This window comes from Capra hircus, chromosome 15 (assembly GCF_001704415.2).
Source record: "Capra hircus breed San Clemente chromosome 15, ASM170441v1, whole genome shotgun sequence".
Taxonomy (NCBI): domain Eukaryota; kingdom Metazoa; phylum Chordata; class Mammalia; order Artiodactyla; family Bovidae; genus Capra; species Capra hircus.
In genome coordinates this window covers 4,104,501-4,225,379 of record NC_030822.1, presented here as the reverse complement: position 1 = coordinate 4,225,379, position 120,879 = coordinate 4,104,501, and the positions used below count along the sequence as shown (strand labels likewise).

General features: G+C 37.9%; 8 protein-coding genes and 2 pseudogenes across 8 annotated transcripts; 2 read left to right on the top strand and 8 right to left on the bottom strand.

The window, feature by feature from the left end:
* On the bottom strand, window positions 7,353-8,294 carry LOC102175499 (olfactory receptor 10AG1-like). Its single transcript, XM_018058885.1, has one exon. The coding sequence runs from the start codon at window positions 8,268-8,270 to the stop codon at window positions 7,353-7,355; it is 918 nt and encodes a 305-aa protein (XP_017914374.1). The 5' UTR covers window positions 8,271-8,294.
* Window positions 22,890-23,901, top strand: LOC102175782 (olfactory receptor 5T1-like). Its single transcript, XM_013969903.2, is given in 2 exon segments — window positions 22,890-23,219; window positions 23,221-23,901. Coding segments are annotated over 2 exon segments (1,005 nt in total). The 5' UTR covers window positions 22,890-22,895.
* Window positions 31,520-32,494, top strand: LOC106501745 (olfactory receptor 5T1-like). Its single transcript, XM_013969908.1, has one exon. It carries the CDS (start codon window positions 31,520-31,522, stop codon window positions 32,492-32,494), a length of 975 nt encoding a protein of 324 aa, XP_013825362.1.
* On the bottom strand, window positions 40,865-41,830 carry LOC102173589 (olfactory receptor 10AG1-like). Its single transcript, XM_005690236.2, has one exon. The coding sequence runs from the start codon at window positions 41,828-41,830 to the stop codon at window positions 40,865-40,867; it is 966 nt and encodes a 321-aa protein (XP_005690293.2).
* LOC102176060 (olfactory receptor 5F1-like) lies at window positions 55,625-56,608 on the bottom strand. Its single transcript, XM_005690239.2, has one exon. The coding sequence runs from the start codon at window positions 56,606-56,608 to the stop codon at window positions 55,625-55,627; it is 984 nt and encodes a 327-aa protein (XP_005690296.2).
* Window positions 58,817-59,479, bottom strand: LOC102173868 (annotated as a pseudogene).
* LOC102176348 (olfactory receptor 5F1-like) lies at window positions 62,143-66,737 on the bottom strand. Its single transcript, XM_005690240.2, has 2 exons — window positions 66,698-66,737; window positions 62,143-63,086 (listed from the first exon to the last, which is right to left on the bottom strand). The coding sequence occupies exons 1-2, from the start codon at window positions 66,735-66,737 to the stop codon at window positions 62,143-62,145; spliced, it is 984 nt and encodes a 327-aa protein (XP_005690297.2).
* LOC102176629 lies at window positions 71,401-74,847 on the bottom strand (annotated as a pseudogene).
* On the bottom strand, window positions 81,253-99,216 carry LOC102176906 (olfactory receptor 10AG1-like). Its single transcript, XM_005690241.2, has 2 exons — window positions 99,181-99,216; window positions 81,253-82,194 (listed from the first exon to the last, which is right to left on the bottom strand). The coding sequence occupies exons 1-2, from the start codon at window positions 99,214-99,216 to the stop codon at window positions 81,253-81,255; spliced, it is 978 nt and encodes a 325-aa protein (XP_005690298.2).
* On the bottom strand, window positions 100,809-101,765 carry LOC102177180 (olfactory receptor 5F1-like). The gene has a single exon (XM_005690242.2). The coding sequence runs from the start codon at window positions 101,763-101,765 to the stop codon at window positions 100,809-100,811; it is 957 nt and encodes a 318-aa protein (XP_005690299.2).

Here is a 120,879-nt window from a genome sequence, read left to right as displayed (position 1 = left end):
GAAGATCTTTTTTGTACAGTTCTTCCGTGTATTCCTGCCACCTCTTCTTAATATCTTCTGCTTCTGTTAGGTCCAGACCATTTCTGTCCTTTATCAAGCCCATCTTTGCATGAGATGTTCCCTTGGTATCTCTAATTTTCTTGAAGAGATCACTAGTCTTTCCCATTCTGTTCTTTTCCTGTATTTCTTTGCACTGATTGCTGAAGAAGGCTTTCTCATCTCTTCTTGCTATTCTTTGGAACTCTGCATTCAGATGCTTATATCTTTCCTTTTCTCCTTTGCTTTTCACCTCTCTTCTTTTCACAGCTATTTGTAAGGCCTCCCCACACAGGCATTTTGCTTTTTTGCATTTCTTTTCCATGGGGATGGTCTTGAGCCCTGTCTCCTGTACAATGTCACGAACCTCATTCCATAGTTCATCAGGCACTCTATCTATCAGATCTAGGCCCTTAAATCTATTTCTCACTTCCACTGTATAATCATAAGGGATTTGATTTAGGTCAAACCTGAATGGTCTAGCGGTTTTCCTTATTTTCTTCAATTTGAGTCTGAATTTGGCAATAAGGAGTTCATGATTTGAGCCACTGTCAGCTCCCAGTCTTGTTTCTGTTGAGTGTATAGAGCTTCTCCATCTTTGGCTGCAAAGAATATAATCAATGTGATTTTGGTGTTGACCATCTGGTGATGTCCATGTGTAGAGTCTTCTCTTGTGTTGTTGGAAGAGGGTGTTTGCTATCACCAGTGCATTTTCTTGGCAAAACTCTATTAGTGTTTGCCTTGCTTCATTCAACATTCCAAGGCCAAATTTGCCTGTTACTCCAGGTGTTTCTTTACTTCCTACTTTTACATTTCAGTCCCCTATAATGAAAAGGACATCTTTTTTGGGTGTTGCTTCTAAAAGATCTTGTAGGTCTTCATAAAACCGTTCAATTTCAGCTTCTTCAGCATTACTGGTTGGGGCATAGACCTGGATAACTGTGATATTGAATGATTTGCCTTGGAGATGAACAAGGATCATTCTGTTGTTTTGGAGATTGCATCCAAGTACTGCATTTTGGACTCTTTAGTTGACCATGATGGCTACTCCATTTCTTCTGAGGGATTCCTGCCCACAGTAGTAGATATAATGGTCATCTGAGTTAATTTCACCCATTCCACTCCATTTTAGTTCGCTGATTCCTAGAATGTCGATGTTCACCCTTGCCATCTCTTGTTTGACCACTTCCAATTTGCCTTGATTCATGGACCTGACATTCCACGTTCCTATGCAATATTGCTCTTTATAGCATCAAATCTTGCTTCTATTTTGCTTTGGCTCCATCCCTTCATTTTTTCTGGAGTTATTTCTCCACTGATCTCCAGTAGCATGTTGGGCACCTAGTGACCTGGGGAGTTCCTCTTTTGGTATCCTATCATTTTACCTTTTCATACTGTTCATGGGGTTCTCAAGGCAAGAATACTGAAGTGGCTTGCCATTCCCTTCTCCAGTGGACCACATTCTATCAGACCTCTCCACCATGACGCGCCCATCTTGGGTTGCCCCGTGGGCATGGCTTGGTTTCAATGAGTTAGACAAGGCTGTGGTCCTAGTGTGATTAGATTGACTAGTTTTCTGTGAGTATGGTTTCAGTGTGTCTGCCCTCTGATACCCTCTTGCAACACCTACCATCTTTCTTGGGTTTCTCTTACATTGGGCATGGGGTATCTCTTCATGGCTGCTCTAGCAAAGCACAGCTGCTGCCCCTTACCTTGGATGAGGGGTATCTCCTTACCGCCACCGTTCCTGACCTTCAACGTGGGATAGCTCCTCTAGGCCCTCCTGTGCATGCGCAGCCCACACTCCTTGGGTTGCTCCTCCCAGCTGCCGGCCCTGGCCCCAGGCTCGGGGTGGCTCCTCAAGGTCACCGCCCCTGGCCTAGGGCGCGAGGTGACTTCTCCCGGCCGCCCCTGACCTCGGACTCGGCGTAGCTCCTCCCAGCCGCTCAGTAAGCACACTTACTCTTTTTAAATTAATTTTTATTGGAATGCAGTTGATTTACAATGTTATTTAGCTTCCACCATACAGCAAAGTGAATCAGTGATACATATAGACACTTTGACTCTTTTTAAGATTGTATTTCCATATGGATTATTGCAGAGTTCTGAGTAGATTCCTGTGCTATACAGTAGGTTCTTACTAGCTATCTATTTAAACAGGTTAGTATGTGTATTTCAATCCCAGTCTCTCAGTTTACCCCTCCCCTTCCACCTTTCCCTCTTGGTAACCTTAAGTTTGTGTGCAACATGTGTGATTCGGTTTCTGCTTTGTAAAGAGATTTATTTGTACCAGTTTCATAGATCCCATATATACATGATATGTATGAGCCTAGCTTCCCTCATAGCTCAGTTGGTAAAGAATCTGCCTGCAATGCAGGAGACCTGGCTTCGATTTCTGGGTCAGGAAGCCCCTGGAGAAGGAACTGGCAACCCACTCCAGTATTCTTGCCTAGAGAATCCCAATGGACAGAGGAGGCTGGCAGGCTACAGTCCATAGGGTCGCAAGAGTTGGACATGACTTAGCGACTAAACCACCACTATACATGATGTGATATGATACTTTTTTTTCTCTGTCACTTCACTCAGTTTAACAATCTCTAGGTCCATCCATGTCACTGCAAATGGCATTATTTCTTTCTTATGACTAAGTATTATTCATATATATATACATATAAGTAGCACATTTATTCTTTAATTTATAAACACCCACATATGTTTGTTTTCAACTGCTATTTATTATTTGATGGACATTTTAAAATACGAAAAATGTTAATATTTGTCATCTTATTTTCTATTTTATGATCCGTTCATTCTTTTGTGTTAATACAAATTATTTTAATCTGTATTATTTTCTTCTACTTGAAGAGCTTCCTTTTACATTCTCATATGCAAATATGCTTGTGATATTTTTTTTTCCCTTCAGTTTGTATGTTGATGTTTTTATTGTTAAAGTTCACTTTCTGTTTTGTGGGATACTTTCATTAGAAAAAATCATTCTAGTTTGACACTTGTTTTATCCAGTTCTTTAAAGATGTAATCTGTCCTTCTATCCAGTTTCCAAATTGAAATCTGCATCAATCAAATCTGTCCCATTGCTATGATATGTATTTAACTCTGGTTATGTTGCCTCACCAAAAGATGAAAAGTTGTTGTTGAATCACGACACTGGGATTCTTGGCCCCTGGAGGAGAAAAATTCAATCTGGGGCCAGAGACAAGGCTTGATCACTCAGAGCTTTTGTGTAAAAAGTTTTATTAAAGTATAAAGGAGATAGAGAAAGCTTCTGACATAAGCATCAGAAGGGGGCAGAAAGAGCGCCGCCCTGCTAGTCTTCAGCTATATGTCTTAAAACTCAGAATGGCACCAGGCCCCTCACCCATAAGATGCATTTTGTAATAATCTTGGCACCAAATGGTTCATCTTGGGCCATAAAATAATTAACTTGAATCTTGAAGAAGGGAAGATCACCATACAAATAGTTTCATTTACATAGATTAGAGGAACAATATCTGAGTATTCAGTTCAGTTCAGTTCAGTCACTCAGTCGTGTCCGACTCTTTGTGACCCCATGAATTGCAGCGTGCCAGGCCTCCCTGTCCATCACCATCTCCCGGAGTTCACTCAGATTCATGTCCCTTGAGTCCGTGATGCCATCAAGCCATCTCATCCTGGGTCGTCCCCTTCTCCTCTTGCCCCCAATCCCTCCCAGCATCAGAGTCTTTTCCAATGAGCCAACTCTTCGCATGAGGTGGCCAAAGTACTGGAGCTTCAGCTTTAGCATCATTCCTTCCAAAGAAATCCCAGGGATGATCTCCTTCAGAAGGGACTGGTTGGATCTCCTTGCAGTTCAAGGGACTCTCACATACTGGTTTGTCAAGTAGGTTGAGCCAAAAGGCAGAACGGACTTGAAGACAGAGTTTGGGGTAAATGTATAGTACATTAGCATAGCTTAAGATAAACATTTCCATAAGAAAAAGGCATTGGTTAACTCTAGGTTTGAGAATAGTTAACTTCAGGTGAAACCAGGTGTCCTTACGGCAACACAGAATTTTAAGAGGAACCTCCTTTTAAATTTGTATAGAGAAGGAAAAAATATTGCTAGTTTGTTTCCTCCTGCCACTTAAGAGAGATAAAATGTCTGACACTTGCAGGCTATTTCCTCTGTTTGGGGACCCCTGGCCTTCCTGCCTGTTACCCTTTACCCTCTCAGCTACTTCTATCTTTATCTTTTTTTTTTTTTTTAGATGTGTGTGCGTGAAGGAGATATTTGTTGGGCTCTCTATCACATATCACTGATGTCTTTATCAATCACTGTGTGAATTCGGCACTATTTTGAAAAGGCATGCTGTCCAGTAAAGGAAACCCTCTCACTTTACTGTTCTTCTGGAGTGCCTTTGCAATAATTGCTTGTCTTTATATACACAATTTAGAATCAGCCAAGTCACACACACATTCCCCGTATACCACCTCACTCACCCATACACCAAAGGAATTTTACCCTACTTTATGGAATTTCGTATCATTGAAATTGAATTATATCAGGGAAAATTGACATCTTTTAAATATTGAGTTTTCCAGTACATAAAAATGTTATAGCAATCCATTTAGTTCCTTATCTGAAATTTCTCTCAAATTATTTTCTAGTTTACTAAATAAACTTCCTGCAGGTTTTTCATTTTCATTACTTTAAAATTTTCATATCTTTGTTCCTATTTAAATATTATTTTCAATGTCTACTTATTTTTTGCTTTTCAATGTGAAAATAAGGGCTTCCCAGGTGGTACTAGTGGTAAAGAACCTGTCTGCCAATGCAGGAGACATAAGAGATGCGGGTTTGATCCCTAGATCAGGAGGATTCCTTGGAGGAGGGCATGACAACCAACCCCAGTATTTTTGCCTGTAGAATTCCATGGGCCAAGGAGTCAGGCAGGCTACAGTCCATAGGGTCACAGAGAGTCAAACACGACTGAAGCAACTTAGCATGCATGCACATATGGAAATAATTTGATTTGTGTTTGTTGATTCTGTATCCAGTACACATGTTAAATTCATTTATTATGTCTAATAATCTCATTGTAGATTATTAAATATTTTCCACATATTCATATATAACATCTTCCAACGATTAGGTTAATAAAACCCTGGAGGCTCAGATGGTAAAGAATCTGCCTGCAATGTGGGAGAACCAGGCTTAATCCCTGGGTTTGGAAGATCCCCTGGAGAAGGAAATGGCTACCCACTCCAGTATTCTTGCCTGGAGAATTCCATGGACAGAGGAGCCTGGCAGGCTACAGTCCACTGGGCCGCAAAGAGTCAGACATGGCTGAGTGACTAATACTTTACAAGTTCACATATACATTTTATTCTCTTTCCCTCTCTCTCTCTCTCTTTTTTTTTTTTTCACTGTATAGGCTAGTATCTCTAGTAAAATGTTGGGGGAAAAAAAATGTAAGAGAGAAAAATCCCTTTCCTTGGTTCAAATTACAGAAAGACATGTTTCAATACTTTTTAATTTAATTGTATTTGTTAGCCCTATTGTTGAGATTAAAAAAAAATTACTTTAGTGTCATCCTTTACTGAAAGCATCCAACTTTTTATTTCCCAAATTTAAGCACCATTCTAATATTACAAGTTCAATGTGGATGATTTTACTGTATGATGTATTTTATGCTTTTTTGCTAAATTACTTTATTATTTATCTAGTAACAGTTTGTTCCCCTAGAGCATGAAATTTAAGTGAAAACTGAAATTTTCTTCTCTGTAATGCATCATTGTAACTGCATGATATAGTTAACTGAAGCTTTTTTAGACATGAAAACCTAATCAGTCACCAGATGAATTCTCTTTAGTGATGACAGTCAATGCTATATGGAAGAGAACAACCATGCAGCTGATCCCTGCCTCAGTACTGGACAATGTATGGGATACAATCAAATGATAGTATTCTAAATTGTAAATTCTGGACATAATTTGCTGTGCAGTAACAGAGTATTGAAACAGAGGACTTTAAAATGGCTACAAAACCAACTTTCAAACTTTACTTCCTTCATTCCTTTCAATGGGTAAGATGTAACACCCACAGTAGTCATCTGTGACTGCCATCTGCACATTATCTCCTCTGAAATGATGCTGTCATTTTTGTCATTTTTGCTTTTTAGACGTCTTTTTGGATGACATGATACCTACTCAAAGAAGAGAACTAGCTGATGGATGAATTATGGTCTTATGAAAAATAATTTAAACACATAGTATAATAAGAGAAAGACAGATTTAGAAAGAAAATATAAAAGAAAAAACCTTCCTCAGATTGCAACATTTCCCAATTATTTTCACTGAAAATGTTCCAGTGTACTGTCTGTTGTTCAACTCTTTCCATTTGAAGAAACAAAAGATTTTTTTTTAATTTTAATTTTATTTTTTAAAATATAAATTTATTTATTTTAATTGGAGGTTAATTACTTTATAGATTTTTTTTGGTTTAATATAATGATTCTGTGTTATCAAGTATCATCCTTTACAACCAGGAAAACTTGGGAATATAATATAATAAATGTTTATGTACTTTAATTTCAGTTTATACTTCACCAAAAGAATTAAAAAAAGAAAAGAGTTCTTAGAGAGTGGATAACATTATATGGACACAAAATGGTTGAATCCTGTACATCTTGTATCTCTGAACAGCAAACATGCATTAATATTTTTTTTGCATTAGTAAAAATTAAGGTAACAAATTATCGAGATGCTAGTAGCATGCTTTGGCTACATAAACAAAACATATCTACAAAGAAACATTCAGAGAGAAGCAGAAAGTAAAAATTTAGTGCCACACTACAAAATTCAAGGGTCATTATGCAGAGTTTTGTTTTTAATGTTACAGAAGGATCAAATTGAAGTCATTGAAAGGTAAAATGTCTAAAGTTAAAAACACGTAGCTATTTAACAACTGTTCTCCAAACTTTTGCCATCTGTACTATCTAAAAACATCATGAAAAGAAAAAAAGTGCATGATAGTTATATGAACAGGAAAGTACAATAATATCTATGGTTTTAGGGGAAAAGGTAGGTAAGTGATACTACATTTTCTCATAATATTGCAAATCACCAGTAAATTTGTGGACTGAATATAAGATTGCCTAAATACATAGTTTCTTATCAGCAACACACCGTAATATAATTCTGATACTAGAAAATCCAGCATAAAACAATAAGGCCAGGAATGAATAAACATAATAAATCTATTAATCATGTGGAAAAAGCAAACTATTGCTGATTTTACAATGACAAAATTAAATAGGAAAACAGAAAATGAATTTGAATCAAGCCTCTAATGCTCTACATGAGAGTATCAGTTTTCTCAAGGCCGTCAAGACATCCTTATTTCTCAGAGCGTATATCAGGGGGTTAAGCATCGGGGTGACAACAGTATAGAAAAGTGAGAGAAATTTGTCTGTTCTGGAAGAATTTTTGGATTTAGGTCGTAAATATGTAACGATTGCAGATCCAAAGAATAAAGTCACAACCATGACATGAGATGAGCAGGTGGAGAAAGCCTTTGCTCTTCCCGTTGCCGATGGCAGCTTCAGGATGGTGGAGGTGATTCTACTGTAGGAGCCAAGTATCAGCAGAAAAGGGACCATGACAAACAGCACAGCAACTGTAAAGACCAGCATCTCATTCAGAAATGTGTCCCCACAGGCCAGCTTCAGCACTGGGGGAATGTCACAGAAGTAGTGATTGATTTGTTTGGATCGACAAAAGGGCAGAGAGAAAATCTGGCTTGTCTGCCCTATCTCAATTGGAACTCCAGTGACCCAGCAGGCAGCCACCAGCTGGACACAGATCTTGCGGTTCATGACCAGAGGATAGTGCAGGGGGCTACAGATGGCCACGTAGCGGTCATAGGCCATCACTGTAAGCAGCAGGCACTCGATGTTTCCAAATATTAGGACAAAACTCATCTGTGTTGCACAAGCAAACAAAGAAATATGTCTTTTCTGGGTCCAAAGGTTTATGAGCATTCTAGGAAGAGTGGCAGACACATAACAGATTTCCAAGAAGGAAAGATTACCGAGGAAAAAGTACATGGGAGTCTGGAGAGTCTGGTCTGTCCCAGTTATGAGAATAATGGTGCCATTTCCCATCAGAGTTATCACATAGGTAAACAGGAAAATCACAAAAAGAAACATTTGGAGATTGGGAATGTCAGAAAATCCCAAAAGAACAAATTCCATCATTGAAGTGAGATTCACATTCACTAGATATTTTTGAGGCTCCATCTGTGAAAATAGCACAGCTAGACATTTATCTTTTTTGTTTTGTAATTTATATAAATTAAAGGGATTTAGGGGAATCATTAATAGCACATAAGGTTTCTATTCTCTATCAATGTCTAGTGTTTTACATCCTGGACTCAACATAACTGAAGGTTAATGGAGAATATGTATGCTAAATTCTAAATATAAAAGCATAAGTTACAATTCAAGGTTTCACTTTAAATAAAAGTGATATGTTTAAGAATTTGCACTTTCATTTTGAATCTGTGTGCAGAGCAAAATCTATCTATTTTACTTTTATTAAAACGGCAAAATTCTGAAGCAGAAATATTTGCATCCCACTTTCTCAGTGGTAGGGCATCACCAAATTCTGTAATGCATTTTTCAGGAATTTCCCAACTCTTCCATTAGAACTTTTTCAAGAATAAAGCATGCTTTTCCTTCCGTATTCTGCAATGATAGCTATTACTTATTGTGTGCACCTTATTTGAGACCATTCTGACTGCCTTTATCTAATAAGCAACATAGCCATCAGGCACTAGAAAGCAGGAACATTTATTTATCTTTTACAAGGATACAGCTTATGTTTGACAGTGTTCTTATCAGTTATTTAATAATGACAATCTTGAAGGAATTACATTGATGACACGATTTCTGAAACTTTGCCTGGGAAGTCTATTCTAAAATCTCTTACAATGTGCCAGAGGTCACTTTTATCTAAAAATTATCATGCTAATAATATATATATGAGATGTAGCATACAAAAATTAAAACTGAAAACTATAAATTATTTAAAATATGGCTACTACACAGTTGTCAAAACTATCAAAAGCAGAGAATATATATTTTAGCTAGTAGTATAGTATGGTTTAGTGAGTAATCGACGGACAGGGAGGCCTGGCATGCTGCGATACATGGGGTCGCAAAGAGTCAGACACGACTGAGTGACTGAACTGAACTGAACAGACACTCAAAGTTCTCCTATATTGAGATATACTTGGAAAATATAAGAATTTTAAAAGAAAGGTGATTAGTAAACTGTAGCTTTAAATGATATCTAGGAAATTGGAAAACACAAATTACCTTGTCCTACTTTTGTGTTAGTAAGCTACTTGCTGTAACATATTATTAAAGTGTGCTAATGTCATGTTATATTGATATTATAGATGAAGAAACTAGGGCTCAAAGGTTTACATGATTAAACTAAGATTAAAAAAAAACAAAACATGTTGTCTTTGACTTCCAGGATTCATGAGCATTGTGAGAAGGGTAACAGATCCATAGCTATTTCCAAAAGGAAAAAATTGCCAGGGAAAGAATACACAGAAATGTAGGGGTCAAGACCTACTTTTGTTATTAGAATTATGGTTCTATTGCCCATCAAAATAATGATATACCTAACTAAAAACAACCCAAATAGAAGCTACTGGAGATGGTGAACATCAGTAAAGACCCAGAGAAGAAATTCCTTCAGTTTAGTTAGATTTCATTCTGGAATATTTCTTTTGTTTTTTTGTTTTTCATTGCTGTTCTTTTTTTGTTCTCTTCTCTTTTTTGTGTTTTCTCTATAGAAGAAGAAGATTTAGCATTTGCTTCAACTACTTCATCTCCAACATTTCTTGTTCTTCAGTGCTAAATAAATTATAATTTCTAATGGTACAAGTTCAGCATTTTTATAGTTAAATTTTCAGCATATGCCATGAACAAGATTCATGGTAAGATCAAATTTTTGCATGTTATTCTCAACAGTGAGCAATTTAGAAAAAACTATGACTCTGTGTGCTGTCTCTAAATTATCTACACTATACCTCTTTCTTGTAGATGTTTAAGTGTTTATTATTAAGGCAAGTAGATATATAATGCTCTAATACTGTTATTTTGGAACTCAAGTCTCCATTACTTGGAAAAATTCAAATTATTAAGAAGATGTATGATGGTATTCCATATCAGTTTGCTATTGGTCATATCACCATCTCTACCCTATCTACTTCAGTTAGGTCTGTATATTTAATATTAATTAGCAGGTTAAATCATGTAAGTAATTTAAACACGGTATTGAGCTCAAAATTATTTCATTATATTAATTTAAAAGCATTTATTTTTTTCTTAAAATAGATGTTCCTTGAATTCCCCAGAACTTGCACCTGTATGAACTAGATTGTTTTATATTCGTTTCAGTTCAGTCACTCAGTTGTGTCCGACTCTTTGGGACTCCATGGACTGCAGCACCCCAGGGTTCCCTGTTCATCATCAATTTCTGGAGCTTGCTCAAATTCATGTCCATTGAGTCAGTGATGCCATCCAACCACCTCATCCTCTGTGCTCCCCTTCTCCTCCTGCCTTCAGTCTTTCCCAGCATCAGGGTCTTTTTAAAAAAATATAAATATATTTATTTTAATTGGAGGCTAATTACTTTACAATATTGTATTGGTTTTGCCATACGTCAAGTCAGTTCTTCACATCTGGTGGCCAAAGTATATGAGCTTCAGCTTCAGCATCAGTCTTTGTTTTACATTAAATCTCTTTTTAAAATATCATCAGGATTCTAATTAATTTAAAAATGCTCATTAAAATATATAGGCTCAAAACCAAGTTTATCTCTCCACATTACATAAAATATATCAGTTATTCAAGTCTTTATCATTTCAAATAATTTAAGATTATTATTAAATATTTTTAAACTGTAAACTATATTTGACCTAGTCAGAAATACATGGAAGTTCCTTTAACATATCACTCATGCTATTATAAATTAAGTATTAAATTTTAAAATAAAAGCTATAAACTAAAGCTTACAAGAATATAAAATAGTTCATATTTGTCATTCTTATATAAGATGATACTGATTTTATCTCTCTGTAGAGGATATAAATAATTATATTAGTTTATATGAAATCACAATTTAATCAGACATTCAACTTACCTTTAAAATATTCCATTCTTTCCAAAATAAAGGGCCCTTTAATAAAGTTTCTCTACCCCATGAGATCTCTTCAACCAGTCATGTCACATTTCCAATTAAAAGCCTCCTTTGGCACACTATGATCTCTTTTATTTTTCCCAGGTAGTTCTCACTCCACCCAGAATACTTTCTCCTCAGCCTCCCCATGGACCAGAGTGCACAGCAGGTTTTTTATTTCTTAAAGATGAATAAGGTGCTGAGCAGTATAACTGGAGACCATCTAAAACTGACACACACCCAGTTCAAGGCTGTCATGAACACTCTATTGTGAGCCTCTTCCTATTAACACTGAGCTTGCAGCACAGTTTCCCGAACATGTTTTTCATATATCCTCCTATATTATATTCTTAATTGATATTTAGGGTCCTGCACATGTAATTGGCCAGATGATAAATACTATTTTAATCTTACATGTTACTGATTCTTCCCCAGGCACCAGGGGGACCAAAGAGATAGATGCTGTATTATTATTCCTCAGTTCAGTTCAGTCCAGTCACTCAGTCGTGTCCAACTCTTTAGGACCCCATGAATCGCAGCATGCCAGGCCTCCCTGTCCATCACCAACTCCTGGAGTTCACTCAGACTCACATCCATCGAGTCAGTGATGCCATCTAGCCATCTCGTCCTGTGTCGTCCCCTTTTCCTTCTGCCCATAATGCCTCCCAGCATCAAAGTCATTTCCAATGAGTCAACTCTTCGCATGAGGTGGCCAAAGTACTGGACTTTCAGCTTTAGCATCATTGATTCCAAAGTAATCCCAGGATTGGTCTCCTTTAGAATGGACTGTTTGGATCTCCTTGCAGTCCAAGGGACTCTCAAGAGTCTTCTCCAACACCACTGTTCAAAAGCATCAATTCTTCGGTGCTCAGCCTTCTTCACAGTCCAACTCTCACATCCATACATGACCACTGGAAAAACCATAGCCTTGACTAGACAGACCTTAGTTGGCAAAGTAATGTCTCTGCTTTTGAATATGCTATCTAGGTTGGTCATAACTTTTCTTCCAAGGAGTAAGCTTCTTTTAATTTCATGGCTGCAGTCACCATTTGCAGTGATTTTGGAGCCCCCAAAAATAAACTCTGACACTGTTCCTGTTTCCCCATCTATTTCCCATGAACTGATGGGACTAGATGCCATGATCTTGGTTTTCTGAATGTTGAGCTTTAAGCCAACTTTTTCACTCTCCTCTTTCACTTTCATCAAGAGGCTTTTTAGTTCCTCTTCACTTTCTGTCATAAGGGTGGTGTCATCTGCATATCCGAGCTTATTGATATTTCTCCCGGCAATCTTGATTTCAGCTTGTGTTTGTTCCAGTCCAGCGTTTCTCATGATGTACTCTGCACATAAGTTAAATAAGCAAGGTGACAATATACTGCCTTGATGTACTCCTTTTCCTATTTGGAACCAGTCTGTTGTTCCCTGTCCAGTTCTAACTGTTGCTTCCTGACCTGCAGACAGATTTCTCAAGAGGCAGGTTAGGTGGTCTAGTATTCCTATCTCTCTCAGAATTTTCCACAGTTTATTGTGATCCACACAGTCAAAGGCTTCGGCATAGTCAATCAAGCAGAAATAGATGTTTTTCTGGAACTCTCTTGCTTTTTCCATGATCCAGCAGATATTGGCAATTTGATCTCTGGTTCCTCTGCCTTTTCTAAAACCAGCTTGAACATCAGGGAGTTCACAGTTCACATATTGCTGAAGCCTGGCTTGGAGAATTTTGGGCATTACTTTACTAGCATGTGAGATGAGTGCAATTGTGTGGTAGTGTGAGCATTCTTTGGCATTGCCCTTCTTTGGAATTGGAATGAAAACTGACTTTTTCCAGTTCTGTGGCCACTGCTGAGTTTTCCAAATTTGCTGGCATATTGAGTGCAGCACTTTCACAAAATCATCTTTCAGGATTTGAAATAGCTCCACTGGAATGCCATCACCTCCACTAGCTTTGTTCATAGGGATGTTTTCTAAGGCTCACTTGACTTCACATTCCAGGATGTCTGGCTCTTGGTGAGTGATCACACCACCGTGATTATCCAGGTCATGAAGATCTTTTTTGTACAGTTCTTCTCTGTATTCTTGCCACCTCTTTTTAATATCTTCTGCTTCTATTAAGTCCATACCATTTCTGTCCTTTATTGAGCCCATCTTGGCATGAAATGTTCTCTTGGTATCTCTAATTTTCTTGAAGAGATCTCTAGTCTCTCCCATTCTGTTGTTTTCTCTATTTCTTTGCATTGATCGCTGAAGAAGGCTTTCTTATCTCTTCTTGATATTCTTTGGAACTCTGCATTCAGATGCTTATATATTTCCTTTGCTCCTTTGCTTTTCACCTCTCTTCTTTTCACAGCTATTTGTAAGGCCTCCTCAGACAGCCATTTTGCTTTTTTGCATTTCTTTTCCATGGGGATGATCTTGATCCCTGTCTCCTGTACAATGTCATGAACCTCATTCCATAGTTCATCAGGCACTCTATCTATCATATCTAGGCCCTTAAATCTATTTCTCACTTCCACTGTATAATCATAAGGGATTTGATTTAGGTCATACCTGAATGGTCTAGCGGTTTTCCCTACTTTCTTCAATCTAAGTCTGAATTTGGCAATAAGGAGTTCATGATCTGAGCCACAATCAGCTCCTGGTCTTGTTTTTGTTGACTGTATAGAGCTTCTCCATCTCTGGCTGCAAAGAATATAATCAATCTGATTTTGGTGTTAACCATTTGGTGATGTCCATGTGTAGAGTCTTCTCTTGTGTTGTTGGAAGATGGTGTTTGCTATGACCAGTGCATTTTCTTGGCAAAACTCTATTAGTGTTTGCCTTGCTTCATTCAACATTCCAAGGCCAAATTTGCCTGTTACTCCAGCTGTTTCTTGACTCCCTACCTTTGCACTCCAGTCCCCTATAATGAAAAGGACATCATTTTTGGGTGTTAGTTCTAAAAAGGTCTTGTAGACCTCTTCATAGAACCGTTTTATTTCAGCTTCTTCAGCCTTACTGGCTGGGGCATAGACTTGGATTACTGTGATATTGAATCATTTGCCTTTCAAATGAACAGAGACCATTATGTCGTTTTTGAGATTGCATCCAAATACTGCATTTAGGACTCCTTTGTTGATCATGATGGCTACTCCATTTCTTCTGAGAGATTCCTGCCTCTAGTAGTAGATATAATCGTCATCTGAGTTAAATTCACCCATTCCAGTCCATTTTAGTTTGCTGATTCCTAGAATGTCAACGTTCACTCTTGCCATCTCTTGTTTGACCACTTCCAATTTGCCTTGATTCATGGACCTGACATTCCAGGTTCCTATGCAATATTACTCTTTACAGCATCGGACCTTGCTTCTATCACCAGTCACATCCACAGCTGGGTATTGTTTTTGCTTTGGCTCCATCCCTTCATTCTTTCTGTAGTTATTTCTTCACTGATCTCCAGTAGCATATTGTACTGACCTGGGGAGTTCCTCTTTCAGTATCCTATCATTTTGCCTTTTCATACTGCTCATAGGGTTCTCAATGCAAGAATACTGACGTGGTTAGCCATTCCCTTCGTAGAAAAACATTTAGAACCACTGATAGTAGAGGTTTTATTTTCTCAGTTTCAAATTCCTAGTGTGAATGCAGTTGTAAGAGAAAATAATTACAAAACTTTGTAGAGGATAAAATAACTTGAATTCTCCAACTGAGATAGTGTGGAAAAGATGCAACCTGTTCCTTCTGGGCCTCAGTTCTGGGAAAAAACAGTTATTCCCAACACCTATATTGTTTTAAAAATGTTGATTTGTTCCCAGTCATGTTACTTTTTAGTAAACAGTGGCTTCTAAGGGTTTATGCTTACAAAAATAAAATATTTCCCTGAGAGCGAGCTCTGATGGTAGTGTTATAACAGAGTGAATATGAAGGTAATAACACAGGCAGTATCAGGGATCAGGTGGAAGACATCACGGAAGGTGACTGAGGAGTGGGTGATGTGAGAAGCCAGCCATGTCTGAGCTACTGCAGGTGCATAACCAGAAGCAACTGTGCTGGAAGGAGTTCTAAAGTCTCATAATTAGCACAGTGCAGTATTATGCATGGATAGAGGAAGTTTCTAATGCCATAGAAAATAAAATTCAGAAAAAGACACAAATTTATTGTCCAATACCAAAATACCATAACATATTTGCAAAATATAGACTTTTAAATTAACTTTATTTGAAGAGCATGGTAGCTTTAAAATAGGAAAGCTTTACATGATGCATAGGTTTAAAATAGTGTAGAAAGTAAGTGAAACAATGAAAGCATTCTAAATTAAAATTTGTATAATCTTGAGGTAAGAAAACTTTGACTTTGGCTCCAAATTAGAATTCAGGACACAAAGCATGAAAAAAGTTAACTACATAAAAATAGGTAATTCTACCTGATGGAAATGAGCATGCACCAGAAGTAAAGTTAAGCTAGTATGGGTAAAGTTTTGGAAAAAATATGTCATATCTCAGATAGATTTTTATTTTCCATTACAAAATGATATGTTTCAGTTATCAAGGAAAAATCTAAAATGAAATTAGAAAATGATACTAATAGTTTAAGGAACACTTCACAGAAAACTGAGGGAAACAATTGTTTAAAAATGGGAAGATACTCAACTTCTTAATGAACAGAGAGTAAAATTTAACTGTACAGAGATTTAGTTGTTAAAAATAGTCTGATATTTTTCTATGTAGTTTTCTGGGAAAACACATTAATACACTAAGTATATTGAGAAAAACTCTGATAGAAATTAAAATTTATCCTATAATAAAAATAGTATACCAAATTGGCAAAATAAGAGTATTAAAAAAAGAACAAAACTGCTATTGGACTACTGAGAAAACTTTGAGAAAGAAATATGGATTTTCATTAATACAGTATAATAGAGTAGGAAAATCTTCTAAGGGTTTACACAGTTACATATTTTGAAAGTGAAATAACGAAAGAGTTATAGTACATGTTTCTATATTGTTAAAGCAAAGAAAGTTTTTCTCGATTGACTCAGAATTAGAATGCAGAACACAAAAACCAAAAAATCTACACAAAAACAAATAATTCTACTTGGTACAACCTTACACTAACAGTAAAATTTAAAATGTTTTGATAAAGATGACAACACATAATACCTCACCTAAAGTGCTATTTGCTTTTATTAATAAACTCCACTTAAATATCAGGAAGTCAAAATTTTAAAAAAAGTAGAAAAATGAACCAACTAGTTGAAGTAATAGTTCACAGAAAACGGAGGAAAATCATCATTTAGAAATAGAGACGAAATCTCAATTGCATTCAAGAAAAATGAATGAAAAATGTATGTTGTGTAGATTTAGTACATAAAACAGTCTAAGACATTTCCCCAATCAATCTCTTGGGAAAATATACTTTTTACACTCATGAGAATGCCAAAGCCCAAACCTGTGGAGAACTGGGCACCTTCGATTACTCTCTGAATCAATAAACATGCATAAGCATGATTTATGTCCTTCCGCATTTTTCAGCATTGTTTGTAAAAGATCATTCACTCAATTGCGAATGATCAGGTGCTCTGTCTCTCTTTGATTTAATGGGCCTTCATTTTGATGTTGTCATTGACTTTTTACTTTGTTCCATAGCTATCTGTTTCCTTCAAAGTAGGAATTTTGTAATTTTTTATCCAAATTTGTCTAGTGTTTTCAGTAGGAAGAATGTCTTGCTGTGACCCTATACATCACAACCAGAAATGAAAGTTACATCTTCATTGTTTAAATGTTCCTAATTATATTCAACTTGATTTACTACATAAAATATTGTTTTTGTGTACTTTATAATCCCTCCTTCAATAATCTTATTCATTTATTAATATATCTCCTCTATAAACTGCCAGTGAACTTTATGTTGGGGGTAGCACTTTAAAATTTAAATATCTACAATAATCTTCATTTAATGATAATGAAGTCTATTATAGGTATTTTCATATTATTTCATTATGTAAACATTTACAAAATTTTGAGAGTAGTAGCAAGTTATGTTCTCAAGTAGAGGAAATTGGATTTCGGAGGAATTAAATCATCAACCCAATGGCATAGCTGTTAAACATCAGAGCTTGTTCCATGTCCTACATCATTAGACGTCATTCCAGTTCTGTACATATTCTTCTTCCACTGAGAGATCATTTTACACCAGAGGCCAGAGTGCATTGACATAATCATTTAACTTTTCTGTTCATTGCTCCAGAATCAAGCTTTTTTTTTTTTTTTTTTTTTGTCACTAAGAAGAGGGAAAAAAAAAAAAAAATCTTGTTACTTTTCTATCCCAGAAGAGAATTAGTGTTTTTTGTCCCTGAGATATCCCTAAAGATTTCAAGAGCCAGAGAATCTGGTATACGAGTTCAAATGCTCAATACTCATAGCATCTTTCAACTGAGCACGCAGTTCATTTTCACAGGTAATATGAAAGGATTTTCATTGACAACAAAATATTTTAGAAGTGATAACCTTAAATCTTGTACTAGATTCTATGCCTTAATATTTAACTCTTAGATAAATTTTTTTCCTAGTTGATTCAGAACTGAATTAAGGATTGAGTGAGGAAATTCATGAGAACATAGTAGGGGAAATAAGAAAGACTCCCTGAATTTTTAGCCCAAAGTAGCTATAAATTAGAAAATTGTTTTAATTTCCTAGGTGGAAGACAGCAGTCAGAATTAGGATATAAATAAATGGCTATATTTTTTCAGAATGATGATACTTTGTCAATAATCTGGGATCCATCTTCCTAGACTCTTTCTCTCAAAGTGAAATCAGCTAGATGCAAAAAAAACAATTAGTTCTAATTTCCTTAATTAGTGGACAGAATTGCCTGTTTGAAGAGCACCCTGGATGAAGTAAATGACCCCATACTTTTTGTCTTTGTGTGCTAAGTCACGTCTGACTCTTTGCCACTCCGTGGACTGGCCCACTAGGCTCCTCTGTCCATGGAATTTTCCAGGCAAGAGTACTGGATTAGATTGCCATTTCCCTCTCCAGGGTATCTTTGTGATCCAGGGATCAAACCCACATCTCCTGCATTGGCAGATGGATTCTTTACTACTGGCACCACCTAGGAAACCCGTTTTGTCTATCATTCCTAATTTTTCTACAATGGATAGGTAACTGCTCTAATGAAGCATGATTAAGAATAACTTATGGCTTCATTCATAATCCACCTTTTGTGCCTATGGCTGATTCATGTTGAAGTTTGATAGAAAACAACAAAATTCACAAAGCAATTATCCTTCAATTAAAAAAAATAAATTTTAAAAAGAAAAGAAAAAAATGGAGTGCAAAAAAAAATAGATCAGAGATATAAGGTTTATCAGAAAGTTGTAAAGGACAAAATTATTGGGATATTTAAGTAAACATACTATTATTTTATTCATATGCCCCACATCAGAATGCAATGAAAGAAAATTTTTAAGGTGATTGATAGGATTAAATACTGGAATTCAGTTAGCTTAATTTCATGAGAATGATATTTTTCATTTACATAAAATGTCATGTTACACATAAGCTTAACAAAAAGAAGAGCTAATTAGATTTTGGAGTCCATTTATTATTCCAATGCTTTGACAAAAATTTGATTTCCTAGCTCCCTATTTATTTATAACTGCCCATCAAGTTAAAAATTTGAAGCAAATTATAGTCATATTTAATATGTATGCATCCTACACATATCAATGATACTTTAATAAAACATTTTAATGCATTTCATAAATAAGAACTCTGTTATCATACCATATTCATGTAGCCGAACAAAATATGCACCAACATTTTTTTTTTTAATTTTTTTTTTAAAATTTTTTAAATTTTAAAATCTTTAATTCTTACATGCGTTCCCAAACATGAACCGCCCTCCCACCTCCCTCCCCACAACATCTCTCTGGGTCATCCCCATGTACCAGCCCCAAGCATGCTGCACCCTACGTCAGACATGGACTGGCGATTCAATTCTTACATGACAGTATACAAGTTAGAATTCCCATTCGCCCAAATCATCCCACCCTCTCCCTCTCCCTCTGAGTCCAAAAGTCCATTATACACATCTGTGTCTTTTTTTCCTGTCTTGCCTACAGGGTCGTCATTGCCATCTTCCTAAATTCCATATATATGTGTTAGTATACTGTATTGATGTTTTTCTTTCTGGCTTACTTCACTCTGTATAATTGGCTCCAGTTTCATCCATCTAATCAGAACTGATTCAAATGAATTCTTTTTAATGGCTGAGTAATACTCCATTGTGTATATGTACCACAGCTTTCTTATCCATTCATCTGCTGATGGACATCTAGGTTGTTTCCATGTCCTGGCTATTATAAACAGTGCTGCGATGAACATTGGGGTACATGTGTCTCTTTCAATTCTGGTTTCCTCAGTGTGTATGCCCAGCAATGGGATTGCTGGGTCATAAGGTAGTTCTATTTGCAATTTTTTAAGGAATCTCCACACTGTTCTCCATAGTGGCTGTACTAGTTTGCATTCCCACCAACAGTGTAGGAGGGTTCCCTTTTCTCCACACCCTCTCCAGCATTTATTGCTTGCAGATTTTTGGATCGCAGCCATTCTGACTGGTGTGAAGTGGTACCTCATTGTGGTTTTGATTTGCATTTCTCTAATAATGAGTGATGTTGAGCATCTTTTCATGTGTTTGTTAGCCATCTGTATGTCTTCTTTGGAGAAATGTCTATTCAGTTCTTTGGCCCATTTTTTGATTGGGTCGTTTATTTTTCTGGAATTGAGCTGCATAAGTTGCTTGTATATTTTTGAGATTAGTTGTTTGTCAGTTGCTTCATTTGCTATTATTTTCTCCCATTCAGAAGGCTGTCTTTTCACCTTGCTTATATTTTCCTTTGTTGTGCAGAAGCTTTTAATTTTAATTAGATCCCATTTGTTTATTTTTGCTTTTATTTCCAGAATTCTGGGAGGTGGATCATAGAGGATCCTGCTGTGATTTCAATCTCTTTAACAAGTGGTGCTGGGAAAACTGGTCAACCACTTGTAAAAGAATGAAACTAGATCACTTTCTAACACCGTACACAAAAATAAACTCAAAATGGATTAAAGATCTAAATTTAAGATTAGAAACTATAAAACTCCTAGAGGAGAACATAGGCAAAACACTCTCAGACATAAGTAATGCACCAACATTTTGATCAATTTTATTCTTTCATTTGAAGGCTCAAGTTACTTTGACTAAATCACATTAGGCGCTAAACATGAGATTAATAGTAAGGTTCTAGAGGTAAATACAGTATTTTTTATCTTCCACAATTGTGCTGTCTCAAACACATCAGTTAAATAAAAATTAGAATCAAAATAAAGCTAAAGTTTCCCTTGTGAGGGTTAGTGAACATGTATTTTAAGAATTTCTTTATTAGACAATCGATGTATTTTTCAAAATTTGCCTGCATATTTTGATTATCTTTACTGTATTTCTGATCTAATTCCTATTTTGAAACTTATTCTTGTCAATCAATATTTTTGTGTGTAATATATGGATTCTTGAAGGAGAAAGATTGATAATAAAGAATTTTAAAAATGACTATATTGTCGATACTCAAATAATACATTAAGTACACTTAATACCTTTAATGTTAATATACTTGATGGTTTTATGAGATATTTTATTAATATAACCATTCAAACTAAACTGGAATTTTTATAATACATTTGTGTGTATATATGTGCTTTCAAGAGTAATATGTGAGTTCTTTGAATTAACAAAGAGATAAACATTTGATTTAATTATATATTATATTTGTACCATATATATTTCTCTAAGGATTAAGTAAGATTTTCCTTTTTGATTTGACAACTCCGTAGGTGAAAAATTATTTATTATATGAATTAAGAAAAATTTTCACGTGAATGGTGGAACTATCTGGGAAAATGAAGACACAAGACTTTGTTTTTCTTCTAAAAGTGGTTTTAAGCTGATTTGCTCATTCTCTATTTGATGTATGCATGTCTCATTATAACAAAGATAGAGTACATTTCATGTTAGTAATATAAGCTATTGGTAGGTCACTGAATTCAGCTCATTCCCACCCACAGCAGATTTTCCATTCTTTTAAATACATGTTGATCTGTATAGCACACTGAAGAAAAACAAGAGTCATGATACTGAAATCTTGGTCCTAAATACAGTAAATGAAATATCTAGTTGCTTCAATACTGCAGACTTTAGGTACAGATACTGATGACCTGTTAGCATTTTGCTTGTTTCTTATGCACTTTGCTTTCTTCACACTCCACTGAATAAGCAACAGTCTGACAGTTTCATGGGGAAACATGAGCCATAATAACACACTACATTGTGGTTTATACAGTCATGTGCTTCTTTTAGCAATGCCCTTTCTGAAGAGTTATTATCTGTCATCAGGAGATATTTACAATCAGTGCCATTTATATCCAAGGGTTCTACTTTTCCTGGATTCAATACTTTTCCTGGTTCTACTGTAGATCCAAAGTATTGTGAAAATAATGGTGTGCAGATCATTATTACTTCAAAAAGTAAAACAAACTTGCAGCACATAACAACTATTTTAAAAGCATTTAAATGGTATTTACAGCCTTTTAGACAACATGCACATTATATTAGGTTTTATAAGTAATCTATAGATGGGTTCAAGTATGTGAGGAGAGGTGTGTTGCTCACACTGTAAATATCTCCCCATTTTATATAAAGAACTTGCGCATCTTTCATTTTGGTATGGGGGAGGGCAATTCTGGAACTACATGCCCCCCACCTAGGGGTGACTGTATCTTACAGTAATTGTAGAAAATTCAGGTACCAGAATGCCCAAGTAGGTAAGGTACTGGCCTTAAGATCCAATGGATTTATATCCTTGTGGGTTCGAATCTCACTTCAGATCTACAAGTGGATCTGCTTGGACTTCCCTGGTGACTCAGATTATAAAGAGTCTGCCTGCAATGCAGGAAATCCAGGTTCGACCACTGGGTCAGGAAGATTCCCTGAAGGGTATGTCTACTACACACTCCAGTCTTCTTGCTTAGACAGAGGAGTCTAGTGGGCTGCAGTCCATGGGGTTGCAAAGAGTTGGACATGACTAAGTGATATCACAATAATAATAATAATAATAATAATAATAATAATCCTATTTCCTAGTAATCTGGGGACATGATAAAGTTAAGTAATTTTCACATCAGTTTTAACATTTAAATTTAACACTATCTTATGATGTTAATGTATTTGTTCACATTTTACAAATTGTAAACTTCATGTATGCTGTAGAAAATCTGTGATTAGCACTTAGATGTGTATTTTCTACTATAATAATTTTGGGATTAAAAACTCCTATGTTCATTTGTATTTGTGGATTTTAAGATGACAGAATATGAAAGTGAGCAGTCATAAATTTAACAGAAAATAAATTGGAAATTAAAACACGTAAACTGGCACTATTTGTAACATGAAAATGTAATCAACAGCAGTTAATTTATTTTTACAGAGTAATGCATCCACTTGGACTCAACTTTTAATCACTGGACTGTTCCCTCACTGAAAAGGATTTCTGAGAAACAGACGTGAGGATATAATTGGTGGACTCCATTTTTGCCATATATTGCTTTTGGAACTTAAAAATGAAAACTGAGATGTCAGGGTTACCATCAGGTTTAGACTTATACAGGATTCAGATAAAAAATAGGACTGAGGTCACCATGTTTATACTGATGGGCTTTACAGATGATTCAGAGATGCAAATCTTTCTCTTTTTACTATTTCTAGCAATCTATCTTTTTACAATGATAGGAAATTTGGGGTTGGTTTTCTTGGTCGTTATGGATTCCCGGCTCCACAACCCCATGTACTATTTTCTGACAGCATTATCATTCTTGGATGCTTGCTATTCTTCTGTTATCACCCCCCAAATGCTGATCAATTTCCTATCAGAGAATAAAACCATTTTCCCTTCTTGGATGTGCCACACAGATGTTTCTCTTTCTTACTTGTGGGACTACAGAGTGCTTCATCTTGGCCGCAATGGCCTATGACCGCTATGTAGCCATCTGCAATCCTCTCCTGTATTTAGTTACAATGTCACCCAGAGTCTATGGGCCACTTATAATTTCCTGCTATGTTGTTGGTATCTTGCATGCTACTTTACACACAGTGGCTACTTTTACCCTATCCTTCTGTGCCTCCAATGAAATCAGACATGTCTTCTGTGACATCCCTCCCCTCCTTGCTATTTCTTGCTCTGATACTCGCATGAACCAGCTTCTAGTTTTCTATTTTGCAGGCTCTATTGAGATATCCACCATATTGATTGTCCTGATCTCCTATGGCTTCATCCTGCTGGCCATTCTGAGGATGTGTTCTGCTGAAGGGAGAAGGAAGGTCTTTTCTACCTGTGGCTCTCACCTAACTGGAGTGTCCATTTTTCATGGTATGGTTCTCTTCATGTACGTGAGACCCAGTTCCACTTATGCCTTGGATCATGACATGATTGTGTCTGTATTTTACACCATCATAATTCCCATGCTGAATCCCATCATCTATAGTTTGAGGAACAAAGATGTCAAAGAGGCGATGAAGAAAGTGTTTGGGAAAAATTGGTTTATCAATAAAGTATACTTTTCACACTAAATATTAAATTGAAATAAATCAAGAATGATGTTTATTGTTTTCAAAAAAACAATTTTTTGTTCTCAATTTTTTGTTTTCGAAAAGTTATAATTAAAATATTTTCTATTAGTTTATTTGTGTCTACCTGTTATTCTTAGATGCTTAAAATAAAGATTACAGTCAACCTACCACATATGCAGTTTTTGCACATGCAGGAAACTGTGACATCTATGTACACTTTCTCCACATAACATGGGTATGCAATATGTATTTTGTTATCATATTCATATGAAGACTGTATACATATACCTACACATATATGTATCTACAGATAAACACATACACATGTATACACACACATATGCATATATACACACTGGTTGTTTTTCTGGAATTCTTTTGCCTTTTTTATGATCCAGTGGATGTTGGCAATTTGATCTCTGGTTCCTCTGCCTTTTCTAAAATCAGCTTGAACGTCTGGAAGTTCATGGTTCATGTATTGCTGAAGCCTGGCTTGGAGAATTTTGAGCATTACTTTACTAGCGTGTGAGATGAGTGCAATTGTGTGGTAGTTTGAGCATTCTTTGTCATTGCCTTTCTTTGGGATTGGAATGAAAACTGACTTTTTCCAGTCCTGTGGCCACTGCTGAGTTTTCCAAATTTGCTGGCATATTGAGTGCAGCACCTTCACAGCATCATAATTCAGGATTTGTAATAGCTCAACTGGAATTCCATCATGTCCACTAACTTCGTTCATAATGATGCTTCCACTTGACTTCATATTCCAGGACGTCTGGCTCTAAGTAAGTGATCACACCATCGTGATTATCTTGGTCATGAAGTCTTTTTTGTACAGTTCTTCTGTGTATTCTTGCCACCTCTTCTTAATATCTTCTGCTTCTGTTAGGTCCATACCATTTCTGTCCTTTATCGAGCCCATCTTTGCATTTAATATTCCCTTGGTATCTCTAATTTTCTTGAAGAGATCTCTAGTCTTTTCCATTCTATTGTTTTCCTCTATTTCTTTGCATTTATTGCTGAGGAAGGCTTTCTTATCTCTCCTTGCTATTCTTTGGAACTCTGCATTCAGATGGTATATCTTTCCTTTTCTCCTTTGCTCTTTGCTTCCCTTCTTTTCACAATAAAACATCTATTTCTGCTTGATTGACTATGCCAAAGCTTTTGACTGTATGGATCACAATAAACTGTGGAAAATTCTGAAATAGATGGGAATACCAGACCACTTGACCTGCCTCTTGAGAAACCTGTATGCAGATCAGGAAGCAACAGTTAGAACTGGACATGGAACAACAGACTGGTTCCAAATAGTAAAAGGAGTACGTCAAGGCTGTATATTGTTACCCTGCTTTTTTAACTTATATGCAGAGTACATCATGAAAAATGATGGGTTGGAGGAAGCACAGCTGGAATCAAGATTGCTGGGAGAAATATCAATAACCTCAGATATGCAGATGACACCACCCTTATGGCAGAAAGTGAAGAAGAACTAAAAAGCCTCTTGATGAAAGTGAAAGAGGAGAGTGAAAAAGTCGGCTTAATCAACATTCAGAAAACGAAGATCATGGCATCTGGTCCCATCACTTCATGGCAAATAGAGGGGGAAACAGTGGAAACAGTGGCTGACTTTATTTTTGGGGGCTCCAAAATCACTGTTGATGGTGATTGTAGCCATGAAATTAAAAGACGCTTACTTCTTGGAAGGAAAGTTATGATCAACCTACACAGCATATTGAAAAACAGAGACATTACTTTGTCAACAAAGATCCATTTGGTCAAGGCTATAGTTTTTCCAATGGTCATGTATGGATGTGAGAGTTGGACTCTAAAGAAAACTGAGTGCAGAAGAATTGATGCTTTTGAACTGTGGTGTTGGAGAAGACTCTTGAGGGTCCCTTGGACTGAAAGGAGATCCAACCAGTCCATCCTAAAGGAGGCCAGTCCTGCGTGTTCATTGGAAGGACTGATGTTGAAGCTGAAACTCCAATACTTTGACCACCTGATGCAAAGCACTGACTCATTGGAAAAGACCCTGATTCTGGGAAAGGTTGAAGGCAGGAGGAGAAGGGGACAACAGTGGGTGAGATGGTTGGATGGTGTCACCGGCTCGATGGACATGAGTTTGGGTAGGCTCCGGGAGTTGGTGATGGACAGGGAGGCCTGGCATGCTGAATTCATGGGGTCGCAAAGAGTCAGACATGACTGAGCAACTGAACTGAACTGACCTGAATTGCAAATGGTGTTGAACATTTTTTTTTTAATGTACTAAGTTGCCATCTGTGTATCTTTTGTGATAAAGTATCTGCACTTTATGTCCATGTTTTACTGCTAATCTTTCATTTTCATATTGTTAAGGTTTAGTATTCTTTTAAGCTGTTATCCATATTTAGAAAAAGGGCTATCCTTCTTCTCTGTATTTTCCTTAATGGCTTTGTCAAAAATCAGTAGACTATACTGTGTAAATTTACTTCTGAAAGTCTGTTTTGTTGCAGACTTAGATGTCTGTCCTATAACCAGTGCCACAATATCTTGGTTATTTTAGGTTTGTGTTAAATCTTGAAATTATGTGAGGCCTCCAACACTTTCAAAAGTGTTTTGAATACCTTAGCTCCTTTACATTTTCATAAAAGATTATATTTTATTACCTTGTCTTTTCTGTAAAAATGCTTGTGTAAATGCTGACTATAAAGATATTTTGTGATTGCATTTAATCAATGGAGCCTTTGTTTACAGTTGGGCTGTTTACAAAATTCCTTCCTTCCTTTCCTTTTTTCTTCCCTCCTTTTTTTTTCTTCCTGTTTCTTTTCATTCTTTTCTCTTCTTTTTTCTCTCTTTGGTTTAGTGCTCAGACTCTATCACCAGCACATCCTAATTACTGATTTAGAATCTCTGGATGTAGACTGGAAGCATGTATGTATTGTTTTACAATTGTTTGAAAACAGTTTAAATGCATTGCTAGGTACTAATTTATGGAGTGGTATATGGCACACTCCAAAATACAAGTCTCCATGCAACTGAAAAGCTTGAAATTTATCTGCCAAATCTCTAATTTAAAAGGTGCTACCACACAGAATATTAAAGTTACCTGTATACTATACCATGTCTCCTGTCAAACTATCTGTTCATGTCCTTATGTCATGCCTCTTCCATTAAACTACTCACTAAAATTTAATATATTTAAACTATTTATTTAAACAATTTGTCTTCCATAATACTTAGAAATCTAGCAATTTTAAGTAACTATAATAATCATCACTAAATGATTATGAATTATCTCACAGTTTATGCTTTCACATAATTTCATTATGTGTATGTATAAAGAATTTTGAGAGAAGTAATACTACATATTTCTGAGAGATAACAGGTCATATTTCCTGGTACATAGGTATTTAGTGTCAGAATGAGGATTATGTCCTGTATCAGATTTAATTTCCAATTCTATGAATATCCTTTTTCCACTAAAGATCATTTTATTTAGAGGCCTACTGCACTTATTCAATTTTATTTATAATAAGAGTTCATTGCTCCAGAACCAGCTACTCATTTACTATGGGGAAAAAAATGAAATCAGGTTGTTACTTTCTGTCCCAGAAGAGAATTAGTGTGTTTATTCCTTGGAGCTTCCCTGTAGATTTCAAGAAAAGCTCGGCAATCTGGTATAAGACTCCTGATGCCTAATATTCGTATATACCTTAATTGAGCAATTAATTTCCACAGGTAAGAGGAAAGGTTTTTCATCACTTATAAAACATTTTAGAAGCTTTAAGAACTCCAGGGAACATGGTAGAGAACTAGAACCCACTCTTACTATACTTAGGTATACAGAATAATAGATTAGAAAATTAATTTCCTCAATGGAAGATAACAGAAAGAGGATGGTAGAAATAAAAGGTTGATTTAAACAAGAAAAAATATTAAAGGGAGAGATAGTTAACTATCAATCAGCAACTGGGTAAGTGCCATTTGGTGATTAAGATGTTTTTCTCATGGAGGGATATAAATAAGTTTGAAATCTATTTTACTAGTCAGTTAATTGCTCTAGAAGGTACTTCTGGGTTTTGTTTTGTTTTGCTTTAATATCCTGATACTTAACCTAAGAGCTGTATCAGTTCAGTTCAGTTCAGTCGCTCAGTTGTGTCAGACTCTTTGCGATCCCATGAATTGCAGCAAGCCAGGCCTCCCTGTCCATCACCAACTCCCAAGTTCACTCAGACTCACGTCCATCAAGTCTGTGATGCCATCCAGCCACCTCATCCTCTGTCATCCCCTTCTCCTCCTGCCCCCAATCCCTCCCAGCATCAGAGTCTTTTCCAATGAGTCAACTCTTCGCATGATGTGGCCAAAGTACTGGAGTCTCAGCTGTAGCATCATTCCTTCCAAAGAAATTCCAAAACTGATCTCGTTTAGGATGGACTGATTGGATCTCCTTGCAGTCCAAGGGACTGTCAAGAGTCTTCTTCAACACCACAGTTCAAAAGCATCAATTCTTCAGTGCTCAGCCTTCTTCAAAGTCCGCCTCTCACATCCATACATGACCACTGTATAAATGAATTCAAATACATGAAGATATTATTTGGCATTATTTCTAAGGTATGCCATTTCCAGAACTATGGTATAGCACAAAGAGTCTGCAATATGGTCAAGGGGAAATAGCTTAACATGCGGGGAACAAAAAATCCTGAATTTGAATCCTGACTCTGCTAGTAATTTATTATGTAAACTTGGTTAACTTTTGTCTCTAGCTAGTCCTTAGGTTTCTCATGTATAAAATGCTAGATTACTTAACTGCAGGTTGCTATGTAGATCACTTAAGATGAAGTACACAAATTTTCTAACACCTTAATAACACATGGTAACTGCTACCACGTCTTTCCTTCTTTTCAAGACTGGTGTTTGTAGTATTTTTTTTCACAGATATTAAGTTCTGCATGTTTTCTTACTGTATGAGAGTTGAGGACCTGATTTGGTTTTAGTTTTCCAGAATGTGGCTATTTTGTTAGAAACTTGGAATCCATATTTTTGGTTTTCTATGCTCTATCTCTGAAAGTAATATTTGCTGGATATAATCAGTTCTAATTTCCTTAAATATAAGTTGATAGAAGTGCTTGTGCTGGAGCACCTTGGATGCAGGAGATAAAGTCCTTACATTTTATGGCATATGATATTGCAGTCATATTCATCATACAGTTACTGAAAACATTGTTACATTAAAAAATACCTATAATGATCAGCCAATACACAGGTTTCTCCATTTAAATAAGGGCAGCATTCTGTAAAGTCAAGTAATTTCTCGAAAGTAAAATTGTAAAATAGTGAGAAAACTAACAGATTATTAATTTTATATTAATGCCTATATGAAGATAGACTGGTATCTGTATACGTTTCATGCATTCATGACATACCTAAATAATCTTTCATTTTTAAAATATTTTTAGGCTACATAGTTCTATAAATTTTTTCAAATTGTTGCAAATCTCCAAATTATTTTCAAAATATTTATTGAAAAACACCATGTTTAAGTATATCTACACAGTTCAACTCATGTTGGGCAAGGGTTGGTAGAGGAACTATTGGTACATTTTTCAAATTTTGCTTGCATAGTTTTTTTTTTTCTTTACACTGTGTGTTTTCTTATTTGCCTAATTCCTGTTTTGTATCTGGCACGCTCTGGTAAACACTTTTGTACACTATACCTCTTTTCTTGAAAGAGAGAAAAGAGAGAGAGAAGAGCAAGAGACATAAATAGATGAGGGTGAAAGAAAATGAGAAAATTTTAAAACATAAATATATTTTTTGTGATAATCTATACATTATTTAATATTATTATTGTGGTTTTATAAGTTATTTTATTAATGTATCTTTCAAACTAAACTAGTTTATCCTAATACTTTTGTGTATTATGCTGTTGTCGGGGCCTCCCAGGAAGCACCAGTGGTAAAGAACCCACCTAACGATACTGCAGACATAAGAGCCGTGGGTTCCTGCAGTGATCAGGATAGAACAGCCTGGGTCAGGAAGAGTCCCTGAAGGAGGGCATGGTGACACACTCCAGTATTTTTGCCTGGGAAATCTATAGACAGAGGAGCCTGGCAGGCTATGGTCCATAGGGTTGCAAAGTTGGAGAAGACTGAAATGACTCAGCACATACATTGTGCTATTATTATTATTATTACTTGTTATGTGTGTTAGAAGGAAGTTTCTGGGAAAGCAAAGACATGCAACTTTTGTTTTTTCGTTTTTTTTTTTTCTTCTAACAATCATTTGCTTCTCCTCTTGATATAAGGAAGTCTAAACAAAAAAATATATAATGTTTCATGTTAAGAATATAAATCATTTGTAAATCATTGAATTCAACCCATTCCTCTGCACTACAGATTTTGCGCACCCTTAATGCATATTGGTCTATGGAACGCTGAGGAAGAACAAAAGTTAACAGGCTGAAATCTTGCTCCTATAATATAGATGCAATACTTATGTTTCAAAGATGGAAGCTGTAGGACCAGATACTGGTGACTCATTAACATTTTGGTTATGTATTGTACATTTTCCTTGTTTTCATATTCCTTTGAATGAGCAACACTGCCAGCATAGGGAAATATAGCAGTGATAAAACACTACATTGTGATTTAATCAGGATATTATACTTTTAGCAATCCATTATAGAAAGAACTTTATTATGTATCATCAGGTGACATTTGGTTTACAGTATTTATAGAAACTCCATATGCAACTATAATATATGGAATGAACGTCCCATAGTTTATTTTTGCTAAGAATATGTCTCAGACACACATGCAAGGACTTTGCAGAGATACAATGTTTGTATAGAAAATTTTAGTTGGTAGTCAAGAAAACATTATAATAGATTGTGGGGGAGAAAATGAACAAACTGAATGTTGTTTTTCAAAGAATGAACCCTGAAAGGCAAAACCACAAAACAGCAACCACTTGCTGTTCTTGTTCATACTGCGTTTACCCGCAGAATAATGTTCTGTTCACCACTGTTCCAGCAGCGCTAATTAAATAGGGAAAGTAGTCAGAAAAGAGGACATAAAATGATTTGGCTTGGAAAAGCTGCCTTGTGCGCTAGTTGTAAAGAAAGTCTAACTTATCCCATCTAGTCATCTGGGCATTCTTTAAAGCTTAATAATTTCCACATTGGTTTTTATCATTTAAATTCAACACAATCTTATGACGTGTGTTCGCTCCCATTTATAAGTTGCAAAATGAAAGAAAGGTATAATCACTGATGAAAATCTAGGATTAGCACTCAGATGTGTACTTTCCATTATTTGTTAATTTAAAACGTCCTATATTTATTTGCATTTGTGATTTTTAAAATGATGTAATGTTAAAACAGTAAGCAGTAAGTTTAACAGAAAATAAACTAAATGGGCAAAAATTTTAATGGAACAAATTTAACTGACAATAATTAATTTATTTATTTTTACAGGGTGATACATCCGCTTGAACTCAATGTTTAATCCCTGCTTATTTCCTCACTGCAAATAATTTTAGGATTCAATATACCCTTCTAAGAAACAAATAGGAGGGTATAATTGTGTGGACTTTATATTCACTATATACTGCCTTTAGAACAACAAAAAAAATAAAAGCTGAAATGTCAGGGCCACTATCAGATTTAGATTTATACAGGGTTCAGGTAAAAAATGTGACTGAAATTACCATGTTTATATTGATGGGGTTTACAGCTGATTTTGACGTTCAAATTTTTCTATTTTTACTATTTCTAGCAACCTATCTTTTTACACTGATAGGGAATTTGGGATTGGTTTCCTTGGTCATTGTGGATTCCAGGCTCCACAATCCTATGTACTATTTTCTGAGTGTGTTATCATTCTTGGATGCCTGCTGTTCTTCAGTTGTCACTCCAAAAATGATAGTCAATTTCCTGGTGGAAAATAAAACTATTTCATATCTTGAGTGTGTAACACAGACACTTCTTTTAGTTACTTTTGGGACCACAGAGTGCTTTCTTCTGGCTGCAATGGCCTATGATCGCTATGTGGCCATCTACAACCCCCTCCTGTATTCAGTCAGCATGGCTCCCAGAGTCTACGTGCCACTCATCATTGCTTCCTATGTGGGTGGCATCTTGCATGCTGCTGTACACACAGTGGCCACTTTCAGCCTCTCCTTCTGTGCCTCCAGTGAAATCAGACACGTCTTCTGTGACATCCCTCCCCTCCTCGCTATTTCTTGCTCTGACACTCACACGAACCAGCTTCTGCTCTTCTGCCTTGTGGGCTCTATTGAGATGGTCACTGTCCTGATTGTCCTGATCTCCTATGGCCTCATCCTGCTGGCCATTCTGAGGATGCGTTCTGCTGAAGGCAGAAGGAAAGTCTTTTCTACATGTGGCTCTCACCTAACTGGAGTGTCCATTTACCATGGGACCATCCTCTTCATGTACTTGAGACCAAGTTCCAGCTATGCTTTAGACCATGACATGATTGTGTCAATATTTTATAGCATTGTGATTCCCATGCTAAATCCTGTCATCTACAGTTTAAGGAACAAAGATGTCAAAGAGGCAATCAGAAGAGTGTTTGGGAAAAAATCAGTTTGTTCATAAAGTACACTTTCACACTAAACACTGAGTTGAAGAAATTAAGACTTATGTTATTGTCTCCATATAAAAAGGTTGTATTAGTACACAAGATTTTTATTTTTAATTGTATGCCTTTTATTTCTTCTTGGATATTTCATAAATAAAGATTATGGTCAACAAGCAACTGTGTAGTTTTTGCAGATGTGGATAGTGATCATCCATCGGTTTCTTAATGAGTTTATAAACATATGCACACCCCAATATACACATATACACTGACATATATACATATATATGCTGATAACTGGTGAGATACTTTTGCCAAAGCTGCCATAACAAACCTCATAACACTGTGTGGCTGAACAGCACAAATGTATTGTCTCACCGTCCTGGATGCTTTGTGTTTGAAATCAAGGTGTATCCAGGGTTTTTTCCTTCTGAGGCCTCTCTCATCAACATACACAATCATTTTGAATTAAGGCCCCACCCTACACTTGCCCCCTCAAAGACCCTATTTCTAAATTCAGTGACAGACTGAGGTAAGGAGTTTAGGACTTCAACAGGCAAATATTGGATTTACTTATACCCACACATATACACATAGAAGCATGTATAAACCATTATTTTCTCACAAAATACAGAGTCTTGGTGTTAGCATTTATCAATAATGTTCATGAACTAAAGAATTAAAGAAAAGCACAACTCAAGAATAACATACAAGTACCTGCTAAACAGTTCCCTTACCCCACTAAGCTGCAGAACATCTATATGGGTTTCTCTCCATTCCTGGTCCCAACTCAGCTTTGGCTCAGTTTTCCCTTGACACCCCTTCTACCTTCTACTAATAAAGGATTCAGATTCCCAACTTGAGTGCTATATGCATGACTTCAAATTTTCTTTTTTTAAAAAAAATTTTTATTTTTTTAAATATAAATTTATTTATTTTAATTGGAGGTTAATTACTTACTGAGGCTTAAATTTTCTGTGTCTGCCCTTATCTCCTATACCTACAGAGATGAGTTTGCTAAAAACACAACTAATATCAGCTGGCCTTGTATAGTACCTACTGTTTAAAGAGAGGGAATTGACTGGGGAAAAATTAAAAAAAAAGGGACCTAAAAATTAAAACAGTAAATCTGTATGACCAAGAGGAGTGGTGTTACCGCTCTGATCTTCCCATTGGAGATGACCACGCAGACGAGGCAGATAACCCAGCATTGCCTGAGGGAGGGTTACGGCCTCTTCTGAGGCTGCCATTGACTGCTTCACTGCACATGCTCTTCAGGACCCACCCCAACTGCCTCTCTTTGCTTCTAGACCTGTATACATGCATCCCAGGAGTCCCCAGAAGGTGAGACGCCAGTGGAGTGACCCATGAACTGTGCCATGTGTAGGTATGCCATGCTGTGTCAGTGCTGAGTCTCTGATTCTCAAAGAGCATCATATGGGGACCATGTATGGTTATTAAGAGTGAGGAGTCATGGTGGAAGGAACGTGATGTTAGATTAGGCCAAACATTGGTATGGACCAAATGAGCAGAGATTCTTATTTTAGGCCACAGTTTTGGAAGTTAAAAAGGACTGCAACAGGTTTCATTGGTGAGTGCCGGGGTCCAGCCCCGGTGGATCCAGGGTAATTCGAAGGGGAGACAGAGTTGGTGTTCTAGGAAAAGCTATTTAATTAGAAATATAAGGAGAGATTAGAAAAGAATAGTGTAGTAAGAAAATTAGTAGAGAAAAAGAGGCTGAATAACTTGGTTTACGTGGAATACCAATGAAACTCCAAGACAAGGAATTTGCACCATCTACGTAGGCCACCGGCACCCACTTGAAAAGCAGAGGGTGCCCCGCCCTGGGCTCCCTCTCGCATGGGTCTTAGAAGCCAGGGCAAGTAAGTAGACATGGCGAGCACCCACGCTCCAGATGGGAATTCAGCCAGAAGGGGAAAGAAAGAATGACACAGGGGAATCCGTCTTTCCAGAAACTGATCCGTTTTCTTTATTTTCAGATTTGCTTATATACTTTTTGTTATACATAGGGATGAATACAGAGTCACGCGGGGTCAGCAGACCTGACCCTTGTCAAAATCAGGCGCTTCATATAAAATTATACAAAGGTCTTAGGGGTTTTACATCATCTTCTGGCCATGAGGCCTGCTGACATTTTATGGCCCTTTCTGATAATGGTCAGTCAACCAGAAAACTTATTTTTTCCAGGGGTGATTTTTTCTTAAACTAGGCACCACTCTCCAAAGGCACCAGATAAAGTTGCATTCCTATAGGGTGAGGGTGCAGCGGGTTATAATCAAGAATGGAATTTACTTAGCCTAAGGTTTAACATGATTATTCTTAAAGGTTAATACTTATTTCTCCTATATGATAGTTATATATTTGTATAACGGCAAGGAATATGGAGACTTAGCAGCAAATACTGGCCCAACAAATGAAAACCCTTCACCGGTATAATTTCTGACCAACCCACTATACTACACTAATAATTTTCTAACTTCTCAAAAGAGTCTCTATTTAGAGAGTTTAAAGTATCTCATGCCTCTCATGGTTGGGAGCTGTAAAAAATCACAGCCTGGCCAGACGAACCTGCTCAGGCAGGCTAGAGAACCTTCAGAGGAGTTTGTAAGTTGAAACACTCTTGTCACGCCCAGGAATTTTTATTGACTGGAGCTGCAAGTTAACTCCTTCTCTGAGAGAGGTGGTGGGGCAACAGCCCCCCGTAAAGTCAGACGTGTAGGTGAGGGCATAAACCTGTAAAGTAGGCAGACTCTGGTTTCGGGGGTAGACACTCGGGAACAGGGGCTCTCCTGAGGCTCTATCCCACCTTTGCTTTATGCCGAGCCTCCTTCCTCATGACCTTTTGCCATGGGCAGAGTTCCTCATGCTGGCTCCCAACAGGTGAGTTGGCTAAAACATGGAGAAAAAGGTGGCCAACAGTGAGATATATGGTAATGGACAATCTACTTTGTTTGATGTAGGGAAAGCGACTCACAGTCTTAGGGAGGCATTGGAGAATTAAAGTGGATTTGTCACTGAAGACCTGTTAGTTCACACTTGGACTGTGCAAAAGGCATCCTTTTCACCAACAAATGAGAAATATATTTGTGAAGGGAGCTCTAGCTCTTGAAGATCTCCATATGTGGTCTTCTCTAAGACCAAATCTTACAAAGGGAACTACAGCCACTAAATTGAAAAAATGCAGTGATATTTAATGGATCCCAGGGTGGCAGGTGCCAACTGGCAGCAATCAATCACCAAAGATCCAGTGATCCTAGTTACTGTAACAGATAGAAGCATCGGAATAGTATGATCCACATGGACCTGTGGCATTGGCTAGGTAATCATGGTTTCCCTAGAAGTAAAATAGATGCTTATTAAATTCATACTTGATCTCTGTAAGAAGAAAAGATTTAATTCAAGGGAAACAAAATCTAACTAGAATTATTAAAATAGATAGCCATGGGTCTTCATTAATTCCCAGAATTGAGCCACTTTACAGCCCCAAGAACCATTCAATGAAAGGGAGTCTGAGTCCTCTAAAGAAGGGCTTGCTACAATAGCCAGAATTTTTTATTTTTAATATTTATCCCACCCTCCCCAAAGGGACTCAAAGATTTTTTCAAGGTAAATGCACTGGGGAAAAGGAAATACTCATAATTTTCTGTAATTACTGGACACTTTATTTTGGGGGGGGTCCAAAATCACTGCAGATGGTGACTGCAGTCATGAAATTAAAAAATGCTTGCTCCTTGGAAGAACATATATGACCAACCTAGACAGCATGTTAAAAAGCAAAGACATTACTTTGCCAAAAAAGGTCCATCTAGTCAAGGCTATGGTTTTTCCAGTAGTCCTGTATGGATGTGAGAATTGGACTATAAAGAAAGCTGAGTACCAGAGAATTGATGCTTTTGAACTGTGGTGTTGGAAAAGACTCTTGAGAGTCCCTTGGACTACAAGGAGATCAAACAAGTCCATCCTAAAGGAGATCAGTCCTGAATATTCATTGGAAGGACTAATGCTGAAGCTGAAATTCGAATACTTTGACCACCTGATGAGAAGAACTGACTCATTTGAAAAGACCCTGATTCTGGGAAAGATTGAAGGCGGGAGGAGAAGGGGTTGACAGAGGATGAGATGGTGGATGGCATGACTGACTCAATGGAAATGAGTTTGAGTAAATTCCGGGAATTGGTCATGGACAGGGAAGTTTGGCATGCTGCAGTCCATGGGGCAGCAAGGAGTCGGACACGATTGAGTGACTGCACTGAACTGAACTGAAGCTCTCCATCTTTCTGTCATAATTTAGTTTGTAGTGCTCTCCATCATCTTTCTCTTCCAAAGTACAGAACAGTGGTCCTAACACTGATGGAATGATGCTGACTGGACCAAGGGAACAAGAAGCAGCAACTGCTCTGGCTTGTTGGTAAAGTACTTTCCTATCACTGGGTAAGAAATAAACATGACTAAATTTGAAGGGTCTTCTGACTCAATGAAATTTCTAGGGGCCAGTGAAGTGGAGCATGCTGAGATGGCTCTTCTCAGATGAATAGTCATTGTTGCATCTGTTGTCTCCTAGAGTAAAGAAAGAAGGATCAGATTTACTGGGCCTTTTTAGATTTGGGAGGCAACATATTCCTTTTTTAAGTATGTTCCTATGGCCCATTTCCCAAGTGACCCAAAAAGATGCTAGTTTTGAATGAAGCCTGGAACAATAGAAGGCTCTGCAACAGGTCCAAGCTATTATCTAAGCCTCTCTATCACTTGGTCCATATGTTTCAGTAGATCCAATGGTGTTTGAAGTGTCCATGGCAGATAGTAATGCTGCTTGAAGCCTTTGACGGGTCTCCAAAAGTGAATTATAGCTCAAGCCTTTAGGATTTTTGAGTAAGACTCTTTCATTCTCTTCAAAGTACTCTTCTTTTTAATACTGAGCTCTTGACTTGCTACTGGGCATTAGTAGAAACTGAACACTTGATCATTACCTACCAAATTACTATAAGACCTATGATACCTTTAATGAACTAGTGTTATATAATTATAATATTAAAATGCTTGTTTTAAAGACACATATGTATTGAAAATAAAATAGAAACATATGTGATGTTATTCTTGTCTTTACCATATTTTTTAATTATTTTTTTTTTTACTTTACAGTGTTGTATTGGTTCTGCCATACATCAACGTGAATCCACCACGGGCGTCCCCATGTTTCTCATCCTGAACTCCCCTCCCATCTCCCTCCCCATATCTTCCCTCCGGGTCATCCCAGTGTTTATTTCTGATATGAAATAGTTCATGTTACTACAGGCTAAATATTTGTTTGACATTGTTGATAGATCAAGACTGATAGTAACAATTCCTCTTTGTTTTCTTTTTTTTTCCTTTTATTATTTTTTTAATTTTTAAATATAAATTTATTTTAATTGGAGATTAATTACTTTACAATATTGTATTGATTTTGCCTACTGAAAGTTTCTACTTTTAATTCCAATCTTTCAAAAATTTCTTTTTACATTTTGCTAACGTGTGAAAATGAAAGTCTCTCAGTTATGTCCAACTCTTTGGGACCCTACGGACCATACAGTCAATGGAATTCTCCAGGCCAGAATAATGGAGTGGGTAGCCATTCCCTTCTCCAGGGGATCTTCCCAACCTAGGGATCAAACTCAGGTCTCCCAATTTCAGGCGGATTCTTTACCAGCTGAGCCACAAGGGAAGCCCAAGAGTACTGAAGTGGAGCCTGTCCCTTTTCCAGTGGATCTTCCCGACCCAGAAATCGAACTGGGGTCTTCTGTATTGCAGGTGGATTTTTTACCAGCTGAGCTGCCTGGGAAGCCCTAATGCATGAAGTGTAATAAACAGTGAATATTGAAAACTTATAATTAGACATACTTTGCATGTGTGTACACCAGTGAAACCACCATCTCAGCCAAGATAAAGACCATGTCTATCATACGCAGAACTATTCTCATGCTCCCTCCCTTCACCATTCCCCACCACTCACAAAATATCATTTAAATTTAATTCCACTGTGCCCATAGAACATATGAACATAATCTGACTTGTTCGTTTGTTTGGGTTTTGTTTGTTAGTTTAGTTTTACACTTTTTAGTTTTTTTTGGTAATTTTTTTCCTTAAAAAAGTAGATTCAGGCACCATTGTGTAGAGAACTGTAGACTTAAAAAAATTAGGTCATGAAATTTTTATCCTCATTCCCAATATCTAACAGTGTGTGTGCCTTATTCCTTTGTAGTAAAACTGAAGGTCATTCAAATTTTGATCTACAGTACTCAGCAGAGAGACTTTTATTTTAGACCAAAGATTAACTTTGTGAAGTAAATTTTCACACATGAAAGGATTTAGAAAAATTTACCATATATAAGTATTCCAAAACAACAATTAAAATGCACATTTTAGTATAGAAAGAGATTGAGAAATTTTTAACATCAATGAATAATATACGCTTTAAAGAACATGTAAAGAATGTTGTGTAATTAATTCAAAAACCCTTAAAGTAGCACATTGCAAGTCTGTTGAAATTGATTCCATCTTTATATCATTTATATGTGAGCTGTAGGTTCTTTCTATCTGCTCTTTAATGTTCCAGGAGTCTAGACTGAGCTTTTTAACACAGCGATGAAAAGATTTCCATTGTTAGAGAGGACAAATTATAATGTCAAAGTGCTATTCATATTTACTAAAGTTTCCTTGCCAAAGGTAATCATATAGCTAAACAAATGGTCAGTCTAGGAAGGAATGGCAAAAAAACATGGATACTAGAATAAATGATTTACTGGGGGCCTTTACCATATAGATGTAACGTGTTTTATTAATGACTCCATATTTGTCTATTATATTTATGCACAATATTTATTAAAACCTTTCTCAATATGAACATTCATTTTCCTTTTTTTAATTTGCTTAGAAAAATAGTGCTGCAATAAACATTGCACTACACATTATTGTTTTTATAAGTACTTCTCATACTTATACCCTTACATATTTAGGCTTGTTTTTTCCCTATGAGATCACTTAGTAATGATTCTGTAGCACCTGAGGGTGTTTTATTTATTTAACCGAGAATATAAAAGGAGAAGGCAATGGCACCCCACTCCAGTACTCTTGTCTGGAAAATCCATAGACGGAGGAGCCTGGTAGGCTGCAGTCCATGGGGTCGCTAGGAGTCAGACACGACTAAGCGACTTTACTTTCACTGTTTACTTTCATGCACTGGAGAAGGAAATGGCAACCCACTCCAGTGTTCTTGGCTGGAGAATCCCAGGGACGGGGAAGCTTGGTGGGCTGCCGTCTATGGGGTTGCACAGAGTTGGACACGACTGAAGCGACTTAGCAGCAGCAGCAGCATAAAAGCAGAGTATCAGTTCAGTTCAGTCGCTCAGTCGCGTCCGACTCTTTCTGACCCCATGAATCGCAGCACGCCAGGCCTCCCTGTCCCTCACCAACTCCCGGAGTTTACCCAAACTCATGTCCATCGAGTCGGTGATGCCATCCAGCCATCTCATCCTCTGTCGTCCCCTTCTCCTCCTGCCCCCAATCCCTCCCAGCATCAGGGTCTTTTCAAATGAGTCAGCTCTTCACATGAGGTGGCCAACGTATTGGAGTTTCAGCTTCAACATCAGCCCTTCCAATGAACACTCAGGACTGATCTCCTTTAGGATGGACTGGTTGGATCTCCTTGCAGTCCAAGGGACATCAAGAGTCTTTCCAACACCACAGTTCAAAAACATCAATTCTTTGGTGCTCAGCTTTCTTCACAGTCCAACTCTCGTATCCATACATGACTACTGGAAAAACCATAGCCTTGACTAGATGGACTTTGTTGGCAAAGTAGTGTCTCTGCTTTTGAATATGCTATCTAGGTTGGTCATAAGTTTCCTTCCAAGGAGTAAGCGTCTTTTAATTTCATGGTTGAAATCACCATCTGCAGTGATTTTAGAGCCCAGAAAAATAAAGTCTGACACTGTTTCGACTGTTTCCCCATCTATTTCCCATGAAGTGATGGAGTATAGAAAGGCATAAAAAAAGGGAAAATGTCATCCTTTCAGTTATAGCACATCCTGAATATCACACCTTTCGCTTTACCGTCTGAGCTACCAGGGAATCCCCTTAGACATCTGTACTTCCTAGTTTACAGTAAGGAGAAAACTGATCTTTAAAAGTGAAACATTGCTAAGTAAATGAACACAATGGCCATAACCTTGAAGACATAACTCTCTACTAAAAGGAAATTACAGCATGAGCTGTATTTAAAAATTTAGGACAATATTGAACAACAAATTTCAATCAAGTCTGTGAACAAATTACATACATAAATGCAGCATAATTTCTGTATTACTTCAAATGTCTCATAATCCTGACAATTAGGGAAGAAATTTTCTCATTGCCTTTCTAACGTCTTTGTTCCGCAGACTATATATGATAGGATTGAACATTGGAGTCAAAATGGTGTAGAAAAGAGATATCAGTTTGTCTATACCTTCATGCTGATTCGATTTAGGCTTTAAGTAGGTGACAGTGGCTGATCCATAGAATAAAAGTACAACAGTGATGTGGGAAGAGCAAGTGGAGAAAGCTTTGGTCCGTCCTGTGTTTGCTGGCAACTTCAGGATGGCGGAGATAATTCTGATATAGAATCCAAGTATCAGCAAAAAGGGAACAGTGACAAACATTATACCAAATATATAGACCACCATCTCATTCACAAAGATGTCTCCGCAAGCCAGTTTTAATAATGGTGGAATGTCACAGAAGAAATGATTGATTGTGTTGGAGCCACAGAAAGGCAGAGAGAAAATCTGGCATGTTTGGCCTATCTGGACTGGAACACCACCAATCCAGGAGGCAACCACCAGCCCGACGCAGACCTCGGGGCACATGACCAGGGGATAGTGCAGAGGGTCACAGATGGCCACACAGCGGTCGTAGGCCATCACGGCCAGGAGGAAGCACTCAGCGGCTCCCAGCATAAGGAAGAAGCACATTTGTGTAGCACAAGTTAAAAAAGAAATGGTTCCTTTCTGGGTGCAAAGGTCCATGAGCATCCTGGGAAGAGTGATGGATACATAACAGATTTCTAGGAAGGAAAAATTGCTGAGGAAAAAATACATGGGCGTCTGAAGAGTGGCATCTACTCTGGTTATTAGAATTATGGTGCCATTCCCCAACAGGATAATCGCGTAGATGACTAAGAATATCCCAAAAAGAAACCACTGAAATTGGGGAATATCAGTGAAACCCAAGAGGACAAAGTCCATCATGAGAGTGAGATTTGTTTCTGTAATTTTCAAATTATCTTCTCTCTCTAAATTTACATTTCTTGACTGCATTTTCTTTTTGTACAACTGGACTAGGACATGGGCTTTAGTTCTAATAAGTTCTGTTTCTTTCTGACACACTTGTGTTCTGTGATTTGGGGAGATTTGATTTGAATTCAGGAGCTATAAACTCATCTGCAGGAAAAAAAATCTTAAATGATTTATAATGTTACATCTACATTCTAATAAAATCTATATGTCTCATTATTTTAATTTAAATTATGGCATGAGAATGGAGAAAGCAGATAAACTACTTCTTACAGTCAAAACATCAATTAATTGTCTAACTTCCATGATTTTTATTCCCCAGTCAATCTTGTTTATAATATAATATCTGGTCTAAAACATCTAACACAATGTTCTATTGATTATTTATATATACTTTTTACCCTTAACATTATATCTAATAACTCATTTTATAAAGATATGGCATAAAGCTCTGCCCTAATTTACTGCTTCATAAATGCTTCTGAATTAACTTAAAAGTAGAAATTATTATTAGAAGTGATTTTCTAAGGAGTGAGAAAGTTAAAACTGTAAGAATGCAAGAGACAAAGCTTTTATATTGAAGAGGATAAGGTTCCACCAATCAGAATTCCAAAGTACTGAATTAAAATACATCTCATTGCTTAAACACACAACTTTTTAACATTTACCTGTTTTTAATCCTATAATTTTGGTGGAGAAAGAAATAGCAACCCACTCCAGTATTCTTGCCTGGAGAATCCCAGGGATGGAGGAGCCTGGTGGGCTGCCGTGTACGGGGTCGCACAGAGTCGAACAAGACGGAGGCAACTTAGCAGCAGCAGCAGCAGCAGCAGTAATTTTGGACATTTGAATACTTTTCCGCCAAAATTAAATGTTCCTAAGGAAAAGAAAGATTAATACATATAAAAGTTTCACAAATGTAGTCAGATACTGTGTTCACTTCCTTCCCTGTTTGTGGTCTGATTTGATTGGGTAACATAAACAATAATAAAAATCAACCAAAAAGGTTAAGGTAAATATTCTTTTTCAGGAAATTATAATTAGGGTGTGAAAAATGCTTCATATATTCCCCTATAGAGGGAAGTGCTCAGAGGTTCAGTCGCATCCAACTTTTTGTGACCCTGTAGCCTGCCAGGCTCCTCTGTTCATGGGATTCTCCAGGCAAGAATACTGGGGTGGGTTGCCATGCCCTCATCCAAAGGATCTTCCTGACCCACTGATCGAACCTGTGACTCTTATGTCTGCTGTACTGGCAGGCAGATTCTTTACCACTAGTGCCACTCAGGGAGCTCTATAGAAGGAAATTCACTAATAAAATGTGATTCTTTCTCATTGAAATTATTTTAGTTGTAATGGCAACATTTACTTTATTGTCAGTTTATCAAAATATGTTTGATTAATTTGAATGCAATATAGCATTCTTTGATTACAGTTTTAATAGATTATTTCTAGAAATGAGTAATAATGTTAGTATTATGTTAGCAATAGACACATTAAAAGCATATATTTCAAATGCTTCAAACACAGTAACTTTTTAATGCAGAAAGTAGGAACTCTAACTTAAACAAGGATATCTTAAAGAATAAATAGGTGTTCAACCCATATATACTCATGATTTTAGTTGTTGGACATGTGTGTTAGTCGTTCAGTCATGCCGGACTCTTTGTGACACCATGGAGAGCAGCCTACCTACTCTGTTTGTGAAATTTTCCGGGGAAGGATACTGAAATGGGTAGTCATTCCCTTTTCCAGGGGATCTTCCCAATCAAGGGATCAAATCTGGTTCTCCTGCATTGCAGACAGATTCTTTACTATCTGAGCCACAAGAGAAAGCCCATAGTTGTTTGATATTATTTATTAAATCTTGATCCTGAAATTTAGAAACTATCTGAATTAAAATAGAATATTAATACATAATAGTTTATATTTACCTTTTTCAAATTTTTTTGGTTACTTTATTCTTGCTGATGAATTTTTAAAATATATCTTAAAATGTTACATTGTTTAAGATCTGTAAGATTTTTAAACAGGAACTTAATTTGCTTTCATAAAGCAAGGCTCTTTATAGAGGAACTCCTCAGTTCTTCCTCAAGGGAATATTTCTTTTCCCTCTATACATCTAAATTGCTAGTTAAATGCTCCTGTTGGCAATTAAGTTGGTGTGTTTTTGCAAACAATTCTTCCATAGTAGACCAGACTTTCCTTCAGGCCTTCCACATAATATAATTTCATGCCTTCTCCATTTCCTAAATACAGTCAGCGGGCAAAGATATCCTAGAAGAAGAAGCACTTTGAATGGTCCAACAGTCCAGCAGGAAAATGTTCAAATTCTTTATCAACTGATTTCTTACCTGTGTTATTTTATTCTCTATAATTCCTCTGAATAGTCTTTAAAAAAAAAAAAAACAACCATGCATCGTTGTCATCTGAACATGCTCTGCTTATTCTCTCACCTTTAAGCAAAACTAAGATTATTTTATTTAAAGCATGATTATCTCTCAGACACCCTGGGAATCCCTGAATAGACACATACAGCTCATTAATGAAATCTATACACAAAAATTAAGAACAACTGTTATTTGAAGTTTTTTTTTTAATGTGGATCATTTTTAAAGTCTTTATTAAATTTGTTTCAATATTGCTTCTGTTTCATGTTCTTTGGTTTTTTGACCAAAAATGGACCCTGCATCCCCTGCTCTTGAAGGTGAAGTCTTAACCACTGGACCACCAGGGAAGTCCCAAGAACAACCATTATTTATAGAATTCTCTAAATTAAAAACTCCTCTTTTTCAATGAAAGATTTAGTAATTTACATTTCTCAGTTTCAACCCACATGCATATATTTTGTGGAAAGAAGCACTTCAAGCATGAATCTAATATTTACAGACTAAGTTTTGCTATTGTTCCTGTAAAAGAGTCATTTTCCAGGCCTGGATTTCTGCTCATCTCCACTGTATTAGGAGACTATTTCTTCAAATTTTGAGCCTCAGTGTTTTTCCTTAGTCAGGAGGTCATACTCCCTTGCAATTATTTTACCACAGTTCTATTGGGGATGTTAGGTAATTTCAAATAGTACCTAACACTGACCTCTATGGGCTGGATCCCACTTTCACTGCCAAAAATGTATAAATTAACTCTAAGTAAAGGAATAAATTCTATGTTTTCTGACTCTGAATCATGTGCGCCTACCATCCCCACAGGTTTTAGGGCAAACACTTATCACGCAGCATGTGCCAGCAGGAACCTTATGACTGTGTTATACACAGAATTTTGACCAGGTACCCTGTGACTCAAACCATGCTATTCCTAGAGAAAGGATCCCTAAATGCCCAGTGTGCACACAGTGAGAATTTGAGGATCATGACTAGGCTCTGACACAAGCTCCCCGTAGCCAGAAAACAGAAGATGCATCTTCTATCCCGCCCCCCTCGCCCCGTGTACACACACAACACTCATCGCCAGGGGGAATTCTTACAAAAATCTCTTCTTGAAGCTGGAAAATATTCTTATTAGCAACAAAAGCTGGATGGTTCGGGAGAATGGCATTGAAACATGTATATTATCACATGTGAAACGAATCGCCAGTCCAGGTTCCATATGAGACAGAATGCTCGGGGCTGGTGCACTGGGATGGCCCAGAGCGATGGGATGGGGAGGGAGGAGGGAGGGGGGTTCAGAATGGGGAACACATGTACACCCATGGCTGTTCTTGTCAATGTATGGCAAAACCAATACAATATTTTAAGTAATTAGCCTCCAAAAAATAAATAAAAAATAAATGTAATCTGCAAAAAAAAAAAAAAAAAAGCTGTATTTGTCTATGGAAGGTTATGAATGAAGCAGGGAAACAAGATAAACTACATATAGTACAAGCAAATGTCTGATTCATTTTTTCCCATCTTACTGCTGCTTAACAAATGCTTTTCTATTTCAAAAGTGTTCTTCGAGAGCTGTCTTTGCTTCTGATTTTGACAGATTTGCTTTATACTCAGAACACACTGCAGGGGGCGCTAGTGCTAAAGACGCCCACCTGCAGGTGCAGCAGCCACGAGACACGGGGTTCAATCCCCGGGTCGGGAAGATGCCCTGGAGGAGGGCATGGAAACCCACTCCAGTCTTCTTGCCTGAGAAATCTCGGACGTAGGAACCTGGAGAGCTATAGTCCATAGGGCTGCCAATAATCCGACGTGACTGAAGCAATTTAGCGCGCCCGCGCGCGCGCACACACACACACACACACACCCCATACTGAACATATTTGCACGATAACGTATATACACACGTTTTTCTTAATCCTTGCTTCCCTGGTGGCTCAGATGATAAAGCGTTTGCCTGCAATGTGGGAGACCTGGCTTCGCTCCCTGGGTGGGGAAGATCCCTTGGAGGAGGAAATGGCAACCCACTCCAGTACCCTTGCCTGGAAAATTCCACGGACTGAGGAGCCTGGTGGGCTACAGTCCATGAGATTGCAAAGATCTCACTTTCTTTCTTCTTTATATCTTATCTCATTCTTCTCTCCATTTTGGCACATTCAAAAATATTAACAATTTATTACATGGAAATTATCTCACTCTTTCATTTCTTTTACTTTTAATCACTTTTAATCTGTTTATTCAAAATGCAGTTGAAGGTGGCTGATATTGAACATATAGCTTCTTAAAATCTTAATGTTTACCTTTCACTTGAACTGCTTAGTCCGTATTTGTTTAACATTTTCTTTTTTTTTTTTTTTTACTATAAATTCCTATTTGTTTCCATTTATTCTTTTGTTTTGCTGCTCTTCTGCCAATTTTGGAATTAATTGTTTTATATTTTACATTTGATATCTTACTCTGACTTTTTATTATTATTTCAGTGATTGCTTCAGGGCTTCCAGTTTAAAATGTGCAAGATATCAATGTTTGCCTACAGTTAAAATTGTTCCACTTTGATCTTTGTTTACAGTTTTCCACATTCCACTTCATGTCTCACATCAAGCACGTCACACCTGACATTTCGCAAACGTCATAATCTTGTAACAGTGTTCTGCCAGGTCCTCAGATGCAGTCTTTGTGTTATTGATGTCATATATTATACTTGTATGTATATTATAATCCCAACTTATCTGTCAATATTTTAGCTTTAAGTAGTCATTTGTCTAACAGATCAGGATTTCTATTGCACCTCCCTGAAATCCTCTGTCTAGCTCCTCTGTGAAGTACCCAGATAATAATAGTTCACACCTATTTCCTGGGATTTTCAGATGCTGAAGAAGTCAGGTGTTAGTTGTTCGGTCATGTCCTACTCTTTGGGACTGTAGCCCATGAGGCTCCTCTGTCCATGGGATTTTCCAGGCAAGAACAGTGGGGTGAGTTTCCATTCCCTTCTCCAGGGGATCTTCCCGACCCAAGGATCAAACCCTGGTCTCCTGCTGTACAGGCAGATTCTTTACCAGCTGAGCCACCAGCGAAGTCCTCAAACGCTATTAACCACTGCCAAGTGGAAGAAATTAGCTGCTTGATTTCCAGACCTACTGGTACCTAATGATTGATAATGTTAGCTGCTCTGCTACCTCAGAATCAACCAAATACCTAATTGTACATGAGCTGACCATGTACACTGGGACCTCTCCCTCATCTGGTCTTTAAAAATGTTTTGTTAAAACACTTGTCAGAGTTCCAAATGTTTTGAGGCACCTGTTCTTGCATGGCCCTGAGGTCAAGCTTTCTCTGCTCCAAACTGGGATGTTTCAGCCGTGTTTCACTTCACTGTGCATCAGGGACACAATCTTGCATTCTGTAACAGTCTCACTATGGTGTGATAGATTTTATTCTTATTCATTCTAAAGGGGCTCACTGTAGTACATATATTCATGATTTCCCAGAAATTTGAAAATTATTCTGTCACTATAGTTAGTGTTTTACACTTGGCCTTCAGTTATTCATATTTTAGACAATTTTAGACAATCCACCTGTTCCTGAGGCTGTGACTTTTTTATATCATTTTTAAAGTACTCCTTATGGTTTAGTGAGCACCCTGGTGGCTCAGAGATTAGAGCGTCTGCCTGCAATGCGGGAGACCTGGGTTTGATCTCTGGATCGGGAAGATCCCCTGGAGAAGGAAATGGCAACCCACTCCAGTATTCTTGCCTGGAGAATCCCATGGATGGAGGAGCCTGGTGGGCTACAGTCCATGGGGTCGCAAAGAGTCGGACACGACTGAGCGACTTCACTTTCTTTCACTTTATGGGTTTTATTCTTTCCAGAATTTGAATTCAAGTTCACTGACATTTCTTTGACCATGTCCAAATTACTGTAAATCTAATCCTATTAATTTTTCATTTCACTTACTTTTAATTATATTTCATTTCTTTTCTTCTTACCTTTCACTCTAGAAATTTCAGTGCATTTTATACAGGTTATATGTATTTGTTGAAACTCTTTGTGTGTGAAAGTAAAAGTCACGCAGTTGTGTCTGACTCTTTGTTACCCCATGGACTGTAGAATGCCAGGCTCCTCTGTCCATGGAACTCTCCAGACCAGAATACTGGAGAGGGTAGCCATTCCCTTCACCAGGGAATCTTCCCAAGATAGGGATCAAACCCAGGTCTTCCTCTGCAGGATGATTCTTTACCATCTGAACCACCAGGGAAGCCCTGAAACTCTGTATTTAACTCAAACTTTGTTTAGCTATATTTTATTTCAAGGCCTTGGCTATTATTAAGAGATTATGGGAGGCATTGCTAAATTCATCACTTGAGACATCTTGCAGTCATTTTCAATTGATTCTTTTTTTTTCCTTTGGACAGTAGGTTAGTCTTCCTGAGCTTCCCATATTATAAGTAATTTAATGAGCGATTGAACTGAACTGAACTGATGGTGCATGGGATGAAAACCAAGCGTCCTAGCCACAAGACCACCAGGGGCTAGAATTAAAGCATCTCTGACTCTTGCCCTAGCTGAAAACAAGAATGTTTCAAGAAGAGAAAAACTGTAAAAACAGGTACAAATTTTACTATTAGAGATATCGCTCAATGCATGGGAGATTACACAGGAAAACAGTTTGTTTATCCAACTCAGAAGCAGGGCAGAGATGCTCCCCCAGAAAGAAAGAGTATGGACATTGTCTCTAGTGAGGAGGAGTGCAGTACATCAGAAACTAGGCAGAGATACACACCCTGAGAGGAACGGGGGTGTCCTGGGTGAGGAGGAGTGCACTGTGGAGGTGTGTAAATCACACACATAGGACCGTCCTTCCGGGGCTTTGTTTACCTTTGGCCGATTGTCTTGTTTCTTCCTTCAACCCGACTGGTCCCTGGATCCTCCTCAAGAGGAGTGCACAATTTTTTTTCTAAGATGGATCCCACCACAGAGGTGTATGGATGCATGTCCGCTTATTACAGGGTGGGGCCCCCTCCCTTTTCAACCCCCAAGAACTTCCTGCACATGTGCAGACAGGGAAGTCTTCCTTGACCTCAGGAGTGAGCACCTACCTGTCTCTTGGCTTTAGCAGGGCTCAGCTTTTATCACTGGCTTTGTCCTTGGAGTATTGGAGTGAGAAGAAAGGCTCAATTCTGCTCCACTTGACAACACCAGGTGTCTGGCCCAGAGGCCCACTGCTGCCCACCTCACAAATATACCCAGACGTTGACTGTTCTGGTTGGGAGGCAACTCCTATGACTCTGAGCTATGATTTATCTCTAGTATCTCCATTTCTTCTGCAACTATATGGTAGTCATTTTCCCAGAAGCCTCCTGCAACTTTCTCTGGGATATGCATATCCCATCATTCTCCCAGAGACTCTTAGGAAAATTTAATACAGGTCTATCAATTTGGTCAGTCCCCAGCCCCAGCCACCAACACACCTCCCTTACGTTTTGTGCCTCAGGACAGACCTTAGGATCTTTTGTCGAGTTCTGATCTCTGCCCCATCAGTTCAGTGAGACATCTGTGCTATTCTTTCAGTTCTATTTATCCGTACTTTGATCAGGAACTTGTCTCCAGGAATAAAACCAGCATGGCTAGGAGATTAACACTGTGAGTTTCCTTCCATGATGGTCACACTGAAGGTGGGGTCTGTGGTCCTCCTGATAGCCATGCTTTTGGTCAATACCTTCCAATTGCGTGTAGTTGGTCATGTCTGCTGCTACTAGGGCAGGCAGGGAAATACGATAGGATGCCTATGATTATGTAAGTAAGAATCCTCGAATAACCAAAACAATCTTGAGAAAGAAGAATGGAACTGGAGGAATAAACCTGCCTGACTTCAGGCTCTACTACAAAGCCACAGTCATCAAGACAGTACGGTACTGGCACAAAGACAGAAATACAGATCAGTGGAACAAAATGGAAAGCCCAGAGATAAACCCACGCACCTATGGACACCTTAGCTTTGACAAAGGAGGCAAGAAGATACAATGGAGAAAAGACAATCTCTTTAACAAGTGGTGCTGAGAAAACTGGTCAACCACTTGTAAAAGAATGAAGCTAAAACACTTTCTAACACCATACACAAAAATAAACTCAAAATGAATTAAAGATCTAAATGTAAGACCAGAAACTATAAAACTCTTAGAGGAGAACATAGGCAAAACACTCTTCGACATAAATCACAGCAGGATCCTCTATGACCCACCTTCCAGAATATTGGAAATAAAAGCAAAAATAAACAAATGGGATCTAATTACAATTAAAAGCTTCTGTACAACAAAAGAAATGATAAGCAAGGTGAAAAGATAGTTTTCAGAAAATAATAGCAAATGAAGCAACTGACAAACAACTAATTTCAAAAATATACAAGCAACCCCTGCAGCTCAATTCCAGAAAAATCAATGACCCAATCAAAAAATAGGCCAAAGAACTAAATAGACATTTCTCCAAAGAAGACATACAGATGGCTAACAAACACATGAAAAGGTGCTCAACATCACTCATCATCAGAGAAATGCAAATCAAGACCACAATGAGGTACCATTTCACTCCAGTTAGAATGGCTGTGATCCAAAAGTCTACAAGCAATAAATGCTGGAGAGGGTGTGGAGAAAAGGGAACCCTCTTACGCTGTTGGTGGGAATGCAAACTAGTACAGCCACTATGGAGAAGAGTGTGCAGATTCCTTAAAAAACTGGAAATAGAACTGCCTTATGACCCAGCAATCCCACTTCTGGGCATACACACCGAGGAAACCAGAACTGAAAGAGACACATGTACCCCAATCTTCATCGCAGCACTGTTTATAATAGCCAGGACATGGAAGCAACCTAGATGTCCATCAGCAGATGAATGGATAAGAAAGCTGTGGTACATATACACAATGGAGTATTACTCAGCCATTAAAAAGAATACATTTGAATCAGTTCTAATGAGGTGGATGAAACTGGAGCTGATTATACAGAGTGAAGTAAGCCAGAAAGAAAAACACTAATACAGTATACTAACGCATATATATGGAATTTAGAAACATGGTAATGATAACCCTGTATGAGAGACAGCAAAAGAGACACAGAGGTATAGAACAGTCTTTTGGACTCTGTGGGAGAGGGAGAGGGTGGTATGATTTGGGAGAATGGCATTGAAACATGTATAATATCATATATGAAATGAATTGTCCAGGTTCGATGCAGGGTACAGGATGCTTGAGGCTGGTGCACTTGGATGACCCAGAGGGATGGTATGGGGAGGTAGGAGGGAGGGGGGTTCAGGATTGGGAACACATGCACACGCATGGCGGATTCATGTTGATGTATTGCAAAACCAATACAATATTGTAAAGTAATTAACTTCCAATTAAAATAAATACATTTAAATTAAAGAAAAAAAGAATCCATTACAGAAGCCTGTAACATCCGTCTCGGTAGGAGGCTCCATTGCCCACGCTGCCTTAAAGAAGCAATCTGTCATATTAGTCGTTGCTTATGATGAGGACCACGCAGATAGGAACAGAGAGCCTGCAGCCAGTATCTAGCCAGAAGTGATGCCTTCAGTCTAACAACTGCAAACAATTGAATTACGCCAACACAACTGGGTCTTTCTCCAGTTAATCCTCAGCTGGCCCTACAACCCTGGATAATACCCTGATTGCAACCTTGTGAGACCCTACACAGAATATGCAACTCAGTGATAAGACTCCTGGTCCACAGAACTTGGAAATAATTACTGTGTGTCTTTGTATATGTATCTGTGTGTGTGTGTGTTTAAACTAAAATTTTGATAATGTATTACGCAACAATAAAAAATTAATGTACATTTCAAGCTATCACAATCTTTTAACTCTGAAGTCTAATTCCCGAGTATAGTAATAGCTAACATTTTTCTCTTTTATCTTTACTGTTGTGTAATAAGACCCTCAAAATTAAACCTGTTTGATGAGTGATTCTGTTTCCCATCCCCCCTCACCATGTTCTCCTGCCATTGCTGAGAAATGAAATTTGCATTCTTCATTAATACGCATTCTTTTTTTTTTTACAAGTTTCATTTTTTATTTTTTTTAAATTTTAAAATCTTACGCATTCTTTGTTGCTGATTCATGTGCATGGTATTCACATTGCTTCTCTTAGGGAAACACACTGACTGAAACTATCCACCCTGACTAGACATCTTAGTACATATTTGCATGAATTATTCTACCACAGGAAGTCCGGGTAAGGAACTAACAAGATACCATCAACAATCTGGGAAAGGTCAGATTTTCCACAATCTGGGAAAAGTCAAATGGAGACTCCCTGTGTCCTACCACATCCCAGAAGCCTTCTTGCCGACATCCACCTTGGCTGAGCTATGCGTGCACCACCAGGAAGGACCCTGAGTCAGAATGATCAGCCAAAGACATCCTGGAAATCAATTCCATCAACGTAAATCCCTAGCTTGTGAGTCACGAGGCAGAGCAGTCCTTCTGGGCTCCCTCACCGCCCTGGCCTCTGCCCGGGCACTCCTTCCCAATAAAGTCTCTTGCTTTGTCTCCTTGGACAATTCATTTCTGAGCGTTAGACGAGGGTCCCCTTTTGAGCTCTGGAAGGTGCTCCCCTTCCTGCAACGTTCCTGCTCCTTCCTCCTGACTTGACCACAGAAACCCAAGGCCATAAAGTCAGCAAAGCAAGAATTATCAAAGGAGGAGAATTTTGGCCAGGGCCAGGGGGCCAAAATAAATGGCTGAAGAAAGTGTCATGGAAACAGCTGGCCTCGAGGGAACAATCAACCATATGTGACAATTATTGTTCCGTCTCAGTCATGTCTGACTCTTTGGGACCCCATGGACTGCAGCACATAGGGCGTCCCTGTCCTTCACTGTTTCCCTGAGTTCACTCAAACTCATGACAATTGATTGATGCCATCCAACCATCTCATCCTCTGTCACCCCTCCTCTTCCTACCCTCAGTCTTTCCCAGCATCAAGGTCATTTACAATGAGTCAGCTCTTCACATCAGGCTGAGTATTTGAGCTTCAGCTTCAGCATCAGTCCTTCCAGTGAATATTCAGGGTCAGCTGCTTTCTGAATAAAGTCCTTTTCCTTGCCTCAACAGCTTGTCTCTCAGATTCAGTCACTGGCCTGTCGTGTGGAGAGCAGAGCTAACCTGGACTCGGTAACAAGAGGACATCTCCTAGAATTCCACTCCTCCTTGTTTTGGCTGCAAAGCCGCAAAATGACACCAGAAGCCATGGGAGTCATCAGTGGAAAATACCAAAGCCACCTGTCCCTGAATGATTTTTTATGGCTCAGAGGTTAGAGTGTCTGCCTGCAATGGGGGAGACCCGGGTTCAATCCCTGGGTCTGATCCCTGGGTTGGGAAGATCCCCTGGAGAAGGAAATGGCAACCCACTCCAGTACTCTTGCCTGGAGAATTCCATGGACAGAGGACTCTGGCGGACTACAGTCTATGGGGTCGCAAAGAGTCGGACACGACTGAGCGACTTCACTTCAACTTCAACTTCTCCCTAAATTAGGATGTGTGTGTTTGTCACTCAGTAGCATCCAACTCTTTGCAAATACTGTGCTTTAGAACACTCAGATCTTAAAAATGCAGGAGTTTCCTATCTTTATCAGAGTTTAACCAAGTTAGCACAGATGCACTACTTTTTTTTCTCCCCTCTCCCTCTGCCTAAATTATCTAAGAACATTCTTCACACTCATCTCCCACATTCCACATAGCCATTGAACTAGCATGTGAAAGCACTCACCTGGCCACAAGTGATTGAGTCCACAGTGCCTGTTATACAAAGATGGTTCAACCAAACTATTTACTGTAGCTGTTTAAATAAGAACCAAGAGAAAGTGTTTATCTCTTTTCTTCTGTAGTTGTATTTATTTATTTTTTTTTAGACTGGGAATTGTTTTCCATATCTTCCTCAGTATTGACTGGAGAAAATTTAAAGTCAAACATCAGGGAGAGAGAGGATAATCAAACAAATATATAAAAAGTATGTATCCATTCTTCATCTTTCTGTTCTCCTTTACCCATGAGTTAATGACTGACACGCACAATGCAACCATGACTAATAAATTATGTTTTTACGTCTTATTTATTTTATAACAAAGGGAAACATGATAATACAAAATCAGGAGATTTAACGCTTTGAGCCCAATTCACAAATTCAGAGTTTTAGACATAGCAATGTGTCTACAGAAGGGCTAGTATCACAGAGTTTAAAGAGAACGCTAACATAAGTACACATCAATTTCCCATCCAAGGCAGTAAATTATATCTCAGTTTAGCAAAAAATGACCACATTTCTGTTTTCTGGTGCCGCACTTTCATTTGACATACATCCCATATAGTTTCAATAAAGCTTTTTGTTTTAAAATTATTTCTATAAGGCTACAGATTGGCAACAAAGCTATCTAGTTGCAATAAGTTATATATTTGCAACCTACTCTGGTATTCTTGCCTGGAGAATCTCTTGGGTAGAGGAGCCTGGCGGGCTACAGTGCGTGGGGTGGCAAAGAATCGGATGCAACCAAACAACTACTGCTGCCACTACCACTACGCATTTGCAGTGAAGTTATGTGCACATTAACCTCTACAGCCTACATATTTTCACATAATTCAGCTCCTTTACATTGGAGTTTTTATTCCTCTACACTTAGCCATTTGCATTTTACCTTCTTGACGGTATACTGTTTATTTTCCTTTGAAACGTGATTAGCTGAGTATGCGTGTGTCTTTGTGTTTAGGTACTAATATCATCTGGGACAGAGTAAGTGAGAGAATGGTAGGGAACTTTTGAGAAGAAAACACAGAATAGAAGAAAAACTAGCATAAATTTGTGCATTCAAAGTCAGAGAGCAGTTTTTTAAATAGCACTCTTTTACACCAATTCATATTTTTTCTTTAACAGATAATGTGTGTTTTTCCAGGGATAAAGGAAATGATAGTTGGCATGTTTACTGTTGCTATTAAAAGGATAATCCTGAATTTAGACTTAAGCAACTCTGCAGGAAATAATTCCATAAATAAAACTGGAATCTATTTTAAAGTTTAAAAAGTTTGATATATGTTGGATATAACACTCTCTCACGAACTATAAATTGTGAAAAAACATGCATCAGGAAAAAATAAATTGACAGTTGCAAATACTCTGCATGGCTGGTTTCATGGGATATTGTCGATTTTGACTCTAAATACTGAATTGCTTATTTTCATAGCCCAAATTTCTTTACAAGTTATCCCTATTTCTAAGAACCCAAAATAAATATAGAATGATTAGATGGCACTTCCCTAGTTTTACATATAACTTTGGTAACTTTGCTTATATCTAATTGGATACATGTATGTGAATATGAATGGATTTGATTAATTTGAAAATATTCTAATGAAAAACTAACTTGAGTCTAGCTTTTCAAATTTCAATGTACTCTATTTAATGCAGAAAATTCACCAAACAATCCCAGAAGTGAAGGGACCATTTTCCTAGTAATTACATTCCATAAAGCCATCTTTACTTCCTTATTCCTGAGGCTGTAGATCAGAGGGTTCAACATGGGGATGACCACTGTGTAGAATATGGAAGCCACTTTGTCCTGAGTCAGGGAGTAGCTGGAGGAAGGTCTGAGATAAGTGTAGATGGAGGTGGAATAGAACAGCATGATGGCTGTCAGGTGAGACGCACACGTGGAGAAGGCTTTGCGCCTCCCCTCCCCTGCATGCATGCGGAAGATGGAGAAGAGAATGTAGCAGTAGGAGGTGAGGATCACCAGCAGAGCCCCAACCATATTCACACCAGCAAATGTGGACAAGATGCTTTCATGCAGGTGTGTGTCAGAACATGAGAGCTTAAAAAGTGGGGGACTGTCACAGAAGAAGTGATGAATGACATTGGAACTGCAGAATGGCAAGCTGCTTACACAACTGGTGTTCACCACAGAGTTCAACAGTCCTGCTGTAAAAGCCCCTGCTGCCATTTTCAGGCAGACGGTCCTGGACATGATCAAGGAGTAAAGGAGAGGGTTGCATATGGCCACATAGCGGTCATGGGCCATTAACCCAAAAAGGATGCATTCAGTTGTGGCCAAGGCTATAAAGAAATACATCTGCAGAAAGCAGCCAGCAAAGGAGATGGATTTCTTCTCTGATAATAGATCTACCAGCATCTTTGGGGTGATGGTGGATGAATAACAAACATCCACAAAGGACAGGTTAGCCAGGAAGAAGTACATGGGTGTGTGAAGTCGGGAATCTGCTCTGATTAAGAGGATCATCCCAACATTCCCCACAACTGTCACTGTGTAAATCACAGAAAAAAAGAAAAAGAGGAAAACCTGCTGCTCCCGTGAGTCTGCTAAGCCCAACAGGATGAACTCAGTCAGCAGAGTATAATTTTTTCTGGCCATTTGTCACAGGTACAGTATGCTTAAATTTACATTAGGTGTCGCAGGTATAACATGCTTAAGTTTGCATTAGGCCCAAAGTTTGCAGAAAATAGTACAAATATGAATGATTTTTAGTGGTTGGCATATAGAAAACATAGCGCCTAGGATAATAGAGCATAATAAATACTGAAACTGACATAATAGTTAAGTTAGTAGAACAAAATGAATAACTCTTGGAATTTATTAAGCAGTTGTATCACATTTGGGTTGAGGGATTAAAAATGACTGGTCAAGGTCCACGTATTTCATTTCAGATTAATTTTTTTTTTTCAAATCCAGTTGCTGCTGCTAAGTTGCTTCAGTCGTGTCCGACTCTGTGTGACCCCATAGATGGCAGCCTACGAGGCTCCCCCGTCCCTGGGATTCTCCAGGCAAGAACACTGGAGTGGGTTGCCATTTCTTTCTTCAATGCATGAAACTGAAAAGTGAAACTGAAGTTGCTCAGTCATGTCCGACCCTCAGCGACCCCATGGACTGCAGCCTTCCAGGCTCCTCCGTCCATGGGATTTTCCAGGCAAGAGGACTGGAGTGGGGTACCAGTATCTATGTTGTATTCTTTCTCGTTTAGCCCACATACAAAATATAAAATAGAGACGTGTTCTTGCTGAAGTCTCTCCCATATCTTCTGAACAGACACTTAATTTTAACTCAAATACATTTTTTTTTCTTCTCCTCAAGATCACTCTATATGTTCTTCAACTCAATAATTCATGCATCACCACCTAGAAATTGCTTTTGTGTTCTCCAAGCAGCAAAAGCAGCCCATTTCAAATAACCAAAATTTGGGCGTGTATTATATTGTTTAGAAGAGGAGGGCAAGGCAACCTGCTCCAGTATGCATGCCTGGAGAATTCCATGGACAGAGAAGCCTGGTGGGCTACAGTCCATGGGGTCGCAAAGAGTCAGACACGACTGAGTGACTAAGCACAGCACAGCATATTGTTAAGAATGATTCTGTAGTAAACCAGTAACCATCCTCATCACAAACCACACTGTCCAATGAATGCCATATAGTAACAGACACTATACCTGTCCACGGCAGTGAATGACAGTACCAAGTTCTTATTGCATTCTTCTCAGTACTGTCTTTTTAGTCAAGTATTTTCTTTTTTGTCAAAATCCCTAATAAATCAGTTGAGGCACAAAAATAAAATGAAGACAGTTTTCATGTTTTAAATGAAATAAAAATCAGTAAAAATATGAATCAGCTCTTTGTAAAAATGTGAGGCATCTTCTGAGTATATACACATTGCTGCCCCTTTATTTTGTTCTTAAACAGGGTTGGGTGCACTTGGGGACTGATTTATGGATTTTGATTGTGAAATCAATCCTCTAAAGGCAGAAGCTGAAGTCTCAAAAGTAATTAAAATGTGATCACACCCAGAGAGATGGAATCAAACACTAGTGTGATCTTCATCATAACACGGCTCCTGATCTCTGTCTTTTTAAAGTCTTTGCTTTATTTAAAAATGGTTCCATGTCCTGGCTATTATAAACAGTGTTGCGATGAACATTGGAGTACACATGTCTCTTTCAATTCTGGTTTCCTTGGTGTGTATGCCCAGCAGTGGGATTGCTGGGTCATAAGGCAGTTCTATTTCCAGTTTTTAAAGAAATCTCCACACCGTTCTCCATAGTGGCTGTACTAGTTTGCATTCCCACCAACAGTGGAAGAGGGTTCCCTTTTCTCCACGCCCTCTCCAGCATTTATTGCTTATAGACTTGCACTGGGATGACCCGGAGAGATGGTATGGGGAGGGAGGTGGGAGCGGGGTTCAGGATGGGGAACACGTGTACACCCATGATGGATGCATGTTGATGTATGGCAAAACCAATATAGTATTGTAAAGTAAAATGAAGTAAAATAAAAAAAAGATGCAGGGTGTCAATAAAAAATAAATAAAAATGGTTATTTAATTGTCTCTTTCTTTGTAGTGTTAGCAGCTTAGTCCAAACGGGTATATAACCTACTACCATACTACTGTCCTTCCCTGTGTGGGTTTCTGTGTATCTCTCCCCTTAGCAGAGTAATTTTAACTTTTATTCCACATTTGTTCTTGAGTGGAATTAATCAGAATGAGAAAATAACTACTAACCTCATGCCTACATGAATATTTATTGACCGAGATAAACAACATGGACCACAGATGGTTGAGGTGGATGACAACTTTATGAGTAGGAGGTGAGGGTCACCAGCAGAGTTCTGACCATATTCACACCAGTAAACGTGGAAAAGATGCTTTCATGCAGGCATATGTCAGAAAGGAGAGCTTAAAAAGTGTGTGTGGGGGGTGCTGTCACAGAAGTGATGAATGACATTGGAACTGCAGAATGGTAAGCTGCTTACACAACTGGTGTTTACCGTGGAGTTCAACAGTTCTGCTGTAAAAGCCCCCACTGCCATTTCTATGCAGACCATCCTGGACACGATCAAGGAGTAAAGGAGAGGGCTGCTTATGGCCACATAGCAGTCATAGGCCGTTAACGCCAAAAGGATGCATTTGGTGTGGCAAAGTGTATAAAGAAGTACATCTGCAAAAAGCAGCCAACAAAAGAGATTGTCTTCTTCCTGGATAATAAATCTACCAACATCTTTGGAGTGATGGTGGAGGAATAAAAAACAAGCACAAAGGACAGGTTAGCCAGGAAGAAACACATGGGTGTCTGAGGTTTGAAATCAGTCCTGATTAAGAGGATCATCCCAACATTTCCCACAATGGTAAGCATGTAAATCACCAAGAAAAGGCAAAAGGGGATTACCTGTAGCTCCAATGTATCTGTTAATCCCAACAGGATGAACTCTGTGAGTGAAGTGCAATTTTTTCTGCCCATTGATTACAGATACAGTATGCTTAAACTTAAACTGGGTGTGCATATTTCCCATTGCACAATTTACCAGAAATAGAAATATTGATAAAGTAAAACATATATGGAAAAGAAACCTAGGACTACAGAGCACGGTAAACAGAGTCAGAGGAGAACTAGTAGACAAATGAATAAGCATTGGATTTTATTAAGTAATTGGCTCTATTAATTCTGGACTGAGGGATCCACAAGTAACTCATCTAAACACAGATACATCACCTAAGGTTCTTTATGAATGCAGCATCTATGTTCTATTCTTTCCCTTCCATATCCAAATGAAAAGTACAGAATTATTCTTGCTGAAGTTTTTTTTTTCCATTCTCTGAGCAGGCATTTGAATTTAACTGAAATCATTTTTTTTTTTTCTCCTCAAGCCTGCTCTTTATATTCTTCAACTCCAAAATGTATGCATGGTCACTTGGAAATCACTTGTGTCTTCTCCAGGCAGCAAGAAATAGCCCAGTTCGATAACTGATATTTTGACATCTATCATATTCTTAATGGTGATATTGTAGTGTATTAAGGCACACAAATAAGTGTTCTTCTTTCAAAGCACACTATCAGATTAATGCCGTGTGGTAGCACACACTATAACCATTTATGGCGGTGAATGACAGAGACTGCACCAAGTACTGAACAGCATTTTTCTCAGTACTAACTTGTCTAATCTATTATTTCTGTTTTTACTAGAATCCCTAATAACTCAGGTGAGGCACACACACACACACACACACACACACACACACACACAAAACATAAAAATGCAATTTTCATGTTTTAAGTGAAATGTAAAGCAGTGAAATTTTGAATGACCACTTTGTAAAAATTTGAGACACATTCTGAGTATATGCATTTTGCTATCCTTTTATTTTGTTCTCCTTAAAGAAGGTTGGGTAACCATGGGGACTGGATTATAGGTTTTAATTGTATCATGAATCCTCTAAAGGCAGAAATTGCAGTCTCAGAAGTATTTAAATATGATCATGTGCAAGTAGATGTGATTAAACACTATATGGAACTTGCTGATTTCTCTGCTATTTCAAAGTTATTTATTTGCCAAATTAAAAAAAATCTATTTAATTTGCTCTTTCTTTGAAGTTTTAGCTTACTCCAATGGTTACATAATCCTCTACCAAATCCTGATTCTTCCCTTTGTGTGTGTGTGTGTGTACCCCTATACTTGTCTGGCTGAATTTAACCTTCAGTCTAGCTCTATTCTTGAAAGTATGTTAGTCACTCAGTTGTGTCTGACTCTTTGGGATCCCCTGGTCTGTAGCCCCCTGAACTCCTTTGTCCACAGAGTTCTCCAGGCAAGAATACTGGAACGGGTTGCCATTTCCTTCTCCAGGGACCTTCCCAACCCAGGGATTGAACCCAGGTGTCCTGCATTGCAGGAGAATTCTTTACCAACTGAGCCAACATGGAAGCTCTGTTTTTAAGTGAAATAAATTAGAAGGAGATACTAACTTCTAACTACATGCCTACATGAATATTCATCAGACCCTGCTGGACTATATGGACAGCAGAGGGCACTGGATTGTGTGACAGGTCATGGGATCTGCTTTGTTATATCCCAGATGACTTCAATATTGCAACTTCTATCAGGAGCAATTTCAGCAGCAAGGGCAAGGGAAGAGCCACAGGGAATATCCCTCCAAAAGTTCTAAGTGTGGTTAGCATCTTAGCAAGCCCTGAATCCCACTAAATTTCCTCCAGAATTCTACTATGCCACTCCATCCCATCTATATATTATTGCTTACCTTTAATATAATATACAGATTAACTTTAATGGATTTCATTGGTGACTGGTAGAATATTTCCATAATTAGGGAATCCCTGAGACTGTTTTTAGGATATGAGTCTGCTTTATCCTTCAAGATCAGTCTACACACTTTGAACTATACATTGATTAAACTCTGCTATAGCTGACTGTGATTGCATGTGGCTTTGTGTATAATATGTGGATCAGTCTGGGAGATGAAATGTGAGAGAACAGGAAACTTTTGAGAAGAAAAGATGGGAAGAGAAGAAAAGCTGTTGCAATTGGTGCCTTCTAACCAGACAGCAGTTTTCTAAACAAAATACATTTAAACAAATTCCCATATATTCTTAATGAATAAGTATGTGTTTATGGGGATAAAGGAAATGAATGTCCACATGTTTACTATAGCAGTTAAATGATATTACTGATTTTTGATTTAAGCTTTACCGCCCTAATTTAATAAAGTGGAAATCTACTTTGAAAACATTTTCGCACATGTGATATATACAATCCTTTACAGATCATAAATGTTGAAAAAATACATTTAAAAAGCTGACAATTACAAATATAATACACAACTAGATTCATGTGACATTGCAAAAGTTATCTCCATATACTTAACCCTTTATTTCCATAACCAAGACAGCTTTATGAATAAGTCACATTTTAGAAATCTATAGGAAAACATACAATGATTAGAAAAAAGTTTCATGATCTTACATAAGTTTGATAAGTTATATCTAGCAGGACTCGTGTCCATGAACATTACCAGAACATGATTATACAGATTAAGTTTTAATGAAGAGAAGCTTGATCCAGTTTCTGAAAGTTAAATTGCATATTCTATTTAGTTCAGAAAATTAATCAATCACAGAAATGAAGGAATCCATTTCATAGTAATCACATTCCATAAAGCCTTCTTCACTTCCCTGTTCCAGAGGCTGTAGATCAGAGGATTCAACATGGGGATGACCACTGTGTAGAATACGGAAGCCACTTTGTCCTGAGTCAGGGAGCAGCTGGAGGAAGGTCTGAGGTAAGTGTAGATGGAGGTGGAATAGAACAGAATGATGGCTGTCAGGTGAGACGCACACGTGGAGAAGGCTTTGCGCCTCCCCTCCCCTGCATGCATGCGGAAGATGGAGAAGAGAATGTAGCAGTAGGAGGTGAGGATCACCAGCAGACTTCCAACGATATTCACACCAGCAAAAGTAGACACAATACTTTCATGCAGGCGTGTGTCAGAACATGAGAGCTTAAAAAGTGGGGGACTGTCACAGAAGAAGTGATGGATGACATTGGAACTGCAGAAAGGAAAGCTGCTTATACAACTTGTGAGAACCATGGAGTTCAACAGTCCTGCTGTAAAAGCCCCTGCTGCCATTTTCAGGCAGACGGTCCTGGACATGATCAAGGAGTAAAGGAGAGGGTTGCATATGGCCACATAGCGGTCATGGGCCATTAACCCAAAAAGGATGCATTCAGTTGTGGCCAAGGCTATAAAGAAATACATCTGCAGAAAGCAGCCAGCAAAGGAGATGGACTTCTTTTCTGATAATAGATCTACCAGCATCTTTGGGGTGATGGTGGATGAATAACAAACATCCACAAAGGACAGGTTAGCCAGGAAGAAATACATGGGCGTGTGAAGCTGAGAATCAATTCTGATTAGGAGAATCATTCCAACATTCCCCACAACTGTAAGTGTATAAATCACAGAAAAAAGGCAAAATAGGGTAATCTGTAACTCTAGTGAGTCTGCTAAGCCCAACAGGATGAACTCAGTGAGCACAGTATAATTTTTTCTGGCCACTTATTACAGAAATTTTATGCTTAAAGTTGAATTCATTCTTAATATTTTCCTCTCAAAAGTTTACAGGAAGTGGTAGGTCTAATAAAATCAATCACACATGAAAAAAAAATCTAGGATAACAGAGCATAATATATAGAACAAGTGGAGCAAGAGGAAAACTAGTGGACAAATGAATAAGCATCGTGCTTAGTTGCTCAGTCATGTCCGACTCTTTGCGACACCACAGACTGTAGCCCACCAGGCTCCTCTGTCCATGGGATTTTTGCAAGCAAGGATACTGGAGTGGGTTGCCATTTCCTTCTCCAAGAATAAGCATTGGCATTTATTAAGCAATTCTCCGTGTTAAAGTGCACCTGGGTTGAAGGATTCTCAAATTATTGGGCTAAGTACACATATTTCACTTCAGTTTCTGCAAATGCAATATATATTCTATACTTTCTCTTCTAGCCTACATCCAAAATGCAAAGTACCAAACTATTCTAGCTGAAGGCCCTCCCATGGTCTGAATAGGTACGTGAGTTTAACTCAATGCAATTTTTTCTCCTCAGGACCACTCTTCATATTCTGCAACTCTAAAATCTATGTAAAGTAATTAGCCTCCAATTAAAATAAATAAATTTAAAAAATAAAATAAAATCTATGTATCAACACTTGAAAATTGCTTCTGTATTCCCCACGCAGTAAAAAAATTCCATTTCAAATAATCATCATTTTGACATTTACCGTATTCATAAACATGATTTTGTCATGTTTTAAATTAAAGCAAATGGCTCTTTCAATACAAAGCACACTATCAAATTAATGCCATGTATTGATATTAGCACACACTCTACCTGTCCACATTAATCAATGCCAGCACCAAGTACTTAACAGCATCCTTCCCATTACTAACTTTTCTAGTTTATTGTTTTCTTTTTTATTAGAAAGCCAAATAACTCAGTTGCACAAAAATGAAAAGAAGATTTTCATTTTCTAAAGGAAATGAATTTGAATTACCTTTGGTAAGAATCTGAGACACGTTCTAAACGTATACACACGGCTGCCTTTTATTTGGTTTTTCTTGAGGAGGGTTGCATAACCTTGAGGACGGGATTACAGGTTTTGGTCGTGGCATCAGTCCTCTGAAAGCATAAACCCTAATCTCAGAGGCAGTTAAAATAAGATCGCATGCAGCTAGATGCAGTCAAACGGGACGTGGATCCTGCATCCCCATGTGACTATTGATCTCTTTGTTACCTTAATGTTTCCCCAATGTTTATAAGATGTTAATTTTAATTGGCTGTTTAGTTGCTTCTTTGTAGCTTTAGCATATTCCAAAAGGGTGCATTTCCCACTACCAAGTTTTTATTTTTCCTTTTCTGTTTGAGTTTGTGTGTGTTCGTGTGTGTGTTCACCCCTCTCCTTGTCTCAGTGAATTTAACCTTTATTCCAGCTCAGTAATTGAGTGAAATAAATAAGAAAATGACACTCACTCCAATCCTTTAAAAAAACCCTTTTAAATACTCTACTCTGATTAAATAAGATAATATATTTAAATAAAACATATTTTTAAGATTCTGTAATTACGTTTGTTTGTTGAAACTGCCTGTGATTCTGATCTTACAAAGAATTTAAACTACAAATATTCCATAGCAAAAACACAAATCACAAAGAGAAATGAATCACACTGTGTGTCCATAAGAAGAGTCTATTTGCATAGAGAAATAAATAAATCATGGCAACATAGTCTTAGTTCAATCTCCAAGGTAACAGAACTAAAAATCAAAATAAATAAATAGGATCTAATGAAACCTATAAGTTTTTGCCAGCATAAGAAAGCATAAGCAAAATGAAAAGACAACCTAGGTCTGGGCAAAAATTTTTGCAAACCATGCAAATGACAAGGGCTTAATTTCCAAAATATACAAACAGCCCATATAACTCAATCACAACAACACACCAAAATAGCAAACAATCCAAGGAAAAAATTGCCAGAAGACCTGATTAGACATTTTTACAAAGAAAACATACAAATGGCCAACAGACACATGAAAAGATGCTTAACAACAATAGTTGTTCGTGAAAGGTAAATCAAAGCTACAATGAAGTATCACCTCACACCAATCAAAATAGCCATCATTAAAAAAAAAAACAAACTACTACTAATAAATGCTAGCTTAGCAGCAGCAGCAGTAGCAGAGAGCTTATGGAGAAAAGGGGATCCTAGTACATTGTTGGTGGGAATGCAAACTGGTGCAGCCACTGTGGAAAACTTATTGACCTTCCTTAAAAATCTAAAATAGAATTGCCATATGATCCAGCAATCACAACCCTCAGCATATATCTGAATAAAATGATAATTCAAAAAGATATATGCTCCCTTATGGTCCTAGTAGTACTATTTACAATAGCTAAGGCATGAAAGCAATCTTAATGTCTGTTGACAGATGAATGGATAAAAATATGGTACATATATACAATGGAATATTAGCCATAAAAAAGAATAAAATAATACCATTCACAGCAACATGGATTGACCTAGAGATTATCATATTAAATGAAGCAACTCATGAAGAGAGAGACAAATATCCAAATATGGAATGATATCATTTATATGCGGAATCTAAAAAAATGATACAAATGAACTTATTTACAAAACAAAGAGACTCACAAACATAGAAAACAAATTGATAGTTACCAAAGGAGAAAAAGGGTACGGGGGGCAAATTTGGGGTTTAGGATTAGCAGATACAAACTATTATTTAAAAAATAGATGACCAGCAAGGTCCTAGTATGTGTGTGTGTGTGTGTGTGTGTGTGTGTGTGTGCATGCGTGTGTGTGCACATGCATGTGTATACACACACAAGGATCTATATTTAATATCCTATGTCGTTGTTGTTCATTCCCTCAGCTATGACTGACTCTGCGACCCATGGACTGCAGCACGCCAGGCTTCCCCATCCTTTATTATCTCCCAGAGTTTGTTTAAACTCATGTCTGTTGAGTTTGTGATGCCATCCAACCGTGTCATTCTCTGTTGCCCCCTTCTCCTCCTAAACTCAATCATTCCCAGCATCAGGATTTTTTTCCAATGAGTCTCTTCCCATTAGCTGGCCAAAGTATTGTAGCTTCGGCTTCATCATCGGTTCTTCTAATGAATATTCAGCATTGACTTCCTTTAGAATTGACAGGTTTGCTCTCTTTGCAGGCCAAAGGATTCTCAAGAGTCTTCTTGAGCACAACAATTAGAAGGCATCAACTCTTCAGCACCTAGCCTTCTTTATGGTCTAACTCTCACATCCATACATGACTGCTGGAAAAACCATAGCTTTAACTATATGTACCTTTATCCACAGAGTGATGTCTTTGCTTTTTAATACTTTGTCTAGGTTTGTCAAAGCTTTCTTTCCAAGGAGCAAACATCTTTTAATTTCATGACTTCAGTCACCATCCTCAGTGAGGAAAATAAGGATATCTCAAAGGAAATAATAATAGACAGAATGTTAAAAGGCATATTCAGAGCAAGTCACCCAGTTAAAAGCATGATTTCTGAGCCTGAATAAGTGGTCAAACCCAGAGAATCAAATTTGGGAAGGCTTTCTTTTCATATTAGCTGAAGGAAATGTTTACAGAAGTGATCTTGTATCGAAGAGGTCGACGAGCCAGCCATGGCTGGAGAATCTCTCTTTTCTACCCTTTATCAATCAGAATAATGGTTCTTCTAGAAAGCTATATTCTTCTCATGCAGGTAGTATGTTCTGACATGAAAGTTATATTCAGAAACCAATATCTGAAGAAGCCCTACCAGCATATACGGAAAATTTTGGAAAACCTTTCTCAGAATTAAATGCAACAAATGATCTTTGCTTCTTCCTATTGTTCTGTGCAGTCAGCAGAGGTACAACTGCCAATGAGTTAACATTAAATGTCTCGAATATGATTTCATAATTTTTGCTCAAACATGCATCTTTTCATGAGACTATCAATACCAGGCCTGCTATATCATGCTTTGTCTTTTAATCTAATAAAGTTAATTTGATGTCTATTAGTTTTCAGGCTATACATTGGGACTAGAGAAAGAAAGCTGAATAATTTCATTGGAAAGAGAAACATAGGCAATATTCTGCAAAATTAAAAAGCAACAACAGTAACAAGACCCATTAATAAATGCTATGTGTTATATCAGATATATCAATATCCTGAATAGAGTTTGGGATTAATTTTCTATTTAAAATAACATCACTTTCTAACACCATATACAAAAATAAACTCAAAATGGATTAAAGATCTAAACGTTAAGACCGGAAACTATGAAATTCCTAGAGGAGAATATAGGCAAAACACTCTCCGATATACATCACAGCAGGATCCTCTATGACCCACCTCCCAGAATACTAGAAATAAAAGCAAAAATGAACAAATGGGAACTAATTAAAATTAAAAACTTCTGTACAACAAAGGAAACTATAAGCAAGGTGAAAAAAACAGCCTTCAGAATGGGAGAAAATAATGGCGTATGAAGCAACTGACAAACAACTAATCTCAAAAATATACAAGCAACTCCTGCAGCTCAATTCCAGAAAAATAAACGACCCAATCAAAAAATGGGCCAAAGAACTAAATAGACATTTTTCCAGAGAAGACATACAGATGGCTAACAAACACATGAAAAGATGCTCAACATCACTCATTATCAGAGAAATGCAAATCAAAACCACAATGAGGTACCATCTCAAGTCAGTCAGAATGGCTGTGATCCAAAAGTCAATAAGCAATAAATGCTGGAGAGGGTGTGGAGAAAAGGGAACCCTCTTCCACTGTTGGTGGGAATGCAAACTCGTACAGCCACTATGGAGAAGAGTGTGCAGATTCCTTAAAAAACTGGAAATAGAACTGCCTTATGACCCAGCAATCCCACTTCTGGGCATACACACCGAGGAAATCAGAATTGAAGAGACACGTGTACCCCAATGTTCATCGCAGCACTGTTTATAATAGTCAGGACATGGAAGCAACCTAGATGGCCATCAGTAGATGAATGGATAAGAAAGCTGTGATACATATACACAATGGAGTATTACTCAGCCATTAAAAAGAATACATTTAAATCACTTCTAATGAGGTGGATGGAACTGGAGCCTATTATACAGAGTGAAGCAAGGCAGAAAGAAAAACACCAATACAGTATACTAACGCATATATATAGAATTTAGAAAGATGGTAACGATAACCCTGTATGTGAGACAGCAAAAGAGACACAGATGTATAGAACAGTCTTTTGGACTCTGTGGGAGAGGGAAACGGTGGAGTGATTTTGGAGAATGGCATTGAAACATGTATAATATCATATAAAATACAAATTGCCAGTCCAGGTTCGATGCATGATACAGGATGCTTGGGGCTGGTGCAAAGGGATGACCCAGAGGGATGGTACAGGGAGGGAGGTGGGAAAGGGGTTCAAGATGGGGAACATGGGTACACCCATGGTGGATTCATGTTGATGTATGGCAAAACCAATACAATATTGTAAAGTAATTAGCCTCCAATTAAAATAAATAAATTTATATTTAACAGTTTTAAATATAAAAGGATAAGTGGATTAAAGGATAAGTGGATGTGTAGATTAGTTAGATATTGTCAAGTTCCCTTCCCTAGGATTTGTTCCATTTTTCATGTTTACTAGCAATGTATAAAAGTGTCTGTTTCCACACACTCATCAACACTTTACTTACGTGCTTTAGAAATTTTCCAGTGAGATAGGAGAGAAATAGTATGTCAGTATAGTTTTAATTTGTGTTTTTTTTTTCTTTTTTTTAATGTAATAGTAAGAGGTGCCATACCTTTTTCAACTCATTAATTCTGTCAGTGGGGAAAAACCACACCATTGGTCACTGAGTCCAAGTATTTGCATGTCCCATGAAACAGCATGCTATTGTCATAAGGTGTTGTTGGCAATATATTTGTCTTCTCTAGGCTATTTTGTTATGAAGTGAGATGCTTCTGGATATGTAGGAAGTGAAACTCATTTTTTACTTTTCAGTTGCCTTACTTCTTTATGAAGTGAGCTTTTTTGTCAAAAACACAGAGATATATAGATATTCAGAAAGTCCATAAGTGACATTGCTGGGAGATGCATGGTGGGTAGGGAAAGCAAATCCAAACCCAAAGTAAGTATCTACGTAGGTTCATCAGTAGTACTAAGGGTACCACTCTGGGGAGGGAAACTGTTCAAGATACAATATGTACAAAATTATTTACTTCAGCATTATTTATGATTACAAATATCAGAAACAGTTAAAATGCAAAAGTACAGGCCATACAATATAGTTTTATACAGGTTAAAAAATAATAATGATACTCCAAGAAGCAATATACAGTGGTTTTTAGTGTATGGAGTTAAAGTAAAAAAAAGAAAAATGCAGAAGAGTTCACACTGTGTGTTACTTTTTGTGTAAAAAAGGAAATTTAAATACACAAATAAAAGTCCAGAGATAAAATTGTAGAGTAGAAAAAAAAATTTATATTTAAAAAACTATATAATAAAGTTAACATCTTAACAAGAGCTGACCCCCTCTCAATTTCCTTCTGAGTTCTATTAAGTCACTCCCATTCCACTTTCATATTAAGGCTTACTTTTAATAGTTAGATTAACTTTAAAGGATTTTTTTGGTAGTTTGCAGAAGATTACCATAAGCAGGAAATCCATGCATCTATTATACAGAATATGTCAGTTTCACCCATTAAACACTGATATACCTGTTTTGGAACTATGCCCTGATTAAACATAACTGAGTGCGTGCTCATGTGGCTTTATGTATATGTATCACTCTGGAGGAGAGACTCATAGAAAAATAGGAAATGTTTGAGAAGAAAAGAAAGGAATAGAAAAAAACTGGTCTAATTGTGCTTTTTAACCAAACAGCTGTTTTCTATACAGAACACTGCCACACAATTCATATTTATACTTTAGTGAATATGTATGCATTTGTGGAAATAAAGGAAAAAAAGTTGAAGAGCTTACTATTACATTTAAAATAACATTCTTGAATTGTATTTAAGCATATCCCCAGGAAATGATTCAGCAAAATAAAATGGAAATATATTATGTATTTAAAATATTTTGCCACTGGTGATATATATATATCACTTACAAATCATAAATGGTGAAAACAAATGCATCAAAAAAAGGGAAAATTCATTAAATGGTTCATTTCATGTGACCTTGTTACTTTTGTCTCTATATACTTAGTCCTTTATTTCTCTAATCTAAATTTCTTTATAAATAAGCCCTATTTTAGGGATCTAGCAAAATATGCAATGATTAGAAGAAAGCTCTATGCTCTTACCTAATGAGGATGAATATAATTTCATCAAATAAATACTGTATAATATTAACTTATATGCAGAATACGTCATGAGAAATGCTGGAATGGATGAAGCATAAGCTGGAATCAAGGTTGCGGGGAGAAATATCAATAACCTCAGATATGCAGATGACACCACCCTAATGGCAGAAAGTGAAGAATTAAAGAGCCTCTTGATGAAAGTGAAAGAGGAGAGTGAAAAAGTTGGCTTAAAACTCAACATTCAGAAAACTAAGATCATGGCATCTGGTCCCATCATTTCATGGGAAATAAATGGGAAAACAGTAACAAACTATTTTGGGGGTCTCCAAAATCACTGCAGATGCTGACTGCAGCCATAAAATTAAAAGATGTTTGCTCATTGGAGAAAAGTTATGAGCAATCTAGACAGCCTATTAAAAAGCAGAGACATTACTTTTCCAACAAAGGACCGTCTAGTCAAAGCTATGGTTTTTCCAGTGGTCATATATGGATGTGAGTTGAACTATAAATAAAGCTGAATGCTAAAGAATTGATGCTTTTGAACTGTGGTGTTGGAGAAAAGTTTTGAAAGTCCCTCGGACTGCAAGAAGATCCAACCTGTCTGTGCTAAAGGAAATCAGTCCTGAATATCCATTGAAGGAATAGTGCTGAAGCTGATACTCCAATCCTTTGGCCACCTGAGGTGAAGAACTGACTCATTTGAAAGGACCCTGATGCTGTGAAATATTACAGGTGGGAGGAGAAGGGGACGACAGAGGATGAGATGATTGGATGGCATCACTGACTCAATGGACATGAGTTTGAGTTAAGTCCGGGAGTTGGTGATGAACAGGGAAGCTTGGCATGCTGCAGTCCATGGGGTCGCAAATGGTCAGACACGACTGAGCAACTGAACTGAACTGAACTGAGTATAAACAGAACATGATTACATAGACAATGCTCTAATGAAAATAAGTTGGACCAGTATTTCAAATTTCAAGACATAGTCTATTTAGGCCTGAACCACTCACAAAATAAAGGAACCCTTTTCCTAGTAATTATGTTTCATAAACCCTTTTTTACATCCTTATCTCTGAGGCTGTAGATCAGAGGATTCAACATGGGGATCACCACTGTGTAAAAAACAGAAGCCAATTAATCCTGAGTCAGGGAGTAGCTGGAAGTAGGTCTCAGATAAGTGTAGATGGAGGTGGAATAAATCAGAATAATATCAGTCAAGTGAGAAGCACAAGTGCAGAATTCTTTGCACTTTTCCTCCCTGGAAGCATACAAAAGGTGGAGAAGGGAATGTAGGAGTCGGAAGTGAGGCTCACCAGCAGACTTCTGACTGTATCCACACCAGGCACTACAGACAAGATGATTTCATACAGATACGTGTCTGAACATGAGAGTTTAATAATTGAAGGGAAGTCACAGAAGTGATGGATAACATTAGAACTGCAGAATGTGAAGCTGCTTCTTCAACTTGTCTGGAACTTGGAGTTGAGCAGTCCTACAGTGAAAGCACCTGTTGCCATTTTCAGGCAGACCATCCTGGACATGATCAAGGAGTAAAGGAGAGGGTTGCATGTGGCCACATAGCAGTCACGGGCCATTAACCCAAAAAGGATGCGTTCATTTGTGGCCAAGGCTAAAAAGAAGTTCATCTGCAGAAGTTCAGTCACTCAGTCATGTCCAACTCTTTGCAACCCCATGAATCGCAGCACACCAGGCCTCCCTGTCCATCACCAACTCCCGGAGTTCCCTCGGACTCATGTCCATCGAGTCAGTGATGCCAACCAGCCATCTCATCCTCCGTCGTCCCCCTTCTCCTCCTGACCTCAATCCCTCCAAGCATCAAAGTTTTTTCCAATGAGTCAACTCTTCGCATGAGGTGGCCAAAGTACTGGAGTTTCAGCTTTAGCATCATTCCTTCCAAAGAAATCCCAGGGTTGATCTCCTTCAGAATGGACTGGTTGGATCTCTTTGCAGTCCAAGGGACTCTCAAGAGTCTTCTCCAATGCCACAGTTCAAAAGCATCAATTCTTCAGCACTCAGCCTTCTTCAACAGTCCAACTCTCACATCCATACATGACCACAGGAAAAACCATAGCCTTGACTAGACGGACCTTAGTCGGCAAAGTAATGTCTCTGCTTTTGAATATGCTATCTAGGTTGGTCATAACTTGTCTTCCAAGGAGTAACTGTCTTTTAATTTCACGGCTGCAGTCACCATCTGCAGTGATTTTGGAGCCCAAAATAATAAAGTCTGACACTGTTTACACTGTTTCCCCATCTATTTGCCATGAAGTGATAGGACTGGATGCCATGATCTTCGTTTTCTGAGTGTTGAGCTTTAGGCCAACTTTTCACTCTCTTTCACTTTCATCAAGAGGCTTTTTAGTTCTTCTTCACTTTCTGCCATAAGGGTGGTGTCATGTGCATATCTGAGGTTATTAATATTTCTCCCGGCAATCTTGATTCCAGGAGCTTGTGTTTCTTCCAGTCCAGCATTTCTCATGATGTACTTTGCATACAAGTTAAATAAGCAGGGTGACAATATACTGCCTTGACGTACTCCTTTTCCTATTTGGAACCAGTCTGTTGTTCCATGTCCAGTTCTAACTGCTGCTTCCTGACCTGTACACAGATTTCTTAGGAGGCAGGTTAGGTGGTCTAGTATTCCCATCTCTTTCCGAATTTTCCACAGTTTATTGTGATCCACACAGTCAAAGGCTTTGGCATAGTCAATAAAGCAGAAATAGAAGTTTTTCTGGAACTCTCTTGCTTTTTCCATGATACTGTGGATGTTGGCAATTTGATTTCTGGTTCCTCTGCCTTTTCTAAAACCAGCTTGAACTTCAGGAAGTTCATGGTTCACGTATTGCTGAAGCCTGGCTTGGAGAATTTTGAGCATTACTTTACTAGCATGTGAGATGAGTGCAATTGTGCAGTTGTTTGAGCATTCTTTGGCATTGCCTTTATTTGAAATTGGTGTGAAAACTGACCTTTTCCAATCCTGTGGCCACTGCTGAGTTTTCCAAACTTGCTGGCATATTGAGTGCAGCACTTTCACAGCATCATCTTTCAGGATTTGGAACAGCTCAACTGGAATGCCATCACCTCCACTAGCTTTGTTTATAGCGATGCTTTCCAAGGCCTACTTGACTTCACATTCTAAGATGTCTGGCTCTAGATTAGTGATCACACCATCATGATTATCTGGGTCATGAAGATCTTTTTTGTACCATTCTTCTCTGTATTCTTGCCACCTCTTCTTAATATCTTCTGCTTCTGTTAAGTCCATACCATTTCTGTCCTTTATCGAGCCCATCTTGGCATGAAATGTTCCCTTCGTATCTCTAATTTTCTTGAAGAGATCTCTAGTCTTTCCCATTCCATTGTTTTCCTCTATTTCTTTGCACTGATTGCTGAAGAAGGCTTTCTTATCTCTTCTTGCTATTCTTTGGAACTCTGTATTCAGATGCTTATATCTTTCCTTTTCTCCTTTGCTTTTCACCTCTCTTCTTTTCACAGCTATTTGTAAGGCCTCCTCAGACAGCCATTTTGCTTTTTTGCATTTCTTTTCCATGGGGATGGTCTTGATCCCTGTCTCCTGTACAATGTCATGAACCTCATTCCATAGGTCATCAGGCACTCTATCTATCAGATCTAGGCCCTTAAATCTATTTCTCACTTCCACTGTATAATCAGAAGGGATTTGATTTAGGTCATACCTGAATGGTCTAGTGTGTTTCCCTACTTTCTTCAATTTGAGTCTGAATTTGGTAATAAGGAGTTCATGATTTGAGCCACTGTCAGCTCCTGGTCTTGTTTTTGTTGACTGTATAGAGCTTCTCCATCTTTGGCTCCATAGAATATAATCAATCTGATTTTGGTGTTGACCATCTGGTGATGTCCATGTGTAGAGTCTTCTCTTGTGTTGTTGGAAGAGGGTGCTTGCTATGACCAGTGCATTTTCTTGGCAAAACTCTATTAGTCTTTGCCCTGCTTCATTCCGCATTCCAAGGCCAAATTTGCCTGTCACTCCAGGTGTTTCTTGACGTCCTACTTTTTCATCCCAGTCCCCTATAATGAAAAGGACATCTTTTTTGGGTGTTAGTTCTAAAAGGTCTTGTAAGGCCTTCATAAAACCATTTAATCTGCAGAAAGCAGCCAGCAAAGGAGATGGTCTTCTCTGATATAAATCTACCCTCATCTTTGTAGTGATGATGGATGAATAACAAGCACTCACAAAGGACAGGTTAGCCAGGAAAGAGTACATGGTGTGTGAAGTCAGAAATCAGTCCTGATTAAGAGGATCATCCTAACATTCCCAACTGTAAGTGTGTAAATCACAGAAAAGAGCAAAAAGCGGATAACCTGCTGCTCCAGTGTGTCTGCTAATCCTGAAAAGATGAAATCATTCAGTGAAATATATTTTTTTCTGGCCATTTATTATAAATAAATTAGTGTGTGTGCTGCCAGTAATTAAGTTGTGTCCGACTCTTCGTGACCCCATATGCACTGTAGCATGCCAGGCTTCCCTGTCCTCCACAATCTCCTGGAGTTTGCGCAAATACATGTCTATTGAGTCAATGATACTATCCTACCATTTCATCTTCCACCACGCTCCTCCTTTTGCCTTTAATCTTTCCCAGCATCAGGGTATTTTTTTTTCCAGTGAATTGGCTTTTCGCATCAGGTGGCCAAAGTATTGCAGCTTCAGCATCAATCTTCCCAGTAAATATTCAGGGTTGATTTCCTTTGGAATTGCCTGGTTTGATCTACTTAGAATTGACTGGTTTGATCTCCTTGCAGTCTAAGGGACTCTCAAGAGTCTCCTCCAGCACCGCAATTCAAAAGCAACAATTCTATAGCGGTTAGCCTTCTTTATGGTCCAGCTCTCACATCCATACATGACTACTGGAGAAACCATAGCTTTGACTATACAGACCCTTGTCAGCAAAGTGATGTCTTTGCTTTCTAATGCACTGTCTAGGGTTAATCATAGTTTTCCTTCCAACAGTAACATCTTTTAATTTCTACTTAAACTTACGTTGGGAGTAAAAAGTTTGCTGGACATAGTAGAAATAGTAATAAATAATAGTAATAAATTAATAAATATTAACAAATAAGTCAAATATGAATAAAAGCTAAGGAAAACAGAGCATACTAAACAAAGTAACCAAAGAAAGAAGAAAATTAATGTACAAGTGAATAAGCATTGACATTTATTAAGCAATTTACTGTGTTGTATCTTGGTTGTATGACTCTCAAGTAATTGATCTAAATCGACGTTTCACTTTTGCTTTTTGCAAATGCAACATCTATGTTCTATTCTTTCTCTCTTAGCCCACATCCTAACTATAGAACTATCTTTGCTGAAATATTCACAGGTATTTGAATTAACTCAAATGGATTTTTTTTTCTCATAGAGATATCTTTCTATATTTTTCAACGCCAAATTCATGCATCATCACTCTTAAATCACTTTTGTGTTCTCCAAATAGCAAAAATAACCCATTTTAAATAACCGTTATTTTGACATTTTTCATGTTCTTAAGAATATTTCTGTAGTTCAGTTCAGTTCAGTAGCTCAGTCATGTCCGACTCTTTGCGACCCCATGAACTGCAGCATGCCAGGCCTCCCTATCCATCACCAACTGCTGGAGTCTACCCAAATCCATGTCCACTGAGTTGGTGATGCCATCCGACCATCTCATCCTCTGTCCTCCCCTTCTCCTCCCACCTTCAATCTTTCCCAGCATCAGGGTCTTTTCAAATGAGTCAGCTCTTCACATCAGGTGGCCAAAGTATTGGAGCTTCAGCTTCAACATCAGTCCTTCCAATGAACACCCAGGACTGATCTCCCTTAGGATGGACTGGTTGGATCTCCTTGCAGTCCAAGGGACTCTTAAGAGTCTTCTCCAACACCACAGTTCAAAAGCATAAATTCTTCAGGGCTCAGCTTTCTTCACAGTCCAACTTTCACATCCATACATGACCACTGGAAAAACCATAGCCTTGACTAGATGGACCTTTGTTGGTAAAGTAATGTCTCTGCTTTTTAATATGCTGTCTAGGTTGGTCATAACTTTCCTTCCAAGGAGTAAGCGTCTTTTAATTTCTGTAGTAGTTTAAATCAGGCGACTGTTCTCTTTACACAGCTCACTAACGAATTAATGCCATATATCTGTCCACAGTAGTAAAAGACAGAGACAGCACCACACACTTAATAGCATCTGTCTTAGTACTAACTTATCTAGTCTATTGTTTCCTTTTGTATTATAATCACTGTTAACTCAGCTAAGGCACAAAAATAGGAAATTTGTCACTTCAAATAAAATGATAAGCAGAGAAAATTTGAATTATATCTTTGTAAAAATTTGAGACAACTTTGAATACATGCTCATTCCTGCCTTTTTATACCGTTTTTTTCTTGAAGAGGGTAGGGTAACCATGGGGACTAGATAATAGGATTTAATTATAGAATCAATCCTCTAAAGTGGAAACTCCATTATCAAAAGTAATTACATAAGATCACATGCAGGTGGATGCAATAAAACACTATGTGGACTTGACTCATGATGTGGTTACAGATCTCTTTGTTACTTTAATGTTTCTTGCGGAAGTTTAAGAATTATTAATTTTGATTGATTGTTTAATATACTTTTTCTCTGTAGTTTTAGCTTATTCCAAAATGGTGCACATCCTCAATCAAGTTTTTACACTTTCCTTCAGTTCAGTTCAGTTCAGTGGCTCAGTCATGTCTGACTCTTTGCGACCCCGTGAATCGCAGCATGCCAGGCCTCCCTGTTCATCACCAACTCCCGGAGTTCACTCAGACTCGCGTCCATCGAGTCAGTGATGCCATCCAACCATCTCATCCTCTGTCGACCCCTTCTCCTCCTGCCCCCAATCCCTCCCAGCATCAGAGTCTTTTCCAATGAGTCAGCTCTTTGCATGAGGTGAGCAAAGTACTGGAGCTTCAGCTTTACCATCATTCCTTCCAAAGAACACCCAGAGCTGATCTCCTTTAGAATGAGCTGGTTGGATCTCCTTGAAGTCCAAGGGACTTTCAAGAGTCTTCTCCAACAACACAGTTCAAAAGCATCAGTTCTTCGACACTCAGCTTTCTTCACAGTCCAACTCTCACATCCATACATGACCACTGGAAAAACCATAGCCTTGACTAGACTGACCTTTGTTGGCAAAGTAATGTCTCTGCTTTTCAACCTTAGGGCAAGGAATTTATCCCATTCCTGTGTTAATCCAGCTCATTTATGGAGTGAAATAAATGAGAAGGCAACACTAACTACATCCACTTATTGAAGAAACACTCTACCTGAGCAAGTAAGGAAATAACATGAAAATATAAATTATTCTTGGTTTTAGAATTGCATTTGTTTTTTCTTTTTTCTTTTTTTAAAATTTATTGATTTTTTTTAATGAAGGATAATTGCTTTACAGAATTGTGTTGGTTTCTGCCAAATGTCAACATGAATCAGCCACAGGTATACATGGAAACTTATATTACCATACGTAAAACAGAGAGCCAATGGGAATTACTATATGCCTCAGAGCACGTAGGCATTTGTTTTTTTGAAATTGTCTGTGATTCTTAACTTACACGGGGATTAACTACAGATTTTCCATATCAAATACACAAGTCACAGGTGAAATAAATTACATTGGGTGTCCATATGAAAGGAGAGAATATTTACAGAAATAAAATAAATTATAGGAACATTTTCTTTTGTCATTCTTTCAAGGCAATAGAAATAAAAGCAAAAATAAACCAATGGGACCTAATGAAACTTAAAAGCTTTTCCACAGGAAAGGAAAGTATAAAGAAGATGAAAAGGCAATCTTCCAATTGGGTCAAAATGTTTACAGACAATGCAACCAACAAGCACTTAACTTCCAAAATAAACAAACAGCTCATATAGCTCAATAACAGTACCACCAACAGACAGCCCAATCCAAAAACGGACAGGCGGCCTAAATAGACATTTCTACAAGGAAGACATACAGATGGCTAACAGGCACATGAAAAAGTCTCAACTTTCTTAATTATTAGAGAAATGCAAATCAAGACTACAATTCAGTGGCACCTCGTATAAGTCGGAATGGCCACATTAAAAAGTCTAAGTAAGTAAGTGAAAGTCACTCAGTCGTGTCTGACTCTTCATGACCCCATGGGCTATATAATCTATGGAATTCTCTAGGCCAGAATACTGGAGTGGGCAGCCGTTCCCTTCTGCAGGAGATCTTCCCAACCCAGGGATCAAACCCAGGTCTCCCATATTGCAGGCAGAGTCTTTACCAACTGAGCAACAACAGAAGCCCATTAAATAGTCTACAAATAGTAAATGCTGGAGGTGTGTAGAAAAGGGAACCCTCCTATATTGTAGGTGGGAATGCAAATTGATACAGCTATTATAGCAAAGAGTATGCAGGTTCCTTTATAAACTGAAAATAGAGTTGTCATATGATCCAGCAATTTACTGCTGGGCATATATCCAAACAAAATTATAGTTGGAAAAGATATATGCACCCCTATGTTCATAGTGGTACTTCACTTCTAAACAATCTGCCCTATACTTTATCTACTAATTAAAAGCTCTGAATTCCTTTGTTAACTATTAGTCTTTGTAAAACTTTTTGTCCTCATTTGTAAAGAAATTTCATTCTAATATTCATAATATTTTCATGTAAGCTTATTTTTATAAAGCATTATTGAACTTTTCCCTCTCATATCAGAGGAAAACAGACCTCTTCACATGCCAGTATTGACCTGGATTTTTGAGGAAGGATAAGGATATCCCAGGGGCTTCCCCAGTGACTCAACTGGTAAAGAGACTGCTGCAGTGCAGGAGACAACAGTTAGATCCCTGGGTTGGAAAGACCCCCTGGAGTAGGAAATAGCTACCCAGTTCAGTATTCTTGCCTGGAGAATTCCACTGAGAGAAGAGTCTGGTGGGATACAGTTCATGGGATTGCAAAGAGTCAGACATGACTGAGTGACTAACACTAGGAAGCATGTTGCAAAGCAAACAATAATACATAGAGTGCTAAAAGGCATATTCAGAGAGAAATACCCAGTTTAAAATAAGATTTAAGTGGTCAAAACCATGGAACCAGTTTGGGAAGGTTTCCTATGCATGTGATCCAGATGATAAAGAATCTGCAATGTGGGAAACCTGGGTTTGATCCCTGGGTTGGGAAGATACTCTGCAGAAAGGAAAGGCTACCCACTCCAGTATTCTTGCCTGGAGAATTCCATGGAGAGAGGAGCCAGGTGGGCTATCGTCCATGGGGTCGCAAAGAGTTGGACGCAGCTGAGGGACTTTCACTCAATGGGACTCAATGAACTCTATGCATGTTATGATATAGAAGTGATCTTTTACCCAGGAGATCAATGAGTTGGCCATTCAGAAAATCTCTCTTTGGCACCAACACTGACCCCAAAAATGGTTCTTTTCCTATAAAATAAGACAGTCTTTTCATACCCTCAAGCAGGTAGTGTGTTCTAAGATGAATACTATATTCAGAAGCCGGTACCTGAGGATGCCTTACCAGCATATATGGAGGCATCCCCAGATTCTTCCCTCTCTAATTCTTGTAGAGACAGGGGTGTGTGTAGGAGCATCTACACTGATTCTCATCCTATAGGACTCACAGCTTTCTATACACACTGAGTGATTGATGATCATACAGGCACCACCCTTTCGCATCACTGTGGTCACATCTATACTGCAGCTTTAGAGGCTATCTCCCAGCACTGTCTAGCTTCCTCACTCTAGAAACTGGTTTCCAGTGTTATCTTCATGAGAGGTGTTTTGCAGTGAAAAACAAACAAACAAACAAACAAACAAACTTCCTGACCTGCCTTGCCACAGTTCACAAGGAAAATCTGGAAAAAACTTTCTGAACTCAAATGCAACAAGTTATTACTACTTCTTCCCATCATTCTGTGAAGTCATCAGAGGTATATCTACCCTAAGTTAACATTTTATTTATGTCTTGAAAAATGATGTCATATTTTCAGTTCAAGTGCTCATCTTCAAATGGGACAAAAAGTACTAGGCCTGCTACACTTTGTTGTAAGTCATTATTTTAGTCTATTATTTTTTAGACAACATGTTGGCACTGGGGATATAAGCTTGAATATTCTCGTTTAATCAGAATATGTAGGCAGTGGGACTTCCCAGGTGGTTGGACATGGGTTGGATCTCTGGGTCAGGAAAATCCCATAGAGGAGGAAATGGCAACTCACTCCAGTGTTCTTGTCTGGGAAATCCCATGGACAGAGGAGCTTGGGGGCTGCAGACAATGGGGCTGCAAAGGGTTAGACAGGACCGGGCAACAGAGCATGCATGCGGGCAGAGAGGCAATGTTCTTGAATGTTTAAAAGCAACAACACTAACAAAAACCGTTAATAACTGCTATGAGATCTTCCCTCGTAGCTCAGTTGGTAGAGACTGCCTGCAATGCAGCAGACCCGGGTTTGATACCTGGGATGGGAAGATACCCTGGAGAAGGAAACAGAAACCCACTCCACTGTTCTTGCCTGGAGAATCCCATGGACAAAGCAGCCTGGCCACGAGAGGCGGACAAGAGTTAGTGACTGAACCAACACCACCATGCGTTATTTCAGAGATTTCAATACCTCAGACTGAGTTTGGGATGAATTTGTTATTTAAAAATAGCAGGAGGCTTTGTTTAATCTAGACATATGATATCACTTATCTATAATAGTTAAGATTCATAGAAAAATTGGAAAATAACAGAGATGAGTGCATAATAAATAAGAAACATATTTTATGAAGTGATGGCTTTGAGTCATAGTGCAATTCATTTCAGTAAAAATTTTCTCAGTGCCACCATAACCTCTTTATTTCTCAGACAATATATCATGGGGTTAAACATTGGTGTGACAATGGTATAAAAAAGAGAGAGAAATTTGTCCATTCCTATAGAATGACTGGACTTTGGTCTTAAATATGTAATGAGTCCTGATCCAAAGAATAAAGCCACAACCATGAGATGGGAAGAGCAGGTGGAGAAGGCCTTGGCTCGCCCAGTGGCTGAAGGCAGCTTCAAGATGGTCTCAATTATTCTCACATAAGATCCAAGAATCAACATAAAAGGAACAGTGACAACTAGAACAGCAACTACATAAACTAATGTCTCAGTTAGAAGGGTGTCCCCACAGGCAAGCTTAAGCACTGGAGGTATGTCGCAGAAGAAGTGATTCAACTGGTTAGAGCCACAGAAGGGTAGAGAGAAGATCTGGTAGGTTAACACTATATGCACTGGAACTCCACTGACCCAACAGCCAGTGGCCAGTTGGACACACAGCCTGCTGTTCATGAGGAGAGGGTACAGCAGTGGGTTGCAAATGGCGACATACCTGTCATAAGCCATTGAAGTCAGAAGAAGGCACTCAGTGGCTCCAAACACCAGAAAGAAATACATTTGAGCAGCACAGGCCAGAAAGGGTATATTTCTGTTTTGACTGTTATCTATTAATAACCTGGGGACAGTGACTGATACATAGCATATTTCCAAGGAAGAAAAATTCCCTAGGAAAAAGTACATGGGAGTCTGGAGGGAAGGATCCATCTTGGTTATTATAATAATGAGACTGTTTCCCATCAGAATAATCGTATACATGATCAAAAACACCCCGAAAAGAAATCCCTGTAGGTCAGGAATATCGGAGAAGCCAAGCAAGATGAAATCCACCAATGTAGTCTGGTTCCACTGTGGGGGATTTTGTCCTCTGGATCCCATCTGCAAACAAAAGGGTTAGAAGTCACTACAATTCACTGGACCCAGCAGTGAAATGGGTTAAAATAAATTGATGATTTTAACTTCACTGACAGAATATAGAGAACCTGTCTGCCAATGCAGGAGATGTAAGAGACACAAGTCCAATCCCTGGGTTGGGAAGATCCCCTGGAGGAGGGCATGGCAACCCACTCCAGTATTCTTGCCTGGAGAATCCCATGGCTAGAGAAGCATGGGGATTCATGGAGTCGCAAAGACTCAGACATGACTGAAGGGAATTAATACATGCTCACACACAATATAATATATTTATCCATTTAAAATTTTATTTGTTTTGTGTTTAAGATATATCAAATCCAGTATCCTCAAATTCCACAAGGTAAAAACAAAAAAAAATCTTGAATTCTTTTGTCCTTTTGAGTTCTCCTGTCCTTTTGACTCATGTGAGAGATTTTGAATATACGAATAACACAGAAAGACAGACAACAGTAAAATTAGAGCAAACGTGAAAAGTAGCCTATTCTCAGGATAAGAACAGCTCTAGTTAACTTGGGAAATTCTCTAAAGAAATATATTTCCCCTTCCTGGTCTCCGCTTGCTTTTTAGCTGTATTTGTTCTGCCTAGCACCTTCTAATTTGCAATTAGTTTATAAGAGTCTTTCATATCTGATTTGAAGTGAGCTCCATCTCAGATAACCAAACAGCATGGTCATCATAATACTCAACTGCAAGATGGAGCTCAGGACAGCCTGGGTCACTCACTCGCTGGGAAAGAGGCTTAGATCCCAGATAGAAAAAAAAAAAAACAAAAACAACTCTCCACTTGCCTCCATCATAGAGGACAATATTCCACTTAATATATCATAGAAATTAATGTTAGAAATAAAACATCATAGCAGGTCAGACGTTCACTTGAAGTTTAGAACATGACATAAAGGCAATAAGAATTGTTGGAATACGTCCTCACCCCTACCATAGCCCCTCAACAATCTTAATGACCGATAAACCTGCTTACCAAATTTTAGACCTTTAGAAGTAAGATTATGGAGGCCTCCCAGGCGGTTCAGGGCACACTGTCTAAAAGAGTCAGATATGACTTAGTGACTAAACAACAAAAACTAAAAGATTATAGCCTTCACAAGGTAACTAAATATGAGAGAGGGAAAATAAAATGTCTAAGAGAATTTAATCTCAGAGTTCATGCCAGACAAAATGTAAGAGGTCCATTTGTATGTGTTATTATCTTTAAATATGAGTTTCTTAATATATGCATTTTATTATATATATGTATAATGTATTGTGAACGAGTAATATATATTCTAAATATCTGAATCTGAATAACTATCAAATACACAGTGCTAAATGCAGTGTAGCATTTCTCTAATCAACTCCTTTTAATACTTAAGCATTTTCACCAAACACATTTAGTCTCTCCATCACCAGACTGCTTCCTAGAAATCATTTTTTTGTGATTTCCAGCCAACCTTCGTTAATGCTAAACTGTGACTTTTTTCACAGATTGCTGCAATTTCCTAGATCCACACTATCATGCATTCTTTCTAACTTTTACCTTCATTTCCCTAATTTGCCTTTGCTTCCTTTAGAGCACAACTACCCTCTCTTCTTTTAAGGATCTCTCCAGTTTCCCTCTGTTGACACAAAACCCAGACAACTCAAATATTTACCATTTCTACTTTAACTTCTTAGCTCTCATTAATTTCAAGTTTTCCCCTTCTTATTGTAGTGAATTATCCTTGTCAGTGATTACTTCTTCAGAGTGAATTCTAAAGGCAGAAGTTCCCTCCTTTTTCATCTCTGTCTACAGCTCGAAACTGTCAAGAGAAGGGAACAAGGGCCTGAGAAGTTCTAGTTCAAATATTAATGATATATTGCTCAAACTCAGACTTCGTGTGGTTCTCTGAATCTTCTCTTGCCATCTATATCTTTACATTTTCTGATCTCTTTGCTCTTTATTTCCTCTTCTTTTCACTTTTAGGTAGCTACTTTTGCATGTTATATCATCTCACACTTTCAAGATTTTATACCTCTATGTATGTATATATGTTTTATTTTTCTTCAGAAATAATAGCATTTGAAAACCAGCTGAGGAAAGGGGGGATTAAATTTTCAGTGACACAGATGTTTGTATAACTGTGTCTGTGGGTCTTCATTCGCTGAGTCATGTCTGACTCCTTGTGACCCCATGAGGCTCCTCTGTCTATGGGATTTTCCAGGCAAGAATACTGGATGGGTTGCCATTTCCAGCTCCAGGGAAACTTCCTGACCCAGGGATCAAACCAACGTCTCCTCCCTGTGACTCCTGCATTGACAGGTGGATTCTTTACCACTGAGCCACTGGGAAACCCTTGTTTGAATGTATAAGGCAGTAAATCAATATGTATTTTGTCATACATATTATAGTTTATTGAGGATAGCTGTTAATACAAAGCATGTGCTAAATAAAAAGTGTGTTGTATACTATGGACACTAAGCATAAATAATATGAATTTAGTTTCTGTCATTAGAAACTCAGAAACTAGTGTGGCTTCAGATAGATGAGTCAGACAGAAACCTAGGATGTGTAGAGTCTATGCAGTGAGAATTAAAAGGCATTATGGGAGGTCCAGAAAATAACTTGAGGAAGACTGCCATATCTTAGGGTATCACAGGATTATTCTTTTATTTTTACTTTAAGGAAACACAATAAAATATTCTCCAGGAAAAAAAAAATGCACTCATATACTTACTCAGGTTCATATTCCAAAACTGGTTAAGCATTTACATAGGTGAGTAGCTTATATATAAGGATTTCTTGACAGGTGACTGCATACATGTCGATTTTCTACTCATCTCAGCAATCATGGTCCATTTAAACAGATTTAAGAACTCACTGACCAAAGATTCTGACATTGAATAACTTAAAAATGAAACTTAGATATATTCTTGTAATATATCTTTACTTAAATTACCAGAGCTTGTTTTTTCTTAGTTGAAAATACATACAGTAATAATAAGATGTAACTCAGTTGTTTTGAGGAAGTAGCATCAACTATGTTAACTACTTGATTTGAATGGATGCTTGTAGTCCCATATGGATTTCCCTGGTGGCTCAGACAGTAAAGCTTCTGTCTACAATGTGGGAGACCTGGGTTCCATCCCTGGATTGGGAAGATCCGCTGGAGAAGGAAATGGCAATCCACTCCAGTACTATTGCCTGGAAAATCCCATGGACAGAGGGGCCTGGTAGGCTACAGTCCATGGGGTTGCAAAGAGTCAGACACGACTGAGCGACTTCACTTGTAGTCCTATAGGGCATTCTTTCTTATGATCATCATCATACTTACTGTATTTATCATTATTACTTTAAAACTAACTTTTGACTCTTTTGGAAATTAGCTACTTTGTATCTGGCCCTGGAGTGGAATTTTTCTCAACCTGGGAGAGAAAAGAGTGCACAAGGCAGTGTTTTGTCAGGAATACTGAGTTCAAATTAGTGCATTATGCTGGGTAGGTACAGACCAAAAACAGTATCTTGGGGAAAAAACATTCTAACTTTCAGGACTTTTAATGTATTTTTTCTCTTATCTATGCCAATTCTTACAGTTGTACTAAGAAAACACAAGACAAGAAAACTATGTTATAGAAAGCAAAATTAAATTAAAAATCTAACTCAAATCCTATTTAAAATCTGAAACATCCCCATAAATAACTTTCTTTGATTGTTCTCTTTCCAGAAGTTGAGCTATTCTCTCCATTAACAATTAATCGTTGCTGGCAATTCCAACATGGGAACTTCAGTCCTTCCTTTACCAATTTTTTCTATTTTAGCAGAAACAAGTATAGCAATGGGCTTCCCTGTTGGCTCAGTGGTAAAGAATTCACCTGCCAAGGCAGGAGCCACAGGTTCAATCCCTGGGTTGGGAAGGTTCTCCAGTAAAGGAAATGGAAACCACTCCAGTATTCCCGCTTGGGAAATCCCATGGACAGTGGAGGTGGCAGGCTATATTCCATGAGATCTGAAAGAGCAGGAAATAACTTAGTGACTAAATAACAACAATCATAGGAATGGAAAGGAGAGAGGTGTGATTATCTGAAAGAAATGTTTTATTGCCAACAACATTTAAACAGATTATGTGCTAACCTTGTTTATCTTTGTTATCTCATTTATTGCAATATAAATGAAATAGGTACTCTAATGATTCACATTTTCATAAAAAGCCAGAGGCAAGGAAAGGTTAAGTAACTTGTGCAATGTCTAGAAGCAAGCGTGTGATTTAGGTGATGCCAAATTCAGCAATGTAATGCCAGAGTCCATTTTGTTAATCAAAATTCAGTGGGCTTGACAGTTCATTCCACGGTACTTATTTTGATTTTAATATTCTGAACAATATCAATAAATAAGATAAAATAAAAATCTTCACAACAATTTGATATAATATCCATTTAGTATTCTACTTATCATTTTAAAAATAAATGACCTTAATCAATTAGAGTCTGTATATCTCAAGTTCAGAAGATTTATCTCATAAATGAATCTTTTTTGGAAAAAAAAAATTTGTATTTCTTTTGATTGTTGAATTAAAAATATGCTATAATAAACTAACCAGGGTGAAATTATAGCTGCTTACCTTTGTTTTAAACATCACCACATGTTGCTCTTTTACAGAAAATATGGTCTTTTTAATATAAATGTCTGATTTGATGTTTTCAAGTAACAAATTCATCCATTCTTAACTTTCCTTAAAGTTCATAATTTGCTTAAATCAGTACAACTTAGGTATAAAAAGTATCCTCTGATTTGTTGAAGAGAATCTTCTCTTCATGACATGCTGTATTTTTAAACTCAATAAACTGTTTATCAAGTGGTAACTTAAATAACCATGATAGCCTCTGGGTCAATTAGTGCAGCCTTGAAGTTTCTCTCTCTGTGGAATATGGTCTGAGGAGCTCTAGCCACCGGGCCACTCCCCTTTCCCTATCTCCCCATCCTCTACATCTCAGGAAAGTAGAGCAATTCTCCTGCTGGGAAAGGCTGCGTAAGACATTCAGAATCTCAAATTTGATCTATCTGTATGAATTCGTTGGATACTAAGTTTCCAACTATTACTGCACCATTCCTTAACTTCACAGGCTATATCTTGCAAATTATCCAGTGTTCATGTATTATCTTATTTGTTTATGAGTTATGGCCCCCTGTTCATGCCATGTATAGGATTTTTCTTTAATTGTAAGTATATACATAAGAAAAAATAAGCTTTAACAAGAGGCTATAATACACAGAGTTTCAACTTTGCTATTGAAGTTGAACAAGTTGGAAAATGACACAAGGGCTTTAAACTTAATAAGAGAGAAAGGATGGATTGAATTTTTACTGTTGCTCTGAATCTTTGGTAGGCTGTGTCGGTTCAGTTCAATTCAGTTGCTCAGTCGTATCCACTTCTTTGCAATGCCATGGACTGTAACCCCCAGACTCCTCTGTTCGTGGAATTCTCCAAGCAAGAATACTGGAGTGGCTAGCCATTTGCTTCTCCAAGGAATTTATAGACCCAGGTATTGAACCCGGGTCTCCTGCTTTGCAGAACGATTCCTTACCATCATGTATTCAGCCTTTACCTATTTATTTATTTATTGTTGTTGTTGTCTAGTTGTTAAGTTGTGTCTGACTCTTTGGGGACCCCATGAACTGTAGCTTGCTAGGCTCCTCTGTGCAGGAGATTTCTCAGACAAGACTCCTGGAATGGGTTGCCACTTCCTTCTCCAGGGGATCTTCCTGACCTAAGGCTCCATTTTGCATCTCTTGCATTGGTGGCAGATTCTTTACCTCTGAGCCTCCAAGGAAGCACTTTATTTATTGTCCAGTTCAGTTCAGGTCAGTTGCTCAGTCGTGTCCGACTCTTTGTGACCCCATGAATTGTAGCACGCCAGGCCTCCCTGTCCATCACCAACTCCTGGAGTTCACCCAAACTCATGTGCATCAAGTCGATGATGCCATCCAATCTTCTCATCCTCGGTCGTCCCCTTCTCCTCCTGCCCCCAATCCCTCCCAGCATCAGGGTCTTTTCCAATGAGTCAACTCTTCGCATTTATTGTAGTGTTCAATAAATATCTAGCGATATCAGGTGTTGTGCTACACTCTTCAAGAGACATAGCCAACTTTACAGCCTGTAAATTGGTGACAGGCTCTGACTGCCAGTCACCCGCTCATCTCTGAGGTAGAGCTGATATGTCACATTCTATGACAAGTAAGCCATTATTCTCGCAGGTAAAGGTCAACATTTCTATTGCAGTGCTCTTTATTTAATAGCTAGTTTGACCTTTATTATATTCTGTTTTAAAATTTGTTCCATGTTCTGACTTTCTCTCTTGTCATAATTCCTTGATTGCAGGGCATTTGTTTTATTTGCTGCACATTCAACTCCAAGTATGGCACCATCTAGCTAGAGAACTGTGGGGCTTTTGAAGGGCTCAACAATTTATACCTTCATCATTGAGTCTTTCCAAATTAGCAATCACAGCTGTCATGTTCTCTTTTATTTTTGATCCGATGGGAAGAAAGGTAGTTCAGTAATCTTGACAAGTGTGGCTCAAATTTGTATTATTGGAATATACGATGTTTCTATATGACTATTTTGCGACAAAATTTTAAAAATATTGATCTGTCATTTTTTTAATGGAAAAAAGACAAATTTTTGCCCTTGAAGAAGTGAAAACGTGAGTATGGCCACTGCCTCATGGACTGTAGGTCATGTCTAGCTCTACTTTATACTGCTTTCCCGTGAAATGTAAAGTCTCCTGGAGCCGATCACAAAGATACTAAATCTGATTGCTGGGCCCTGATGGCATGTCTATTCAAGGGTAAATGGCATGAACATTCAAAACTAGAGATGAAATATGTAAAGGATACCAAAATTACATTAACTTTTGATTTTCTTGAGGAGACAGAAAAACAAAATAATTCTGGTAAATTTTCCTTGTTCAATCAAGTTGTTCATATAATTTGAAGTTTTTAGAGTCGTGGTAGGAATTAAGGAGTAGTATTTAAACATTAATATAATGGTTTTGTTTTGTTTCCAGCTTTATTAAAGTATGATTGGCAAAACTGTAATGTAAATGTATTAAAAATTATAACTTTGTAACATATTTAAAGTACACAAGGTGATTATTTAATGTATCTATAAATTGTGAAATAGCTACCAAAATAAAATTAGCACATCTATCACCTCATCTATTTTTTCTCTTAGCAGATTTTGTTGACAGTATTACTCTCTACAGTCATTGTGAAGTACACGAGATTCATAGAACTTGTGTGCCATGTGCCAAGTTGCTTCAGTTGTGTCTGACTGTGACCCATGGGCTGTAGCCTGCCAGGCTCCTCTGTCCATGGGATTCTCCAGGTGAAAGTACTGGAATGGGTTGCCATTTCTTACTCTAGAGGATCCTCCTAACCCAGGGACTGAACCCACGTCTCTTGCATCTCCTGCATTGGCAGGCGGATTCTTTACACCAGCACCACCTGGAAAGCCTCCCTTGGAACTTATTTTATAGCAGAAAGAGTGTATCCTTTGCACAACACCTCCCCCTTTCCCTCACCCTGGCAACCAGTGTTTCTACTCTCCATTCCTGAGTTCTATTTTCTTAATATGTATTACACATATAAGCGCTACATGCAGCATATATCTTTTGTGTCTGGCCTATTTCACTTAGCATTATGTCCTCCAGGTTCATCCATGTTATCATTCATGCCAGGATTTCTTTATGTTTTAACACTGAATAATAACTCATTGCATATAATACTACACCACTTTTATTCATTTATCTGTTGACAAAAACATTGTTCTGTCTTGGCTATAGTGAATAATTTTGTATTAAACAAGGGAGTTCAGCTGTCTCTTTGAGACATTTTATTGCTTTTGAATATATTTACTCAGAAATGGATTGCTGTGTCATATAGTAATTATTGTATATTTTTGTTTTTGAAACACATTTATATTGTTTTCTGTAGTGAGTCTACCAATTTACATTCACACCAGCAGTGTATGACGATTCTCTTATAACCACATTTGCCAACTTTTTTATCTCTTTTCATTTTGATAGCAGATAACCTACTGGACATGGTTAGTTTCATTCCACTGCCAGAGAAAGGTCATGTCAAAGAATATACAAACTACCACTCAATTCCAATCATCTCATATGCTAGCAAAGTAATGTGCTAAATTTTCCAAGCTAGGTTTCAACAGCATGTGAACCAACAACATCTAAATGTTGAAGCTGGATTTAGAAAAGGTAGAGGAACCAGAAATCAAATTGCCAACATCTATCGGATCATACAAAAAGCAAGGGATTCCAGAAAAACACCTGCTTCTGCTTCATTGACCTCATTAAAGTCTTTGAATGTATGGATCATAGCAAATCAGAAAATTTTTCAAGAGATGGTAATACCAGACTAGCTGACCTGCTTCCTGAGAAATCTGTATGCATGTCAAGAAGCAAGTTAGAACCAGATATAGAAAAACAAACTGGTTCAAAATTGGAAAAGGAGTACATGAAGACTGTGTATTGTCACCCTGCTTATTTAATTTATATGCAGAGTATATCATGTGAAATGCCAGGCTGGGTGAAACACAAGCTGGAATCAAGATTCCTGGAAGAGATATCAATAACTTCAGATATACAGATAACACCACCCTTATGGCAGAAATTGAAGATCTAAAGAGCCTCTTGATGAAGGTGAAAGCGGAGAGTGAAAAAACTGGCTTAAAACTCAACGTTCAAAAAACTAAGATGACGATATCCAGTTCCATCACTCTGTGGCAAATAGGTGGGGAAAGAATGGAAACAGTGACATAGGATTTTATTTTGGGCTCCAAAATCACTGCAGACAGTGACTGCAGCCATGAGATTAAAAGAGCTTGCTCCTTGGAAGAAAAGTTGACAGACCTAGACAGCGTCTTAAAAAGCAGAGATATAACATTGTCAACAAAGTCCGTCTAGTCAAGGCTATGGTTTTTCCAGTAGCCATGTGTGAACGTGAGAGTTGAACCATAAAGAAAGCTGAGCACTGCAGAATTGATGCTTTTGAACTGTGTTGTTGGAAAAGACTCTTGAGAGTCCCTTGGACTGCAAGATCCAACCAGTCAATCTTAAGCAACAAAAGCACAGATAAGCAAGTGGAACTGCATGAAACTAAAAATCTCCTGCACAGCAAGAGAAAGCATCAACAAAATAAAAAGGCTATCTTGAAATGGAAAATATATATTTCCAAGCCATGTATTCTATAAGAGGTTAATATCTAAAAGACATAAGAAACTCATGCAGCTCAATAGCAAAAATAATAATAATCATAATCATCATAAAAGATTAAAACTTGGCAAATGATTTAAAGACATTTTTTCAAAGAATATGTATAAATGGTCAACAAGTATATTAAAAGATGCTCAGCATCACTAATAAGCAGGGCCTTGCCAATAAAAACCACAAAAGAGCTATCAGCTCATACCTGGTAGGTTCAGTTCAGTTCAGTTAGGATGCTCAGTCGTGTCTAACTCTTTGTGACCCCATGGACTGTAGCACTCCAGACTTCCTTGTCCATCATCAAGTCTCAGATCTTGCTCAGACTCACAATCATCAAGTCAGTGATGCCACCCAACCCTCTCATCCTCTGTCATCCCCTTCTCCTCCTGTCTTCAATCTTTCCCAGCATCAGGGTCTTTACCAGTGAGTCAGTGCTTCACATCAGGTGGCCAAAGTATTGGAGTTTCAGCTTCAGCATCAGTCCTTCCAGTGAATATTCAGGACCAATTTTCTTTAGGATTGACTGGCTGGATCTCCTTTCAGTTCAAGGGATTTCAAGAGTCTTCTCCAACACCACAGTTCAAAGGCATAAATTCCATTAATGCTAAAATCTGAGTCACTGAGTTCAGATTCTGTCCAAGAGACTGTTTCCTGAGTACATCCCACAAATATCTTGTCATCAGTCTCTTCTTCCCTTTCACTTTCTCTTATTAAAAGTGTATTCTGTGATTCCATTCTCTTCACCTTCTTTGTCATAACATGATTGCCCATGTCAGGTCCGTTTATAGCACGACTAAGTCCACTGCTTGCTGGATTCAAACTGATTTTAAAGTTTCATGGATGGATTTGTAAATGGAAAAAAAAAAGTACCAGAAATAGCAACAATTCATTTCACATTGCAGCTTACTTTGAGAGGTGTAATTTGCTAAAGTATTTAGAAAGAAATTGTTCATTAATTAGCACCCAACTACATTAAGTTTCCTTACACACTGAGCAATGTAAAAGCCCATTGCAGCTAAGCAATTTTGAGCAAGAGCAAATCTGGAGTGATCACACTTCCAGACTTCAAATGATATTTGAAAGTTATAGTTGTTGAACTAGTATGGTATTCACATTAAAAAAAAGGATCAGAATTGAGAGACCATGAAGAAACATATAGATATCAGTTCAGTTCAATCACTCAGTCATGTGCAACTCTTTGCGACTCCATGTACTGCAGCATGCCAGGCATCCCTGTCCATCAGCAACTCCCAGAGTTTTCTCAAACTCATGTTCATTGAGTCGGTGACGCCATCCAGCCATCTCATCCTCTGCCGTTACCTTCTCATCCTGCCTTCAATCATTCCCAGCATCAGGGTCTTATCAAATGAGTCAGTTCTTCATATCAGGTGGCCAGAATTGTAGTTTCAGCTTCAAAATCAGTCCTTCCAATGAATATTCAGGACTGATCTCCTTTAGGATGGATTGGTTGGATCTCCTTGAAGTCCAAGGGACTCTCAAGAGTCTTCTCTAACACCACAGTTCAAAAGCATCAGTTCTTTAGTGCTCAGCTTTCTCTATAGTCTAACTCACATCCATACATGACTACTGGAAAAATCATAGCCTTGACTAGACAGACCTTTGCTGGCAGAGTAATGTCAGTGCTTTTTAACATGTTGTCTAGGTTGGTCATAACTTTCCCTCCAAGGAGCAAGAGTCTTTTATTTTCATGGCTAAAATCACCATCTGCAGTGATTTTGGAGCCCCCAAAATAAAGTCTGTTACTCTTTCCACTGTTTCCCATCTACTTACAAGGAAGTGATGGGACCAGGTGCCATGATCTTAGTTTTCTGAATGTTAAACTTTAAGCCATTTTTTTCCACTCTCCTCTTTCAATTCCATACAGAAACCCTTTAGGTCTTCTTCATTTTCTGCCATAGGGTGGTGTCATCTGCATATCTGAGGTTATTGATAATTTTCCCGGCAATCTTGTTTCCATCTTGTGTTTAATCCAGCTCAGCGTTTCTCATGATGAACTCTGCATGACGTACTACTTTTCCTATTTGGAATCAGTGTGTTGTTCCATGTCCAGTTCTAACTGTTGCTTCCTGATCTACAGACTTCTCAAGAGGCAGGTCAGGTGGTCTGATATTCCCATCTCTTTAAGAATTTTCCAAAGTTTGTCATGATCCACATAGTCAAGGCTTAGGGATAATCAATAAAGCAGAAATACATGCTTTTCTGGAATTCTTGCTTTTTCAGTGATCCAGCAGATGTTGGTAATTTGATCTCTGATCCCTCTGCCTTTTCTAAACCAGCTTGAACATTCTGGAAGTTCTCTTGAAGCCTGGCTTGGAGAATTTTGAGCATTACTTTACTAACATGTGAGATGAGTGCAACTGTGCAGTAGTTTGAGCATTCTTTGGCATTGCCTTTCTTAGGGATTGGAATGAAAACTGACATTTTCTAGTCCTGTGGCCACTGCTGAGTTTTCCAGATTTGCTGGCATATTGAGTGCAGCACTTTCACAGCATCATCTTTCAGGATTTGAAATAGCTCCACTGGAATTCCATCACCTCCACTAGCTTTGTTCATAGTGATACTTCCTAAGGTCCACTTGGCTTCTCATTCCAGGATGTCTGGCTCTAGGTGAGTGATCACACCATCGTGATTATCTGGGTCATGAAATACTTTCTTGTACAGTTCTTCTGTGTATTTTTGCCACCTCTTCTTAATATTTTCTGCTTCTATTAGGTCCCTACCACTTCTGTCCTTTATTGAGTCCATCTTTGCATGAAATGTTCCCTTAGTATCTCTAATTTTCTTGAAGAGATCTGTAGTGTTTCCCATTCTATTGTTTTCCTTTATTTCTTTGCACTGATCACTGAGGAAGACTTTCTTATCTCTCCTTGCTATTTTTGGAACTCTCCATTCAAATGGGTATAACTTTTCTTTTCCCCTTTGCTTTTCACTTCTCTTCTTTTCACAGCTATTTGTAAGGCCTCCTCAGACAGCCATTTTGCTTTTTTGCATTTCTTTTTTTAGTGATGATATTGATCCCTGCCTCCTGTACAATGTCATGAACATTGTCCATAGTTCATCAGGCACTCTGTCTCTCAGATATAATCCCTTGAATCTATTTCTCAGTTCCACTGTCTAATGAAAGGGATTTAATTTAGGTCACACCTGAATTGTCTAGTAGTTTTTCCTGCTTTCTTCAATTTAAGTCTGAATTTGGCAATAAGGAGTTCATGATCTGAGCAACAGTCAGCTCCTGGTCTGTTTTTGCTGACTGTATAGAGTTTCTCCATCTTTGGCTGCAAAGAATATAATCAATCTGATTTTTGTATTGACCGTCTGGTAATGTTCATGTGTAGAGTCTTCTCTTGTCCTATTGGAAGAGGGTTTTTGCTATGACCAGTGTGTTCTCTTGACAAAACTCTGTTAGCCTTTGCCCTGTTTCATTCTGTATTCCAAGGCTGAATTTGCCTGTTACTCCAAGTGTTTCTTGACTTTTGCATTCCAGTCCCCTACAATGAAAAGGACAGCTTTTTTGGGGGGTGTGAGTTCTAGACGTTCTTGTATTTTTCATAGAACCGTTCGACTTCCGCTTCTTCAGCATTGCTGATAGGGGCATAGACTTGGATTACCCTGAGATTCAGTGGTGTGCCTTGGTAAGGAACAGAGTTCATTCTGTTGTTATTGAGATTGCATCCAAGAACTGGGTTTTGGACTCTTTTGTTGACTATAATGGTTACTCCATTTCTTCTAAGGGATTCTTGCCCACAGTAGTAGATATAATGGTCATCTGAATTAAATTCAACCATTCCAGTCCATTTTAGTTCCCTGATCCCTAAAATGTTGACGTTCACTCTTGCCATTTCCTGTTTGACCACTTCCAGTTTGTGTTGATTCATGTACCTAACATTCCAGCTTTCTATCCAATATTGCTCCTTACGACATCGGACCTTGCTTCCATCACCAGTCACATCCACACCTGGATGTTGTTTTGCTTTGGCTCCATCTCTTCATTCTTTCTGGACTTATTTCTCCACTGATCTCGAGTAGCATATTGGGCACCTACAGACCTGGGGAGGTCATGTATCAGTATCCTATCTTTTTGTCTTTTCACCCTGTTCAGGGGTTCTAAAGGCAAGAATACTGAAGTGGTTTGCCGTTCCCTTCTCCAGTGGACCGCATTTTGTCATAACTCTCCACCATGACCTGTCTGTCTTGGTTGCCCCTACATGGCATGGCTCATAGTTTCATTGAGTTAGACAAGGCTGTGGTTCATGTGATCAGATTGGTTAGTTTTTCACTTAGCATAATGCCTTCAACGTTGGTCCATGTTGTCACAAATCACAAGGTTTCCTTTTTTATGGCTAATAATTCCATTTTGTGTGTGTGCATGGACATACACATGTAACACTTTCTTTACCTCTTCATCCAGTAATGGACAGTCAGGATGCTTCCATGTCTTCACTATTGCAAATAATACTCTACTTCTGTTCCTTACAGGCCTAAAATGGCATCTCTTGGACCCCTCATAAGCATTAAGACCAAGGCTTTTAGGGACTTCCCTGGTGGCCCAGTGGTTCAGACTCCACGCTTCCACTGTAGGGGGCTTGGGTTCGATCTGTGGTTGGGGGACTAAGATCCTGCATGCCACACAGCACGGCTGTGTATAGTCAACTAACATTTGTGTATAGTCAACTAGTATTTGACAAGGGAGCCAAGAACACTCCGTGGGAAACGGACCAATTCTCCAATGAATAATACTGAGAAAGTTGTATAGCCACCTGTAAAAGAATGAAATTGGACACCTATCTTACAGCATGAACAAAAATCAACTCAAATTGATTAAAGATAAATATAAGCCCTGAAACCATAAAACATCCAAAAGAAAATGTAGGGGAAATCTGCTCAGAATTATGCATCTTGGCAATGATTTTTTTTTTTTTTTGATACTAAAGCAAGAGTCAGTGTTGCATTTAGTTAAACTTTGTATCTCCATATACTGGCCAAGTCTGTATGTTCTTTCCATCTTTCTGTCTTCTCTTACCAGTGTGCTAATGAATCTGAAACAGACTTAAAAAAAACATGGATAATGGATGATATCTTATAGGTTTAATTGTTTTACAACACAAGGTTACAATGATCATACAGTTTCAGGAAGTTGAGGACTTGGAGCCCAATTCAGAAACCAAGTTTTTTACATAGCTCTTCAACCAGTTGATCTCTTGTTTGCAAAACCTTCAAATTCCTTGGCCAAGATTCATCCTTCTTTAGTAACAACTCTAGGGTAATGATTTTTATTAAGCGACTAAAACATCCCACAGACTATTTTGAGACTTAAGGATGGAGTGTAGGTATATGCAGTGTCTTCACAGTAGGATTAAAATCACAAAATTTAAAGATAAAAGGATGATACATACCAATTTCCCAGCCAAAGAAGTAAATTGTACCTAAGTTTAACAACAAATGACCACATTCCTGCTTTCTGATGACATACTTTCTATTTGAGATATATTCCATACAGTTTCTTTTGTTTTCTTTTTAGATTTTTATATATTTTTTATTTTTTTAAACCAGAATTGACAGAGACACGTGTACCCCAATGCCCATTAAGTTTCTCAAAGACTATTCGTTTTAAAATTTCTTCTATAAATTTACAAATTTTCAATAAAGTTCATTGTGCTTTCTTTTACTACAGATTGTATCTTTTTAAATCTATTCAACAAGTTTATATTTCACTTTTTTTCCATACATGTGATCATTAATTTTTGTCCTCTTGACATAATATCAGTTATCTTTGTCTTTTAAAGCATAATTATAAGCTAATACACTACGTTTTAACTTAATTGAGTTGTGTGAAGTTAAACAGGCTTATTGCTTCACTTAACCTCACCACTACCCTTTACCTAATAGTTGTTTACAAAATGTAAGATTTCCCATTTTTAAATGAACCAATGAAAATTATTTTTGTGTATGTTAGTTTATATTTAACTAATGTAAATAAAGCATTATTTTTATATATTAATACCTGCTGCCTCTGCACATTTCTTCTTCCTAAATGCAGGACTCCAGTAATTTTCACCTAATTTCGGAAGGTTGTATATTTGAATCTTTGTGATTATTTCATCCTTTCCGGTATGTTTGCTTAATTTTCCAACTTTATGACATTTACAGGTTTTGTAAGTTAGTCTCTGATTTCCCAGAATTGCTGATGAATATTGACTGGACAAAGCATAAAAGCATGGGTTTCAAAATTCATTAACTTTGGTAAATAAAATACACAAAAACCCTTGAATAAGGCAATACATGGTTGATAAGTGGTAGGTGGCAATGTTAAATGTTTAAGTGAAATAAAAAGACAAGGATATTAGAGAAACAGAATGAAATGCAAATAGCAAAAGGCACAAAAGAATGCCACATTCGTAAGGGAGGGTTTAATAAATATTGTCTTCTAAAGACGAGAAGGATAAAATCAAACCCAAAATTAGAGGTCTCAACGTTTTTACAATCTAAATTTCTTTTGAGTCAAAGAAAACTAAAAAAATATTTTGAATAAATTTTACATAAATTCTTTGAATGAGAAAGAAAATATGATTTAAAAATAATTTTCACAAGCAATTAAAGGCTAAATAATCTTGAGTTACATAAGCAGTACATATTGAGTTAATTAAAATTAACAAATATAATTAAGTGGTAATAGTTCTCAAAGTTGGAAATGTTTGAAGACTTTGCAAATGAAAGTAACTAAATATAAGAGACTAGACTTAGAGATTGGAGAACAAGGTTCAGAATATGATATGGATAAATCCTAAAACTCAGAATTTGGTGTTTAGTCGCTCAGTCATGTCCAACTCTTTGTGATCCCATGGACTGTAGCCCACCAGGCTCCTCTGTTCATGGGGTTCCCCAGGCAAGAATACTGGAGTGGGTTGCCATTTCCTTCTTTAGGGGATATCCCTGACCCAGGGATCAAACCTGTGTTTCCTGCATTAGTAGGCATGTTCTTTACTGCTGAGCTTCCGGGGAAGCCCTAAATCACAGAATAAATGGATTTACTCTTCCAAACATTGTTTCTATTTCTAAATTATACTAGAAATTAAAGCATTTGATGCAAGGAATATAATATTGATATTTATTAATGAAATATCTTGACCATGTATATGATTTCATTGAATACTCAGGACAGGGAAAGCAGAAAGATACAGCCAATGAGCAGCCAGCTGGTGCAGAAAAATGTGGATGAGTCACTCAATGAAGGAGTGAACCATCTCTGAGAACAGTCTGATTAGTCTGCTGCCTGGCCTCTAGGACCAGATACCATTTGGACCTGTGGGGTAAGAACGTGGTCCAGGGATGAACCAACACCATTGATGACTTCATGAATACCCCTTTGGTGAAGATCAACTATGTGGACCATAGGGCGATGGATGTTAGGACGGACTGACCTTTTATGCCAGACCATAAAGTTAGCTTGACAGCATCTCAGGGCTTGTCTCCTTAGCAAGTCCAGGCTCCTACTCAGTTTCCTCCAGAGTCCTACTAAGCCAGCTTCTTACCTAACTCCATATAATGCTTAACTTTAACATTAAGACAGATCTTAACTCATTTTTATTGCTAACTTGATAACAGATTCTAATGTGCAGGAAATCCATGAACTTGTTATAAAGAATATGTGTCACATTCATTCACTGAGCATTGACCTACCCGCTTTGGAGCCATGCACTGTTTAAAAATTGCCATCGTTGAATGTGTGTGCTTGTGGTTTGTGTATATATCTCAGTCTTGGAGAGAGAAAGTGAGAAAAACATTGGAAAATCTATGGAGAATGGAAGGAATCCAAAGAGTGCTACTTTAATTGGTGTATTCTAGTCAGTCAGCAATTTTCTTGCTACCATATATTTGTATAAACTCATACTTATTATTTAATGAACATATATATGCATGAGGGGAAGAAGGGAAATACAAGGTCTACTGCTACAATTAAAAGTTGAATATTGAAATATGACTTAAGCATCTCCTGGGGAAATAATTCAAAAACTTAAAAATGGAAATAAATTTTAAGCATTTTTGACACGTAATATATCAATATCTCTTATTAATACTAATGATGAATCCTGACAAAGAAAGACAAAGGAAAAGCTAAATGGACCTTAAAAATACTCTACATGATTCAGTTCAGTCACTCAGTCGTGTCCGACTCTTTGCGACCCCATGAATCACAGCATGCCAGGCCTCCCTGTCCATCACCAACTCCCAGAGTTCACTCAAACTCACGTCCATTGAGTCAGTGATGCCTTTGAACCATCTCATCCTCTGTTGTCCCCTTCTCCTCCTGCCCCCAATCCCTCCCAGCATCAGAGTCTTTTCCAATGAGTCAACTCTTCACATGAGGTGGCCAAAGTTCTGGAGTTTCAGCTTTAGCATCATTTCTTCCAAAGGACACCCAGGACTGATCTCCTTTAAAATGGACTGGTTGGATCTCCTTGCAGTCCAAGGGATTCTCAAGAGTCTTCTCCAACATCACAGTTCAAAAGCATCAATTCTTCATCGCTCAGCTTTCTTCACAATCCAACTCTTACATCCATACATGACTACTGGAAAAACCATAGCTTTGACTAGACTGACTTTGGTGATTAGATCATATGATATTGTAACTTTTGTCTCTAAATGATCAGGCACTCAGTCCTTTCCCTCTCTGCTACCCTATGGCAAACTGCAGCTCACCAAGCTCCTCTGACCATGGAATTTTCCAGGTAAAAATGCTGGAGTGGGTTGCCATTTCCTTCTCCTGGGGGTCCTTCTGACCCAGGGGTTGAACTCATGTCCCCTGAATTTCTGTCACTGGTAGGCAGATTCTTTACTGCTGTGCCACTTGGGAAGCCCAATAATTAGTCTTTTTATTCTCTAACCAAAGTTTCATTAAAACACATCATACTGTTGAGAACTCAGTGGAAATACAGAACAATTAGATGAAAGTTTTAGAGTTTCATATAAATTTAATTTAGCTTATCCTATTGGATATGAGGGTTAGTTGCTAAGTCATTTCTAATTCTTTGCAGCCCCATGGACAGAGAAAACCTCTAGACTTCTCTGTTCATGGGATTTCCCAAGCAAGAATACTGGAGTGGGTTGCAATTTCCTTCTCCAGTCAGATTCATATATTTGGATATAAATACAACATGATTACTTAGAAAACATTGTAATGAAAAATGTTGATCCAGCATTTTAAAGTTCAGTATGTACTCTACTAAGCTAAGAAAATGAAGCCCACAATCATAGTAAGCTTCAACCAGTATTTAAAATTCATTAGATATACCATTTAGTTCAGAAAATTAACCCAACAACCCCAGAAATGGAGGGACCCTTTTCCTACTAATTACATTCCATAAAGCCTTCTTCACTTCCCTGTTCTGGAGGCTGTAGATCAGAGGATTCAACATGGGGATGACCACCGTGTAGAATACGGAAGCCACTTTGTCCTGAGTCAAGGAGTAGCTGGAGGAAGGTCTGAGATAAGTGTAGATGGAGGTGGAATAGAACAGCATGATGGCTGTCAGGTGAGACGCACACGTGGAGAAGGCTTTGCGCCTCCCCTCCCCTGCATGCATGCGGAAGATGGAGAAGAGAATGTAGCAGTAGGAGGTGAGGATCACCAGCAGAGTCCCAACTATATTCACACCAGCGAATGTGGACAAGATACTTTCATGCAGGCGTGTGTCAGAACATGAGAGCTTAAAAAGTGGAGGACTGTCACAGAAGAAGTGGTGGATGATATTGGAACTACAGAATGACAAGCTGCTCACATAACCTGTGTGAATCACAGAGTTCAACAGTCCTGCTGTAAAAGCCCCTGCTGCCATTTTTATGCAGACCGTCCTGGACATGATCAAGGAGTAAAGGAGAGGGTTGCATATGGCCACATAGTGGTCATGGGCCATTAACCCAAAAAGGATGCATTCAGTTGTGGCAAACGCTATAAAGAAGTACATCTGCAGGAAGCAGCCAGCAAAGGAGATGGTTTTCTTCTCTGATAAAAAGTCTACCAGCATCTTTGGAGTGATAGTGGATGAATAACTAACATCTGCAAAAGATAGGATTGCCAGGAAGAAATACATGGGCATGTGGAGTCGAGAATCAGTCCTGATTAAAAGGATCATCCCAATATTTCCCACAACTGTAAGTGTGTAAATCACCAAAAAAAGAGAAAAAAGGATAGCTTGTAGCTCCAATGTGTCTGCTAATCCCAACAGGATGAACTCCGTCAGCAAAGTACAATTATTTCTGGCCATTTATTAAAGATGTTGTAGGCTTAAACTTCTATTCCTTGTAAATATGTCATTGTCCAAATTTCACAAAAAATAGTAGAAATGTTAATGAAGTTGCTAACACACGGAGAAAATAAAATCCTGGGATAATAGAGTAGAGTAAGCAGGGTGACTATCAGCTCAGTTCAGTCCAGTCGCTCAGTCGTGTCCGACTCTTTGAGACTGCGTGGACTGCAGCACACCAGGCCTCCCTGCCATCACCAACTCCCAGAGTGACTGTAGTAAAGGGAAATTCATGGACAAATGAACAAGCATTGGAATTCAATAAGCAATTGTCTGTATTGAATCTGGGTTGTGGAACTCCCTGTTCGCTGGTCAAAGTCCGTTTAGGTTTCTGAAAATGCAGCATATACATTCTATCCTTTCTCTTCTAGCCCATTCACACCCAAAATGCAAAGTATAGAGCTATTCTTGCTGAGTTCTCTCTCATCCTCTGCACAAGCGTGTATGGTTAACTCAAATGCCTTCTTTTCTCATCAAGACTACTCTGTACACTCTTCAACAGCAAAATTCATGCATCACCATCCAGAAATCACTCTTGTGTTCTTCAAGCAGCAGAAACAGTGCCTACTGCAAATAACCAATATTTTGACATCTATGACATTCTTAAGAACGCTTTTGTAGTGTTTTGCAAGTGGACCAAAGCAACTGCACTCGTTACAAAGCATGCTATCAAATTAATTCCATGTAGTTGCACATACTGTACCTGTCCACAACAGGGAATGGCAGCAACAGGTATTTATAGCTTCCTTCCTAGAGTCTTAGTTATGCTGTCCATGATTTTCCTTTTTATTAGAATTCTTAATACGCTCAGGTCAAATTTAAAACAAAAAGATCTACATTTTTTTAATGAAATGAAAAGTCATAAAACTGAATTCAGTTCAGTTCAGTTACCTCTTTGCAAAAAATTCAAGCCACCTTCTGAGCATGTACACATGACTGCCCTTTTATTTTGCTTTTCTTAAAGAGGGTTGGGTAACCATGGGGACTAGATTATAGGTTTTAATTGTGAGTCAGTCCTCTTAAGACAGAAGCTTCAGTCTCAAAGCAATTAAAATATGATCATATGCAGATAACTGAATAAAATATTATGTGGCACTTGGATCATATGAAAATAAATGAAATAAAGCATGTGGCACTTTGATCATAAAGTGGTTTCTTATCTCTATGTTACTTTAAAATTTTTTGTCCAGGTAAAATATAATAATTTTAATTGGATATTTAATTGCCTTTTTATTTATAAGTTAATCTTAATCAAAAAGGTACATAAGCTGCAACAAAATTATTATACGTCCCTTTGTGTGCATGTGTGTGTACTGCTCCTTTGGTCTGGGTCAGTTTAACTTCTAACTCTTTTCTTGAGTGAAATGCAAAGGGGACACTGACTACATCATGTGCTTAAAAGAATACTATACCATGAGCATTAAGACAATGGATTAAGAACATTTGCCTTTTCAATTCTGGGTATACTTGATTTACAATATTGTACTAGCTTCAAGTGAACAGCATAGTGATTATTTTGGCAGATTATACTCTATTCAAAGAGCTAGAGGTGTAGGGGAGGGGAGGCAGAGGGAAGCTCAAGAGGGAAGGGGATATATATATATATACACATACCCTGATTTTATTAGATATAATTATCCTATGTATTGTATCTATGTATAAATATATGCATAATTATAAATTATATACATAATTATATATATATAATTATAATGGATTTGTGTTATATAGCAGAAACCAAGAAAAATTTTCCACCAATTAAAAATAAAATTAAAAAAATTACAAGATAGTGGCTATAATTTCTTATGCTATAAATACATCCCTATATTGCTAAGTCACTTCCTATAGTCACATCCCTATAGGCCATCTATTTTACACACTGTAGCTTGTCCGTCTTAATTGTATACCCCTAAGCTCCCTCTTAGGCTGCAACATGCTTGAGTGGTGAGTGGCTGAGAGGACATACCCCACGTTCAAGATCAGAGAAATCACAGTAAGATGGTAGGAACAGGCAGAAGGCATCAGAGGGCATACAGACAGAAACTGCAATCACAGAAAGCTAACCAATCTAATCACATGGGCCACAGCCTTATCTAACTCAGTGAAACTATGAGCCATGCCATGTAGGGCCAACCAAGAGTCAGGTCACGGTGGAGAGTTGTGACAAAATGTGCTCCACTGAAGAAGGGAATGGCAAACTGCCTGAGTATTATGGCCTTGAGAACCCCATGAACAGTATAGAAAGGCAAAAAGATAGGACACTGAAAGATGAACTCCCCAGGTCAGTAGGTGCCCAATATGCTACTGGAGATCAGTGGAGAAATAACTCCAGAAACCTGGAATGTTAGGTCCAGGAGTCATGGAAAATTGAAAGTGGTCAAACAGGAGATGGCATGGGTGAACATCACTACTTTAGGAATCAGGGAACTAAAATGGACTGGAATGGGTGAATTTAACTCAGATGACCATTATATCTACTACTGTGGGCAAGAATCCCTTAGAAGAAACAGAGTAGCCATCATAGTCAACAAAAGAGTCTGAAATGCAGTACTTGGATGCAATCTCAAAAATGAAAGAATGATCTCCATTTGTTTCCAAGGCAAACCATTCAATATCATGGTAATCCAAGTCTATGCTCTGACCAGTAATGCTGAAGAAGCTGAAGTTGACTGGTTCTATGAAGACCTACAAGACCTCTTAGATCAAACACCCCAAAAAAGATGTCCTTTTCACTATAGGGGAATGGAATGCAAAAGTAGAAAGTCAAGAAATACCTGGAGTAACAGGCAAATTTGGCCTTGAAGTACAGAATGAAGTAGGTGAAAGGCTCATAGAGTTTTGCCAACAGAACGCATTGGTCATAGCAAACACCGTCTTCCAACAACACAAGAGAAGACTCTACACATGCACATCACCAAATTGTCAACACTGAAATCAGATTGATTATATTCTTTGTAGCCAAAGATGGAAAAGCTCTATACAGTCAGCAAAAATAAGACCAGGAGCTGAGTGTGGCTAAGATCATGAACTCCTTATTGCCAAATTCAGACTTATATTGAAGAATTGAATAATCACTAGACTATTCAAGTATGATGTAAATTAAATCCCTTATGAATATACAGTGAAAGTGGGAAATAGATTTAAGGGATTAGATCTGATAGACAAAGTGCCTGATGAATTATGGACAGAGGTTCATACATTTATACAGGAAACAGAAATCAGGATCATCCCCAAGAAAAAAGAATGCAAAAAAAGCAAAATGGCTGTCTGAGGAGGCCTTTCAAATAGCTGTGAAAAGAAGAGAAGGAAAAAAAAAAAAAGGAAAAGGGGAAAGATATACCCATTTGAATGCAGAATTTCAAAGAATAGCAAGGAGAGATGAAAAAATAAAGCCTTCCAGTGCAAAGAAATAGAGGAAAACAATGGAATGGGAAAGACTAGAGATCTCTTCAAGAAAATTAGAGATACCAAGGGAACATTTCATGCAAAGATGGGCTCAATAAAGGACAGAAATAGTATAAACGTAACAGAAGTAGAAGATATTAAGAAGAAGTGGCAAGAATACACAGAAGAACTGTACAGAAAAAGATTTTCATGACCCAGATAATCACTATGGTGTGATCACTCACACTCACCTAGAGCCAAACATTCTTAGGAAGCATGACTCTGAGCAAAGCTTGTGAAGCTGATGTAATTCTAGTAGAGCTATATTAAATCCTAAAAGATGATGGTGTGAAAGTGCTGCACTCAATATGTCAGCAAATTTGGAAAACTCAGCAGTGGCCACAGGACTGGAAAAGGTCAGTTTTCATTTCAATTCCAAAGAAAGGCAATGCGAAAGAATGTTCAAGCTACTGCACAATTTCCCTCATCTCACATGCTAGTAAAGTAATGCTCAAAATTCTCCAAACAAGGCTTCAACAATACGTGAACTGTGAATTTCCAGATGTTCAAGCTGGATTTAGAAAAGGCAGAGGAACCAGAGATCAAATTGCCAACATCTGCTGGATCATCAGAAAAGCAAGAGAGTTCCAGAAAAGCATCTATTTCTACTTTATTGACTATGCCAAAGTCTTTGACTGTGTGGATCACAACAAATTTTGGAAAATTGTGGAAGAGATTGGGATACTAGACCACCTGACCTGCCTCTTGAGAAATCTGTATACAGGTCAGGAAGCAACAGTTAGAACTGGACATGAAATTACAGACTGGTTCTAAATAGGAAAAGGAGTACATCAGGGTATATATTGTCATCTTGTTTATTTACCTTATATGCAGAGTACATCATGAGAAATGCTGGGCTGGATGAAGCACAAGCTGGGATCAAGATTGCCAGGAGAAATATCAATAACCTCACATATGCGGATGATTCCACTCCTATGGCAGAAATTGAAGAACTAAGAAGCCTCTTGTTGAAAGTGAAAGAGGTGAGTGAAAAAGTTGGCTTAAAGCTCAACATTCTGAAAATTAAGATCATGGCATCTGGTCCTATCACTTCATAGCAAGTAGATGTGGAAACAGTGGAAACAGTGGCTGACTTTAATTTTGGGGGCTCCAAAATCACTGCAGATGGTGACTCCAGCCATGAAACTAAAAGACATTTACTCCTTGGAAGGAAAGTTATGACCAACCTAGACAGCATATTAAAAAACAGAGATATTACTTTGCTAGCAAAGGTCTGTCTCGTCAAGGCTATGGTTTTACCAGTAGTCATGTATGGATATGAGTGTTGGACTATAAAGAAAGCTGTGTACCAAAGAATTGATGCTTTTGAACTTTGGTGTTGGAGAAAATTTTTGAAAGTCTCTTGGACTGCAAGGAGATCCAACCAGTCCATCCTAAAGGAAATCAGTCCTGAATATTCATTGGAAGGAATGAGACTGAAGCTGGAACTCCAATACTTTGGTCACCTGAAGCGAAGAGCTGACCCATTTGAAAAGACCTTGATGTTGGGAAAGATCGAAGGTTGGAGGAGAAGGGGATGACAGAGATGAGATGGTTGAATGGCATCACCGATGCAATGGACATGAGTTTGGGTAAACTCCAGGAGTTGTCGATGGACATGGAGGCCTGATGTGCTGCAGTCCATGGGGTTGAAAAAAGTCAGGCACGACTGAGTGACTGAACTGAACTGAATCTCCCTTTCCCTCTTTGTCTTATTGCTTTTTCCTTCAGAGACAGATCCCAAATATATTGCTGTGACTTACGTCAAAGTGTGTTTGGCCTCTGTTCTCTTCTAGGGAGTTTATGGTTTCTAGTCTTACATTTAGGTCTTTAAGCATTTTGTATTCATTTTTGTAAGGTAGTGTTCTAATCTCACTCTTTTATATATAGCTTTCCAATTTTTCCATCACCGCTTATTGAACAGACTGTATTTTCTCCGTTGTATATTTTTCCCTCCTTTGCCAAATAGCTAAAAAAAAGAAAGAAAAAGAAAAAGGAAATTAAAATTGAAAAAATTGATCCTAGTTGCAGGAGGTTATTTCTGTGCTCTGTATTCTGTAGAGTTGCTCCCAGTTCCCAGCTAAACTTTCAAGCCTAAGTCACCATATGTTCACAAGGGGTATCTAGGCTCTTACTGTGATAATGAAATTCTGTTAAGTAACATTTGTACAAGTAATACCAGATATGAACAAACTCCTTTTTATAAACATATTATGTATTTGTGTATTTTGGCTCTGCCAGGTCTTCGCTGCTGTGCACATAACTTTCTGTAGCCACGGAGAGCAGGGCTACCCTCTAGTCGCCGTGCGTGGACTTCCCTTTGTGGTAGCTTCTCTGCTGCAGAGCACGCTCTCCACTCCTGGGCTTCAGTAGTTGGGATCCTTGAGCTTAGCTGCCCTGTGGCATGTGGAATCCTCCTGTCCCAGGGCCCGAATCTGTGTCCCCTATTTTGGCCGGCAGATTCCTAACCGCTGGACCACCAGAGAAGTCCCCCAATCTGCTTTTGAATACACACTCAAACCTAGGAATACAGTCATTATTTTCTTAAACCTTTTAACATGTTTACATCTTACCCTAGATATATGTACCAACATATAATGTTTGCCTACCAATGAGGTGACATTATATGTAACTAGAAAACATAAGATGAAGTTTGACTCAATCTTCTTGTACCCATATCTGGATTGCCATTATATACATAATTATTCTTCTTCTGTTTTCTAAAAAAATTAAATAACTACAATTTTATTTAAGACATGTAAGTGCATAATATTTGACCCTGATGGAACAGTAGGATCTGTAGGTATACTTCTGAACAAATGATAAAGGCTTGTGAGATTGATGGCAATCTTAAAACTAGTAAATTAAATTTTCACTAAAATTTAAAGACTGAATTTAATAGAAGCATTATTTCATATTATCTAGATCACTAACATCTTAAAATATCTATAAAAGCCATCAGTAGGTAGGGCCGACAGAGTCGGACATGACTGGAGCGACTTAGCAGCAGCAGCAGCAGAAGCTCTAGGAGTCATTTCAAAATTTGCCCGGAATCAAGTGGCTTTTTATTCTATCGACACTTCTCTCCACCAGATGACTGAATCTTTCTGTGGGTTACAAGATCTTCAGATTCTGTGTAACCATCATTTCTTAGCACTCTCCTAAACAGCAGACCAATATCCAGAATTAGGCATCTGAGCTCATAAAAACCATCCTTCAATGACAAGGCCTTATGCACAAACTGATCCAATTTTTTTTTTTTTTTTTTTTTGGTACGTAGCAGACATAGGGTTGTCTTCTGGAATGCAACCTTACTACATTCCTGCACTTTTTCCATGTCTCCATAGAATAAAGAGGAGATTGTTGTTTGGTCACTGAGTTGGATCTGACTCTTTGTGACCACATGGACTGTAACCTGCCAGGCTTCTCTGTCCACAGAATTTTCTGGGCAAGAATACTAGAGTGGTTGCCATTTCCAACTCCAGGGGAACTTCCCAACCCAAGGATTGAACTCACATCTCCTGCTTGGCAGTCAGATTCTTTTCTGTTGAGCCACCTGGGAAACCCACTTAAAAAAAAAAAAAATATATATATATATATATATATTAAAGAATAAACACTTTTTATTAATTTTTAAATTTAAATTTATTTATTTTAATTGGAGGCTAATTACTTTACAATATTGTATTGGTTTTGCCATACATCAATATGAATCTGCCATGGACGTACACGTGTTCCACATCCTGAAGCTCCCTCCCACCTCCCTCCCCATACCATCCCTCTGGGTCATCCTAGTGCACCAGCCCCAAGCATCCTGTATCAAGCATCGAACCTGGACTGGCGGTTCATTTCTTATATGATATTATTCATTTTTAAAAATATTTCTGCAGGCTTAAAGTCTAGCTGGAAAACTTACCTTGACAGTAACTGATGCTCTTGCTATTTATTTTATAATGCATTCATTAGCATTATATATAAATAAATATTTCAAGGGATACATTTTGAACTCATTAGAATTATTTTTCACAAAAAAGTGGAACCATGAAATACATGTTGGTGTTCAAGCATGACAGCATTACATTCTGCACAGTGTCTTTCCCATGGAAAGCTTTCTCTTCAATGCCATCACTGACTTGCTTTTTGCTAAGTATAGTAGATTTATTTTATTTTTAACTTAATATCTTTTAAGAATTTTATACATCTCTGGAAACTTCTTTTTGAGGAAGTATATATTTTTTGTTTCTGATTATCTTGTGAGGAATTAAAGAAATTATGTAATAATTTGCATCAGAGATAGACTTTTGCGTTTCAATAATTATCTTTCGATTAGGTGTAAATTGAGTATTCATCAAAGGGACATTGCAGTTTATGTGATAAAGGATAAGATCTGTATCACCACATGTCACTTAACTCAAATATGACCAAAGGAAACTCTACAAAAGGATAATTTTAAATGAGATAGCTATTTTTGTTAATTATCGTTATCTCATAAAGATAATACTCATAAAGATAATACAATTTTTGTCAATTCATTTTTCCACACATAGTGATTTTATTAGATAAAATTATCATATAGTCTTTAATTAAACATTTTTAAAGGCTTCAACATCAAGGATAGAATGAAATACTTAATTGCAAAGATCTATTAAATTGTATTAAAATACTTATTAATAACAGCATTGTTTTCAATTACTTGTTTATATTTTTCTTGTTTTTACTCTTCTAATAAATTTTTTGGAGCACAAAACTTTATAATGATTGGTCAGGCCAGCAGAACAGTTTCTGTTACATAGTGCTGCTGCTGCTAAGTCACTTCAGTCATGTCCAACTCTGCATAAGTCATTAAATATTTGTGGATAGATGAGAAACTAAAGACCTATATATAGAAAACTATAAAACACTGATGAAAGAAATCAAAGAGGACACTAATAGATGGAGAAATAAACCATGTTCATGGATCGGAAGAATCAACATAGTGAAGATGAGGATACTACCCAAAGCAATTTACAAATTCAATGCAATCCCTATCAAGCTACCAGCCATATTTTTCACAGAACTAGAACAAATAATTTCAAGATTTGTATGGAAATACAAAAAACCTCGAATTGCCAAAGCAATCTTGAGAAAGAAGAATGGAACTGGAGGAATCAACTTGCCTGACTTCAGGCTCTACTACAAAGCCACAGTCATCAAAACAGTATGGTACTGGCACAAAGACAGACATATAGATCAATGGAACAAAATAGAAAGCCCAGAGATAAATCCACACACATATGGACACCTTATCTTTGACAAAGGAGGCAAGAATATGCAATGGAGTAAAGACAATCTCTTTAACAAGTGGTGCTGGGAAAACTGGTCAACCACTTGTAAAAGAATGAAACTAGATCACTTTCTAACATCGCACACAAAAATAAACTCAAAATGGATTAAAGATCTAAATGTAAGACCAGAAACTATAAAACTCCTAGAGGAGAACATAGGCAAAACACTCTCAGACATAAATCACAGCAGGATCCTCTATGATCCACCTCCCAGAATTCTGGAAATAAAAGCAAAAATAAACAAATGGGATCTAATTAAAATTAAAAGCTTCTGCACAACAAAGGAAAATATAAGCAAGGTGAAAAGACAGCCTTCTGATTGTGAGAAAATAATAGCAAATGAAGCAACTGACAAACAACTAATCTCAAAAATATACAAGCAACTTATGCAGCTCAATTCCAGAAAAATAAACGACCCAATCAAAAAATGGGCCAAAGAACTAAATAGACATTTCTCCAAAGAAGACATACGGATGGCTAACAAACACATGGAAAGATGCTGAACATCACTCATTATTAGAGAAATGCAAATCAAAACCACAATGAGGTACCACTTCACACCAGTCAGAATGGCTGCGATCCAAAAATCTGCAAGCAATAAATGCTGGAGAGGGTGTGGAGAAAAGGGAACCCTCCTACACTGTTGGTGGGAGTGCAAACTAGTACAGCCACTATGGAGAACAGTGTGGAGATTCCTTAAAAAATTGCAAATAGAACTACCTTATAACCCAGCAATCCCACTGCTGGGCATACACACCGAGGAAACCAGAATTGAAAGAGACACATGTACCCCAATGTTCATTGCAGCACTGTTTATAATAGCCAGGACATGGAAACAACCTAGATGTCCATCAGCAGACAAATGGATAAGAAAGCTGAGGTACATATACACAATGGAGTATTACTCAGCCGTTAAAAAGAATTCATTTGAATCAGTTCTGATGAGATGGATGAAACTGGAGCCAATTATAGAGAGTGAAGTAAGCCAGAAAGAAAAACACCAATACAGTATACTAACACATATATATGGAATTTAGCAAGATGGCAATGACGACCCTGTATGCAAGACAGGAAAAAAGACACAGATGTGTATAACGGACTTTTGGACTCAGAGGGAAAGGGAGAGGGTGGGATGATTTGGGAGAATGACATTCTAACATGTATACTATCATGTAAGAATTGAATTGCCAGTCTATGTCTGACGCAGGATACAGCGTGCTTGGGGCTGGTGCATGGGGATGACCCAGAGAGATGTTATGGGGAGGGAGATGGGAGGGGGGTTCATGTTTGGGAACGCATGTAAGAATTAAAGATTTTAAAATTAAAAAAATAAAAAACTAAAAAAAAATATACTTGATTATACTTTAAAATGTAAATTTAAAAATAAGTCAATTTTTTAAATGAATAGGTTAATGATTAGGTTAATAATAAAAATAATTATTTTTTAGATTGTGAACATTTTACTGCAAGTCATCTGTATAAGGATTAATCTCAGTGTGCCAATATGTTACTCTAATAAGTTTATTTGAAATAATAAAGCAAATACATGTAGTAAACTGTAATTTAAAAATCTAGGAAAAACAGGGCCTTTATTTGCCCACTTCTTTTACTAAGATCTATCTGCATTTTTTTTAATATTGGACAATGAAAAATTTATTCATTCATTAAATAGCTATAAAATCTATTGATTTCTCTTGAGATTCAATAAGAAACAACATAATTAGACATTTTTCAAAGGGATTTCATCACACTAAAAAAAAAAAAAGCAAGAAAGAGTTCTCAATCCTTTAAAATTTATTCAACAGTTATCTCTCAGGATAATCATTGCTTATTGTACTTATCCTTTCAGCAATAATTGCACTGTATACTGTTTAAATTTAAGATTAAAAAAATGCACCAAAGATTATTGTTAATGAGACACATTGGGCATTCACTTTGCATAGTTAGGTCTGTCTCAAAAGATGGCAGCATTAGCAGCAAATTTGTGGATTAAAAAGATGAAATGAAAATTCTTTCCAGAATACTGGACAGTTACCTTGAATGTTACATCTTCTTTCACAAGTTAATGGTTAAAAGTTTACAATTTATTTGCTTGAATTTTTTCCAAAAGATTTACTATTTCAAATAAGGTTTTCCTCCATCTTCCTTATGTCAAAAATGATGCATGGAAAGCTGGAGAAATTGCATTTGGAGGTTCAGACATACAGTTAATTAGGACTTAAAACTGAATTGACATCTTTTGATCAAAATTAATGAACAGAAGTTCATAGTTATTCACTTTAAAATTATGTAAAGGAAAATGATGCCCAACGTTACCAACTCTGGGCAATAATTCACTAGAGGGTGATGCTAGCAGAGGAAGATACCCAAAAACAATGAATTACAGATTTTTAAGATATATAAAGAAAAGAGTCATGTAAAAGGGTAAAATGAAAACTATGGGTGTTAATAAAATAGTCTGTGGGGATTGTTAACTACAGAGTCAATATTCGATCTGAAAATTAGTTGTATTTTCTCATCACTGCAGAAAATATTTAGATCATAATTTTTAAACAATTAATTTTTATTATATAAGGTCTTTATGGAAACATATCTTATCAATCAAAACTTTTATGTCTATGATAAAACATAACTAAAAGGTTTTAAATAAATAGCATAAATAGTGACAACATGTTTATGAGAATGACTCAATATTTGAAAGATATAAGTTTTACAGAATTGGTCTGTAAAGGAAATTCAATCCAAAATTTAAAAAAACAATATTCTAAGAGTGACAAGCCTTTTTTAAAGTTTTGGTGAAATAGCTCAGAACAAAAAGATTAAGTCTTTCTTGCAAAATTATCTAGCAGTGTCTGCCATTACATAAAGAAAAACTTATCAATAGACTGATGATCAGAAAACAAGGTCCAGAAATGGATCCACAGATGAATGAAGATTTGATACATCATAGGGTATCACTAACAATAAATAGAGAACACTTTTTTTTTTAAAAAAAAAGATCAGTAGGGAAAACATGCTATCTGAATTCAAAAAAGAGAACATTCTAACATAATACAATGGAAAAAAATATATATTTCCAGATGTGTTAAAGATTTAAGTATCTGAGAGGTGGTACAGTGGTAAAAAAAAAAATTACCTGTTAATTCAGGACATGCAGGAGATGCAAGTTTGATCCCTGGGTCAGGAAGATTCCCTGGATTAGGAAATGCAACCTATCCCAGTATTCTTGCCTGAAGAATTCCATGAAGAGAGGAGCCTGGTGGGCTATAGTTCATGGGTTTGCAAAGAGTCAGACATGGCTTCACACACACACACACAAACACACACGCACCTCCATAATGATGGTAAAATATGTTAAATGTCTGACTATAACAGGTATCAGCAAGGATGCAGAAGCTAAGGTCAGATGTGCTGCTCTTGAGGATATAAATATGAAACATAAATTAGGAAAATTCTTGTTATACTTTAAAGCTGAGCATAAGTATATCCTGTATTCAATCAATGTCATATCTAGGGATGGATCTAGACAAACTCCTGTAGGAGTGGGCTGAATGAACTGTAACGTAACATTCTCATCAGCACTGATCATGATAGAAGGAAAGTTTCCATTTACTAGACACATTAAAGAAAAATAATACTATACATTTTTGAAATTGAGAGTACTGGGATACACATGAGCTTTTCATGCATAACATTTTCATGTGTAGCAGCTTTTCATGATAACATTTTGATGGGAAAATGTTCAGTTCAGTTCAGTTGCTCAGTCGTGTCCGACTCTCTGTGACCACATGAACTGCAGCACGCCAGGCCTCCCTGTCCATCACCAACTCCCGGAGGTCACTCAGACTCACGTCCATCGAGTCTGTGATGCCATTCAGCCATCTCATCCTGGGTAGTCCCCTTCTCCTCCTGCCCCCAGTACCTCCAAGCATCAAAGCCTTCTCCAGTGAGTCAACTCTTCGTATGAGGTGGCCAAAGTATTGGAGTTTCAGCTTTAGCATCATTCCTTCCAAAGAAATCCCAGGGCTCATCTCCTTCAGAATGGACTGGTTGGATCTCCTTGCAGTCCAAGGGACTCTCAAGAGTCTTCTCCAACACCACAATTCAAAAGCATCAGTTCTTTGTCACTCAGCCTTCTTCACAGTCCAACTCTCACATCCATACATGACCACTGGAAAAACCATAGCCTTGACTGGACGCACCTTAGTCGGCAAAGTGTCTCTTCTTTTGAATATGCTATCTAGGTTGCTCATAACTTTTCTTCTAAGGAGTAAGCGTCTTTTAATTTAATGGCTGCAATCACCATCTGCAGTGATTTTGGAGCCAAGAAAAATAAAGTCTGACACTGTTTCCAATGTTTCTCCATCTATTTCCCATGAAGTGATGGGACCGGATGCCATGATCTTTGTTTTCTGAATGTTGAGCTTTAAGCCAACTTTTCACTCTCCTCTTTCACTTTCATCAAGAGGCTTTTTAGTTCCTCTTCACTTTCTGTCATAAGGGTGGTGTCATCTGCATATCTGAGGTTATTGATATTTCTCCCGGCAATCTTAATTCCAGCTTGTGTTTCTTCTAGTCCAGCATTTCTCATGATGTACTCTGCATAGAAGTTAAATAAGCAGGGTGACAATATACAGCCTCGACTCACTCCTTTTCCTATTTGGAACCAGTCAGTTGTTCCATGTCCAGTTTTAACTGTTGCTTCCTGACCTGCATACAGATTTCTCAAGAGGCAGGTCAGGTGGTCTGGTATTCCCATCTCTTTCAGAATTTTCCACAGTTTATTGTGATCCACATAGTCAAAGGCTTTGGCATAGTCAATAAAGCAGAAATAGATGTTTTTCTGGAACTCTCTTGCTTTTTCCATGATCCAGCGGATGTTGGCAATTTGATGTCTGGTTCCTCTGCCTTTTCCAAAACCAGCTTGAACATCAGGGAGTTCATGGTTCACGTATTGCTGAAGCCTGTCTTGGAGAATTTTGAGCATTTCTTTACTAGCATGTGAGATGAGTACAATTGTGCGGTAGTTTGAGCATTCTTTGGCATTGCCTTTCTTTGGGACTGGAATGAAAACTGATCTTTTCCAGTTCTGTGGCCACTGCTGAGTTTTCCAAATTTGCTGGCATATTAAGTGCAGCACTTTCACAACATCATATTTCAGGATTTGAAATAGCTCAACTGGAATTCCATCACTTCCACTAGCTTTGTTCGTAGTGATGCTTTCTAAGGCCCACTTGACTTCACATTCCAAGATGTCTGGCTCTAGATGAGTGATCACACCATCGTGATTATCCAGGTCTTGAAGATCCTTTTTGTACAGGGAAAATGTTGGAAACTAATATTGAAGAAAATCACAAGCAAAGTAGAAGACAAACTGTATGACATCACATTTATAATGTGATTCAAACAGATTTATTAAACACATAGTTTAGGACATGGATGAATTTATTTTTAAAATTGAAAGCTAGGGATGGTATGGGGAGGGAGGTGAGAGGGGGATTCAGGATGGGGAACACGTGTACACCTGTAGGGGATTCATGTTGATGTGTGACAGAACCAGTACAATATTGTAAAGTAATTAACCTCCAATTAAAATAAATGAATTTAAATTTAAAAAAGAAAGCTAGAGAATAAGAAAAAACAGAAGATTATTTTATTTATATTTAACTGATGTACATTTGATTTACAATTTTATATTAGTTTCAAAGGTACAACATAGTGATTCAGGTTTGTTAGCATTCTATGCCATTTTGAGTTATTATAAAATATTGAATATATTCCCTGTGCTGTACAATATATCCCTGTAGGTTATTTAGTTGGTATTAGTCTGTATTTTTAAAAATATTTTTTGATGTGGACCATTTTCTTTTGTCTTTATTGAAACTGTTAGAATGTTGCCTCTGCTTTTTATTTTGGTGTTTTGACTGTGAGGCATATGGGACCTTAGCTCCCTCCCCAGGGACTGAACTGGAGCCTCCTGCATGGGAAGGTGAAGCCTTAGTCACCTGGGCATCAGCAGAGCCCCTCGTTTGCACCTTTTAATGCTCTGCCTCTTGCCCTCTTCCCGCCTCCTTCTCTCGTCCCATTGGCCACCACTGGTTTGTTTTCTATCGGCCCGTTTCTGTGTTCTTATATTTTTTTTATGTGTTTTAGTTTTTTAGATTCCACATGGAAACGGTAACACACAGCATTTGCCTTTTTCTATCTGAGTTATTTCACTGAGCATAATACCCTTCAGGTCCATCCACGTTACTGCAGATAGCAACATTTCATTCTTTTCTAGAACTAGCTAATATTCAACTCTGTATGCATTCCACAACTTCTTTATCGATTTATCTGTTGATGGACTCTTAAGTGGCTTCCGTATCTTGGCTACAGTAAATGATGATATGAACACTGGGGTATGCATATCTCTTTGAATCAATGTTTTTGTTTCCTTCAGAAATACACCCAAGAATGAAATTGCAGAGCCATATGGTATTTTCAGCTTTTTTGGAAATCTTCCTACAGTTTTCAACAGTGGCTGCACCAATTTACATTTGCAGCAACAGTGTACAAGGATTCCCTTTTCTCCACTTCCTTGCCATTTAGCTATTTGTGGTCTTTTTGATGATAGCCATTTTGACACGTCTGAGATGATGTCTTATGGTGGTTGTAATTTTCAAGGAAGTAGGATAACAGAGGTGATCACAGAGAACTTCTGATTTCAGCAATACTCAGTTTTGTTGTTTCTTTTTTTATTTAACTCAGGAGGTAACTTTACATGTATTCACTTATTTTGTTTCGTAATTTGTGTATTTAATTTCTTAGAATAATATTTTGTATTTTATGTAATATAAATGCAAGAAAGTTGAAAATCTTAAAAAACAAAGAAAAATGCTTGAGAAACTTTTTCAAATTTAGGGCTTGTGTCAGGGGTGCCTAAGACTACTATCAGATTTTGTGATTTAGTAGAAGGAAGGTCTCACAAAACTCTGAAAAACTATTGTGATAATGTTTTACTACAGCCAAAGATACAGATTGAAAGTGGCAATAGAAAAAGTGAATAAACTGTGTCATGGAGAACCAGCCACGAGCTTCCGCTGACCTCTCCTGGTGCAGTCACACAGGCAGCTTTATTTTCCCAGCAATGTTGTCTGATGACTCCTAGGAATTATTGTCAACCAGAAACGCTTAGCCAAGTCTTAGTGTCCAGGGTTTTATTAAGGGTCAGTTCATAGGCATGGAGAATCCCACAAACTGTGCTTAGGTACTTCGTCTGGAATTTCACCACCTTGGGGTTAAAACTGACTATAACACGGCCTAGTTCTAAGCCTCAGGCATACTAACAATCAGGCATTAACTGTGAACCATGACAGCATAAACTGATGTGGACCCCAGGATACAAAACTGCTCTTATCAGACAGGATATTCCAAGGTTTTAGATGTTATCTCCCAGGAGCCAGTCAAGTCTTGAAGACCTCTGAAATAAACAGGATGGGAAGCCCAGGATGGCTGAGTCGACCTTTTAGTACACGGGACTACTATAAATGACATGGTGACAGTGAGTCATGAGTGATTGCAATTGGCTTTCTAGTTTTGCCAATACAGAAAATGACTGAACCTTCCAAACAGGAGCTAGTTCTTCTTTGTGAGTTTGATCATAAAGTCCCTCTGTTCATAACCACAGCTCCAAGCATGGTTCTCCTGCGGTGCAGCCGGTAGTGAACCTCTGCTGCTGCCCTTTAGCTGCTCGGTCGTGTCCGACTCCTTGCGACCTCTTGGACTGTAGCCCGCCAGGCTCCTTTGTCCATGGGATTCTTCAGGCAAAAATACTGGAGTGGGTTGCCATATCCTTCTCCAGGGGATCTTCGTGATCCAGGGATTGAACCCATGTCTCCTGCATCTTCTGCTTGGCAGGTGGACTCTTTACCGCTGAGCATATAGGAAGCCGCAGTACAACTTCATGTAGCTTGTTGTAATGTGTGCAAATGGACTTCCTCAACTTCCCTACCCCACAAGTTAAAAACAAACCTCCCGAATAATGTTCCTTTTTCTTAGCAAGGCTATCAAAGAACTTTCTGTATTTTGTCTCTAAACGTGTATATATAAGGCTCTAGGAAAAAAACAAAACTAACAAATTTTCCTCTCACTATGTCACAAAGTACACATATATCCACAATATTGAAAATAGACTATAAAGTGAACAACTGGAAATGTCCAGGATCTAGGTTCGCTGCTTCTGAGTCTAGTCACATAGAACAAGTTGGCATATCCTCTGGAAGAGAAAACATGCTTTTCTAAACTTTGTTTCCTCCTACATAAAAGATAGAAGGTGTTAATAAACTGCTTTCAGTTTTGGAAGCCGCATCTTCTATATAAATGAGGGCATTTGTGACCACACTGTAGATCTTTTTAAAGAATGACACTTTGTGTAGGATGTATCACTATATTCAGAAAGACCTCTTTAAATAACACTGCAGGAAATTCTATATTTCTATAGCGGTCCCAAAATTGAGACTCAGCCCATCAAGAAGCTATATGTACTAGCAGAAGAATTTAGATATTTTAAATAGATAGTTGGTTTTTATTTTTTACTTATTTATTTTTTTTTGCCTCAGCAATTTACCTTTCTAACTTTGAAGAATAAGCATTATCCTGTTACTGGGTTCTAGTTGAGGTGGAATACCTCACCATGCAACATCAGATATCAGGTTATCATGGGTCCTAAATTCTCTATTATAAACATAGAGGTATAAGGTCTCTTTCATGATAACTCAGGCAATCCATCAAGAACTTTTAACTATTTTATGGAATTTGCATAAGAGGAGCTGGACCTGAGCGAAATCTAAAAGTCAAAATAATTTTCAGGAGAATTTTTCTTACTTTCCCAGGACAGTGTGAGGACCTCTCTGTGACTAACTAAAGAGTGAGTAACATGAAAACTTACAACACCATACGTAAAATAAATAGCCAATGGGAATTTGCCGTATGACTCAGGGAGCTTAAACAGGGGCTCTGCAATCATCTAGCAGGGTGGGATGGGGAGGGAGATGGGAGGGGTGTTCAGGAGGGAGGGGGCATGGGTGTCACTATGACTGATTATTGTTAATGTTTGACAGAAAACAACAAAATTCTGTAAAGCAATTATCCTTCAATTAAAAAAATCAATTAATTCAAAAATAAAAACAAGAAAGCTCAAAGAAATAATAACAAAAGATAAAAAACACAAAATACTAAGCCTCATGACAGTAGATTTCTTATGCTATAGTGGTTACAACAAAGAATGTATTGCTGCAGTATTATTACCCCAGGATGAAAGTGAAAGTGAAAGTCACTCAGCCGTGCCCGACTCTTTGCAACCCCATGGACGCTACAGTCCATGGAATTCTCCAGGCCAGAATACTGGAGTGGGTAGCCTTTCCCTTCTCCAGGGGATCTTCCCAACCCGGGGATCAAATCCAGGTCTCCTGCATTGTGGACAGATTCTTTACCAGTTGAGCCACAAGGTTCCCTGATAGCTCAGTTGGTAAAGAATCTGCCTGCAATGTGGCAGACCTGGATTTGATCCCTGGGTTGGGAAGGTCCCCTGAGAAAGGCTACCCACTCCAGTATTCTGGCCTGGAGAATTCCATGGACTGTAGTCCATGGAGTCGCAAACAGTCGTGCATGACTGAGTGACTTTCACTTCACCCCAGAATAGGGATTCCATATATATATATATATATATATATATATATATATATATATATATAATTATAGGAGAATGTAATCAATAAACAGAGCTTCCATAAATAAACATTTTTGTCTGCATTACTTGGTAAGAGAGATTTATTTGATTTGACAGGTAAGCAAGGGGAAGTTCATTTAGGGTGTGTGTAGATGGTCTCCCTGTTATGGTTCAGTGTTTCATATATGACATACTCATAAAAACGTTGCTATCTTACTCTGTGACTCTTGGCTTAGTCACTTTAGAGACAACTGTATGCAGGAGATCATTTCCTTTAAGGTAGCATTGGGCACTCCAGAGAACTGGGTGGTGTCACAGAACTTTTGTAGGAGCCTTGACTGAGCACTGAAGATGAGGAAACATTTCTCCTCCAGCTCCCAGAAGCTAAAGCTCAGGTGTTTGCATTTTCCCTCTTTCTCCTGTGCATGTATGCTTGGTCATGTCTGACTTTGCAAACCCATGGACTGTAGCTTCCCAGGCTCCTCTGCCCATGGGATTCCCCAGGCAAGAATACCAGAGTGGGTTGCCATTTCCTTCTCCAGGGCATCTGCAAGACCCAGGGATACAACCTGGCTCTCCTGCATTGGCAGGTGGATTT

What these genes read in the sequence shown, in the direction of transcription:
- LOC102175499 (XM_018058885.1), bottom strand. Translation starts at nt 8,270, where the DNA reads ATGATGGAATTTGTTCTTTTGGGATTTTCTGACATTCCCAATCTCCAA.
- LOC106501745 (XM_013969908.1), top strand. Translation starts at nt 31,520, where the DNA reads ATGTCAGGGCCACTATCAGATTTAGATTTATACAGGGTTCAGGTAAAA.
- LOC102173589 (XM_005690236.2), bottom strand. Translation starts at nt 41,830, where the DNA reads ATGCAGTCAAGAAATGTAAATTTAGAGAGAGAAGATAATTTGAAAATT.
- LOC102176060 (XM_005690239.2), bottom strand. Translation starts at nt 56,608, where the DNA reads ATGGCCAGAAAAAATTATACTCTGCTGACTGAGTTCATCCTGTTGGGC.
- LOC102176348 (XM_005690240.2), bottom strand. Translation starts at nt 66,737, where the DNA reads ATGGCTGGCTCGTCGACCTCTTCGATACAAGATCACTTCT. An exon ending in TTCGATACAAGATCACTTCT is followed by an intron (nt 63,087 to 66,697) that starts GTAAACATTTCC and finishes TTCTGTAATAAG; the next exon opens with TGGCCAGAAAAAATTATACT.
- LOC102176906 (XM_005690241.2), bottom strand. Translation starts at nt 99,216, where the DNA reads ATGGCAATTTTTAAACAGTGCATGGCTCCAAAGCGG. An exon ending in AGTGCATGGCTCCAAAGCGG is followed by an intron (nt 82,195 to 99,180) that starts GTAGGTCAATGC and finishes TTTTGTTTGCAG; the next exon opens with ATGGGATCCAGAGGACAAAA.
- LOC102177180 (XM_005690242.2), bottom strand. Translation starts at nt 101,765, where the DNA reads ATGGCCAGAAATAATTGTACTTTGCTGACGGAGTTCATCCTGTTGGGA.